The 126,801-nt window shown below is 41.2% G+C and overlaps 3 protein-coding genes across 5 annotated transcripts; 1 reads left to right on the top strand and 2 right to left on the bottom strand.

Moving 5' to 3' along the window:
• The first annotated feature begins 12,230 nt into the window (after positions 1 to 12,230).
• On the top strand, positions 12,231 to 57,446 carry GFM1 (G elongation factor mitochondrial 1). Of its 3 annotated transcripts, XM_025374981.1 has the most exons (19): positions 12,231 to 12,638; positions 13,546 to 13,698; positions 14,073 to 14,205; positions 14,652 to 14,856; positions 16,931 to 17,047; positions 17,892 to 17,948; positions 19,646 to 19,796; positions 20,855 to 21,012; positions 22,075 to 22,159; positions 26,118 to 26,255; positions 28,048 to 28,149; positions 30,148 to 30,204; positions 32,834 to 32,971; positions 33,819 to 33,901; positions 46,595 to 46,757; positions 49,436 to 49,580; positions 55,065 to 55,225; positions 56,025 to 56,078; positions 56,214 to 57,446. In XM_025374981.1, exons 1-19 carry the CDS (start codon positions 12,558 to 12,560, stop codon positions 56,343 to 56,345), a joined length of 2,313 nt encoding a protein of 770 aa, XP_025230766.1. In that variant the 5' UTR covers positions 12,231 to 12,557; the 3' UTR covers positions 56,346 to 57,446. The 3 variants fall into 3 exon arrangements, with proteins under 3 accessions (XP_025230766.1, XP_025230767.1, XP_025230768.1); XM_025374982.1 differs by lacking the exon at positions 17,892 to 17,948; XM_025374983.1 differs by lacking the exon at positions 17,892 to 17,948 and having other exon boundaries at positions 19,646 to 19,800; positions 20,859 to 21,012.
• LXN (latexin) lies at positions 33,929 to 40,194 on the bottom strand. The gene is made up of 6 exons (XM_025374984.1): positions 39,851 to 40,194; positions 38,460 to 38,522; positions 36,958 to 37,135; positions 36,518 to 36,654; positions 34,526 to 34,588; positions 33,929 to 34,261 (listed from the first exon to the last, which is right to left on the bottom strand). Exons 1-6 carry the CDS (start codon positions 39,977 to 39,979, stop codon positions 34,163 to 34,165), a joined length of 669 nt encoding a protein of 222 aa, XP_025230769.1. The 5' UTR covers positions 39,980 to 40,194; the 3' UTR covers positions 33,929 to 34,162.
• Positions 57,447 to 62,490: 5,044 nt separating the features above from the next.
• Positions 62,491 to 99,173, bottom strand: RARRES1 (retinoic acid receptor responder 1). Its single transcript, XM_025375893.1, has 6 exons — positions 98,625 to 99,173; positions 80,012 to 80,074; positions 76,958 to 77,153; positions 70,991 to 71,127; positions 63,290 to 63,352; positions 62,491 to 63,208 (listed from the first exon to the last, which is right to left on the bottom strand). The coding sequence occupies exons 1-6, from the start codon at positions 98,898 to 98,900 to the stop codon at positions 63,062 to 63,064; spliced, it is 882 nt and encodes a 293-aa protein (XP_025231678.1). The 5' UTR covers positions 98,901 to 99,173; the 3' UTR covers positions 62,491 to 63,061.
• Positions 99,174 to 126,801: the final 27,628 nt, after the last annotated feature.

Genomic DNA, 126,801 nt, shown 5'->3' with positions numbered 1-126,801 from the left:
GTAACTGAAGGCTGTTCAACACTTGGGTGATTAACTCTTCATGAGCAAGGCTTTGACTTTTACTATTAATTCAGTCTGAATTTTTCTAAATGTATGAGCCACCATAAAGGCATATTTAGAATTAGTATAGATGGTTCTCTCCTGATCTTACAGATACTCTAAAGCTTAACTAAGTGCAGACAGCTTATAAATGTGGATAGACTACTTATTAAACACTTTGATTTTATCTCTCTAGGAACTTTTATTAATCACTGAACACTTGTTGCGTTCTTTTTCCCTTAATCACTTTTGAAGGGGGTTTATTTTAAGTTTGGCCAGATGTTTGTGTGGTAATCCGTTAAATCTAAACATGTGTGCTTTCTTTTTAGATTTGGATATATCATTAAGAAACTTGCTAGGTTAAGTGAATTGTCAGTAATTAATGTTAAACCATCCTTTTTAACAGAATAGCCTCATACTTATACACATGTAATTCTTTTCTGGTGGCGCATTTTAATATAAAATATAAAACCTCAATATATAATATAAAACTTTAAAGAATCAGAGTTCTTTTCAGGTGGATATTTTCACTTTTAACACTGGCCTGACCATAATAAATGCTAGTGGATATATCAGCTGAAAGATTATCTACTACCTCCTCAGGAGACTTAGCTGCAGAGATGCCTGGCTGCTAGGAGCTGCGGCTGAGGCCTGGTATTACTTGGCCCTGCCAAAAGCAAGGCAGATGTCCCATAATGTAGTCTGCTCAGGGCATAGGCTGGGGCCTGGCCTGTGTGTCTTGCAGAGCTACCATCAATATGGTGCCGGGACCTTGGACCACCCAGCGGGCAGGAGCATGGGCTTTGCCCTCGCTGGGGTGTACTATGGGCTGGATGATGCCAACAACATGTTGTGGCAGATCCTTGATGTTGCCAACCCGGCAAAAGCCACCTGGCGAATTAGGAGCTTGGAATTCTTTTGGGGAGGGGGACTTAGGCTAGGCCTAAGGGGAAGGGTTGGGTGTATTAGGTGGGGGACTATGGGTGTTAGGTGGAGGATGGCCTAGGGGATCCCGTGTGCTGTTCTTTTTGCCAGGATCTCCTGAGCCCCTTCCCTCACTGGTTCTAAAGTAGGGGCAGGTGCATAAGGGAAAAGGGAGGACAGGTCTTTGCTTCCAACAAAGAGCATAGACCAGTTCTTCTTGAGAAACAGGGCTTTTATTATTTGCATGTTGAATTAAAAGTTGACATAGTATATCGTCAGTTGACCCAAACTTTGGCCAGAAGATTGAGGGATTGAGGATAGGTCTTTGAGTCCAAATAGAACAGCAATATTTTATCATTTATTGCTTTTTCTTACGTTTAGTTCTTTCATTATCTTCCCAACCTTTTAGCATGAGACCTAGAGGGCTATCAGGTGGTATATCTTTGAGACCTAGGGGACTATCAAGGGGGATATCTTTGTTGCTAACTTCATCTTTTTTGCTTGTAATATTTCCCATACTGGGTCCTGGCTAGGCTCAATCCCTCTTATTAGGAATCTCTTGCCTAGTGGGGTCTTGCTGTGGCTCATCCTCTCATATTAGGGATCTATCTCTTGCCTATTAGGGGAGTTCCTTGTGGCTCAACCCCTCATATTAGCAGTGTCTTGCCTATCCTTCAGTGGAAGCTTTGCTAAGGCTTAATTCGCCTATCTCCGCCTGCTGGAGGTCCCTTGCACCCTTGTTTTGCTTCGTCGGCTCTGGTCACTTCCCTCACGGGAATGTTTCAGTTCCCTCTTAGCATTGATGGCGGGTCAGTATAAATCCCTGATGGGACCCCCAAAGGGTCGCCCTAAGCCATATAAGGTGACCACGGAACCGCAGATTGGACTCACTCACTGCGCACAGCAGTAGTGCTTGTTACCATTCAAGCACTTTCAACCTCCGGAATGCCCCGACCACCCCCTCCGACCACCAAAGAAGTACTTTGTCGCCCCTGCGACGTTTCCTACCTTGGTCTGTGCACAGAGTTTACCTGTTCGCCGCAGTATTGGCAAGCCTCTCCTCCCCACGTTTCTGAGAGTCTGGGTTTATTCGTCACAACGGGTGGGTCTCGATCTCCCGTCCCTGAGGCCACCGCAATGGGGCAGTGGGACACGTCTCGCCTTGGTAAGGAAGTTCACAGGCTAAACACTTTGAAGAGAACTCAGAAAGATTTATTTTATCTTACAGATCAGCGGTACCTCCACTCAGATTCCCTTCATGGTTACCAAAATGTGAACCCTGAATATCTGAGACAGGTCTCAGTTAATTTACAAGGTTTGTTTTGCCAAAGTTGAGGGCACATGCCTGTGACACAGCCTCAGGAGGTCCTAATAATATGTGCCCAAGGTGGTCAGAGCATGGCTTGGTTTTATACAGTCGGAGACATAAGACATCAGTCAACATATGTAAGATGAACATTGGTTCTGTCTGGAAAGGTGGGACAACTCAAAGCAAAAGCAGGACAGCTCAAAGTGGGGAGGGGGCTTCTAGGTCATAGGTAGGCAAGAGACAAATGGTTGTATTCTTTTGAGTTTCTCATTAGCCTCTCCAAATGAGGCAATCAGATATGCATTTATCTCAGTGAGCAGAGGAGTGACTTTGAGTAGAAGGGGAGGTAGGCTTTGCCCTAAGCAGTTCCCAGCTTGACTCTTCCCATTAGCTAAGTGATTTTGGGTCCTCAAGATTTGTTTTTCCTTGACGAAAATATGTACTCATAAAAATTTAGCTAGACATTTCATAGATTTCTGTCTTCTATTTTTCTCTTTGGAGAAAGTAAAAGTGGATTACTTTGATTAAAAGTGGTGATTAATAACAATAAAAATATACTTGGTATAATCATGGAACAAATGAATATATATATATACACACACACAAAATAATGAATATAAATCGTTACTAAGGAAACAATTAAAGTAGTAATTTCAATATAGTAGATATACAATCTTATTTAAGATTAGTCATCTGTATACTAAATTAAATATAAAATTAAAAATTAAAAACCTTTATTTTATATTTACATAATTATGTATTTTAAAATAATACTTATAAAGGTATATAAAGACTAAATTTTTAGAAGTCTAAATAAAAAAGTTTATTTAAAGTATTTGATGTAGTTTGCTGTGTCCCCACCCAAATCTCGTCTTGAATTGTAGCTCCTGTAATTCCCATATGTTGTCAGAGGGACTTGGTGGGAGGTAATTGAATCATGGGGGTGGGTCTTTCCCATGCTGTTCTCACAATAGTCAATAAATCTCACCAGATCTGATGGTTTTATAAAGAGGAGTTCCCCTGCACAAACTCTCTTTTTGCTGGCCGCCATGTAAGATATCCCTTTGCTCTTCCTTCATCTTCCACCATGATTGTGAGGCTTCCCCAACCATGCGGAACTGTGAGTCAATTAAAACTCTCTCCTGTCTAAATTACCCAGTCTCAAGTATGTCTTTATCAGCAGCATGAAAACAAACTAATACAGTATTTTTTAAATGTTAATGGATTCACTCATTAAAGTGGCTTAGAAATCCTTTATTGCAAATTACTACATGGATGATATACAAAAAATAAGTTTGAAATTCATCATTGAAACTTTCATTTTCCTTTTCTTGTCCCTTGTACTGATTTCAATTTACTTGATCTTATTTATTCATTCATTTAACAAATATTTATTAGACACCTCAAACATGTATGGAGACACAGTAATGAACAAACAAAACTGTTGTCTTTATGAAACTTACATTCTCACATGGAGATTCAGACAATACACAGATATGTATGCAAAATGTCTGAATTTATCTAAGAAGAACTCTGAAGAAAAATGAATCAGAGTGAGAAGACAGAAAGGGAGGGAGGGAGGCCAGGTGTGGTGGCTCACGCCTGTAATCCCAGCAGTTTGGGTGGCTGAGGCGGGTGCATCATGAGGTCAGGAGTTCAAGACCAGCCTGGCCAACATGGTGAAATCCCGTCTCTACTAAAAATACAAAAATTAGCTGGGCATGGTGGCAGGCACCTGTAATCCCAGCTACTCGGGAGGCTGAGGCAGGAGAACTGCTTGAACCTGGGATGCAGAGGTTGCAGTGAGCTGAGATCATGCCATTGCACTCCAGCCTGGGTGACAGGACTAGACTCCGTCTCAAAAAAAAAAAAAAAAAAAAAGAGGGAAAGAACCATGCTGCTCTCTGGGGAAGAGCAAAGGCTCTAGCCACATGAGGATCAGCAAGGAGGGTGTATTAGTCAGGGTTCTCTAGAGGGACAGGACTAATAGGATAGATGTAGGTATGCAAGGAAGTTTATTAAGGAGTACTGACTCACACAATCACAAGGTGAAGTCCCACAATAGGCCATCTGCAAGCTGAGGAGCAAGGAAGCCGGTCCGAGTCCCAAAACCTCAAAAGTAGGGAAGCCAACAGTACAGCCTTCAGTCTGTGGTCAAAGGCCCAAGAGCCCTGGCAAACCACTGGTGTAGGTGTGTGAAAGGAAATTAAATTTTGGGACCCCAAACTCATTTAGCCAAAGAGAAAAGTCAAGCTGGGAACTGGGTCACACAAACCTGCCTCCTGCTTTTGGTTCCCAAATAAGGTGGCTACAAGATGAAAAGCTGCATGCCTCCCCCATATTTTTCCCACAGGGAAATTCCTGGTGAGCTGTTAAAATTTCTCCATGCAATGCAAGTTGATAGCTTATCTTTACAGGTGCAGTCAACCTGGCCCGCCAGACACAAATGTGTATGTGATTGTTCCCCTACCCCATTTTGGCTGTGTTATTTTAGGTAAAGTGCAGATTCCCCACATTTTTTCTCTCCCCCTTTTGTTTATGTGAAAACTGTATGCTTCTCAATATCCTGTCCTTTCCCCTTTAAATTTGAAACCCTCAAAATCATCTTTGAAGAAAGGCATAGATCTGTCTCTCGGGCATGTTGTTAACTTTGGCAAATAAATCTCCTAAAATGACTGATACTTGTCATTTTCCTCAATTGATAGTTTCGAAGAAAAGACTCGAACTCTGTAAAATATTTGGAGAGATTTATTGAGCCAAATATGAGTGACTGTGACCCATGACACAGGAGGTCTTGAGAACATGTTCCCAAGGTGGTTGGGGCGCAGCTTGGTTTTATACATTTAAGAGAGGCACAAGACATCAATCAAATACACTTAAGAAAGACATTGGTGTGGCCCAGAAAGGCGGGACAACTCAAAGCGGAGGTGGGGGTGGGGTGCTTCCAGGCTGTAGGTGAATTTAAACATTTTCTAGTTGACAATTGGTTGAATTTGTCTGAAGACCTGAGATTGATAGAAAGGGAATGTTCAGGTTAAGATAAACATTGTGGAGACCAAAGTTCTTTTGAAGTCTTTAGTGGCTGCACTTAGAGAAAATAGATGACAAATGTTTCTTATTCAGATCTTAGTTAATCTCTTTAGGCTTGGGAGGGTCTGGAAGAAAAAGATCTAGCTATTTAACAAAGATTCTTTACAGATGCAAATTTTCCCCCACAAAGAACAGCTTTGCAGGGCTATTTCAAAATGCGGCAAATAAACATGTTGTGGGATAAAATATTTTTATTTTCTTCCTTGTCTCATAATGTCATGCCAGGATCAGGTTGGAAAATAAGTCATAATATACAGGGTTAAATAAAACCCACCTGATGAGAATTTATGGTTTGTAGGGCATAGGGCATTACGCCCCAGACCCCTTAGATAGGAATTTGGGCAAGATAAAAAAAAAATCAGAGTTTAGTCCTCAACAGGTTCAAGAGTCCAAAACCTGAAGAACTTGGAATCCTATGCTTGAAGGCAGGAAGCATCCAGGATGGGAGAAAAAGATGGAGGCCAGAAGACTTAGCCAGTCTAGTCCTCCTACATTCTTCTGCCTGCTTTTATTCTAGCCACCATGGCAACTGATTAGATGGTGCCCACCCAGAATGACGGTGGGTCTGCCTTTCCAAGTCCACTGACTCAAATGTTAATCTCCTTTGGTAATACCCTCACAGACACACCCAGGAACAATACTTTGCATCCTTCAATCCAATCAAGTTGACACTCAATACTAACCATCCCAGAGGCCAATGTGGCTTGAGCAAAAGGGGCAGGGAAGTAGGAATTCCTTGAGATAACTGTTTTAATTAATTTAGGGGAGCTTTAATTAATTTAGGGGAGTTAAATAAGTTTAACACGAGACCAAATTAAGTAAGAAAGTGGCAGGTTTTAATTGCAAATATGCAGCAACTCTCAGGCGAGGTTCTCCGGTCCTCAGGTATGGGGCCGGGGAAGTCATGCCGGCCTCTGCCCGCGGCGGACTTTTATACATTGGTACTGGAAGGGGGAGGGCAGTGGGCGAGATAAGGGCGTGATAGGGGCGTCTCCGTAGGCCTGGCCGGGTAAGTTTCGATCTCTTTGGATTGACGTCACCTGGCGCATGCTCGGTTGTCCTGCACTTTCCCGGGCACGGGAAAGTTGGTGATGAAGAACCCAGAAGCAATCAGGACTGTGCCATCTTGTTCACCTTCCTCCATTTTGGTCCCTTCTCCCTCACCCAAACAATAACAGCAACAATGAATTCAGTGGATGGAGTGTCTTTAGCAAAGGACCTGGTCTGACTTAAAGGTATCCCTTTAGTTACTGTGTTGTGAATTTGAGGCAGAATAAATAAGCTTAGGAGGCCATGCTAAGAAGTTGTACAGGATACCAGCCCGCTTCCCAATGGTTACAAGTTCCTGACACCCAGTACAGCCGGGAAAGAGAACAAAAGCCTTTATTCATATTGTAGCTTCCCCAATTTCCAGCCAATTAGCATCAAAACCCAAGAAGCTATTAGCTACAAATTCCTGCCTTGAGTGAGGGGCAGGGGGAGGGCGACTGGGTGGCTAGAAATTTTTCAGGTTCTGCATGTGTAAGCTAGGCTCAAGGTTTAGCTTTTAATAGTTTTTTCCTTATTTTGATAGTAAAAAACACACCACCAGGAAGAGATTTTGTATGCTAATGATACATGCAATACCTGTTACAGCAGTGGTCACCAACCTTTCTGGCACAAAGGACTGGTTTCATGGAAGACAATTTTTCTACTGGCAGAGAGTTGGGGGACGGTTTCAAGATGATTCAAGTACATTTATTGTGTACTTTATTTCTACAATTTTATCATTTTCATTATATATTAAATTGTAATATATAATGAAATAAGTATACAACTCACCATAATGTAGAATCAGTGGGAGCCCTGAGCTTGTCTTCCTGCAATTAGACAGTCCCATCTAGGGGTGATAGGAGACAGTGACACTCAAAGTGTGTTGCTTATGTCCAGTCTACTCCATAACTCATTTTGGTTGGTGTCACTGCAGAAAACCTTACTTCACAAAGATAGGGTGTTGGAAATGAAAGCAGGCTTTTCCATGCTTTTTAGGCAATCTCAGGATATTCTGCCTTGACTTTAATCCAGAATGTATGGAGATTTTGAAGTTGTCTCAAACATACTTTTAAGGCCACCATTATTTGTGATCTCAAACTAAGGGAGGAGATCACCCCTCATATTGTCTTATGCCAAAGTTCTGCCTCCAAAGAAAGAAGAAGTAAAAACTAAAAGACAGAAATGAAATCCACAAGCAGACAGCCTGGCACCACACCCTGGGCCTGGTAGTTAAAGATCGACCCCTGACCTAATTGGTTATTTCCATTAAAAAGGCACTCTGAAGATCCCTGTCCTGTTCAGTTCCTTTCTAATTACCTGTGTATGCACCCCCAGTCACGTACCCCCTGCTTGCTCAATTGAGCATGGCCCTCTCACGTGGGCCCCTTTAGAGTTGTGAGCCCTTAAAAGGGACAGGAATTGCTCACTCTGGGAGCTTGGCTCTTGAGACAGGAGTCTTGCCGGTGCTCCCGGACGAATAAACCCCTTCCTTCTTTAACTCAGTGTCTGAGGGGTTTTGTCTATGGCTCTTCCTGCTACAAAACTATTGATCCTCTTCTAGCACAGACAAAGTTGATTTACAAATAATTTATTCACAAATGGGTCATGGATCAATTCCTTCCCAGTTCAGGGATCTTTTGTGGTTGGGAAGTAATGCTCAAACTCTTCTGAAAGCTAAGATAGGTGATCATGCACCAGCTGGGAGAGAGAAAGCCCTGGCTTAGTCTCTTTCAAAATCTCTGTTAATGTTTGAAACATGTTAAAAATCCCAGTGTTAACTCATCACCCCATAATTCCATTTTGGTTTTGAATGCAGCCACTTTATCTGCCAACTTGAACACAGTTGTCCTTCTCCCCTGAAGTGACGGATTGAGTTCATTGAGCAGGTTAAATATGTCATATGACTAAGCAAGTTCTGTGACCCATTCTGTGTCACTGAAATGTGCTGCCAGTGGTGATGTTTTTCTAAAAGAAATCTGTGGAATGACTCTCATAACTCAAAAACTCTGGCCAGTGATCCACCTTTAAAAATCCATCTCATTTCTGTGCATAAGAAGGTGGGTGTGCTCTGTGTGCATCTCCTCACAGAGCTGTATGAACAGACGTGAGTTAAGGACATGTACTTTAATGTGGTTGATAATTTTAATCACATCCTGCAAAACGTTAAGTTCAGGTGATACTTTTCGGCTAGCTAGCATTTCTCTATGGACGACTCAGTGTGTAGACTCACATTCAGAAGCAACCTCTTTGACCCTAGTAGTGAAACAAGAAAGCTGTCTAGTCATGGCAGCTGCTCTGTCTGTGCAATACTGACACAAAATAACCAATTCAGTTTTGCTATGTAATCATTCAAAGACTTGATTAGTTATGCCGCTGTGGTGTTTGTAGGCAACAAACGTGCACATAACATATCCTCCTGCACATCCTCCTGAAAAATCATACAAAAACAAGCATTGTTGCTTTGTTGTGAACCTCGGTAAATTCATCAACCTGGATTTTGTACCAGAGTGATCCTTTCTTTCTTTCTCTCTCTCTTTCTTTCTTTCTTTCTTTCTTTCTTTCTTTCTTTCTTTCTTTCTTTCTTTCTTTCTTTCTTTCTTCCTTTCTTTCTCTCTCTCTCTCTCTCTCTCTCTCTCTCTCTTTCTTTCTTTCTTTGAAATGGAATCTCACTCTGTCACCCAGGCTGGAGTGCAGGGGCATGATCTTGGCTCACTGCAACCTCTGCCCCCCGGGTTCAAGAGATTCTCCTGCCTCAGCCTCCTGAGTAGCTGGGATTACAGGCACACACCATCATGCCTGGCAAATTTTTGTATTTTTAGTAGAGATGGGGTTTTACCATTTTGGTCAGGCTGGTCTTGGAACTCCTGACCTTGTGATGCGCCCGCCTTGGCCTCTCAAAGTGCTGGGATTATAGGCATGAGCCACTGCGCCCAGCTCCATTAATCCTTTCTAACAATCGTGCCTCGATATCCTCTGCTATTTCATCATTTCCTCTAATTATGGTGCTAGCCCAAAGAGGCACACGTACCACCTTTTGAACTGCAGCATCTCCTAAAAGTTCACGACAAATGTCCTTAGCAGCAGGCAGGTTCAATTCTTCTCCAATAGTAAAGGGCGTCTTAGCTTTAGCAATGCTGTTAGCTACCAAGAATGATGCTGTCGGTGCAGGTACATTTGATGGAAGTGGTGGCCTTCAATAATTGCTTCTTTCTTCGTGTTCATGTTTTTTCTTTTGAAAAACTCCAAAGGCTTCTCTTTTAATGTAGGGTGCTTGGTCTCCATGTGGTGAAGCAGTTTTGAAGGTTTTCATGGGTTTGTTGGATAGTCTCTTGCCACATATTTTACAAAGCAGGCTTGGAGAATGTGAATCACCTGTTGCAATGAACCTGCAACTTAAGTAGGGCTCTAGGTATTTTCTTTTAAATGCAATTTTCCTTTTATTGTCAGTCTTACAGTTTTCCATTGTCTCATCATTGGGTCTGTCCCCATTTTCAAAGAAGTTCTCCAGTGACATTTGTTTTTTACTCATTTGGCTAGGGTTGGCTTGTGGGCTTACCAAAACTGTGACTGAGACAAGTGCTCAGTGTGGGAAGGAAGCGTGGACAGATTTGGTAAATAAAATAATAGGCGGGTCACGCATGATTTTAAAGTCTGCCATCAGATACAGCTGTAAAATTAAAGTACATCAACTCACTTGCCACTATAAAGCTTGCCACCAGTGCAGCTTTTGTCACTTGCCACTCACTGATACGGTTTTGATATGAATCTGCAAGCAATTGATTTATTATGGTCTCTGTGCAGTCAAACCTCTTTGCTAATGTTAATCTGTATTTGCAGCTGTTCCCCAACACTAGCAGCCCCACCTTCGCTCCACCTCAGGTCATCAGGCATTAGATTCTCATAAGGAGTGTGTAACCTAGATCCCTTGAATGCGTAGTTCACAATAGGGTTCACACTCCCATGAGAATCTAATGCCACTGCTGATCTGACAGGAAGCAGAGCTCAGGTGGTAAAACAAGTGATAAAGAGAGGGTGTAAATACAGATGAAGCTTCACTTGCTTGCCCACTGTTACCTCCTACCGTGTGGCCTGGTTCCTAACAGGCCATGGACTGGTACTGGTCCCTGTTCCAGAGGTTGGGTACCCCTGTGTTAGAACATGTAGATCCTGAGTACATGTGCCAACCACAGGTCCAGCTTTGCATACTTGAACTTACCAGTATTTTATTAATATGGATGTGCATCTCCCATGTTACCAGTGAAGGGTCTTGACTATGAGTCGTACAGGTTCTTGGTGTTTGAACAAAGAATTGGACAAAACACACAAGCAAAGCAATGAAAGAATGGAGCAATGAAGGCACAGATGTGTTGAAACAAAAGTACACTCCACAGCTCAAGAGCATCTGTTATTCCGGAACTTAAATACCCACTAGAGGGTTTCCATTGGTTACTTGGTTACATCCTGTGTAAATGAAGGAGTGGCCCACAACCAGCCTGCTTGGTTGCAGGAGATGATCAATCAGAGGCTGAAGTGAAGTTACAAAGTTACACATGAGGACTTCGCCTGCAACCAGTCTGACTGTTTGCCATAGGGGACCAGTCAGAGGTACTTTCCATTTTTTTATCTGCAATGCAATGCATTTGGGAGTAGCCTCTGATCCTTTTGTTACTTGGGCATGGAGAGGTGGGGTTTTCCTTTTGATTCAGCTCTAGGAAGTCAGCAGGGCCTTCGGTTCCCTGCCTCCAGACCCTGTTCTCCTGCCTCACCCATAAAGGGAATTCCCTAAAGATACTAAAGGCTGTCTATCTCTCTGTCTCTGAGCAGCCCACTCTGCCTCTCAGAGTGTACTTTTGGTAAACCAAATAAATTTTTTCGCCTACTCTTACTTTGTACTTGCTTTCAAATTCTTGTGGCGAAGTCAAGCACCTGAACCGGCCCACTGACAACAGCAAGGATAGAAGCAGTGCGATCGGTTACGAGGCTATTACCATAGTTCCTTCCAGAAATGGCAGTACTGAGAGGTGCGGAGAAGTAAGTTCTGGATTTTTTTTTTTTTTTTAAATACAGAGTCTAGCTCTGTCGCCCAGGTTGGAGTGCAGTGGCACGATCTCGGTTCACTGCAAGCTCCGCCTCCCGAGTTAACTACATTCTCCTGCCTCAGCCTCCCAAGTAGCTGGGACTACAGGGGCCCGCCACCACGCCAGGCTAATTTTTTTTGTATTTTTAGTAAAGACGGGGTTTCACCGTGTTAGCCAGATGGTCTCTATCTCCTGACCTCGTCATCTGCCCACCTCAGTCTCCCAAAGTTCTGGGATTACAGGCGTGAGCCACCGCGCCCGGCCAAGTTCTGGATATTTTTCTGAAAGTAGAGCTTACAGGATATGCTGACTGATTAGACCAGAGATGTCACAGCGTGGTGTCAAAGTAACTAACATTTTTGGCTAAAATCACTAAAGCTTACATTTATGAGTTGGAGAAGACTGTAGAAGGTTTGGGGAAGAAGAGCCGAAGCTCAATTTTGGACCTGTTAAGTTCAACATGCCTCTAACACACCCAAGCAGAATAGTCAAGGATGCAGTCTTCCATATGGACTAGATATTAATATCTGACATCGAACAATAACAAATAACATTTTGAAATGTTTGTAGTTATAATTGATAGTTCATTCACTATATTTTTTCCACTTTCTTTTTCAGGCCATGTCATATATATACACATATATATATATTTGTAATAGATAATTTTGCCTTTTACCTACTTAAATTCTGTTATATACACTTCTCCACATTGCTTTACAGGCCTAACAACCATGTTTAAAGGCTGTATTTTAATACAGAGGTAATATTTGAAAAAGAAGACGAAGACCAAAGAAGGACTCCCTTCCCCCACCCATACACCTGTGTCGTCTTACTGGGCGCAAACGCAAAGCGATTGCACTTTCTCTTCCAAGTCGGTAGAAGGCGCGCGAGCAGCGTAGGCACTGCTCCGCCTCCAGTCCAGTTGCTTCTCTTTCATTTCCTCACTCTCTTTTTCCTTGCGTCCTTTGCCCCGGAAGTGCTCTTACAACATTGGCGGCCGGCGTGACTTTGACCGCTTCCCGGTGCCTTACCGGCAGCTGAACCGACCCGGAGCCACGGGAGTTGTCGCGTGCTCTGTGCTTGCGATGAGACTGCTGGGAGCCGCAGCTGTCACGGCTCTGGGGCGCGGAAGGGCCCCCGCCTCCCTAGGATGGCAGAGGAAGCAGGTACTGGAGCACAGAGAGACTGAATCGGGACCATTCCCGAGACCTTGTGGTCTCTTCTGGGCCATGGAAGGCAGTGACACCCCTGAGTCTTCCTGACTGGCAGCTCCGAATACTGGCGGTCGCGCGTCAGTGCTGAAAAGCCCCTCCGTGCCTGCACATTAGCTCGTTAACTTGTTTGTTTTGCTCTCTGGTATCCCTGGGGTTTAATCAGCTAAAAGTACCTGTCACTCAAATACTTCCATATTTTATCCACCTTTTCTAAGGTTGTTTTTTGTTTTTGTTTTTGTTTTTTTTTTTTTGCCTCTCTTTTCCCATAAATAGTTGTACATTGTGGAAGTGCAGTCCTATAGGGAAAGGTTTATATTGTATCTTAATTCCATCTAATAGGGATCCCCATCCCCTGCCCCCAGAGTAAAGTTAAAACAAACTTCATGAATTGTTTTTGTTTCGAGGGAATTGTAAATCTTTTGGAGCCATTAGCACCACTGCATAGAGCATATAAGTTCTCAAACATATTTGTCATCTGTGAACTACAATAAAGGAGAAAGGGAAAACAAGTTAAATTTAAGCTAAAATTTGTATTTTGTATTAAAGTTTTTTGGAGCTGTCTTTGTGATTTTATCTGCCCCAGTGTGTATTTTCAAATCTGTAGTCAAAATTATCTCCCATTTTAAATAAATTTGATTTATTCGTTAATTAATTTAAAAGAATACGCCTTTTCTGTCGTTTGTAGTCTCTCCTCTGATTACAAGAGTTCCAGGCTTAAACGTTTCCCCTGGTGCCTTTCTCAAGCTATGTCATATCCAATGAGATTTCTTGGAGGAATAATGTCCACCATACTCCTTTAATTCTCTGTTGTTCTCTCTTATAAAAGGTGCGTAGAATTGAGCTCTCGTATTTTTCTCAGGTGAATTGGAATGCCTGCCGATGGTCTTCATCAGGGGTGATTCCTAATGAAAAAATACGAAATATTGGAATCTCAGCTCACATTGATTCTGGGAAAACAACATTAACAGAACGAGTCCTTTACTACACTGGCAGAATTGCACAGATGCATGAGGTATATATTCATGGTTGATTCCGGATGAATTAGAACCTGATTTTAATTGTTTTGTTGCCATTATTTAATAAAGCTTGTAAACCTGAACGATTAAAACAGTGGTAACAGTGGACCTTTGATAGGCCTATCTGAAAGTTGCTTAAGTATCTGTGTTCTGGTGTTCTTTTAAGTTTTTATAGACGGGGTCTCACTTTGTTGCTCAGGCTGGTCTCAAACTTCTGGGCTCAAATTATCCTCCTGCCTCAGTCTCCCACAGTACTGGGATTATAGGCATGAGCCCCTGCACCTGGCAACTGTTTCCATTTCAGTTAAGTTTTCTTTCCTTCTTGGAATGCAGGAACAGAGAAAGTCTGAATTGCTGTGCTTGTGTTTAGGTGAAAGGTAAAGATGGAGTTGGTGCTGTCATGGATTCCATGGAACTAGAGAGACAAAGAGGAATCACTATTCAGTCAGCGGCCACTTACACCATGTGGAAAGATGTCAATATTAACATTATAGATACTCCTGGTAAGTTGGATTCTTGGTTTTATTGCAGCTTCTTTTGGCAAAAGCACATTTGGTTCTTTCTGTTACTATGACCCAATTAATTTTTGAGTGTCAAATACTCAAAAGTATAACACTGAATTCCTATTAAAGAAGCCTAACTTAGGACCTAGAGCACTTCATCCTTACGTAGTTTTCTTGAAAATTTTGTGCAAGTAATTGTGAGTAGGCAGATTCTTGCCTTCTACATATTCTAGCTGATTGTAAAGGTGCCTGTGCCCTAGTATCTTCTTGAAGTGGTCTTGCCGGGCCCTCCACTTAAGGATTGGTGAATAGTATTGGTGAGCTCAGGAATCTACATTCTAATTAGAAGACTTTTGTGACGAGCAGAGATACAAAAACTTTTAATAGTGCGTATGTTAAAAATTCAGATTGCTCTTTAAGACCCTCTCATACTTCATCTTATTCAGGGCATGTGGACTTCACAATAGAAGTTGAAAGGGCCCTGAGAGTGTTGGATGGTGCAGTCCTTGTTCTCTGTGCTGTTGGAGGGGTACAGTGCCAGACCATGACTGTCAATCGTCAGATGAAACGCTACAACGTTCCATTTCTAACTTTTATTAACAAATTGGACCGACTGGGCTCCAACCCAGCCAGGGCCCTGCAGCAAATGAGGTAATGAGCCTTAGAATGGACAAAGAGGATGTGATGCTCTAGACAGCAAACCTTATATCCAGAAGGATGATTAATTCACTGTCATTAAACTTTATTCTTAAATTTAGCTTTTTAAATGTATTTATGTGAGTTAGTAAGTGGAACATTGATTTTAGTAAATTGACTTGTGGTATGTTCTCATCAGCTACCTTCTCTGTAAAATGGGGACAATATTACTTAAATTCTAGGGAATTTGAAGATGGATTCAGAAAACAGTCTGTTTATACTGTTTTGCTATTATTAGAGAAGTTATAATCTAGATTCTAAAAATGCCTTGTGTTTTATTTAGACGAAAGATCATCTTTGGTTTTACTTTTTCCTTGAATCATTTTAATTAATGCCCTTAAATAGCTTGCCATAGAGATGAGATTTTCTTGTTTTCAGATGGAAACATATTTTCTAGGACAACAGTAACACTTCCTTTCTGTACCAGATAGAACCGGTAGTATTTATAGCATTTTAAATTTCACACAATACTGTATATTTCACAAAGCCTTTAAAAAGGTCAGAATTTCACTTTTCACCTTTTGTAGATGTGCAAGTGTAGCTGTAGAGTTCATACTTATGTTTCACATGGCACAGTTGATGGATATATAGGTGTAAAGTTTATGGTAGTGGACAGGCTGAGAATGGTGTGTCTGATGACAAAAAATCTGATGGAAGTGATATATTTGATATGAAAGTGAACATTTTCTTAGTTGGGTATTTATAACTTTTGGTAAAATGTTTTTACTTTTTGTCCTTATTTTACTTGTGCTTGGCAATAGATGGACTTTTTTCACCGAATCTTCTGAATTCCAAGGAAACACTGTTTTAGCATTTATTTGATTGCTTCGGTTTATTCTTTTCTCCACTCCCATTTATTTGTTTTCCATTTTGTAACTTCTATAAAGCAGATAAAAATCTGGAACTTCTAGATCTGACCTTCATGTCTTACCTTTTCTATCATACTTATTCTTTCTGTCTCCTTCTCATTTTGCATTGCGCTTATGAGAGAATTCTTGAGGTTGATCTTCCAGCTCACTGATTTGATATTCATTTGTGTCTCTTCAGTTATTTAGCTTGCCTTAAAACTTTTTTTTCGGCAATTATGTACTTAATTTTCGTAAACTTTCTCTTTTATTGCAACATTTTTATCAGTAGAGGTAATCGTTTCTCAAATCTTTACACTTTATTTTCTTTGCTCTAGTAACTCTCTTCTTGGAGATAAGTTTTATTAAGTTCACATTCTCTTTCTAGCTTTTGGTTTCCTTCAAATATTTGGTAATTCTTAGATCTTTAACCATAGTTATAGATGGGAGTTTAGAGTCTAGACTAAACAGTGGTAGCTAGAGCATATTCTTTTCCAATGAGAATTTTTGCCAGTGAATGCAGTTTCTATTCAGTTTTGAGCCTGGGCCGGGCGCGGTGGCTCACGCCTGTAATCCCAGCACTTTGGGAGGCCGAGGCGGGTGGATCACAAGGTCAGGAGTTCAAGACCAGCCTGGCCAACATAGTGAAACCCTGTCTCTACTAAAAATACAAAAAATTAGCCGAGCATGGTGGCAGGCGCCTGTAATCCCAGCTACTCGGGAGGCTGAGGCAGGAGAATCGCTTGAACCCGGCAGGTAGAGGTTGCAGTGAACGAAAATTGTGCTATTACACTTCAGCCTTGGCAACGGAGGGAGACTCTCTCAAAAAAAATATAAATAAATAAATAAATAAAAGGTGGGCTCAGCTATCCTACTATTTAATTTCCCGGCTAGCCCCCCATTATCTATTCTTCCCCCTTTTGCTTTTGATCCAGTGTATCTGGGGATCTGATGGTAAAACAGTTATTCTGGAGTTCTTTTTGTTGCCTGAATGGGGTTGTGGCTTCCTGAGCTCCTTGAGTTACATTGTCAGTCTGTTCCCAACAGATTTGTATTTTCTGTTCTGACCTGATGGTAACACCCTTCTCAGTTCTCCAGTGTCTGCCATTGATTTTTTAAAATACTCATTTCAAAGGGACTAGGGGAAAAGAAAAAAGGTAAACACGTGTACTTTTATTTTTCAGGTCTAAACTAAATCATAATGCAGCGTTTATGCAGATACCCATTGGTTTGGAGGGTAATTTTAAAGGTATTATAGATCTTATTGAGGAACGAGCCATCTATTTTGATGGAGACTTTGGGTAAGTGCTAAAAATACATTATTAAAATTTTAAATTTTAAAAAGCATTAAAAAGAAGGAAAGGATAAGTTCATCAAACCCAGAGTAACTATCTTTTTGAAATGTGGCTGGAAGAATACTCTGAGATGGTTTTGTTTTAATGCCTTTAATCCTTGTTGCTCCCCATTTTATTTAGTATTTATTCTGAGAGAGACTGTGTTACTTTTTGAGTAATAAACTCATATCACATTATGGCACGCGTGGTGTGGTGGAAGGAGGCCTTCAGTTTGGGTTAGTAAATTTGGGTTAGTAAATGTATTATATCTTTTTGCACTTGTTCATTTATTCATTCATTCTGTGGACTTTTATAGAGCAGCTGCCAGGTCTGGGGTATTGGGATAAAAATTAGGAAGAAAATAGGGGTCATAAATATTTGCTCCTCCTGCTTTATAATTACATAGACAAAAAAGATTGATAAGTTAAAACAGTTAAAATTGTACAAATGTAGTTTGGGAAATGCAAGAAATAAATTGGTAACTTTTTGATGTGGTATTTGGTTCATCAGCTTTTGAGCGACCTTTACCTACAAAGTACTGCAATTGCCTGGTGGTTACCAAACCTCAGCATTCATAACAGTCTCCTGGAGACTTTGTTAAAAGACATAGTCCTGGCTCTGCCTCCAGAGATGCTGATCAGTCCATTGCGGTAGGGCCCGTAGTTTGCATTTCTGGAAGGTTTCCAGTTGATGCTGCTCTTACAGGTCTGCAGACCATACTTTGAGTGACATTGATCTAGACAATGTGAGGAGTCATAAATGATCCTTTGTTCTGAGGAGTGACCTCTGGAGCCTGGTAGTTTCTCCACAGGCACTTCCTGAGGGATTTCCTTCCTCTGCTATGGAATTGGGATTGCAGGTCAGGCAGGTGGGTGAATGGCATTGTGATCAGTGAACTGTAGAATTTATCTTCATCAGCCATCTTGTAAGCAGGAAAAGGATGGAGTCTGTCCAGGGGATAAGGTGTTTCTCTCACTTTTTATGTGACAACTGAGTAATGACAGCAAAGTTTACCTTCTACTTCTTATGATATAAGGCCCAGAAAGGCAGAATTTTTCATTTTATTTTTTCCAACTTTATTCACTGCTATGTCCCAGCCCCTGCAACTGCCTAGTACATAATAGGGACTCAAAAATATTTGTAAATGAATGAATGAATCCACTTTCCCAGAATTACCAAGGCACATATTTCTGTTGTCAGAAGTAGAGACTCTTAAACTTTGTTGTACATCAGAACCACAGATGCAGCTTCTTAATGTACATGTACCCTTCTCCAGCCCTAGTTTACTGTATGTATATTTGGAAAGGAATCCACAGATGATTCTGACACGTGAAAGGCTAAGAAGCAGGGAGCTTGCCAGGAAGGTTGAAACTAAGATCTGAGGCTGTGGGGAGTCTTAGAATATTAAGAGTTACTTTTTGTTTCCTTGGAAATGGCTTCTTTTGTCTTTATTAAAGTTAGGAATGTATTTTCTGAAACGCTTAATTTTTTATATTAATTTCCATTTTAAAAGAAATACCTTGAAAAGTTTTCAGATTGCTTTTAAATATCATATCAAGTATATCCATTTTAGCTTTGAACATTTGATTTGTAATTTTACCTGTTCAGCCTCTGGAGGAATGGAGAACTGATGTCACAGATTGAAGAGTCTGCCATATTTAGTCACCCTTTTTTTTAAACTACAAATTAGGATATTCTTTGTTAAAAAGTGTATGATCAGGTCTGTTATTAATGGAAAGGAATAGAGTAAGGTCTTCCTAGTGCTGCTCGCTAGAGATTGTTATGTTGTGATTAATAAGAATGTGATTAATAAGAATATGATTAATAGAATTTTCAAGAACTCAGATGGGCCCCAGACAGGTTGGCTTTGAATCTTACCTCTTCTGTTTACTAGTAGGACAGCGTCGGGCAAATTACTTTGCCTATGTAAGTTAGTTGATCTGAAAATGCAGATAATAAAAGCTACTTCATATGTGAAGATCAAATAAATAGCTTGTCAGATATTTAGTTTAGTGCTTACTGCATTATAAGTATTCAGTAAATGGATGCTGTTATTACTTTGCATGCTTGCCAGTTTTAAAATAATTAGAATACAGTAAAAACTACACTGAAGAGTTTAAACTTTGATTTAGTTGATACTTTGTCAAGTCATTGTTTTGAACTTGTGTTTTACTGTATATTGAGTAAGGATAAAACCAGGTTGCATTACATTGGGAAGATTTTGTGTTATATATTTTATCATTATCTTCTGTAAAACTTGATATGCAGAAAAGTAGAATGTGATGTCTATTATAAAACCAGAGATTTTTTTTCTTATGATAGTGGACTGTTTTAGCTCTTCAGTTACTGGTAGTGCAACCTTGTCTTTAAACTTGCCTGTTACGGTATATTTATCTATTATTCTGTGTGCATTTTAAAGGTATGCATTAGTCTTGTTTGCCATTTGAATGCAAATGTATCAGAGCTCTGTCTTACCTAAAAAAATGTTTTAATCATATCTTTTTCATTAGTCCTTCATATATCAAGTTGAATATCCTTAAAGCACCAAAATACTTGTTTTCTTAGTCAGATTGTTCGATATGGTGAGATTCCAGCTGAATTAAGGGCGGCGGCCACTGACCACCGGCAGGAGCTAATTGAATGTGTTGCCAATTCAGATGAACAGCTTGGTGAGATGTTTCTGGAAGAAAAAATCCCCTCGATTTCTGATTTAAAGGCAAGTGCTTTCAAAATAAGTCTTATATTAACAACAAAAAGAAGTTGTTTGTTTTTTGTAGGGAGGGGACATGATGCTTTTATGTATGGGCTTTATTAATGAAATCTCAGTACATTTATTTAACATAATTGGCTTCCTCAAAAAATACTTGACATGGTATATTACTTTTTTTAAGTGAGTTATATAATATCTTCAAATGAGAAAAGTTATTGAGGACCCTTAAATTATTGGGGACTTGATTTTAGTTTCTATTAGAGCCAGCACTCCAAAGAGTGTCAGGTTATTTTATTCATTTGTTGGTTGTGGCCACAGCACTATTGCTGGCCTCTTCCAGCTGCTAGAGCTAAAGCTGCACTACGTATTCTCTAAGGCCTGCTCAGCTAGCAGACACATTGATGGTGTTTCACTAAGGGTTGGGGCAGGACCTGGAGCCTGCTACTGTCATGACCTGTAATTTATGAGAGATTTGTACTGTTTGGTTTCCTGTATGTATGCTCTTTACAAAGAGAAAAAGATAAATGTTCCTTAATCGAGCATATGTTCATATGGTTTAAATATTTAAAAGGTATACAAAGGTAAACAGTAAACACCCTTTTATTTTATTTTTTTTCCGTCTTCCCAGTTCTCTTCCCCGTCCCTGAAACAGGTTACCAGTTAATAGTTTCTGGTATATCTTTCCATAGGCTTTTGGTTTTGCATATATATTACTTTTTCCTCCATTTTACACAATTGTAGCATACTCTTTGCAGTGTTCTATTAGTGTGTTTATTTTCTATGTGTATATGTATTTTTTTTTAGCAAATTGAAAATTAGTGACAATTAGTGATTCCAAGAGTGTCGAAAGCAGTTGTATAGTAAATCACTTCCCCACCCTGAAGGAGAAAGTGATTTTTTTCTTTGTATTTTGACCTTAAGTTCATTGGGGACCTGATTTTAGTCTCTATTAGAGTCAGCACTCCAAAGAGTAGAGTATCGGTTCATTTTATTCTTTTGTAATTGACTTGAAGCACAACATATAATTTTAACATTAACTACCATTAAATTGTTTTCTTTTGTAGATAGCAATTCGAAGAGCTACTCTGAAAAGATCATTTACTCCTGTATTTTTGGGAAGCGCCCTGAAGAACAAAGGAGTTCAGCCTCTTTTAGATGCTGTTTTAGAATACCTCCCAAATCCATCTGAAGTCCAGAACTATGCTGTTCTCAATCAGGAGGAGTAAGTCTTGAAAACTGAATCTTAGTTTATGCAGAAATACTTTCATATTTGTGCACTGTGAAGGAATTTAAGGATGGTTCTTCTAGTTACGTCTGTGATTTTTTTTCATAATTTACAAACATTAATCACGGTTTTTATTTGGGTAACAATTTTGACATAGAAAAATATTATATCAGTTCCCATATCATATTCTGTTTTGAGTTAAAAGTATGATTTGTTTTACTATCTCTCAAGGTTTACATCATTAGAAAATTTTTTCATTTGGGACTAGATGTTTTCAGACATAACTGTTAAAAAAAAAAAACTTTAAGAAACAAACTTCTGCCGGGCGCAGTGGCTCACGCCTGTAATCCCAGCACTTTGGGAGGCCGAGGCGGGCGGATCACCTGAGGTCAGGAGTTCGAGACCAGCCTGACCAACATGTAGAAATCCCATCTCTACTAAAAAGACAAAAATCAGCTGGGCGTGGTGGTGTGCGCCTGTAATCCCAGCTGAGGCTGAGGCAGGAGAACCGCTGGAACCCGGAGGGCGGAGGCTGCAGGGAGCTGAGATTGCGCCACTGCACTCCAGCCTGCCTAGGTGACAGAGCAAGACTGTGTCTCAAAAAAAAAAAAAAAAAAAAACAAACTTCAAAAAAAAAACTCATTGATTATTTTCTTTTCTTTCCCTATGAGACCATTTCTGTGTTTTTTAGTCTACTCTTGTCCTATCACTGTGTAGTAACTAAGCTAAGCTCTGAAGACCTTTTTTTTTGAGACAAAGTCTTGCTCAGTTGTCTAGGCTGGAGTGCAGTGGTGCAGTAATAGCTCACCACAACCTCAAACTCCTGAGCTCAAGTGATCCTCTCACTTTGGTCCCCCAAAGTGTGGGGATTACAGGCATAAGCCACTATGCCCAGCTGAGAACTTACTTCTATTGATCTCTTTCAGTGAAATTTTACTTATGTATGACACCAGTAATATCCCACACACGTGCTTTTTCTCAGATAATACTTCCTGATGAAATAAAGTGATAGAAATATCAATATTACATCTCATAGATTTACATTTCTTTTATTTTAAGTGACTCAAAAGAGAAAACCAAAATCCTAATGAACTCCAGTAGAGACAATTCCCACCCGTTTGTAGGCCTGGCTTTTAAACTGGAGGTAAGTTGCTTTTTAATGTATTTAACTGCTATCTGTAGAATGTTTTTACTTCTAGGCTTTATTCCTATTACAGAATGACTCTGACCTTTATGAAAGATGCGTAAAATAGGAAAAGTAGAAGGAGCAGATAGAGAATTTCCAAAGCTCTGACATGATAGTTCTTTTGTTATTAGGTGCATTTCTTTCTAGTCTCTTCTCTTTGCCTGAAGAGTGTACATTTTTACTGAACTCATACTACCTGTATAGTTTTGTCTTGCTCTTTTTATTTAATGTCACAATAGATAATGGTCCATGTTTCTATAAATAGTTTAAACATTTTAAGTAGTAGCGTAACAGTGCATCAAGTAGATACACCAAAATTTGCTTAAAATTTCCTAATTGTTAGACGTTCATACTGTTTCCAGGTTTCTGCTATTATAAATAACATTGGGTCCATTTCTAGAAATATGTCCTAAGGAACTAATGAAGGGTAGCGAATTAATGTTAGCTTCAGCTTACCTTATAAAACCAAAATCTCACAAACAATTGAAAATGCCCAACCGGTCGCGGTGGTTCACACCTGTAATCCCAGCACTTTGGGAGGCCGAGGCGGGCAGATCACAAGGTCAGGAGTGGGAGGCTGAGGCGGGCGGATCACAAGGTCAGGAGTTTGAGACCAGTCTGGTCAACATGTGAAACCCCGTCTCTACTAAAAATACAAAAATTAGCCAGGTATGGTGGCGGGCACCTGTAATCCCAGCTACTCAGGAGGCTGAGGCAGGAGAATTGCTTGAACCCGGGAGGCATAGGTTGCAGTGAGCCGAGATCGCACCACTGCACTCCAGCCTGGGCGGCAGAGCAAGACTCCATCTCGAAAAAAAATAAATAAATAAAAATAAAATGCCCAGTAATTACAATTTGATAAATAAACTGAGGTACATTCTTATAGTGCAACATTATTCAGACTTTAAAAGTTATGTTGAAATGCTTATTTTTTGACATGAAAAGATGTTTGTGATTTAAAAAGAAACAAACTTACTTATTTTAGAATATTTTAAAGAAAAGTTATGAAGATAGTCCACAGAATTCCTGTATATCCTGTACCCAGTTTCCTCTATTTTTAATATACACTGTCGCAACTAATGGACCAATATTGGTATATTATTATTAACTAAAATCCATACTTCATTTGAATTTCTTTAGTTTTTGTCTAGGTCCTTTTTCCGTCTCACTAGACAGAAGGACTACAGAAGGTCCATCCAGAGGACCATGTTATATTTGATTGTCGTGTCTCCTCATGCTCTCCTAGGCTGTAACAGTTTCTTAGACTTTCTTGTTTCTCACGAGATTGACATTTTTGAGAATTATTGGTCAGCTCTTTTGTAGAGTGTCGCTCAATTTGGGTTTATTATTTGATGTTTTTCACATGATTAGATCATGTTTTTAGGAGGACTACCATCGAGATAAAGTGTTATTCTTTTTGCATCATATCCAAGGTACAGACTTGCGGCATGATTTATCATTGTTAATGCTAACCTCAATCACCACACCTGACTGAGATAGTGTTTGACAGGTTTCTCCGCTATAAAGTTACTGTACTTTTTTTATTCCCCTTTTCATAGTGTACTTTTTAAAAGGAAGTCACTTGACTCAGCCAACACTTAAGGGGTGGGGAATTATGTTCCACCCCCTTGAGGGGGCAGTATCTACATAAGTTATTTGGAATTCTTCTGAATGGGAGATTGGTCTTTCTTCCGTGCTCATTTGTTTATTTGGACAATCGCTTATTTAATATCAGTATGGACTCATGTATACGTATTTTGAACTTTGAGTTATAATCATGACTATGACTTTGAGTATGTCATTTGTCGTTCAGAGTGACTGGGTTTGGCGATTGGGAACTCTCAGTTGACTCCTGTGTTCCTTTAACATCTTCCAATGTTTTGCCTTTTTGAGAATACTTCCTTACTTGCCAGCACTACAAGACGCTCCAGGCTTATCTTGTATATTCCGTGTCCTAGCCCTAGAGTCAGCCATTCTCCAAGGAGCACTGGTTCCTTTTTAAGTAAAATGGCATTAGAAACCAAGATTTGGGGACTGGATGGGCTTTTTGTGGAAATGCTGTTGCTTCTGTTAGTAATATTTTAAGTGGGGAAAAGTGGTAGATAAGTTGGAAGTGTTAAGAGTGGTTATTTCTGGGATGGGATTATATTTTGGGGGCTTTTTCCTACTTTAAAAATATTTTACAGTATATTTATTACCTCCAAAATTAGGGGAAAATTTTTTTAATTAAAAAGTAGAAACATTACAGTAAAATTTTTTACACGTAAAGCTTTTAAAAATACATCTATAAGAATATTTTCTTAGGATTCCCAGAATAGTGATTATTGAGTTAAAGGCATAGAATGTTTTCATATTTAATGGTTTATATTGCCAGATTGCGTTCGTACTCTCCAAATTAATGTATTGGATTATTTCAATGAATATCATCATTGAGTATTATTTAAAAATCATTACTGATTTAACAAATGAAAAATTTTATTGTAATCTTTCATCTTGATGAAATATATTTTGATTTTTAAAAGCAATCAGTGCTTTAAAGTTCATATACTCAAATATGTCAGTCTTTTTCGTTTAGTCATTCTTTAATTTTTAACCTTAGAAACCTTTTATTTGTATATATTTTGTTAATATTTAGTTTCGTTCCTTCTACTTTTTTACGGTTTTTTTTTTCTTTCCCCATTATTAATTCAACTGGTATTTGGTTTGGTGGGTAGGATCTAAATGTATTTCCTCTGCCTCCAAATAGAGTATCATTTGTCCAGTTAGTACTTTATGCACAATCCTTTTTTCCTTTTCCATTGATTTGTCATGTTTCCTTACCATCTATTGACAAATATATTTTATACTTTAGATTTTTATACTATACTGTATGGGGTGGTTAGTTTAATTTGTGCTGTTTCTGAACTTTGTGAGTTTCAAGCATTTTAATATGTTTTTATATATGTCAGGGTTAGTTTTATATCATTACCATAGATTTTGAAAAATTTCTGTTTTTGCCTATTTATTCCTCTGAATGAATTTAAAATCACTAATCACGTTTAAAATTTCCTGTTGGGATTTCTATTGCTATTTTGTTAAGCGTACAATTAACATGGTAAGAACTGGGAACTTTTAAATATATGTTAATTGGTCACTGCTAGTATATTCAATCACTTCACAGAACTCTTTTTTTTTTTGAGACAGAGTCTCACCTACTCTGTCACCCAGGTTGGAGTGCAATGGTGAGTTCTTGGCTCACTGCAGCCTCCGCCTCCCGGGTTTAAGCAATTTTCCTGCCTCAGCTTCCCGAGTAGCTGGGATTATAGGTGCGATACCACCCCCGGCTGATTTTTGTGTTTTTAGTAGAGATGGGGTTTTGCCATGTTGGCCTGGTTGGTCTTGAACTCCTGACCTCAGGTGATTTACCTGCTTCTGCCTCCCAAAGTGCTGGGATTACAGGCCTGAGCGACCAGCCCAGCCACAGAACTCTTACTTGCATAATTTTCCACATGATTATCAGAGATTGTATTTTAGATGTATAGCACACACCTACTGTTTCTAATGGTATCTTTGTTGTTTTTCCAATTATACCTTGTTTTGTCTGATATCTTATTGTATTAAACTTACGAAATAATGTTAGAAGGCAAAAGATACTTCTGTATTATGTAAAAAATTTAAAAATTTTGTTCTAATACTAATAGCTTATTTCAAAGGAAACAGAAATAACTTAGATTGTGATACCAAAAAGATTGATGAGTAACAGCCATTTATCTGTGTTCAAAGCTAGTATTAGTTTATGACAATAAACTGAAGTATGTAAGATAGTTTACTAAAATTGGTAGAGAATACTCGGAGGGACTTAATGAAGCTTTCCTCAGTACTTTGATTATTATGTTTCTTTTTATTCTTCTTGCCCCTACCCGATCTTGACTTCTAGGTAGGTCGATTTGGACAATTAACTTACGTTCGCATTTACCAGGGAGAGCTAAAGAAGGGTGACACCATCTATAACACAAGGACAAGAAAGAAAGTACGGTTGCAACGGCTGACTCGCATGCATGCCGACATGATGGAGGCAAGTACAGGGTCATCGTGAGATTAGAAATTCCTCTAATATGGGTGAAATAGACCTTTCTTGGTATTCTGAGCCCCACTAGAAAATTAATTCTGGTTAAATGTATGTTCCTAGTTTCTTCCTTTTTACTTAAATGTGTTGCAGCTCTGATCTAGCACTTTGCTATAGGCTAAATTAGCAGATGTTAACAACTCAGTTTTTTTAAATACCACTAGTTGTGAATTAGTTATATTTTCTCAAGGGCCTGGGTTAAGGAAAAGAGATAGTTTCCTAACACTCAGAATGTAAGATTCAGCACTTTCCTCAAGAACTATCATTACAAAGAATGTAACAGGCATTTAAGACTGTGGAACTGTGATTCTTAAAGATAAGAGAATCATAAATTTACACACTTTTCCACATTGTTTTATTTACTTTCTGAAATACAGCAGGCACAAAAGCCCTGTTTAACCCTGGAGCTTTTATTCCTATTGTAGAACCCACTACAGGACCATATTGGGGCCAGAATCCACCTGAAGATTTAAAGCTTCAGGGGCTGATCTGGGAGATAAACTTTGACTTACGCCTTGAATTCTTGAGTTGGCTTGGAGTCTGCTATAGCCTTCTGTAGTCCTTATGGTTAGTTCTTGGAAGGAATACTGAGTGCATGAGTTTGTCCCCTACTCTCACCCTCTCCCAATCCAGCTATATATTCCTGGAGAAATGTATCAGTCTAAGCAAAATCTTATGAATTTTTTGGTAGCTATAACTTTTGTTTCTTCTAGAGGAGGAATTGTCAGTCTCAAAACCCAACAGTATTGCTGTTTTGTGAGATAGGCAGCAGGGGGCAGGCTAAATGATTGTCATAGCTGTTTCATGGACCAGGAGCTGGAAGATTTGTGTAGCTGTGTCACCATTAAAGAAAGACATGTTTACTCACAGCCACAGTTGTTGTGAATGAACTGTAAATGTAAAAGGACAAAAACTAGGAAGCTTGGAGGCACCAATGCTTTGTTCTTAGATTTCCTGTGTTTTCTTGACTGCTTGCATCTGTGAGAAATTAAAATTATTTTTAGTACAGTGGGCTCCATTCTCCTTTGTTTTCAAAACTTCCTTTACAGGTTTCCTGGTATATCTCTGTCATACACAATCTCATTGTCTAACTGCGGCAACATATATAGTACATGCCTTTTTTTTTTTTTTGAGATGGAGTTTTGCTCTTGTCTCCCACGCTGGAGTGCAGTGGCGCGATCTTGGCTCACTGCAACCTCAGCCTCCCAGTTTTAAGTGTTTCTCCTACCTCAGCCTCCCGAGTAGCTGGGATTACAGGCACCCGCCACCATGCCTGGCTAACTTTTTGTATTTTTAGTAGAGACAAGGTTTCACCATGTTGGGCAGGCTGGTCTCAAACTCCTCATCTCAGGTGATTCACTCGCCTCGACCTCGCAAAGTGCTGGTATTACAGACGTGAGCCACCATGCCCCGCCAGTACATGCCTTTTAATTCCATAGAAATAACTTTAGAACTTTGAGGCACTGTGTTGTTGGTACTGCAGATCCTTCAAGTAATGAGTTTTCTGTTTAAAATCTTGTCTGTTGACATATGGTTTAAATGAAGGCCTTTTAAAAATACATCTTAGCATGGTTGATTGTTGTTGTATTGGTTCTAGCTAATTCACTATAGAATTCAAGCTGAGAGATTCTGCCATGCTTATTTATATACAATGTGTGTACTGTACAGTTACTTTTTAGTTACCACGTCTTTATTTGTATTACTTATATCAAATATCATTTTGTTTTATTTGTTTTTTTAGGATGTTGAGGAAGTATATGCTGGAGACATCTGTGCATTGTTTGGCATTGACTGTGCTAGTGGAGATACGTTCACAAACAAAGCCAACAGTGACCTTTCCATGGTAAGCCATTTAATTTCAAAGCTACTTATCACTAGAATTTTAAAAGTCTGTTTTTTCATGTAGTGCATTTAATACTTCAGAAAAACAACCACAGAAGTTTTCATTGAGTACCACAGTCATCAAGTTAGTGGTGGCTCTTTGAATGTTGGTTATAGCTCTTTGAATGTCAATTAGACAACTGCTGTGTAAGCTAACTCACTTGGTTTTTTCATAGTAAAAAGTAGGAAGAGTTTTGACTATAGTAAAAAGGAAAACTTGGAGGATCCACAATCCTCCCAAGTTTAGCAAGAAGGAAAAATCTCCACCAGATGGTACCTGGACAGTGTGGCTCTGATTCCTCCACCCTGAGACCTGCATCCACACTCGGGGTGCATTTCTAATTGTTACCACTAGTGTCAAGCTAGTTTCAGTGGAGTGCTACTTCCTTACTAACTCAGTAGCAGGGAAGTGTACTGTTCCCTCAATCCCTTGTGAGACCAGACTGTAACATTTAGACTAGACTTGGGATAACAGAACATAACCAGGCTCAGAAGGCAATATGCAACTACACAGTCTGATTTATAGAAACAGCCTGCCGTTTGGAACTCAGAAGTCCCTTTTTATCATTGAGGGATTCTGAGGGAGGAGCATGCACAGGTAGTTCCTGCCTTTGAATTCCCTTCACTCACTCACCTTTTTTGCTTCTGTAGTAGAGCAAATTCTGTTACATTATGGCCATTTGTTCATAAGAGTGATCTCTTTCATGAATTCAGTAAAGAAAGAGTATGATGAGTACATAGGTAATTTGCAGTGGGTCATTTACATAAGTACTGACCCAACTCTAACAGATTAGCACTGTAATACTTCCTGCTATCTAATGATGAATTCATGATTTTATAGTTTAGTTTTTTTGTCTATAATATTCTCTAATGTGTGTAGTATTACCTGTTGATTTAGGACACTACAAAAAAGCATAAATCTATACAATTTTTGTTTGAGATCCAGATAAAAGGAATGTTTTCTAAATATTATTGATAAGACCTTCTCTAAGTACTTCTCATTAGCAACATGAAGTGATTGGTGGTTGTGGGAAGTGCTTACCAAGGCTTTGAAACAAATAGGCCTTGGTTAGAGTCTCACCTTTGCCCTATACTACCTCCTGGCCCTTAGCCAATTTGTTTTACCTTATTTCCAAGGCTTCAGTGACTTTATTTGTAAAATTGGGATAATGCCTGCTTCTCAGAGTTGTAATTGATTAAATGAGGTATCATGGGTATGAAGAATGTGGTGCCCTTTCTCTGTTTGCCTTATCAGTAATTGTAGTATATTTTGATTAAATAAAGTAACTTAGAAGATTGCAGCAGCCACCAAGCAATAAGAATTTCACATCTCAGTATTTGGATTAGTTGTAGTGATTATGTTAAACAGGTAAATAAATACATTCATTAATTTTATTTTGGGAAGGGGGAACTTATATAAGTAGATAGCTTCATTTATTTATTTATTTATTTATTTATTTATTTATTTATTTTATTTATTTATTTTTTTGAGACTGAGTCTGGCTCTGTCGCCCAGGCTGGAGTGCAGTGGCCGGATCTCAGCTCACTGCAAGCTCCGCCTCCCGGGTTTACGGCCATTCTCCTGCCTCAGCCTCCGGAGTAGCTGGGACCACAGGCGCCCGCCACCTCGCCCGGCTAGTTTTTTGTATTTTTTAGTAGAGACGGGGTTTCACCGTGTTCGCCAGGATGGTCTCGATCTCCTGACCTTGTGATCCGCCCGTCTCGGCCTCCCAAAGTGCTGGGGTTACAGGCTTGAGCCACCGCGCCCGGCCATTTATTTATTAATATGTTGTATTAATATATGTATTTAATGCAAAACACATCAATATATATATTGTCTAGCCTAAAGACAATGGCTAGTATTTATCCTTTGTTCTGTTGTGAAGTGGCACATTAATCTATCCCTGACCCATGTGGGTCTGTTTTTGAATTCTTCTGTTTTCTTTTAAAAATATTTTAGGAGTCAATTCATGTTCCTGATCCTGTCATTTCAATAGCAATGAAGCCTTCTAACAAGGTAGGAGTTTGATTTAAAGCTCAGTATATCACAATTAAAACTTGAGCTCTTTTTCATCTCTCTCTACCATGCACTTGATATCTTGTAATAACCAGCAGTCTTATGGTCTCTGTTTCCTCTGTTGGTATTGAGATCTTCTTTTTAAATTTACCAGTCTGTTCCTAATGATAACTTCTCAGTATATTTGAAGAAATGGATGGTGTTAAAATATTCACATTACTGTACTTTATAAGTCTTTAGTATATTGTTGGCTTCAGAGTGGTAAGTGTAACTTCCCGGATTCAAATCATAAATAACTGAAAATGGGGAGTCAGGGGCATTTCTCTTAAGTTGTAGTAAAACCCCACTATAAAGTACTTTAGAATGTTGAACTGATTAATCGACTCATAGGTTATAATATAGCTCTAGGTTTTGTGGTATTTCTGAGGTAAGTGTCTGAGTATTGCATGGAAAGCCTGAAAATAAGACTTTTTTTCACTTTGAAATATAATTTTTAAGATAATTTTATGCTTTATAGTTTTATAATTGGGTTGATGTAATTTAACTTTTAATAAATCCAAAATTGCCTGGTTAGGTTTTGCATTTTCATTCTTTGCCATAGGAATTAGTCTGATCTTAAACCATAATTTTTTAGTTCTTAAGTTGCCTTGGCATTCATAACAATCATGTTAATGTGGTATATTGAAATTCACTTATTCATACATTGAGTGAACATTTTGTGATTTGTTATACAGAACTTATTACAAAACATACTCTGATGAATTGTCATGTGTGATATATCACTAACAGCTACTACTACATCTATTTTGAGGAATCTTGAGGTTTACCAGACCTTTCCTCAATATAGAAAAGAGAAAATTGAGGTGGCAAGACATATTAAATTACTGCATTTTCTCAGGAACTTGAGGAAAGGTGAACCTTACATCTTAACCTCAGTAGGATGCCGTAGTTTATTCCAAGTACGTTGTTAAAATTGCTTGCTTTTCTCTTTGGAAGTATGCAAGGTTAGAACTTATGTATTATGCTTTTTCATTCCTAAATTCAGAGTTTATTTAAGACACTTAACTGTTGATAATTTACAATAATGGAGGGAAATCAATGCTTCAATATCCAGAAGGTTTTTTGGTGTTTTGGGGTTGTGTATGCATTAAAAAGTTTAAAGATGTTTGCTTGCTGGAATAAGTTAATTTAAATCAAATAATGAAGTCTCCATGAGTCTCAATAGTAGGGGCAGGCATGATGTTTCTAAGTTGAGAGTATCTGGCTTGTGCAGGAAAAAGGCAAAAGACCTAGAAAGACTAAACTGGGATTCAGTCCCAGCTTTGCCATGCAATAGCTGTGTGGCCTTGAACAAGTCACTTAAACTCTCTGTACCTCATTTCCTCACCTATAAAATGTGGATAATTCTGCCTTGCAGCATTGTGGTTGGGATTTGAGAAAACGTATGCAAAACACATACCGCAGCTCCAGGTGTGTGGTAAATGATAGCTGTTAATATTGGTGGTACTGGGCATGTAAGTTTTCTATTGCTGACATAGGAAGTTACCACATATGGCTTAAAACAACACAAATATATTATTTTATAGTTCTGTGGATCATAGACTGATAACTGTTCTCAAAGGGCTAAATTAATCAAGATATTGGCAATGCTGTTTTCCTTTCTGAAGGCTCTATGGGATCATTTCTCTCCTTACTCAGGTTATTGGCAGTATTCAATTCCTTGTGGTTGTAGGATGAGGGTCCCCATTTCTTTGATGATTGTTACCTGAGGGCTGTTCCTAGCTTCTAGAGGCTACCCACCTTCCTTGGCTTGTGGCCCGCTTCCTCCATCTTTAGTGCCGGCAACAGCTGGTTAAGTCCCTTTCATGCTTCAGATATCTCCTGCCACTTCTTCCTTCATGGAATCCCTCTGATCCACCCTTCTGGCTTCCTCCATGTTTTAAAGGCACACATGATTATGTTGTACCCACCTAGATAATTGATAACAATCTCCCCATCTCCAGGTCTGTAACCTTAATTACATTTGCAAAGTCCCCTTTACTATGTAAGGCAGCATATTGATAGATTTGGGAGGATTAGGGTATCTTTGGAGGGCCATCACTTTGCTTACCACATGGGATTACATGTCATCTGACGAGAAAAAAGGTACATCATACCACATCCAAGCAGACTGTTTTGAAAGGGACAAGTCTCATTGTGGTATTTGCCTATTTGTTGGTCTTAACTATCCTGCTTGGATCTACAATAGTGTCTTGGTAAACATGCTGATTCCTTTGATTATGTATAGGATTTCTAAAATGTAACACAGATTCCAATTTCTGCTTTATGGGCAATTTTCACAAAAGGACAGTTTGTCAGTGTAAGAGGAAAGGGCATAGAGTGAAGTCTTGGACTCTTGTTTTCTATCTTGGTATGGAAAGAAAATTCTTTTCAGTGAGCTATTCCCTGCTCTCTTGGCTGTGCGGTATCCAAGCTCACATTGTTTTTAAAAGTGGAGTAGAACTAGATGTGTATCATTTTTATTTCTTAACTGCTGATGTATTTTATTTCATTCAGTAAAGTTTTCTCTAAAATCCCATTGCTTATCATGCACAGTAAAACATATAGTGATTTTCTTCTTCTTTTGAAGAACGATCTGGAAAAGTTTTCAAAAGGTATTGGCAGGTTTACAAGAGAAGATCCCACATTTAAAGTACACTTTGACACTGAGAACAAAGAGACAATTGTATCTGGAATGGGAGAATTACACCTGGAAATCTATGCTCAGGTAATGAATAATAAGGAAGTTAAGTTAAAATCAATTTATTACTATCTGTTTTGTTAAAAGTCAATAATTCTCAATCTAATGTCTCTAACTAACTGGTTTTTCATCTAATGTCTCAATCTAATGTCTCTAACTTCACTCTGGTTTGTATACAGATGTGGTCTACTGCTTCCGCTACTATGTGTTACAAAATAATTATTTTTGATCTCTAAATCTTTTTATTTGTAAAATGTTCTAGACCCCTAGAATCAAGGCTCAGGGGATTTGCAACAAGAATATCTGTCCATCTCCAGGTCATGGTTAACTGGGTCAGGTAAATCCTGGTTCAAGCCTTAGGGAGACAACCTGCGGTTGTACCAACTCTTCAGGCCATTTCTTCTCAAGTCAATAATTGAAGATCATTATAATATAGATAAAAGGAAGGTGGGGCCTATACCTTCCCAGGAAAGGTCTTGTATGTATGGATATATAAGTAAAAAACAAAGGTATGTGATTAGAAATTTTGATGAGATCATATCTTTGAAGTTGAGATAGAAAATCCTGACAACAGATTTATATATTATTCAAATGAATATATAATAATATGGAACAATGGTGACATTTTAGTGGGTAGATTAATTGGAGGTAAATATAAATTAACCAATGTAACTTAGAATTCATTTATATAAAATCTGTAAAAGCAGTTTGTATTAAGTATCACATACCTAATCCTTATAAAATACTAAAATGATTTAAGATTTGTTTATCTATTATATTTAAATGAATGCTACTAAGATATATAAGATGCTCAGGAGTTTTTCTTTCAGTTTATTTTTTTAAATTTGAATAATATTTTCCCCACTCTTTTTAGAGGATGGAAAGAGAATATGGCTGTCCTTGTATCACAGGAAAGCCAAAAGTTGCCTTTCGAGAGACCATTACTGCCCCTGTCCCGTAAGTATGCAACGTAATTAAACATTATGAGGCTGAAATTGAAGCTTTTTATTTTGGATATACATACCACTATTACTGTCATAAAGACATTTTTATATAGGGATACTTTGTATTATGAATCTATAAAGTTCTATACCATAATCAAGACATTTATATAAAGTGACACTTTGGGATTATTTGACCTCATAAGCTAGATGCCAGTGAAATTGGCATATACATCATTAATAGACATGTTTACATTTCCAGTGTTAGGGTTTTTGTTTATTCCAGTTGTACTTCCTTTGGCAGACGGCTGTTATGTTTTACTTTAGTGCCATATTGTGGATGCCAGAGAACTTGCATTTGCCAGGGAATAATCTCCTGCAAGTGAAGAAAATTAATGCCATGATAAAATTCAGAAAACATTTAGGAAAATGTAGTTGTGTTTATATTTTGTTAGAGATAAAACAGTCTTCGCAAAGAATAGTACTTTTGTTAAATTGCTACAGCTATAATATACTGAAATGTGCCTATCTGGATTTACATGAATTCTGATTTAGAGTCAAAATTAATAAAGCATACTTTGGCAATACAGGGAGTCTCAGTTTTCAGAATGACATCAAATAAAGGTAAATTATACTTTACCTGAGATCCTATATCATGAAGTAGAATGGTGTAGTCTAATTCAATAAAGTCATCATTTCTTTGCTGTGACAAAAAATAAAAACCTGTTGTTTAAAACTTAATATCATTGGCAAAAAATTACATTTAATTTTGAAAATCATCTTTGATTAGTAGATGAATATAATATTTATATTTAGGTAAAAATAAAAATTGAATGTCAGAATTTCAGTTTAATGTGACAGAAAATCTATTCTCTTACACTAAATAAAGTGTTCTTTCAAGATTCATTTTAAAATCATGATTTTATATTTGTTCCCCAAAAAATGTTTACCTGTTTTTAGTTTCCAAGTTGTGGTAGCTACTTAAGAGAATTACCAAGTGTAGCTTGTTATTTAAGAACCCTTCGTGTTTCCATTGTACAGAAAAGCATAATTTATGGGATAAACTGTAGCAATGGGTGTTTACATTGAAATAATACAATTTTACAATAGAAATTTTCTTTTTGAAAACTGAAAAATAAGGCCAGGCACAGTGACTCACACCTGTAATCCCGCACTTCGGGGGTGCCGAGGTAGGCAACTTGCCTGAGCCTAGGAGTTTAAGAACAGTCTGGGAAACACAGTGAAACCACGTCTCTATGAGAAGAAACAAAAATTAGCCAGGCATGGCTGTGTGCGCCTGTACTCCCAGCCACTTGGGAGGCTGAGGCGGAAGGACCGCCTGAACCTGGGAAGTTGAGACTGCAGCGAGCCATGTTCACACTAATACACTCCAGCCTGGGCAGCAGAGTGAAACCCTGTCTCAAAAACAGGCAAACAAACAAACAAACAAATGAAACCAGAACACCTGAGAATAATAAAATGTAGTGAGTATAGTTATGTGATTGTGTAATTAAGCTTTTTTCTGTACTGTACAGTAGAGGGAAAAAAAGTTTCAGTATGGCATGACTATAGTAAGTTGAACACAAAACTTAGATTGCTAAGGGAAATAGTCTGTATTAAGCTGAGCACAAAAGCTAAATGTCGGATTATAACTGAAGACTTTCCTCTTCTGAAAGCACAGCTTTGCTTGTGACTGCCATAAAAAGTGGCCCTGAGGATCTTTATAGAGCAGATTAAAGGTGAGGAGAGTCATTACAATTGTCCCTTAGTATCCATGGAGCACTGGTTCCAGGATTCCCCTCAGATACCAAAATCCACAGATGCTTAAGTCTCTGACATAAAACAGTGTAGTATTTCCATATAACCTCTGCATACCCTTTCATATACTTTAAATCATCTCTAGATTACTTATAATACCGAATACAATCTAAATGTTATGTAAATAGTTGTTATATTAGGGAATCATGACAAGCAAAAAACCTGTGCATGTTCAGTACAGATGCTACCATCCATTTTTTACCCCAAATATTTTTGATTCTCAGTTGTTTGTATCCATGGATGCAGAACCCATGGACAGAGAGACCTGACTGTATATTGTATACCTGGGATTCTATCTTGCTGCTACTAATAAAACTCTCTAAACCTTTTTGTTCTAGAAGAGGGTTTGAGTAAAGTATCATAGTTAAATCTGACTTGACTAACCTGAAAGATTAAGAGCTACAATTACCATGATGCTTTTTGAAAGTGCAGTCTAGATACTGTGTATTAATAGAAAGTGTTTCATTGAAATCCTTGGCTTTGCCTTGCTATTGTTATGCTTCCTAGTCAGTATGTTCCCAGAGAATGCAACTAACCAAGCACAGTTATTAGGCAAGTTTGAGGCACAGGAGGCCTGTGGTTTGCATCTCTCAGCCAAATCAAACAACTTTTTAGACCAGTTACTGTTGCTTCGGACTCTTCCTACAATTCTTCACCTTCTCTAATCTTGATTGTAACTGACCTCCCCTTTGAAATCCCAGGTTTGCTATTAAATACAAAATGACTATAGGGATACTGTTTATCGAATTATGAATTACAATACTTTCGATAAATATTAACCCCATTAATAGTGTATTTTATAGAAACTACTTACCACTTGCTTGACAGTTTGAATTTTTACCATTTTATACCATGTGTCTTCGGTAGAATTTTGCCATATTATATAACCACAGGCAACCCAGGCTAAATGTAGAAGGAGCGTCATTTCTGGAGATACATTTCCAAAATTGTCTGGTAGGAGAAACATTTATATGATAATTATATATGTAGTATTAACCTTTTAAAACAAAATGTAAATTCTAAATCATGTCTTAGTTTCCTTCAAATGTGTGCAGAAAATAATTTAATTAAGCTATGGATCTATGAAATTTGTGAGGCCTCTTTTTTGTTGGATTAGATTGGAGATGAGTATTTTTGCAAAAGCCTGCATGTTTCTAACATACTTAGCAACTAACAATTTTAAGCAGAGATAATTGAGATTGATTTTGAAGTTGAAACAAACAAATGATTTTCATGCCATATTTATGTATATACCTGGAATATTTTGTGCTTCTAGTGGTTCCTTCATCGACTTGAGTCTTTGATAAAATGTGTTGTCTTCTTCATCTGGATTCTTTCCAGTTTCTCCTTCAAATGTGAAGTTGACTTCTGGTGCAGTTTCTTGTCCCATTAAAGGGTAAAGTACTTCAGCTGTGCAGTTCACCTTAACTTGCTGTTTGAAATTTAGCAAAAGATCCTTATATACAGGAGGCTATTCATTATTAATTATCATCTTTGAGATATGATTTAAAGCATAGGCCCCTAATGGTGTTGTTTTAGACTAGACTTCAGAGTGCATGTTTTCAGAGGTATCTAACTGGGCCTGGCCTATTAATATTCTATACTTATCATGTGAGTACCCTAAAATAGGTAACTTACCTTATAAATGATCTTGTAAAGTCTAGTCTTAAAACTGAATATATCTCAGTATTAATGGGGTGTCCACTTGCAAGGCCAGATTTTAGTCTGACTTTATATACCAACTCAAGACTCTGGTTACTTTTAAAGTTTTTCCATTACTCTTACTCCTTGCTCCTGAAATAACATAATTTTTTTCAAATGCAGATGCAGCAGTCTGTGTCTGGATATAAAATTAGAAGATTATAGCATTGGGTTATGCTTTGTAAAGATGGCTGTCTAGCAGCTCAGATGCCTTTTAATGAATCTCCTTATGAATTATGCTCAACAGAAAGGCAAGCTTTTTAAAATTTCAAGATGGCTGTGGTACAGATTGCCATTCCTTTCTTTGAAGTTTGTCTCATTACTAATTTGACAGTTGTGTATAATCTTTAAAATTTCCCTTCCTTATTACTGGAGGATCTTTATATGAATGGTGGTATCAGCTGGCATTCTATTGCTTGTGAATATCTAAGAACACATTATTTCTCTAAAAACCCAATGAAAAACAGAATGAGAAAAGCAGACGTAAGAAAGTGATTGATTGGGGAGTAAATTACTTCACTCATTTATATTAGGCATAAGTGCTGATTGCCCTAAGAGTAAGGAAATTCATTTGAATTGAAGTATATAGTCTTTTTCTGTGTAGGTTGGTAGAAATAATTCACATACCTAGGAATACCCAACGATAGTAAAGAACTGATCCTTGTAAACTTTGCCCATATGGTAATTTTTAGAGGCAGGGATTTCACAACAACTTTTTAAAAAGAGGTAAAACTAATCAGTGTTATGGATTTGATCAGCAAAAATGATCTGGAATATTTAGAATTAAATTTGATTTAATAAGAACATTTTGGCTGGGCGTGGTAGCTCATGCCTGTAATCCTGGCACTTTGGGAAGCAGAGGCAGGAGGATCACAAAAATTAGCCAAGTGTGGTGGCATGCACCTGTGGTCCCAGCTACTGGGCGTGGCTGAGGTAGGAGGATGGCCTGAGCCCACGAAGTTGAGGCTGCAGTGAGCCATGTTCCGCCACTGCACTTCAGCCTGGGTGATAGAGACCCTGTCTCAAAGAAAAAAGAAAAAAAAAAATTGACGTACTTTTTGTATAATTTCTTCAACAGCAAATTTAAGGCGATACTTATGTCCTCTTCCTGGAATATCCTAAAATTAAACAAATGTAATGGAGACAAGAAAATATTATAACAACATTATACTTGCATTGTTAGAAGCATCCATCTCATTTGGTTGGAGGGGCTGGCTGAAGGGGAATGGTGAAAGCCTTAGATCTTGGAAAAGGCATGTCACCATGAATGTAACATCTAATCTAGCAAGTCCCCTGTCAGGTTTATTTTGGATGAAAACAAAAGGGTAGGATAAAAGCATACAAATTGGGCACAACTCACTTTCAATCATCAAAAGACTTTAACCTCTGGATCTGTGATCTTAAAGTCTCTACATAAATTTTGAAACAGTGTTTAATTCTAAAGATGACAAATAGTGTCATCTTTGAAAAGATTTTTCATAAAGCTCAGTGTACCCTCCAAATAATGTTCAATGAACGTGAATTTCATTTTGAGGCAGATTACTGCAAAGCAATTGGAGACTTAATACAATTAAGTATTGTTTTTACTTGTTTATTAGTGGAACTGCAAAATGATTAACAAATTTTATAAGACTAAGAAATGAGTTTCACTTTTAAATCAAAATACTGGTTGAAAATTTATACCTAATTATGTTATCTGGTCCAGTTTCAAAATAAGATCTACGGTCTGTCAGCTCTTAAAGACTGTTAGCAGTTAAAATTCTGTCAGATAAATAAGGGATAATCTGAAATCCAGTGGATTTTAGTAAAATGAAAACAAACATCGTTAGTGATTGCTGAGGCCTTAAACATTTAACTCAAGCCTTTAGCAGAGGGCGCACATCATTTAAGGCAGTCATGTGGTAGTGGTGTTTGGGTGGCTAAAGGCCGGCGTCAGCCCACAGTGCTTTTATTCTTTGACTTTGTCGGTTTCTCTTGCTGTTTGTTTCCCCCTTCATTTTGGTCAAAGGGTCTAATAAGGATTTGTCTTAAAATGTAGGCAATAGAGAGTCATTTGGAAGATGGGAGCTTTTGCTGGTCCAGATCAGAGTAGCAGATGAGAAACGTGGCAGCCTTAAGAGTCTTTCGAATGGTTCCTACAGGTTACACTTAAGGAAAGTGCTGCCCCATTACTTAGAGCGTTTTCCCATTTTCCTGTAACTGTGCGTGTAAAAACTTTGTCTCTGCCTTAAGATGAAAACAGTCCCGGGCTGTCTGCAGAGACTGTAGTATAGACATTCCCCCAGAAACCTTAATATCTCAAGACCAGATACCAGCAGTGTGTCCTAAAACAGAAGGTGGGTAGGGGGTGGCACGGAGTATCTGCACACAAAGGCTGAGACCTCGGGTCAGTGGAGGGAGCGCAATCCTGAAGCCCCCGCTGCGCGCCACCCCCAGCTAAACTCACCTCCATGCTGGCTTGTTTGACCTTCTGCACCTCAAACACCCTGTGGGGGGTCCCCTGCTGGTAGTTGATGTAGTTCTGTGCCACCAAGGCTGCCCTGGAGGCTGGGTAGTTGGTCGGCGGGATTTCCATTCTGTTAGAGCAGTGACTTCAGGGCTTGGGCTGCTGAGGCTTAACGGGACCAGTAGCAGAGCGCCACCCGTCCTGCTTGCTCCTGGGTCCGGTTGCTGAGGCGAAAAAGTCGCAAGCTCCTTCAGTCTGTCTTCTTTCTCAGCAACTTCCGACTCCGGAAGCTGCTGCTTGGGCTCAGGCTCTCTCCGTGCCAGCTCCCTGGGCTGGCTGCTTCTGAGGCCCCGCCCCGCTACTGCCAGCAGCGGCCTTCCTTACTCCGCCTGCCGGTTCCTACTGGAAGAGAGGCCAGCATGCTGTCAGGCACCAGCAGGTGGAGGTGTGGGGACGGAGTCAGTGGGCTAGGTTCTCTGGGATTGCGTCTTTCCTTTCATTAACCTTTATAGAAGTGCAGGGTGGGGCTTTCTGGCCTTCGCTTATGTAGGACGTCTCTGAAGCCTCCAGTTTCCTGTCCATGGAAAAAACAGTCTGGTTGCTTCGCTTGCATACTGGAGTGCAACTTCCATATACACCACACGCAGTGTCCCTGACAGGGCAAGGTGCACAGGCACTCCAGGTAGTGATTCGATTCCTTCATTTCCCTTCCCCTTGTGAGAGTCCAGGAAGAGGCTTTCTCGTCCTCAGCTCTTTGTGGATTTTGGACCAGTTCTGCCCAAATCAAAGTATGAGAATCTGCAAACTATAGTATTAAATTGGGGGATTATGTAATTTGGATCAGGAGAAAAAAAATGCGCCTGTACCCCTCTCCTTTACTAATCTTAAAATGATGAAGTTTTAATGTAATACCATGCTTCCAATTTGAGTCATTTTGAATATTTTACTTCAAGGATTAAAATAAACTTAAAAACTAAACTTATACAAATTACTCTCTCTGGTGTGTGGTCTCCCTCATTGAAATGGGTCTATAAACCTGACTTTGTAGAAGTACAGGTTTATCCTTGGTGGTCTTAGGCTAATTGGGCTAGGATAACTTGGAGATGCTACCAAGGTTTGGCCAAGGTCTTCGCTGCCTGGATTGGGACCTTTTTTTTTTGAGTCAGAGTTTCGCTCTGGTTGCCCAGGCTGGAGTGCAATGGTGCGATCTCAGCTCACTGCAACCTTTGCTCCTGGGTTCAAGCAGTTCTTCTGCCTCAGCCTCCCAAGTAGCTGAAGATTACAGTCATGTGGCACCATGCCCAGCTAATTTTGTATTTTTAGTAGAGACAGGGTTTCTCCATGTTGGTCAGGCTGGTCTCGAACTCCCGACCTCAGGTGATCCACCCGCCTCAGTCTCCCAAAGTGCTGAGATTACAGGCGTGAGCCACCACACCTGGCCTTTTTTTTCCCTTGTGTATTATGCTGTTTTAACAGCTGTTTTTTGTTTTTTTTTTTGTGAGACAGAGTTTCATTCTTGTTGCCTAGGCTGGAATGCAATGGTGCAATCTCAGCTCCCTGCAACCTCCGCCTCCTGAGTTCAAGCGATTCTCCTGCCTCAGCCTCCGGAGTAGCTGGGATTACAGGTGCCCACCACAATGCCTGGCTAGTTTTTTGTATTTTTAGCAGAGACAGGGTTTCACCATGTTGGCTAGGCTGGTCTTGAACTCCTGACCTCAGGTGATCCACCTGCCTTGGCCTCCCAAAGGGCTGGGATTACAGGCATGAGCCTCCGCGCCTGGCCAGGACCTTTAACTTGGTAGTAACACACACACCCGAGACTCTTGAGGTCTCTTTTTTTCCAATTATGTAGATTCCGCAGTAAATCTGGATTCTGGACTTAGGCCCCAGTTTCATGTTTATTATTGTCTCCTGGGATTTGGGGGTTCTGATTGACTTTGCCTTTAAATACCATCTGTCTGCTTGCTCATCATCTTATATCAAATGTCTCTCTCTCTGTCAAAGCTTAATCCAGAGCAAGGCTCTAACTCTGTTCAATTTTATGAAGGCTGAGAGAGGTGAGAAAGTTGCAGAAGAAAAGTTTGAAGCTAGCGGATGCTGGTTCATGAGGTTTAAGGAAAGAAGCCATCTCTGTAATGTAAAAGTGAAAGGTGAAGCAGCAAGTGCTGATGTGGAAGCTGCGGTAGTGATCAGTGATCTCCTAGGATCGTTGATGATGTTGGCTACACGAAACAACAGATTTTCTTTTTTTCTTTTCTTTTTTTTTTTTTTTTTTTAGATGGAGTTTCACTGTTGCCCAGGATGGATTGCAGTGGCATGATCTCAGCTCACTGTAGTGAGCCTCTGCCTCCTGGGTTCAAGCCGTTCTCCTGCCTTAGCCTCCCGAGTAGCTGGGATTACAGGCATCCGCCACCATGCCTGACTAAGTTTTGTATTTTTAGTAGAGACAGAATTTCACATATTGGTCAGGCTGGTCTCAAATTCCTGACCTCGTGATCCACCTACCTCAGCCTCCCAAAGTGCTGGAATTACAGGCATGAGCCACCACGCCCAGTCAAACAACAGTAGTTTTCAATGTAGATGAAACATCCTTCTTTTGGAAGAAGATGCCATCTTTGACTTTCATAGCTGTAGGGAAGTTGGTGCCTGGCTTCAAATCTTCAAAGGACGGGCTGTGACTCTCTTCTTAGGGGCTAATGCAGCTGGTGACTAAGTTTGAAGATAGTGCCCCTTTCCCATTGTCAAAATCCTAGGGCCCATAATAATTATGCTAAATCTACTCTGCCTATATTCTACAAATGGAATAACAAAGCCTGGGTGACAGCACGTCTGTTTACAGCATGGCTTACTGAATGTTTAAAATCCATTGCTTAGAAGAAAAACGATTCTTTCAAAAGATTACTGCTCATTGACAATTCACCTGTCACACAAGAGCTCTGATGGAGATGAACAAAGATATTAATATTGTTTCCGTGCCCGCTAATACAACATTCATTCTGCAACCCCTGGATCAAAGAGTAATTTTGACTTTCAAGTCTTATTATTTAAGAAATACATTTTGTAAGGTGATCGCTGCCATAGGTTGATTCCTCTGATGGATCTGGGCAAAGTAAATTGAAAACCTGGAAAGGGTTCACCATTCTAGGTGACATTAAGAACATTTGTGAGTCCTGGGAGGAGGTCAAAATAACATTACCAGGAGTTTGGAATAAGTTGATTCCAACCTTCATGGATGACTTTGAGAGGTTTAAGACTTCAGTGGGTGAAGTAACAGTGAATGTATTGGAAATAGCAGGAGAACTAGAATTAGAAGTGGAGCCTGAAGATGTGACTGAAGTCCTACAATTTCATGTTCAAACTTGAGCAGATGAGGAGTTCCTTCTTCTATGGATGAGCAAAGAAAGTAGTTTCTTGAGATGGGATCTACTCCTGTTGAAGACACTGCGAACATTGTTAAAATTATAACAAGGAGTAAACCTGGTTGATAAAGCAGTGGCAAGGTTTGAGATGATTGACTCCAGTTTTGAAAGAAACTCTGCTATGGATATAATCCTTTCAAACAGCATCACATGCTACAGAGAAGTCTTGTGAAAGGGAAAGTCAATCAATGGGGCCAACTTCATTGTTGTCTTGTCTTAAGAAATTGTCATGTGACTGGGTGAAGTGGTTCACACCTTTAATTCCAGCTACTTGGGAGGCTGAGGCAGGAAGATCACTTGAGGCCAGGACTTTGAGACCAGCCCTGGGCAACTAGGGCAATAGAGAGACTCATCTCTAAAAAACATTTTAAAAGAAGTTGCCACAGCCACCTCAACCTTCAGCAGCCACCACCTTGATCAGTCAGTAGCCATCAGCATCAAGCTAAGACCCTCTAGGCTCCTAGACCTTCAGTGTCTACTCCTAATTCTGATGCTGAAGTTTCAGATGATTGTTAACATTTTTTAGCAATAAAGTATTTTTTAATTAAGATATGTGTGGTGGGATTTTTGTTTAGACATAATGCTATTGCATACTTAATAGACTACAGTATCGTGTAAACATACAGCTTTTGTAATCACTAGGAACACAATTTGTGTGACTTGCTTTGTGGTGATATTAGCTTCATTGCAGTGGTCTGTTACTGAACCCACAATGCCTCCAAGATATGCCTGTATGTTGTGATGCTTTGAAAAAGAAAGTGAACAAAAATGTATTTGTAATGTACTGTCTTCCTCATAGACTGTTTTAATTTATAAATACAGTGTTTCTTTGGACTATGTAGCTTTTAAAAAAATTAATAGCAATATAGCATTTCTCATCTTTTCTAGTTATATTAGCCAGCAACTATAAAGTAACTAAAGGATGAAATGGTTAGTTCTTCTCTTAAGGCCTTTTCTAAGAAGTTGGAGGAATTTTTTTCTCTTTTTTTTTTTTTCCTTTTGATGAGTCATGTATCTGTAAGCCAGCCTCTTAGGTTGTCGTTGTGTGTGTGAGGTTTTTGAATAGGTCCTCTGCTGATAGTGTCCAGGAAAGTGGCTGAGTACATTCTGATAACTCAGAGCTTTTTGCTGATAATGAAATTTTAGGTTTCACGCTAGTTAATATCTCGTGTGTTGCCACCAGTAGTGAGAAATACAATATGTGAGCTTCCTCAAGTCACCATTTTGAAGCCTTATGAATACAGTCACCATCTCTGTATATCAAAGCTAGTAACACTGGTTGTGAGATAATAGGCATTTAAAAGTATACATACCAATTTAGGCTCTCTTAAAAACATAATTACTAGAAATGCCCATTGCTTGCAACTTTGTTATGACTCTGAAGTCAAAACAAATCTGCAAATTTGAGGTAAACAACAAAGCCAACACAATTCTTACATATATATATATTTTTTGTTGTTGAAAACAATGTGGCCCTGACGTAATTTTTTTTTTTTTTTGGATTAAAAAAATAGATTGAGTGGGTACAGGTGTAGTTTTGTTACATGGATATATTGGGTAGTGGTGAAGTCTGGGGCTTTTGGTGTAACCATCTGCCAGATAATATTCATTGTACCCAATAGGTAATTTCTCTTCCCTCAATCCCTCCCCACCCAACAATTCTAATCAACATTCATTTTAATGTGACAGATGATGTTTTGCCAAAATGAAATTGTCTTTCATAATGTGACATTTCTTTCACCTTCAGCATTTCTGTTTAGCTGCCTGTCACGCAGTCTTAGTTCTTCTACCTTTACTTTTTCTAAACTACTGCAAAATCTGTCTTCTTGTAGCACCGTCTGTTAGCTTTTGAAGTGAATAAACTAACCCCAGCGTTTGTAAGTTAGTTTATATCTTTTTTGTATTAGCCTTCTAGAAGAATGTTTAAGATCTTTGGTTTTAGAGCAAATCCTGACTCTGCCACTTAATGCTCTGTCACATTGGGCAAGTTACTTAGTCTCTCTGTCCCTCAGGTTTCTCATCTGTAAAATGGTGATACAAATAATACCTACTTCATGGGTTTGTGGTAAAGAACAAGTAAGACAATCCATATAAGGTACTTAACATAAACCTGGCACAGAAGTATTCTGTTGTTTGACACTCTCTCGATTATAAATTCAGATATGGTTCCTGAAACTGTGTGGAGTTACTTGTTTGTGATTTGGTCCTTTAGAGCAGTGCTGCCCAGTAGAACTTGGGGCAGTGATGGAAATCTTTTAATTTAAATGTAAACAGCCATGGTTAGTTATTACCATATAGACATCACAGATCTAGAGTACGCTTGTATAGATGTTATATTGTTGACAAATTGAAAACATGATTTAAAATGTCTCATAGAAACCGTTGTGTATACTTGAGAATATCAGAGCGTTCCACAGTTTTGGAAATTTGCCTGTTGTAAGCTGGCATCTCCTAACAGCTTAGAACAGGCAAATATTGATATTTCCTTTTTCCAAACCACTCTCAGATTTGTATGCAGGAATGCACACTCATTAATGTCCATTTTCTTACCTGCTAATAATTTTGAAAGCAGCTGGCCTCTTCCATCTTGTAGTCTTGAGGAAGATTTCAATTTAAAGGAAGAAATGCCTTGCAAACAGTAGATACTCATGAAATGATTTTTCCAGTGAAACAGTAGCCTGTGTTTACATATCTTTAGTATGTATGTAAAGTGCTTATTCTATCATATTAATGTTGCCATTAGTGGTTTGAAGTAAACACTGACCTGTGTTTAAGTATCTTTTTGTGTCTTTTGAATGACTGACTTATGTTAGTCTCTATCATTTTGCCACCGATCATTTTCAGGTATTAATTATTTCACTTGGAAATCCCTTTTCTTGTATTGCCTGAGTCTATGATGCCCAAGGAATAAAATCAAATAGGAACTATCTGAATAAATTAACTTAGCCATCAAAGGTCCTATTTTCAAGTCTTTGGTTACAGAGATTTAAAGAAAGAACACTGTGTTCCAGGGAAATGGGCGAGGTCTTTGGAATGTAGGTTATTAGAACAAGAACCGTAGACTGACCTTTTTCTTTTAATTACTCGACTTTTACTTTTTTATTTGTGAAATTCATCTGTGTATTACCTTGGGTAGTATATCCCACCCTCACTTTAAGTAAAAACAGAAAAGAGAGGGTTCTTTTTAAAATCTACAGTAAACTTTTATAAAAAGACCATGATAATAAATAAATAATCAAATGTGTTCTTTTAAATTAATAGGGGTTACTTATTTTGTAATTACATAATGCTCCTTTTTTTTTTTTTTCTCCTAAATCACTTTCAGGTTTGAGTTTACACATAAAAAACAATCAGGTGGTGCAGGCCAGTATGGAAAAGTAATAGGTGTCCTGGAGCCTCTGGATCCGGAGGACTACACTAAATTGGAGTTTTCAGATGAAACATTCGGATCAAATATTCCAAAGCAGTTTGTGCCTGCTGTAGAAAAGGTAAATTTTTTAAAAAGCGTTTTTGCATTTTTACTTACTAAAAACAGTTCATCAGGTATTAAATCATACTTTATCTTCCATCATGTTGTCTATCACGGTTTGTTTTAGTTACATTCCTGTTTCTCTGATTGTTAGGCTTTCCATCTGATTTAGAATGTCTAGTTCATTAAGTAGAAGAGCTATAAATCCATGCTGTGACAATGATGGGAAATTATTATGTTTCTGAATCATAGTTGTATTTTTCTTAATAAATTGAAACTACTCTATTGTAATCAGCAATTAAAATTTGTAGTAGTTCTTAGTGATTTGTAAGAGTTTTATGTGTACTATTGTAGCTGAATGATCATTCTTTAGATTCCCAACACCTGGGTGCTACTGTCTCATTTCTGCTACTGATTAATATGCTTTGGTAAATCAGTATTGAGAACAGTTTCTTCATTTGTAAACTGAGAGAAAAATACTTAAACCTGCACCCCTCACAAAATTGAGGATCAGATAAGACTATGTGACATTTCCTTGGAGAAGTGCTTTGCACATGTGAGGGGTGTTTTGTTCACTTTCCAGGTCATTTGCTTTATGACTGTTGTAGGCTGGGCACAATGGTTCACGCCTGTAATCCTAACATTTTGGGATGCTGAGGTGGGCAGAACACTTGAGCCCAGGAGTTTGAGACCAGCCTGGGCAACATGCTGAAACTCCATCTCTACAGAAAAATGAAAATAGAAAAAAAAATTAGCCTGGTGTAGTGGCACACACCTGTAGTCCCAGCTGCTCTGGAGGCTGAGGTGAGAGGGGAGGATTGCTTGAGCCCAGAAGATAGAGACTGTGGTGAACTGTGCACCACTGCACTCCAGCCTGGGCGACAGTAAGACCCTGTCTCCAAAACGGAAAAAAGAAAAAAGAAAAAAAAAAATGTTGTAAACCCTTAATTAATTCACATAGACTGTGTTTTGTTTTTTTTTTTGAGACCGAGTCTCGCTCTGTCGCCGAGGCTGGAGTGCAGTGACGCAATGTCGGCTCACTGCAAGCTCCACCTCCCGGGTTCACGCCATTCTCCTGCCTCAGCCTCCCTGGTAGCTGGGACTACAGGCACGTGCCACTACGCCTGGCTAATCTTTTGTATTTTTTTAGTAGAGACGGGGTTTCACCGTGTTAGCCAAGATGGTCTCGATCTCCTGACCTCATGATCCGCCCGCATTGGCCTCCCAAAGTGCTGGGATTATAGGCGTGAGCCGCTGTGCCCGGCCAGTTTTTGTTTTTAACCTTTTGACTTAGAAGATCTTATTAACAGGTTATAGTTTTGATTTCAGTGGTGGAGCATTTTTTTGTGTGATTAATGTATTCTATTTCAAGACAATATTTTGTCATTCACACACTTTAAATTCTTACATCCACTAAGATGAATGTAGATGAAGGAGAACTTAGATATTTTACAGCAAATATAACTTACAGTTTTGAAATGTCAAGAAATATTTTGTGCTATCTGTGCAGCCATGTTATTGTGTTGCCGAGAAAAACTAACTTAAGTGGTAGGAGCTCTACAAGTATTTGTTAAGTGACTGAATTAATAAAAATTGCAAGCTCATCAAATGGTACTCTTTAAATATATGTAGTTTATTGTATATCAGTTATACTTCAACGAAGCTATTTTTTTAAAAATAATTAGATTTGAAAAAATGGTGAATTACTCTTTAATTCTAGTTCTTACTGACATTTTATAACACCAGAGCTGTAATGTAGTGATCTACCAATGAGGCAAAGCAGTTAGAGGTATGCAGTGTGGGGCTCAAGACACAGCTAGTGAATAAACACCAATTTTGGTGGGGGTTTTCTTTTAGGGATTTTCTTAGTTTTGCTTTTCCACTGTTTCCTCATTGTTAAATTAAGATCATGCTGTCTCTATGATGTGTTATGAATAATTGAGTTGAGTAATTCCTGTAGGTGAGGTTATGAGAAAGTGACTGTTAGCACTCTAAGCCTTGCTTTCAAACCAGCTTATGCCCTTAACTAATATGCTTTTCCAAGGAATTGTTCATCTAAATGCCACAGTAATAAAACTTAAATAGTAAAGTTGTACTGTTTACAATAGCAAAGACATGGAATCAGCCTAAATGCTCATCAATGATAGACTGGATAAAGAAAATGTGGTACATACACACCAATACTATGCAGCCATAAAAAAGAACAATATCATGTCCTTTGCAGGGAGGGGCATGGATGGAGCTAGAGGCCATTATCTTTAGCAAACTAACTCAGGAATAAAAAACCAAATACCACATGTTCTTGCTTATAAAAGAGCTAAATGATGAGAACACATGGATACATAGAGGGGAACAACACACACTGGGGCCTATTAGAGGGTGAAGGGTGAGAAGGAGAGGATCAGGAAAAAGTAACTAATGGGTACCAGGCTTAATACCTGAAAGATGAAAAAATCTATACAACAAACCTCATGACACAAGTTTACTTATGTAACAAACCTATACATGTACCCCTGAACTTAAAAGTTAAAAAACAATAGTAAAGTTGTTAAACATTTTTAAAAAATTCTCCTTTGAGGGGTGAAATACAGCACACATAAAAACGTACACTTCTGAACACAAATATTTTGGGGTTCTTGATAATGTATCTGCAAGTAAAATCCACTCTCTCCAGAAGTTGTGTTCATTCATTAACAGGGGTTTTTAGATGCCTGCGAGAAGGGCCCTCTTTCTGGTCACAAGCTCTCTGGGCTCCGGTTTGTCCTGCAAGATGGAGCACACCACATGGTTGATTCTAATGAAATCTCTTTCATCCGAGCAGGAGAAGGTGCTCTTAAACAAGGTATGCTGTGCCCGGGTACCTTAGCGTATCTGTTTTCCTGATAGATCATCATAGCCTCAGAAGGCAACACTATTTTTAGTCTTCTTCACCCAGAGCCCTAGGCACCACAGGGAATATTGTAAGTAGTGGGCAAATCTTTATAGAATTGAGATCAAGGTAGATTATTACGTTCTCTTTCTCGCAAAACTAAAAGACTACCGTATTCTCCTACATTCTCTGGGGTTTTCTTTCAGGTATTTGAATTCATAGATAATTTATAAGTTCTGTTTTTAATAGAGAAGACTGAAATGTTCAGAATTCTAAGAAATTTTTAAAAGATGTCTTAACTACAGTCTTGTTATTTCCAGTGACTTATTCAAATGTCAAGAAATCCATAAATTTGTAAGTAATTTCTTCATTATGACATTGTATACTTTTAGGCATTTTGAGAATGGCAAAGTATTTTGAAAGAATTTGGTAAACCTTATTCACAATGCAGATTTCTTGCAAAACTGCTAAAATTGTCAACATTTCTCACAGAATAATATTTGTATTTAAATGCTGATGAACTAGAACCTTATGCAGTTGCAAACATATCTGATTCTTTGCTTTTAAGAGAAAAAAAGCTAGTGACAACATAGCAGTTTCACATCAGGATTATTCAAGAAAGGAACTTCAAAGCCATTTCCTGAAGCCAGAAAATTCCATTCTCTTTGTCATCTTTTCCATGTCCTTTATGTGAAAATACATTAGTAATGTCCACAAGTGTCTTCACACAGTAGAATTATGATTCACAAAATATTTCCAAAATATCTTTATCAAAGAGGATTAGAGTGGACAGTAGAAACTTTAATCATAGTATTTCCTAAACATTCTGTAGATCAGGATTTATTGATTCTGTATGAATTTGAACTTTGTGGTATTTTTGGTCACACTTTGCATCTGTGATCAGGTGTGGGGGGCAGTGGTTGGGGAGAATTGCTGATTCCTCATTTATGTTTCGGTTTCTCAGCTATCAAAGAGAGGTTTCCTTTATATCAGCTCTCTATTAAAAATGCAGTTGAAATTTATGATGTAGAAATCTTGTCACAGTCTGAAGGTTGTGTAAATAGGAAACAGGTAAATAAAATGACAAAGAAAATGAGACTTTATTAGGTATGACTCACATTAAAATACTTGGGTTTTTACCTCTGTGTGTTTACCACTTTAGTATGCTTTAAACTGACAAATTAGTTATAATCACTTTATATACTTTTTAAAAGTACAGTTAAAACAAATTAGAAAGTACTGATTGTTCTATGGTGGTTCTTTACTGGAAATTGGTAGCTTTCCTGGAAATAGAGGTTACATAAAGCCAGATAATTGATATGGTTATCAATCAACAAGGAGCCTCATCCTTTTTAACTGCTCCTACATTTAAATATAAGTAAATACAGATGCATGTGGCCATATATATACATATATAAATAAAGTGGCCATATACGTTTTCCTACAGGATATATATGTTATATATTATATATGTATATATATTTGTAGATGTGTTTATATACAATACATGTATAAAGTATATATGCATATATACTATATATAAAGTGTGTAATATATAACAAAGTATAAAATATATGTAAACTATATAAAGTATATATAAATATATAATATGTATAATATACTGTGGGAAAAAGATATATAAAAAATACAGATAATATATAAAAATATATCCTGTGGAAAAAAATGTATATGGCCACTTTAAAAAATATAAAATATGTATATATAATATTACTTTTAGGACTTGGATGCAATGCACCATCCAAAAATGGCAGGGTGAGTTAAGTTTGGAGCTTTGTTTGTCTCATGGTCTAGGGTTAGAGGAAGGCATGTGTAAGGGTAAGATTCATTTGGAGCTAATATATTAATATATGTATATATATTTCCTGTGGAAAAAATGTATATGAATATTAACTAAACAGTTGAATATGTACCATTTAGTTTTTTGTTATTTAGGTATAGTATATATATTATTAAGTATGATTAATTGCCTATTAGATGTACAGGGGGAAAACACTAGATTATAATTGAATTGAGGTTTTTTTTTTTTTTTTTTTTTTGAGACAGAGTCTCACTCTGTTACCCAGGCTGGAGCTGGATTGCAGTGGTGTGATCTTGGCTCACTGCAACCTCCACCTCACAGTTTCAAGCAATTCTTATGCCTCAGCCTCCCAAGTAGCTGAGATTATAGGCATGCACCACCACACCCAGCTAATTTTTGTATTTTTAGTAGAGACAGGGTTTCGCCATGTTGGCCAGGGTGGTCTTGAACTCCTGACCTCATGTAATCTGCCCACCTTGGCCTTCCAAATTTCTGGGATTACTTTTCTATTTTTGAGACAGGGTCTTGCTCTGTCACCCAGGCTGGAGTGCAGTATCACAATCTTGACTTAACTGCAACCTCGAACTCCTGGCCTCAAGTGATTCTCCATCTCAGCCTCCTGAGTAGCTGGGAGTACAAGGGCATGCCACCATGCCTGGCTAATTTTTTTTAATTATTATTTTATGTAGAGATGGGGTATTACTTTGTTTCCCAGACTGGTCTCATAAACTCCTGGGCTCAAGTGATCCTCCTGCCTCAGCTTCCCAAAGTGTTGGGATTATAGTGTGAGCCACCATGGCTGGCTGAGTAGTTTTATTTTTTACAAGATATACTGTGCAAACAAGCAGGATGCTAGCATGAGAAATAAGTTACCTTACTGTTTCTTCATCTGATTTTTATTTCTCCATGATTGAAAGACAAAAATCTTGAAAACATCACACTGTATCCTCCAAATATATACAATTATTCTTATTATTATTGTATATTATTATTATTGTATTATTATCTGTCACCCAGACTGGAGTGCAGTTGTGTGATCTCAGCTCACTGCAACCTCCGCCTCCTGGGTTCAAGTGATTCTCCTGCCTCAGCCTCCCAAATAGCTGAGATTACAGGTGCGTGCCACCACACCCAGCTAATTTTTGTAGTTTTAGTAGACAGGGTCTCACCCTGTTGGCCAGGCTGGTCTTGAACTCCTGACCTCAAATGATCCACCTGCCAGTTATAAGCCACTACTGCACTTGGCCTATACAATTATTATTTTGTCAATTAAAAATTAAAACTTTTTTTAAAAACATTAGATTTGAAGTAAAAATAAAAATTAGCTTTTTCTGTCCTGATAAAAAAAGACAAAAATATAAAAGTCAGGTGAAAGGAAGTTCTTGCCACACTCAGCAAGAAAATCACCTTTTTTTTTTTACATACACCTCTGTTGAATGCCGTATTAGAGTTTTACAGTGAAAATGTTGGTAAATGAGTTTAATATAAGAATAGCTTATAACTATAAGATATTATAGTTACTATAATAGTATACTATTATTATATGTTTTATCTTATCAAAATTGGAAGAACTGTAGTTCACATTCTCCTGTATTCTTGATTTAAAAAATGAACACTAGAATTCATTTGAACCTAATTGTAAATATTGTTCATGAGACTGATCAGTGATGTAACCTAAAACTGAAAGGTGAAATTGACTTGACTACAGACCTGCTGGAGGAAAAATTTCTTTTAGGACTTGGATGCAATGTGGCTATTGAAAAATGGCAGGCGAATTGGCTTTGGAATCTTATCTCATGGTATAGGATTAGAGGAAGACATGTGTAAAGATAAGATTCATTTGGAACTAAATCGGGGAGTAGATTTAGAGAGTTAAAAGGAAGGGAGCAGGGTAAGGGGATGTGAAATAGAACCAGAAAGGCTGTCCTCAATAATTGAGTGATGGACACCATATACTTGCCTCTTTCCTTCCCTTTACCCTTTCACAATCTAGATGTTTTACATTACTTATCCTGTTGAGAACATTAGATAATGTGTAACTAAATCTAGATACGTCTGCTCACATCTCTCCTTCTGGGTGCTTTTTTTCATATTAATTACATTGCTTTAGAGCCAAGGAAGCCCTGCTGTTGTAAAGAAGTTATGCAAGGAATAGAACTGTTTCTACACTCTAAAATTGTTAGTCTGATTTAGATGTCCATGTAGGTTTCTGCAGGACTTAGCCAGTGAAGCATAGGAGTCTGCAGTACCTCTTTGAGTTCAGTTATTTCTCTTTCAGAACAAAATTCACCCATTAGAACTAATTATTCGAGGGTAGGTGTGAGCTAGGATATGATTTAAATTTAAAAATATTTCTAATTACATTCCTGTTGTCATAAGTATTGCAGTTAAGCTATAACTGTCTCTAGAAGAAGCACTAAGTGAATATATAAGAAAAATTTTTAGTTTTGGTTTATTATAATCAAATTGATGCTTCTGGAAAACCTGTGATTATATTTAAACAAAATACTACCCTTGTCATCATTTCTGTGAAAGCCTTTATTTGGAGATAATTTAACAAACCTGAGACTGAAGTATTTGTCACTATCACAACTTCCAAATTAAGTATAAATGTTTGAAGTTTTATTATATTCTCTCCATATTGTTACATTTAAACATTAGCACTTTAACAGAAAGAAGTGTTTTGGTTATGTATTAAATGGGATAAAAATAAATACAAACGCACTGAGTTTTAGTGTTTAAATGGCCCAATCTAGTCCAGAATCCTTATTTTGTAGATGAAAAAATTTGAGACCTGGACAAACTGTGTTTTTCCAAAAGGCATATAACTTCTTTGAGGTAGAGCAAAAACTAGAAACTTGGTCTTCCCATTCTCAATCAGGTGTTGAAATTGTTCAGACTAGAAAAGGAAAGACATCATAGACGTGGCTTGATTCTTGCTTCTGAGTATAGGAAGGGTACCCTCCACGTCCCCTCCTGCCCTGTGACAAAAGTTATTTTCTTATAATTAAAAATCACTGTCTGCCAGGGACTACAAGAAAGAATGGGTTTATCCAGCCTGACCATGGCGAAAGCCTGTCTCTACTAAAAATACAAAAAATTAGTGGTAGCAGACGCCTATAATCCCGGCTACTCAGAGGCTGAGGCAGGAGAATTGCTTGAACCTGGGAGACAGAGGTTGCAGTGAGCCGAGATTGCCTCATTGCACTCTAGCTTGGGTGACAAAGCAAGACTCAAAAAAAAAAAAAAGAAAGGGTTTACCTTGGTCAAATTTGTAACAGTCATTATCTTTACCCCTGACGATTTTCAGAGAGAATACCTAACTGAGCTGGATCATTTAGATGGTAAAGGACTTGATCAGATGTTGTTTTAAGACCCTTTTGTATTATTCTCTGCTATTTAATGAGTTTTAAGGATAATAATATGATAATGGAAATACCAATATTAAAATTAAATGTTGGAATTTCCATTTAGAAGAGTGACTGTTATTACTACAGGAAAAATGAGTCTAGGTCAAATATTTCAAGCTTGCCATTTGTGTTTGTACCTTTGGGAAAGTAGCATCTTTCTCCCTTTTTTATATCTGGACAGTTGTAGTTTGTATGAAGACTAATGAACTTTTTTTTTTTTTAACCCAGCCTTGGCAAATGCAACATTATGTATTCTTGAACCTATTATGGCTGTGGAAATTGTAGGTCCAAATGAATTTCAGGGACAAGTAATTGCAGGAATTAACCGACGCCATGGGGTAATCACTGGGCAAGACGGAGTTGAGGACTATTTTACACTGCATGCAGATGTAAGTACTCTTGGTCATTGACAGTCCTGCTTTTATTAACCATAGAAGGAAATCCAGATTAACTTTTGTTTTTGCAAATGGACACATTTCCTTGCTGAATTTGTGGCTTTATACATGTGGCATTTTCTGTAATCTGCTATTAGAGCAACTCTTAAGTGCAGAAGTTAAATATAAGATTTATTTTATCTTGACCTTTTGGAAATGTGTCATTTTCTTAGATGTATATTATCTCTCTTTCTTGGATAAGCACAGACAGACAAATTAAAAAGAAAAGGAAAAATAAGATGTATATTATCTCTCTCATTTTAGCTTTATTTGCATAGTTATCTTTAATTTATCCCTTTTAATTCCCTTGCCTATAGCTTTCTTGACTTAAATCTCAAGGGAGAAAGTGTTTATTACATTTCATAAGGCCTCCTGGAAAACACTACTCTCAGCATATCATTAAGGTGTCCAAAGGAAAGTTATATTCACATTTTCTCAGAAGAAACAGTTCTGAGTGCTTAAGCTGGGGCTACAGAGTGGAGTGGGGATGAGGAGGGAAGGCTGTCAGTGGTGTTCACTCCATGAAATGGAAAGATTTGGTTTCTGGTCGCGACTGTCAAATGAAATAATTTTCAAATAGGATTTCCACTTGGAATAAAACAAAAATGTTTCTCTTTGGCTTTTAATTATTTTAAACTAAGAGTAGTGAGCAGAAATCTTAATCTAAAGGAATTAAATGGCTAAAGTGCATCTGTATTTTTCTCAAATATTTTCCAATAAGCAATGCTAAAATATCTACTGTGTTTGTTTTCAGGTCCCTCTAAATGATATGTTTGGTTATTCCACTGAACTTCGGTCATGCACAGAGGTAGGCAAGTTTAAACTTTACTGTAGCACCCTTCAGAAGACCACCCTACACAATGATCATATTATAAAATCTTGACCTTGCATGACTTTACTTGATAGTTTAAAAAAAAAATTCTCTTTTTAAAAAAATCCTTAGGGAAAGGGAGAATACACAATGGAGTACTGCAGGTATCAGCCATGTTTACCATCCACACAAGAAGACATCATTAATAAGTATTTGGAAGCTACAGGTCAACTTCCTGTTAAAAAAGGAAAAGCCAAGAACTAACTTTGCTTACTGTGAGTTGACTGACTTTAACTGAATTTGTGTGGTCTTGATACTTTGATGGATTCCAGTGGAATAAATTCAGGCTGCTGAAACAAGAAATTCTGAGCCCAGGAAGCGGGCTCTTCTTTCTTCAAAAGAAGCCCTTCTTATTCATATTCAGGAGCTTCTGTTATATTCAAAGGTAATTCTATGTCTATCTCAATTCTATTGATTGGTTTTATAGTTTATTGAAAATCCTCAAATAAAATATAATTATTACTGAAATATGTTTAATATTTATTTAAGGGGAGAAGAGACTAATTTCGGTTATACTTTTAAGCTTAGAATGTATGTTCATTTCCTTTTCAAATTTTGTATCATAGGAGTTTACAACACAGAGAAAAGCTGAAAAAATGCAAAGAACCACCACATACTTTCCATCTACCCTCCTTTGTTAACAGGTTGTTTATCATATAATGATTTGTTTTGTCATATTTGCTTTCACTATTATCTGTTTAAGTCTCATACCTCTGTATTTTTAGTTTGCTGAAGACTTGAAAGTGAATCGCATACACCATGACACTTCTTGGAGTGTCATTAATGGGCAGGCTTTTCTGTTGACGAGTGGGTTCCATATGATCTTCATAGAGAGAGTTTTTCAGATTCTTCATTGGGATATTAAAATATTAGCCAAATTTCTCTCTGTTTTATATATGTCTGATTATTTCAGTTTGTGGTTTCTGCAAATTTGTAACTGCCTCTGTTTTAGGAGTGTAAGTATTACTTCCTTGTGGTCTATTGTGAAGTGAAAAGTAGACCCTTGCATATGCTATTCTTGTTTGTGCTCATCTTAATGTTTTTGTACACTTAAATCAAATGTAAGTTGGTTTCATCAACCTAATGAATACTAGTTAAATTTGAATTCCTTGGAATTTATCATATATTGTATTCACTGAGATTGCGAAGGAACAAATGTTAATCTTTTGTTTCCAGAAAAAGCTAGGCTTTCCCAAGCAGTTCTGTTACCCGGTTCAGAATTGCTTCATCCAAAAATCTGATGGTGTAGATGGATCCTAGTCCTTTCCATTACCTGATGATAGAAATAAAATAATTGATTTTAAATTCCTTTGCTTTTCTTGACTTACAGACGTGGCTTTATACTTGCAGGTTTCTAGGGAAAAAAGATTTTTAAAAAGTATTGAGCACATGTTTTCAAGGCATTTACTAAATACTTTTTTTTTTTTTTAGATTTTTATTTTTTTGTGCGGGGTCTCGCTCTGTCCCCTAGGCTGGAATGCAGAGGGACTATCTCTGCTCACTGCAACCTCTGCTTCCTGGGTTCAAGCAATTATCCCATCTCAGATGCCCAAGTAGCTGAAACTACAGGTGTGTGCCACCACTCCCTGCTAATTTTTGCATTTTTTGAAGAGATGGGATTTTGCCATATTGCCCAGGCTGGTCTCAAACTCCTGGGCTCAAGCTCTCCGCCTGTCCCAGCCTCGTAAAGTGCTGGGATTATGGGTGTGAACCACCGTGGCTGGCTGCTAAATACTTTAAATGCATTGTACCATTTCATTCGCACAACCCTAGGAGTAAGTACTATTATTATGTCCATTTGGTAATAGAGGAAGCACAGATAAGGTAAATAGCTTTAATGAGACCACAAAACCTAAGTTTTTAAATTGATACTTTAATTACAATTATTCACTAAGTGCATTTCCCCCATGAATGTCTGTTGCTACAGTAGCATCAGGTCTGAAAAAATGTGGTTGCTTTGGCATTTCATCAGCATCTTGTGCCATTCACAGTAACTTTGAATATTGTTCCTAATGAGGAAATACATTCTGTGTACCTTCATGGAATTTAGCGTGATTCCTATGGCTATTGAGAATAGTCACAACTACTGGAACTAAACTGGATAAATTTGAATAATAAGTAAAAATTTTACTCATTTTTAATTTGTAAAACATCCTGGTTATAATGTTACAGTGTTAGGAAAGGTCTTAGATATTTAATCCAATACCAGCATTTCATAGGTAATGACTCAGGCCTAGCTGGTGGGAGTAATTAGAATAGGTTCATAAACGGACAGATCAGGACCAGAACCCACATCTCTTTCTAACTCATTAGTTATAGTTGGCAAAGATCACATACCAACCAAAGTCTGTAGCATAGAAAAAAATTAATGAGAATATTTGTAAGTGAGGGTTGTTTATATTACTATCAAGAAGGATAATTGTTGGCTAATTCGAATATTACATACTTGTGTTGGAGAATAGTAGCAGCACTAGGTAGTATTGTACTGATTCCCAACCCTCACTGCACTTGAAAAATCACTGGGGGAGCCTTCAAAGTAAATACCTAGGCCTACACCCAGTAATTTAAAGTATTTGACTGGATCAAGATAAAACGTTTTTTGAGTGATTCTAATATGCAGACAAAGTTAAAGACCACTGAAATATTGCCTGCACTGCACTTAAGCCCAAGACATGAAATGAAAAATTTGTGACATTCAGAAGTGTCATATTGCATTCTTTTGTGTGATATTAGAGTTTGATTTTTTTGTTTAATAATTTTTTCTTTTTTTTAAGAGATGAGGTCTTCTAAGACAAAAACCGTCTGACTCAGCAATACCATTACTATATACCTAAAGGAATGTAAAATCATTCTGTTATAAAGACACATGCATGCACACATTCATTGCAGAACTATTCACAATAGCAAGACATGGAATCAACCTAAATGCCCATCAGTGATAGACTAGATAAAGAAAATGTGGTACATACACACTGTGGAATACTATGCAGCCGTAAAAAAGAACGAGATCAAATCCTTTGCAGGGACATAGATGGAGCTGGAAGCCATTATCCTCATCAAACTAACATAGGGAAAGAAAACCAAATACTGCGTGTTCTTACTTATAAGTGGGAGCTAAATAATGAGAACACATGGACACACAGAGGGGAGCAACACACTGGGGCCTATTGGAGGGTGGAGGGTGGATGGAGGGAGAGGATCAGGAAAAACAACTAATGGGTACTAGGCTTAATACCTCGGTGATGAAATAATCTGTACATCAAACCCCCACGACACAAGTTTACCTAGGTAACAGGCCTGCACATGAACCCCTGAACTTAAAGATGGGGTCTCGCTGTGTTGCCCAGGCTGCTCACAAATTCATGGGCTCAAGCAATCGTCTGGCCTCAGCCTCTGGAGTAGCTGGGACAACAGGCACACACCACCATGCCTTGCTTGATAACTTTACCTAAAAAAAAAAAGCGTTCCTGTTTTTTGTTATTTCTTTCCTCTGTTCACTCTTAGATTGTGTGGTTATAAAATCACTAAAATTTAATCAACTCCAAAGTTTAGGATTTTTCATATTTTAATGTTTTTGAAATCTGTGTGAGTCTCAAAATTGACAGTCAACCCAGTAGGAGTAAGTCATGACATGTTGGAATGTGTTCCTTTGTACGTGATAGCTATTTGCATTGCTAAAACTGTAAATTATTGAACTGGAGCTCTAATTGCCACTGAAAGTATCTTCAAATAACATTGTAGTGCATAATTGAAATAAGTTAATTGTATTCAAGGAAAATTTATTGTGAGCATTCATTCATTTATCCATTCCAGTAGGTCTTAGGCAGCATGTTAGGTGACTATAGTACTTTGAAAACTAGGAAAGATCACAGAACAGGTCAAAATTTTCTAATTTGAGAGAAATTGATGTAATAAACTATGATGTCATGAATGACTAACATTCAGGTGCAAATAGATAAGCTTCCAACTGACTTTCAAAAGAACTTGTTTAACTTCTAAAAATTCATAATTCAGGTAAGAAGAAAATGAAACTATGAATAAAATAAAATGGAATGTAGACAAAAATCCCTGGCATTATTTTATGTGTCTTAAAATTCTGAAAGTTCTAAAGGGATAGGAAAATGAATGTGATGCTGTATGTAACTGTAATTAGCTAAGAGTGATTCAGAATAATTAGACTCTTAATGAAAAGAGGACGTAGGGAATTTAGTTTTTCATTTTATGCCAAGTGATTTTTCTGTTGTTTATTAGCTAGTGAAACCAATATTGGTAAAATTAAGTTAACAATTTTAGAGTTTGTGCTAGAGAAGATGTTCTGAGGCCAGACGTGGTGGCTCACGCCTGTAATCCCAGCACTTTGGGAGGCCGAGGTGGGTGGATCACTTGAGGTCAGGAGTTCGAGACCACCCGGCCAATACGGTGAAACCCCGTCTCTACTATAAATACAAAAACCATCCGGGTGGGGTGGCACGCGCCTGTAGCCCCAGCTGCTCAGGAGGCTGAGGCAGGAGGGTCGCTTGAACCCGGAAGGCGGAGGCTGTAGTGAGCTGAGATGGTACCACTGCACTTCAGCACTCCAGCCTGGGCAACAGAGTGAGACTCTGTCTCAAAAAAAAAAAAAAGAAAAGAAAAGATGTTCTGATGATAATAGTGGTAACTTTTTAGTTGGTTTAACTTTTGGGGGTTTTGTAAATTAATAAATTAGGTAATTGTGTTTGTATATTTGTATGTATAGAATTCCCCTTCATAATCTATTGTATGGTAATAAATCTGCTAAAGGGTTACCTTAGAATCATTACCTGGTTGGATTATGGACACGTTTGTGAGCCTAATCTCACTAATGAAAAATGCCTTTTGTGGCTCATGCCTGTAATCCCAACACTTTGGGAGGCTGAGGTGGGAGGATCCCTTGAGCCTAGGAGTTTGAGACCAGCCTGGGCAACATAGGGAGATAAATAACCAATTGGTGTGGAACATCCGGGAATAGATAACCATTTCTTTCCAAAGTCAAGATAGCTACCCAATGAAGATCAAACAAACAAACAAACAAAAAGAAAAACAAAAAGACAAAAGAAAAATGCATTTATGGGGATGAGGACTTTGAGAAAGCTCCAACTCTAGAAAGCTGAAACAACAAGTTTCTAGTCCTTAATGTGACACTAAAAGATTGATTAAATATCACAGGACATTGAATGTACTATTATAATGCTCTTGGGACTTTTTTTGAAGATCATTTGGGGAACTTCAGTTACAGAAATTTATCACTTGTTTTTGGTATAATTTAATCACTGTGGATTATTTTTGATAAATTTAGAAAAAGTATCTCTTCATTATCACATAGGTGGGAGAGCTGATGTGTCCTTTAAATGATTGTTTGCAGTGCTTCCAAATACTTACAACTCTTTATTTTTTTTATATATATATGTATTTTTTAAAATTAAGACTGTATTTCACTGTGCTGCCCAGGCTGATCTTGAACTCCTAGGCTTAAGTGATCCTCCTGCCTTTGGCCTCCCAAAATGCTGGGATTACAGGAATGAGCCACCACACCCAGCCACAAATCTTTAAATCATTAAACTTTTTTAAAGAGATGGGGTCTCACTGTGTTGTCCAGGCTAGTCATGAACTCCTGGGCTCAAGTGATCCTCCTACCTCAGCCTCCCAAAGTGCTGAGATTACAGATGTGAGCCATCACGCCCAGCCCGTTTTTTTTTAATTAAAAAAAAATTTTTTTAAATTATAAATCAGCTGGATTTTGGGAAGATAAATGCAAAGCATAGGGTTTTAAGTAGAAAAATATATAAACTAGATCAGCTTATTTTATTTTGTATGAGTTCATGCCTTCTTTAGTATAAACTTTTCTGATTGTCTAAAAGTGCACACTTAAAAGTAATATTTTGGTATATTTTAAGGCTCCTATTTCCTAATCAATTACTGGCTACAGAACCTGGTTTACACACTGACATAAACATTCCACTAAGTGATACTAGTTTTCAGAGGCAAATGATGACAACATTTCCTGGATCACTTCCTCCTGCCTTAAGCAGATACTCCACTGGATTTGATTAGTACATACTGTGTACTATGTATATACTGTGTTTGCTTTTATAAATTACTTAGGCCAACACTCGGTCCAGGTTGTCCTTGTAAATGAAAATGTAAATATTTAATATACTTTCAGTTACATCAGTGTTCGTTTTGATGCATGTTTGCAGACAGCTTTATCTGGTGAGATAGATGTTCTATTATTTGTAAAATTTAAGTTAAGCAATGTTACCATTTCATTTAATTCCAGTTTAAGCACAAGTTTTTCCTTTGTATACAAATCTCCATGAGAACATTTAACACATTTCATTATTTAGAAACGTAAACATTTATGTAAAAGTAGGTGGCAAGTTAAAAAGGAATACTTGCCTGAAATCATAAAATATAATCAAGTTCCTTTTAAACAGTTAATTTTTTTTCTATAATTTACTTTCATCGAAAGTATCTTATCTTTGTTTACATGCTAGAAGCAATTTAGCAACATAAAATATATTAGCTATAGTATGTTCAAAAGAATGAGAAATGTAAATTCAGAGATGAGACCATCATTTTTTGCAGTTTAAAAAAAATGCTGATCCCGTTGCAACATACACTAATTATCCAGGTTTTACATTTTTGGGCTGAAACCCTGAGGAGCCTGCTGGTGACTGTTTAGCACAGAGCAGAGTTCAGTGTGCGTGCGCTTCCAGAGTTAAAAGCTAAAGCAGACTGAGAAACAAACAAAAAACCAACATCTTTGAATTTTTGAGTTTTTACTTGTAATCATAGGCTTTCCCAAATTGTTCGAAGATCTATACCTTAGCTATTTTACCAGAAAAATGATTTATGCTAGTATCGTCACTTTTTAAGAAGTTGGAAAATATCATTTTTTCTTTTTAGAAATTACTAAGCTCTGTTGGTACAGCTGATCCTTCTTCAGTTCCAGAGGCTTCTTCTGGTGTCTGTAGCTCTTGACAGTGGTACTTCACTTTAAGTGGTTTGCCAGGGTACCAGACCAAGTGAATATGACAGGGAATTATTTCCTAGGAAATAAGAGTTATAAAATACTATAATCTGCAAAAACTTATGGTAAAAACAATTCTACATACAATTTTATGTTTTACCTGTGTTGATAATTCATGAAGTAGAACAGTATAATCAAAATCAATTGTATCATCATTAGTTTTCTAGAGGGAGAAAAAAGAGTTAGTGTAATAAATATGATGGTATTTAGTGTAATAACTATACAATACATTCTTGTTTTGAATGGGTGCCTTGTGTCTCCTACTGCCTTTTAGATTTCAGCCTCAGGGTTTTTGGTAGTATTTTGCTTCAAGATATGGAAGTCATGGATCCTCATTTTTGTCTTGTCACTGAGTTATATGAAAGTCTGGTTGAATGTCTATCACTTTTTTGATGGAGACTGAAGTCTGTGGGAATAGGGAGATTTTTTTTTAACAACCTTAATGATCTTGATACTGTATATGCACCTCAAGATGATATATTAGCCCTGATATGACAGGCAGTAAGACAAGGGGAGGGGCAACCAGTAATTCTAGAAGGCCTACCATGGGCCGGGTTCTGTGCTAGGCACCTTCTACATGTTCTCATCTAATTCTCCTTTACGATCTATGTATTATAAGCCTGGTTTTACAGGAGAGGTAATATGAGGTTACAGCTAGGAAGTGACAAATGGGAATTCCAACCAGATCTACTGACTCCAACATCCGCATTCTTCATATATACCAACATGAAGCTATACCACAGAATTTCTAAAACCAGCGCATTGGATATTTTTCAGTAGGCAGGCAGTTGTCTTCACCTCTTTTATTCACATCGTTTCTATACATTTTACTAGTGACTAAACCAACTGTGTATTTTTTTTTGACATTTCCTCCCCGCCTCCTTTTTTTTTTTTTTTTTTTTTTTGCAAGAGTGCTTATCTGTTCACTAGTAAAAATGGAAGAAAGAATATTTTTTAAAAATACCTTAATTTGGATTATAATTTTAGTCTTTTCCTACTATAACTGAGTACTCCATTTTTCTAAGAGAAAGAATGAGTTACTTAAAAAACAATTTTTTTCTTTTCTCTTTCCACCTATTCCCCCTGTTCTCTACTTCCTGCTTAGCTCTTTAGAAATGGAATCATAACCTTTACCTTCCCTTTTACCAGACACTCCCTGCATGGCAAGCTTATGTATGTGCTCACTTCAAAGCTCGAGAGCTGGAACTCTCTCCCACCAGGAGAAGGCCTCATGAGACAACAGTCAATTTACAATCTCAGTTAGGCCCACGAGGGAACTCTGTCCAAGTATCTTGAGATAATGGCCATTTTACAATCTAGCTCTGCCCACAATGGCACCAGCTCTACCACCCGGTAGATACGGCACCCAAGAGAGTCACACAGACCCTGCAACTGCTCACTCCCTCCCCTGCAAGCCATTTATGTCAGCTCCCCCTCTAAAAGCCCTTGTTTTTTGTCCCAAAAGGGAAACAATACCTTAAAGGCAGGAGCCTATACTTCTTCCCCTAAGCTAGCTTTGGAATAAAGTCACCGTCTTTATACCAGACCTCACTCTTGTGAATTGGATTCTGCAAGCAGCAAGTGACTACACTTGCATTTTGGTTACATTACCAGGTTTGTATTAAGACTACTAAAGAATACAAAAAAGCAAATCCCCCCCCCCCCCCCCAAAAAAAATTTTGTCTCCCCTTTGCCTACATTGATGGAGATTTTTACAAGCCATGAAATTTCCAGTAGGTGAGGAAGTCTGGAGGGAAGATACAGGAGAGGGCCTGGATACATCAGAAATCAACTGCATTTTCTATGGTTTTCTTGGCAGTACTCAGTAGGTTTCCCTCCTGTCTCACAGTGTACCCACAAATGTTCAAAGCAAACATCTGAGGCACAAGCTGCAAAGTCAGAGAATTCATGAGAGAAAATTCAGTGTTTCTTTCATAAGGGAACAGTTACTGGAGGTTCCAGTGATCAGTCTGGCATTGTCGCTTTGAAGGTGTGTTTAGCCTTGTTAGACCTTCATTTGGTGGCTGTCTTGACCTTGGAAGGAAATGGTTATCTATCCCAAGATGTCCCACACCAGCTGAGTATTTGTCTCAGACTTTTGTGCTGTCTGCACTATTTTTTAAGTCTTGACTGTTTACCATGTATTTTTATGATTTAAAAATTGGTTTTAGGCTGGACATGGGGGCTCATGCCTGTAATCCAAGCACTTTGGGAGGCCAAAATGGGAGGATCACTTGAGCCCAGGAGTTTGAGACCAGCCTGGGCAATATAGTGAGACCTCATCTCTATTAACATAATAATAATAATAATAATAATAATAAATATAAAAATTGGTTTTACTTATACACTTAAAATGTTTTATTGAGAACAAGGCCTTATTCTGCTTTTGAAAATGGCATTTCGGAAGGAAATCATGGCAGTCTCCAGTGAGGCAAAAAAGAGGCAGAGCTTAAAACAAATGTTAGGATTCCAGCCCCATTTGACAGACTATTTTGGTAAAAGCACAAGAAGAGTGTTACCCATTTTTAAATACAAAAATGTGAGTCGTGATAATGCTGGTAAAACCCTATATCATTTGACTGAGAACTTCCTCAATAAAGTTATTGACTTACATTTTTGTTTTTATAGATTCCTTCTCCTTTAGGAGGAACCACCTTTAAACCAAACCAAAAGCACAGCTTCTTAAAAAACTGCATAAGAGGACATTGTACATCCCAGCCTGGCAAAGGATGCCAAGATCTGACTGCCCTCCCCATGTCAAGCTCTGCCAAGAAGTCGTTATTTTTAATATTATTCAGAAATTATCTTTTTGGCTTCAATTCAGATCATCACAAGTGCCAAATCTTGTGGCCCAAATGGATGATGATTTGTTGTTACATTTCCTGGTAACTCAGCACTTAATCTTGTTGCAGACAGACTGGAAGTGTTTTGTTTGTTCCCTTTTACTTGGTCATGACCCAGCCCACCCCCTGCCCCTCCACCCTGCTTCCCCCAAAAGGGAGCAAAGGATCTCTAACAGAACCAGGGTGGTTTTAGTAGGAAAAATTAGGCTTAAGTTAGTAATAGAAGTTATCAAAAGTAGATTTCAGCATAATAGATAAGGTAGATAGGATGGTTTCTATATGTAGCTTTGGCTAATGGAGACTTCTACGTAACGTGAAGATGAGCTGACTGATAGTGATGTGCTGCAGGTTAGACAGTTTGGGATGCTTACAAATCTGGTACTGATTGACAAGAGTTAGAGCAATACTCAGCTTGACTTTTCTCAATTCATGTTAAAGGCTAAAGGTATGGGCTTATCCATTTTTTCCCTAGCCAGCAAATATCCCTTGTTCTTGGCACAGTCCTCATAGTATTGGGAATGACATCTATTCTTCAGTTCTAAGGAAAGTGTCGTGCCAGTAAGATGGGTCTTACTTTATATTTGTATTTCAGTCCTTTTTTTTTTTTTTTTTTTTGCACACTCTTCCCTCAGGCCTTATTCATGTGGGGCTGTGAGTTTATAAGCTTGTACTTCTTTACATATTGATTAAAAGGTGAAATTAGCCCTGAGTATCAAGATAGTAATTCCCACCCAGAAAGTTTTTAGAAAAATTATCATCTTTATACTTTTTTTGAGCTACCTTGGGCCAAGAGCACCTCCAGTCACTTCCTGCCTCCGTGCCATACTGGCTTTCTCAGCCCTAGTGTCCTGTTACTAGTCTCTCAGAATGGTATTTAGACCTTCTGCTCATAGTGTCTTTTAAAAAATCATTGCTTGTTGCTTGTGTTGCTTCTTTTGGTGAAGGGTCACAGGAGACTTTAGTGGCCACTCATTGGCAGAATTTGAAAATCTTTGTGCATATGTACATACTTTTCTTTAAGAGAACTCTAAGCTGAAATGCATATCAACCTTGAAACCAAATATCCTAATTGCTCCAGGGATTTAAATTTGTGTTAGTTTCACTTCAATCCTTTGTGAGTCCTCATTTAATAGGCCCTAAGAGAGAAATGATTTGCCTTGGGTGACCCAGCAAGTCAGCTGCATATTCAACTATTATTTATCTAACACCCAGACATCACAGGGGGAAAAAAGAAAATCTAAAACTCTAACTCAATGAGCATTCTCCCTCTGCATTTCTGTTTTTGTTTTGTTTTGTTTTTGAGACAGAATCTTGCTCTGTCACCCAGGCTGGAGTGTACTGGCACAATCTCAGCTCACTGCAATCCCTGCCTCCCGGGTTCAAGCAATTCTCTTGCCTCAGCCTCCCAAGTAGCTGGGACTACAGGCGCCCACCACCACACCCGGCTAATTTTTTGTATTTTTAGTAGAGACAGGGTTTCACCGTGTTAGCCAGGGTGGTCTCCATCTCCTGACCTCATGATCTGCCTGCCTCGGCCCCCCACAGTGCTGGGATTACAGGCGTGAGCCACTGCACCCAGCCTGCACTTCTGCTTTTTAACTGTCTAGTTACACATATGTCCTCACCTTCCTACTTGCAATTTGGTTAAGGCATATTAGTGGACAGATGATGGACATGAAAGACTGGTTAGAATGGGAGAGAAATACACCTGCTATTTTTTGTACCCTAGTATGTCCTAGTGGTAAAAATGTGTCATATGCAACTGCAAAAGAAAGGGAAACATGTTCGTTATCTCAATGTGTTGCTCTATTCCTATTAAGTTTTCCTCTCACATTTACTACAATTAGTTCTGTATTATCTTGACACCATTTTCTATGCTTAAAACAACCTCTTCCCCCTAACTTTAAAATCAGGTACAGTAAAAGCCTCTTGTTGAGGGTGTGGTTATCTTGGTAGATAAGAGTGTGTCAGAAATAGATAGAAACTTATGTAGCAAAAGATAGAAACTTATCTAGCAAAAGAACTGGTACCATATCTTGACTTGTTATGTGGCAACAATCAATTAGATGGTAATTTCTATTTAAAAGCGTTCTATATGGGAAAAGACATGTTCATTTTGATAAGTAAAGACAAAATCTAGGTTTCTAGTTGATGTGTGTTGTACATGTGGTCTTTGGAAAGCAAACCAAACTTTATTATTGGCATTAAAAATGATGACGTAATGCTGGGTAAATCCTGTACTCAGAAGATACTCACTGATGATCCATCCATGGGTGAACCTATGAACAAAACAAATTTTTTAAATTGGTGCTTATGATTAGTTCAGCTTGCCTCTCTGATACTCCCAACACCTTCACTCTTGTCCTGCTCTCAGCTGATTACTTTGCCTCCTTTTTCACTGAGAAGACAGAAGCAGTTAGAATAGAGCTTCCACAAGATCCCACTTTGATATCTGCCCTCCTAGACTGGGCCACTGTTTCCTGCTTTCCCTCTAGGTGAACTCTCCGTGTTTCTAATATCATCTGGATTAATCACATCCTCTCTTGCCTACTCAAAGATAGTAACTCTAACTTTTCCCTCTCTTTCATGCAATTCCTACTTTGCCTCTCTCTGCCGGACTTTTCCTCATCAACATATAAACATGCTGTTACGTCTCCCAACCAAAAAAAATACAAAGAATAAACCCTTTCAGCCCTATGCCCACCCATTGTCCAGCTATAGTCCTCTTCCTTCCTTTTACTCTCCTTTATTATAGCTAAATTTCTTGAAAGGATGGAACGTCCACTTCCTCTCCTCTCCTCCCATCCTTTCCTGAACCTACCCCAATCAGGCTTTTGTCCCCACTGTGCCAGTGAGAGGGCTTTTGATAAGCTCTCCATTTGTTGACTTCCAGTTGCTCAGTGAAATGGGCAGTTCTCAGTCCTCATCTTACTTGAGTCTCCAGCAGCATTTAATACTACCAGCCAATCTTCATCCTTGAAATACTTTTTTTCCCCATATCTCCAACTGCTTAAGTCAGAAGTGTTCCATGATCCAATCCTTTACATAACTTACCTTCTTTGTCTACACTCATTACCTGTGATCTCATCCAGTCTTGTGGCTTTAAATACTATATGGTGACAACTACAGCTGAGACCTCTCCTGTGACCTTTAGACTCTTCTGTCCAGATGATTATACAGATTCTCTGGTTATAGAATTTAGAATGCCCCAAATCAAGATAATTCTCCCTCAATTCTGTTCCTGCTATAAGCTTCCCCAATCGGTAAATGAAAACTCTGTCCTTCCAGTCAATTATGCCAAAATCCTAAAAATCATCCTTAATTCCTCTCATTTCTGATATCCATATCCGACCCATGAGCAAATACTGTCAATCTGCCAGAATCCAAACATCTCTCTAGCCCCATTGCCACCACCCTGGTCCAAGCCAGCGCCAGGCCTTGCCTAGAATATTGCAATACTTTTTTCTTTTTTTTTTGAGACAGAGTCTTGCTCTATAGCCTAGGCTGGAGTGCAGTGGTGCGATCTCGGCTCACTGCAACCTCCGCCTCCCTAGTTTAAGTGATTATCCTGCCTCAGCCTCCTGAGTAGCTGGGATTACAGGCACCCGCCACCAAGCCCGGCTCATTTTTCTATTTTGAGTAGAGATGGGGTTTCACCGTGTTGGCCAGGCTGGTCTTGAACTCCTGACCTCAAATAATCCGCCCGCCTTGGCCTCCCAAAGTGTTGGGATTCCAGGTGTGAGCCACTGCACCTGTCCGAATATTGCAATACTTCACTGGTTTTTCTGTTCCTTTATCTCCCTGTTGTCTGTTCTTAACATAGCAGCCATAATGATCCTATTGTAAGTCAGATCATGTCACTCCTCTGGTAAAAACCCTCTAATGGGTAAAAGAGTGAAAGACAAGACTCTGAATGGTCTGCAAGGTCTTACATGAACTGATGCTGTCCACTTGCCCCCCTCCATTTGATCTGTCTCTTGGCATGCTCCCCTCATCACTCAGTTCCAGCCACACCAGCCTCACTGCTATTTCTCCTGCTCTCAGCTAATGACTTTGCCTCCTGTTTCACTGAGAAGACAAAGCAGTTAGAATACAACTTCCACAAACTCCCACCCTGATATCCGTCTGTCCTTTTACCAGTATCTGCACCGCTGTTTCCCTCCAGGTGAACCCTCTGTGTTCCTGAGATCATCTGGATTGATCATATCCTTTCCTGCTTACTCAAAGACGTGAATCTTGCAGCCTCAGCTCCTTCCGTCTGACATTCTCTTTCCTTACGGGAGCAGGGCTCAGCTCACCCTCACTTCCCTTTGGCCTCTACTCCAAAGTCACCTCTGCTCAAATTAGCCTTACTTCAGACTAAGTAGTAATTCTGTCAATACCCTGCATTCCCTGTTCCCTACCTCATTTTTTGGGTTTTCTTAGAGACAGCATCTCACTCTGTTGCCCAGGATGGAGTACAGTAGCACAATCATAGCTTATTGCAACCTCCAACTCCTGGATCAAGCAATTCTCCCAACTCTGTGTCCCGAGTAGCTGGGACTACAGGCATGTGCCACTACATCTGGCTAATTTTTATTTTCTTTGCAGAGATGAGGCCTTGCTGTGCTGCCCAGGCTGGTCTCAAACTCCTGACCTCAAATGATCCTTCCACCTTGGCTACTTAATTTTTTTTTCATAGCATTTACCATCCTATGATACATATTTATTTATTAGTTCACTGTCTCTTCTCTCACTAGAATTAATCTCAATGAGGGCAGCAACGTTGTGTCTTTGTTTGCAACTGTATCCCCAGCCCCTGAAACAATACTTGGCCCATTGCATGAACTCAAATATTTAGTGAAATAAATGTGATTAAAACTCCTGATATGAAATTAGAAGTTCACATGAATTCAGTCTAAGGAGACTGCATTGATTGTAACTCTTGCGGCATAAGTTAATTTTCAGGTTTTTCTTACCCACTGCCTCACACTAGTGAGCTGTGCCAAGTAGTAGTGTGAAACCTGTGTTGTCATCTCCCACATCACGTAAGAGCTTCCAAGGAAAGCCAAATCCCAGATGGGTCTCAGATAGGGGTCAATATGTCCATGATTATCTGAAAGAGACAAAAAAAGCACATTTGTATTAATGCATTTTTAAGACAAAATCTCAGAAATTACAGAAATGAAATAGGGTTTAAACTTAGTCATAGCAGTCATCTCTCTCACAGCAAGACCTTGAGCCAGATATGTGATTTGTTTGTATCTGTTTCTATGTTAGTATGTAGATTTATATTCTTCAACTTGCCAAACTGAGTAAATCTATTATAAATCAATGGCCATTTGCTGTACTGTATACATGCAAAAATAAGAGCTACGAAGCCTACATTCTATCAAGCCTATGTCCACAAAGTATCTTGGACCCATCTTGTCTTCTCCGAACCCACTGCTACCACCCTTCAGGCCTGGGCTGCTTCTCCCTGAGACCACGGCCACAGTCTGCTACCAAATCTCTCAGATTTGAGTCTTCTCCTTCCAACTGTCTCGCACCTAGCAGCTAAAGTGACTTTTGCATACTCATTACTGAATACTCAAAGATGACATTCAATTTAACTTAAGTCTTGTTAGTTAAGAAGCTTTTTTTTAAGAGATAGGGTCTTGCGCTGTTACGCAGGCTAGAATGCAGTGCCACAATTATACTTCACAGTAGCCTTGAATTCCTGGGCTCAAGCGATCCTCCTGCCATGGCCTCCCAAAGTGTTGAGATTACAGGTGAGGGCCACTGTGCTGGCCAAGAAGCATTTTTAGTTAGGTTGAAAAATCTATCACTGATATTCACTGATACAAACCTTACCTTCTGATTTAGGTCTACAGTGAATGTGATGGTGGTCTTTGCTTCCTAGTCTACCAAAATATCTTTGTGCTTCTCTGGTCATTCGCTTTAAAGCTAATCAATGTGTTGGCAGCAACTCTGTCACTCTTGTTTAACACGTGAAGAAATCAGGTGGATTTTTTCTGTGGCATTGTTTTCGGACCTAAAATCTTTTAAATTTGGCAAACATCTTTATTAAAACTTACACAATATTAGACACCGTGAGAGGTTAGGGATACAGTGACTAATAAATTACTGTTTGTGACTTTTAGGAGCTCAAATTTTATGAGATGACTATTCATGAACCATCATTTTATGCAGTTTTGCAGGGATACTATATTAAGGCCTAATAATAGCACAATACATGAGGAATACTAACAAGCTAATTAGGAAACTAATCCTTCTGGGTAAAGTAATCCTTAGCATAAATTCTCTTCTGTATTGGTAGAACTTGGCTGGTTTGTACTCAGAGGTAATTCAAACAGCATTCATTGATTTCTTGGGATCTGTGAAGGATACCAAGATGGGTCCCCACCCTCCACATGTTGACATGGTGGGGTTATAGTTGATACATTCCTTAAGAGAGGGAGGATCAGAAAGCTGAGGGACAGCAGGGAAGGGACAGGTTTCTTTGGGCTGGAGAGGGTTGGGGGAAACTTCACAGAGATGAGATTTTGGCTGGGCCTTGAATTGCTGTCATGTGTGTGGGGTCTGAGTGAGAAAGCAAGCATGTGAAGGTAGGAAGGCACCAGGCAGGGGCAGCCTCAGTGGCTGGTCTTGATAGAATATACAGTATACTGGCAGGAGATTTTGAAAGGCCTTGTTTGCAGAGATGCCAGAGTGGGTATGAACTGCAGTTGAGTAGTAAGTGTGGAAGATGACTTTGACTGCCGGGTGCGGTGGTTTCAGGGAGAAGCCCAGGCATGAAGGATGGTGACAGTGGATTTGGAGATGACAAGATTAGTCCAAAATACTTTGTGAATGCAGGCTTGATAGGAAATGGCAAGTTATTAAATGTTAGGAGATTAGTTGATAATGACCAAAATTTCTGGATAACTCTAGGAGAATAGTAATACCATTAAATAAATGTAGGACAGAAAGTGGGAACATTTTGGGTGAAAACAAGTTGAGTTTGTTATTAGGTGTATTAAATACAGTGTCAAGAAAGTCATGAAGGTGGATGACGTAAAGTGCTACAGATAGGCCGGGCATGGTGGCTCACGCCTGTAATCCCAGCACTTTGGGAGGCTGAGGTGGGTGGATCACCTGAGGTCAGGAGTTGGAGACCAGCCTCGTGAACAACAACATGGTGAAGCCCCAACTCTATTAAAAATATAAAAATTAGCTGGGCATGGTGGCACACACCTGTAATCTCAGATACTTGGGAGGCTGAAGCAGGAGAATCGCTTGAACCCAGGAGACAGGGGTTGCAGTGAACCAAAATTGCGCCACCACACACTGGACAGAGGGAGACTCTGTCTCAAAAAAAAAAAAAAAAGTTCTACAGATAAATCAAGAAGGATAAGAAGCAAGATCTGGTGGTTAGGCTTTTTGGTGATCTGGGTGGTCCCTTTATGTACATAGGGTAGAAGCCAAATAGGAAGAGTTTGAGGATGTGGCAATGTGTATAGAATCTACTTTTGAAAAGTGGACAGAACAAAGAAAAAGAGGGGGTGATGGGTCAATGAAGAAACTGGTGAACAGAACTCTGATCTTGACGATCTTTATAGGACAAGAGAAGGAACTGGTTGATGAAGGTTCTAAAGGTGGGAAGGATACTGATGGGGCAAAATTATGAAAGAACCAGATAAACTAGAACCAAGGGTATAAATAAAAGGAGTCGTAGAATTAAAGAGAGGGTTGGGGAAGATGTAGCAACTTTGTGAGGTGGGAAGAAATGACAGAATCAAATGTCTCAATCTCAGTAAAGCAGGAGGCAAGACTATCTCTTGAAAGTGCATGAGGCTGGGGTATGGGCCTTGACAAAATGGAAAAGCTTCAACACAGCTGTCTTGTGGAGTGCAGTAAGATGTTAGAAATAAATAGCAGCATTGAGGGCTCAGCACTTGGAGAAATCTTTTAGGAGAAAATACCTGTTGAGAATAAAGCAAAAGGTATTTGTTGCCCTTCATTGTCATCATATCACCCTTACGTGACATGTAAGTTTTTTGGTTCCATAATGCTTTCCTGTTAATATCGAAGTGCCTTCAAACTTGGAACTAAGGACTTTTCAGTACTCTTCACTGGCTTTTCTGTGTAATTTATTTAACCTGGTAATGTCATTTTTGCCTGTCACCATACGGTAAGTAATCAGTAGGGAGCTGTGACTATTTTTACAGATGTTATTGTAGAAAGTGTGTTTCGGACTTCTACTTCCTGACAAGAATATCAGCATTTCACGAATGAATTTGTTTTTCCTCACTGCTATGAGCAGCTGAACCATTAGAACTTCAGAACATTATGTAATACAAGACTCTGAATTCAACATCTTGGATATAAACTCTTTTGCTTATTTTGCTGTTAAGAGGTTTCCCATCATTCCTGTCTTCATTGACTGAAAACTTCCTTGATACAACTCATCATCACATGTTCTATCTTATGGTGCTGCTGTGAGTTCAGATTTGTGAAATCAAAACCCATGACCCTAGAAGATAAATCAATTATACTAAATACTGTTAATAGTGAGAACATTTGAAAGGATAAGTGCTGGCAACACTGCTGTAGAATCACTTTGGCAGACACAACTTTAGCTGGTTATTCCTAGGTCTTCAGTCTTGCACTCTGTATGTAGTATACTTGGATTCATCACTAGGAAGTTTGCAAATTCATTAGAAGTGAAACTTTTACTCATAAAAAGCAGACAACTCAAGGGGGGAAAAATGTGGAGCAAGGATATTCCAAAATGGATTAGATCTTCTCACTTATCCATTGTACTACAACAGTCCAATGCCTTGGATTGATTAAATACTGAATAGGAATCTGCTGAGATTTTTTTGTTTTTTTAAATTTGAGACAGAGTCTCACTCTGTTGCCCAGGCTGGAGTGCAGTGGTGCAATCTCGGCTCACTGCAACCTCCGCCTCCCGGGTTCAAGTGAGTCTTCTGCCTCAGCCTCCCAGGTAGCTGGGACTACAGGTGCCCGCCACCATGCCTGGCTAATTTTTTGTGTTTTTAGTAGAGACAGGGTTTCACCGTGTTAGCCAGGATGGTCTCAATCTCCTGACCTCGTGATCCACCCGCCTCGGCCTCCCAAAGTGCTGGGATTACAGGCGTGAGCCACCACGCCCGGCCCCCCTGAGATTTGAACTTGGGAAAATTTACCTTATCTAACACCAAACCTTTTTGGTTTTAAGTAATTTTACATACACAGACAAGCTATAGATAGCACCATTAAATGTCTCTGCCAAATTTACTATGACAGCAAAACTTACAAGTTTTTTGATGAAAAGTTGCCCTCTATTAAAAAGTTTTTTGAAGTTTCACAGTAGCTACATTAAGTTAGATTATTATAGAATGGCCCCTATGGATATACAGGACTTATTAACTAAACATAATTCAGTTAACCTGCGCTGTTAAAGAGTGTCTAAAATCTCATGATCCTGTGGCAAATATTCAAAGAAAAGATCCAATACAATTTCTAAAATTTGTGTATGAAGGAGTATAGATAAGCTCTATTTTCCCAACTAAAGGAAAACAATCCCTAAATAAGTATAGATTTATAAGTATCAGTCATCAGCTCATTTATTTCAAGCAATACTAAATATAAACAAATTCTGCTACAACTTGAGATTTTAATTGCTCCCCTTGATTCCTAAGCACAGGATTTGATCCGAGTTGTCAGATAACTATCATGTGAGAATCATTCAGAGTTCAGAATTTTAGAAATGCAAGAAGCAGTATTCCACTTGGAAGTTTTTAAGGACATTTCATCTCAGTAAATCGATGGGGAGCAGAGACATTCAGGAATGGAGACTGCAGAGCCTCCAGTGTTGACATGGGTTTGCCACAGAATCTGGGCAAATGAGTGAACTGTGGGAGAGGGTGGGGTGATGAATGCTGCTGCGGTCAGACATCAAGCTTAATACCCAGGAGCAAGGCCAGAGATGACTTCTGTGGTTTTGAAAATTGGATTTGCCAGTAAATGTGCTGAGTCTCAACTGCTGCCCACACATTCTGGTGAGGGCAGGAACAAATGAGCTCTGCTTCAGTTCAGCTGAGTCACTTCAGAGGGCAGGGCTCCTTTGTTAGAGACAGCACCACTGCCCGTTAACTACTGACCTGAAATGAGATAAACGTGACTCCCCTGCAGCATCCCAGAGAGCGCTCACCCGGCCCTAGGGCACAAGGCTGTGATGAGCAGAGTGGAGGCTCTGGAGGCTGTCGTCTAAAGTTTCCAAAGCCACTGCCAAGAACAGAGATGTCATCTCAGCTCCTGGACTCAACCCGGAGAACAGCACCCCTATATGCATATCCTATTTCAAAATCCTGTACCTCTTACCTGGGGGTTCAGTTCTTACTGTACCCCTCATTCTGGGATGGAAAATGAGGAGGTTTTTTTTTTTTTTGGAGGTGGAGTTTTGCTCTTGTTGCCCAGGCTGGAGTGCAGTGGCACAGTCTCAGCTCCCTGCAACCTCCACCTCCTGGGTTCAAGGGATTCTCCTGCCTCAGCCTCCTGAGTTGCTGGGATTACAGCTGTGCGCCACCATGCCTGGCTAATTTTTGTATTTTTAGTAGAGTCGGGGTTTCACCATGTTGGTCAAGCTGGCCTCGAACTCCTGACCTCGTGATCTGCCTGCCTTGGCCTCCCAGAGTGCTGGGATTACAGGTGTGAGCCACCATGCCTGACTCGAAAATGAGGAGATTAAAGGGATACATACTGTTGGTGGAGTTACTGCATTGGACTAGAGATGAAGAACAGAAAGATGATACCTCTGAGTTTTGTTTAAATTATGAGGGATACCACAATCTTCAGTTGAATGAAAGTGCCACTTTAGGGATAAAAACTTAAATGATCTATTAAAGATTTAGTTATTACATACATTCCTGAATATAGAAATTCCAAATGCCGATTCATACCAGGTATGCTGACTATCTCCAAGGGGTTTTTCAGTTGCTTCATTTGCTTGTAAAGCAGGTAATCCTCCTGTTGTCTTTTCTTTTTCTCGATGAGCCGTGTACAAGTTACATTGATGGCTGGTCTGGGTTTCTGATTCTTGAAAACCACTCGAGCAGAACATTTCCCCAAACGTCCCTCACCTTCCTGAAGTAAAGACTTTGGAATTAAACAGGATACTTTCTTATCACCTCCCACTCACCCCAATACACACAAGCACACACAAGATTGAGAAGAGTTCATTGTACAAAGCAGGCAGGCTCTGGCATCAATAGATGGTAGTGGGTTTTACTTTATAGAAAGTGGTTTTTGTACTCACAGCTGAATACAACAGTCCTTCTCTTTGCTATCATTTAAACTCTTGTCTTCTGATTGTGACTTTGTCAAATGATGCGGGGCATATTTCCAAAGAAATATCATCGACATCCATTGAGCACTGCTTGGCTGAAACCTCTAGGGTAGTGGCCACTTTACTCTCTAATGTGGACCAACATAATGCTTAGGTGGACCTCAAAGTTACTAACGATCTAGATGAAGCTGGCTCCTATTTACAAAAATAACAACAACGTCTTCGTGCTGCCTTATGAATTAGGTCCTCTTATTCCAGTTTGGAAGATTAAGATACTGAAGTTTCAGAAGGAACCTACTCCATGTCTCACAGCTAATAAGCCAGGGCTTGATCTCACCTCTGTCTAACACTGAAACCCAGGCTCTCTGTACTAACTTCATCTCTCAATGCCAAGATCTAATCCAGAAGAAATGGGGGCACCGATCATCCACATGGGATTCATTCAACTACCTGAGTAATGTTTATTTGCACTCATGTTTTTTTTGTTTTTGTTTTTGTTTTGTTTTTTGAGATGGAGTCCCACCTGGGTGGGAGTGCAATGGCGCGATCTCGGCTTACTGCAACCTCTGCCTCCTGGGTTCACGTGATTCTGCCTCAGCCTCCTGAGTAGCTGGGATTACAGGTGCCCACCACCATGCCTGGCTAATCGTTTGTATTTTTAATAGAGACGGGGTTTCATTATGTTGGCCAGACTGGTCTCGAACTCCTGTCCTTGTGATCCTCCCCGCTTGGCCTCCCAGAGTGCTGGGATTACAGGCATGAGCCACTGCCCCCAGCCTTGCATTCATGTTTAAATGTAGATGTTCTGGATATTCTGGGCTCTCCCTCACTTATTTTACAATCCAGAAACATCTGGAGCTTCAACTAGACATCAGATGTATGACTCATTTCTCGCATAGTGGTTCTTCCCCCTTTTAAGGAATTCCCCAGATTCCTCAATCAGATAATAAAAGCCAGGGAACCTATTCCCTGAAAAATGCACATATCAACACTGTGCCTAGAATTTGAGGAAGTTCATGGGCCACTAGTCTTGGCCCTACTCAAATCCAACTCTCGTTGGCTGGTTGTGTAGTTGAGGCAATAATCTTCTTTTTACTTTTGTGATTGTTTAAACTGGGTGAAGTCCCAGTGAAAACAACCACCAAAAAGAAAAAGAAAAAAGTCCATGAGGAAACAAATTGTAATGAAAATTCTATCTGCACTTGAGCCCAGAAGTCAAGGTTGCCGTGAGCCATGATCGTGCCACTTCACTCCAGCCGGGGAGACCGAGCAAGACCCTGTCTCAAAAAGAATAAATAAAAATTAAAAAATTGGATCTGCTTAATAAGCGTATTTCTAAAACTACTTCAAAAAACTGAGAAACACTTTCCAGTGGGCAACTTTTCCTCCTGCGAGTGCTGGTTTTGAGTGAGAGGGAATTTCAGCACTGCTTTAAGATGTTAATTATTGGTGCAACATAGGAAAACAGTGAAGGAAGCATTCAGGAAGGGGCAGAAGGAGGCTAGTACATGGCCTCCTCTGTTGTCGAAGCCATTTCCAGAGAAGAGAAAAGGAACCAGGTACTGCCCCCTTTCATTTTCCTTTCCATTTCCCTCTCAAAACATCTCCATGGAATCAAAGCCGTTGCCGGAGGATAAAAGAGCTGCCCTTCACCCCCTGAAATGAAACGTTTCAATTAGCTGGCTGTGCTCTTAATGCATCTACAGGATCAAATCCAGGGAAGCATATTGTTGGTGAAAATAATCTAGTAATTGTATTCTCTCTAGCGTTAACACTTTCAGTTTGCAACACTAACAATCAAAGACATCTTTCGTATGCTTTAAGGAAATTTTAATTCGTAGGTTAATAAAGTCAGAACATACTGCTGTCATGTTGGAACTTGGGTACTGGTGAGCATTCTTCCAGAAGCATGGGGTTGGGGAGTCATGCCTTCACTCCCGAAACTCTGCCACCCTGGAACACTTTAATCCTGGATGCTGCCTGCTCCAGGCTGCTTCTCAGCACAAGACAAAGAGCCATTTGGGCTGGTCTCCTCTCCGCCCATGCTCTGATTGCCGCCTTTCAGCTTGACCCAGCACAAGGAAGCTCATCTGGCTCTAATTTATGAGTTTTCTCTTTACTGTCTTCTTGAAAACAGGGAAAAGGAAACTTGGCAAAGCATGGTCTGCTTGGCCAAAGCTGTAGTGAGGCTAATAACGGCTGGAGCACGTGCTGGTGTTTTACAGAGTGCCTCTGTGTATGTTAGCTCAGGGGGTTGGTCTCACGCTATGCTGGCAAGAAATGTCACCATCTGACAGGAAGAGAATAAGTTGGCATTTGAGAGTGAGTCATTCTCAGGACTCTGAGGAGCTAGGAGGGATACCAGAGGGAGCATGAAATTCTCTTCCAGGGGTCCCAAGGAAGAGGAAGGTGATGGCTTATATGGATTGTTTTAAATGCAACCCTGCGTAAGACCATGAAGTTGAAGTAGTTAAACATTGAGCTCTTGCCTAGTTCTGTTCTTTAGTTCTTGATGACAAATAGCAACCAAATCAGGAAGAAACAGAACCAAATCAGGAAGAAACAAAACCAAACCTCCTGATCACTATATATTAAGATTCTCACTGTTTTACAAAGCCATATTTATAGCAGTTGCTAATAGGATATTTTGCCAATTGTGGCAGCTTACCTCTGGTTTGTAGCGCTCTGTGCTGAAGACCACGTCAACTTTACATCCCTCTTTTGGATTAATCTGGAACACAGAAGCTGACTCTTAGTATAGTAGAAGCTCCCTTAAACATCTTCATATCCAGGAATCACACTCTCAGGATAACATGGCACGCAAATGGTAGCTGTAGCATTTATACCTGAATAAAATTGGTGATTGCTTGGAAGAAAGATCTCAAATTTTATTCTGATTGTGCCATTCTGCTTGCTTGTTTGACGCCTATTCACAAAGAGGGAGGTTGAGAAAGGGAAATGGTTGCGTTCCGACTGGAGTGGCTTTGTGAGAAATGAACAGGTGTGTGCAGGGAGCTGGAGGGAATTCCTTCATCCCCAACTCCTCAGTGCCTGCTCCACGCCCCGTCCTGGTGCCACATGAGCGAGCAGGACGGACGAGGACTTGCTCTCCTGCCACCCACAGCCCAATGGGGGATGCTGGCAACAAACACATAACAAGTAATTTAGATGCTTTCAGGGGCTGATGAGTGAAGAAAGAGAGCAGTGGTGTAGGAAGGTGCTTGGCACAAGGTGATCTCAAAGAGGAGACCGGCAGGACAGGAAGAAGCAGCCATGCCAGATCTAGGTGGGGGATGCCCGGTACAGGCAGAGGGGACCCACAAGCGCAGGCGTGAGGTGGAACTTCAGTCTGCGACAGGATGAATCACCAACACTGAAGAAGTCTTCCAATGCTATACTCTTTCTTCCCTTTGCAGTTTTTACAGGCAAGCATAGTTTTAAACTTCTGAAATGTTAATGTGTAGCCTTTTAAAACTGTTGAATTGATTCCAATGCATATTTTGGAATATGCATATCTATGTCATTATGGCAATTTAAACTGTTTAGAAGAAGTTTATATTATTTGCCATCTTTTTTTTAAGAGAGCAAAATGATAAATCAGTAAAAGAAATATTTCCTAGAGAGGAAAGGGAACTTGCTGTTGTATAGAGCTGAAGTTACTTCAATAGCATTGATTAAGGTTAGACTCTGGAAACACTAGTTTCCTTTGAATCTTAGCGTAGCAATGCAATAACCAAACAACATTATTTTATTTTAAATAGACCGGATAGCATCCATTCCTATTATAGATTCTTAAAAAATGCTGGGAAACTGGAGAAGGGAAGGAAAGGATTCCTTGGCAATTATTTATGTAGGGAATATTTAAACTTGTACATGTATAGATGTTGCTGGGGGAAGGGAGGGAATTCCTGAGAGCCCTGCACACAGAGCAGTTTGCTGAGGGCTCCTTGTCAGTCTTCAAATGAGTTCGGTTGTAAGCTGAAGCACTGATTTTGGTTTACACAATGCACACACACGAGTCTGTCTATTCACTCATTTCACTGTTCACCAACTACTATGCCAGGCCTTGGGGAGATATAAGGAAATATGACATCCAGCCCCGCCTTCCCAGAAACCTACTTCTATCTTGGAAACAGGTTTGTAGTGTAGCTGATCAGTGTGGCTGAGCACAGCCTGTGTGAGGGTGCTGAGTTTCGGAGGCTTTCTAGAGTGGGTGAGGCCTAAGCTAACTCTTTGAGGAGCCAGTGTTAGCCAGACAAAGGTGTGGGAGTGGGATGTAGGAGCTGGAATTCCAGGGGGACAGTGAAGCTGGAGAAAAGGTGTCTGGGGAGGTGGGTGCAAGGGCATGGAAAGCCACACTTTGTTGAAGATGACTTGGAACTTGATCCCAAAGTCTGGAAGAGCAACATTAAACATATCCACAGTACACAGGGTGTTGTGAACAGTAGGATACGGCATAAACAGAGCTTAGGACAGTGCCTGGGTCAGGGTAAAATTCAATGTCTGTTCACTATTTTTATTATTACTAAAATAAACAGGCATGAGAGAGCAGAAGAACTGGGCTAAACACAAGAGACTGACCCAAGTTGAAGGATAGGGGACGTTATATAACATGTTCTCCCATCAAGGTTGCTCCTGAAACACCCAATGAGTAGTGAAAGACTGTAGACAAGGCTCCCATGCCCTCCATCTCAAAGATTCCTCAAGTTCAGCATCTTTAGTACCTGCCAATGTGGGAGGAACACAAGGCTGAGGCTTGCTGCCTCTCACGCTCCCAGCCACATGGGCACCTGCAAACAACTAACACTCAGAAGGCAACACTTCTGCTTGCCAGTGGGTTCTAAGCCTTGAATGGGTCAGTGCACCAGCCCTGCCCCTGCTACGGGCACCGCAGCACCTGAGAGTCTGCCTGTCCTGGTGAGTAGGGGTACAGCTTCCTGCAGAGGAGTCAGCGACGCCCTCAGGTTTCTAGCTGTGAGGTGGGCAGGGGTGGGCACGGAGGCCATTCACGAGATGAGGAGGAAGCTGAGTTGGGTGGGTTCAATCTCTGGCACAGGGGGACATTTGAGATGTCTCGGAAAATGCTGAGGGTTATAGAAGTAGGATCAGCAGAGGTGGTGGTGAAAGCCATGGAATTTGATGCAACCCCCCAGGGAAGATGTGCAGAATAAGAATCCTGAGGAACATCAGCTTTCACATCAGTGATACATTGGGGCATGGTTATATGCTATGCAGAAAGATTCACTCAAGTCTTCCTTATTCTTGATATAATTGTGCATATTTTAAATACAGGACTTAAGGTATGATTTGACGCAACAGTGTTCTGGAAACACATGGAGGCAGTGAGAAGGGCTTTGAGCTGGTGTGGAGTCTGTGCTTTTAAAGAGTTATTTTCTTTGCTGATTTGATTTCTTTGTTTTAAGGAGGCACTTTTTTATTTATTTTATTTTATTATTATTATTTTTTTTGTGGAGGCAGAGTCTCGCTCTGTCACTCAGGCTGGAGTACAAGTGGCACGATCTCGGCTCACTGCAACCTCCGCCTCCTGGGTTCAAGCAATTCTCCTGCCTCAGCCTGCTGAGTAGCTGGGACTACAGGTGCACACTGCCACACCCGGCTAATTTTTGGTATTTTGGTAGAGACGGGTTTTCACCGTGTTGCCCAGGCTGGTCTCGAACTCCTCACCTCAGGCAATCCGCCTGCCTCGGCCTCCCAAAGTGCTAGGATTATAGGCGTGACTCACTGCACCCAGTGAACGAGGCCTCTTAAAAGTGTCCACATTTCATCCAAAATAAAATTTTTATATTTTTGGTTGTACTTATCATGTATCAAGACACAGTGCTTTTATCTCTCACAGAGGCCTCTCTCTTCTCCCTTCCTCTGAGTCACAAGCGCCCCGTGCTGCTTTGCTCTGGTGAGATGAGCCACGCACAGCCACAGGCCTGTGTGTGGGGTGGGTGGGAGCCAGGGCCACCTTCCTCTGGATGCGGTGTCTCGCACTTGCTCTCCAGTGGTTTTAGGATTGTGTTGGACTTTGGCTCTCCTTGATTTGAAATGTTCCGTGATAAACGGGTCCTTGTTGTTCAACATCACTCCATGATTTCAGCTTCTACCTTATTCCAAGTACTGTGCTGGGTGCAGGAACGAGAGCAAAACAGCAGCAGCTGCTCTCAGGGCAGCCTAGGGGAGAGGGCCTTAAGTAGAGCATTGTAGGATTGATTATTTGATTGTGGCTGACTTAAGAGCTATGAAAGGATAGCTGGAGAATTAATCTAGTTTAGAGATCAGGGAAGCGACATTTGAGCTGAACTCCAAAGATGAAGAAGGAATTGGTCTTGGTTGGGGGAGGAGAGCTGGCAAGGGTCTGAGGAGCGGCCATGGGGCTTCAGGGCAGAAAGACTGGAGCTGGAGCTGGGACGTAAGCGGCTGACTGGGTGGCAAGAGCCACACCCGCAGGCCACAGAGAGGATTTTGTCCTGAGAGAAATGGAAAGCCAGGGACGAGAAGGAGGGATTTTGAAAAGATCCCTCTAGCTGGAGTGTGGAGAATGATGCTGGAGTGAGGAGCTGTGCAGAATGAATGCAGAGAGAGCAGGAGGCTGGCTGAGGGGGCGGGGGAGAGGTGAGGACAGTGGAAATGGAGAGAAGCATATGGTGGACCAAGTATACCAGGTTGCCCCCCAGCCAGACTGCAGCAGGCCACCCTCACACCAGCCGTGTGAGAGTAGTCATAAACCATCAAACCCCAAGTCCTATCAGAAAGTAAAAAATAAGCAGGTAATTCAAGATCAGAAATCATCACTAGAATACAACATTTTACATTAAGACAATTTTTTTTTTTTTTTTTTTTTTTTGAGACAGAGTCTCGCTCTGTCGCCCAGGTTGGAGCACAGTTGTGTCATCTCAGCTCACTGTAACCTCTGCCTCCTGGGTTCAAGAGATTCTGCTGCCTCAGTCTCCCAAGTAGCTGGGACTACAGGCACATGCCACCATGCCTGGCTGACTTTTTGTATTTTTAGTAGAGACGGAGTTTCACCGTGTTAGCCAGGATGGTCTTGATCTCCTAACCTCGTGATCCGCCTGCCTCAGCCTCCCAAAGTGCTGGGATTACAGGCGTGAGCCACTGCGCGTGGCCTTAAAACATTTTTAACATTGTGTCATTTAAAAGATGCTTGTGTGTACAGAATAATGCAAGTAGCCCAATAATTGGGCCAGTTGCCTGCTACTGTTCTGAGCACCCTACATGTATTAAGTATGCTAACAAAGCTCTGAAGGCCTTCTCAAACTCATTAGTAATTACAGGAACACAGAAATGCAAATTAAATAAGCAATGAGTTAGTACAGTACCATTAGTAGACTGGCACTCAGAAAGTGGACAGGGCCCATTGCTGGGTGGGGTCTGGGCTTTACGACTGCAGTCTGGCCTATGCAATCTGGCATACGTGGTCAAATCAAGTTTATGTGTGAATGCCCTATGACCTAGAAATACCACTCTGGGCAAGTATCCCAGAGAAATTGTGATGGAGGTCTGTGAAGAAACTGACTCATACAAGGATGTTCACTGAGGCATCATGTGGGGAGGTGAGGCTTTGGAGGCGCCCACCTCATAAAGACCTCTGGTCTTGCCCAGGGATGCTCCCTCTGGGACTTACACAACAGGTTGTTACAGCCAGATGGTGTAAAGCTAATCCATTCAATTCAAAGCCATGAGAAAAGTAAGTAGACATTTTTGAAACAGCCAAATCTGACATGAGGCAAAGATGACCCACAATTCTAGCTTTCCTGAGGAAAGGAGGATTCCTGTAACGTAGATTACGGTGATTTCATTCCTTTCCCCCACATACTGCCAGAACTGTCCGTCTGTGAAACAGATCGGGAAACTTGAATCCCTCTCTTTAAACACAGCCAAAGGCAGAGCATATTGTTCCAATATTTTTCAGAAAAGGGCTATTTAATAAGAAAAAGCAAGCAAATGACCATATGACTGTATAACCTGAAGGGCTCAATTAGTAGCTCTTCACTGAAAGTTTTTTAAAAAATATGTATAAAAGGGGTCTTGTATACTACAGCCTGGAACTAAATTCTTCATAATCATGGGCCAATAATAACATGGTTTATGCTCTAATCTTTTTTATTTTTATTTTATTTTAATTAATTAATTAATTAATTAATTTTGAGACAGAGTCTCACTCTCTCACCCAGGCTGGAGTGCAATGGTGCAGTCTTGGCTCACTGCAACCTCCACCTCCCAGGTTCAAGCAGTTGTCCTGCCTCAGCCTCCCAAGAAGCTGGGATTACAGGCGTTTGCCACCATACCACCATACCCGGCTAATCTTTGTATTTTTAGCAGATACAGGGTTTTACCATGTTGGCCAGGCTGGTCTCAAACTCCTAACCTCAGGTGATCCACCAGCCTCGGCCTCCCAAAGTGCTGGGATTACAGGTGTGAGCCACTGCACCTGGCCCTTACTTTTTGTATGTTTATTTAACAGGTGATTTTTGGCCCCACTGGTCTGTGAGAAGTGGCAGTCCCATCCCCCTCCCCATATACCTTCCACCTCCTGTTCCGGGTATGCCATACCACCATGTACTCTTTTTTTGTTTTTTTTTTGTTTGTTTTGTTTTGTTTTTTTTTTTTGAGACGGAGTCTCTGTCACCCAGGCTGGAGTGCAGTGGCGCGATCTCAGCTCACTGCAAGCTCCGCCTCCCGGGTTCACACCATTCTCCTGCCTCTGCCTCCCAAGTAGCTGGGACTACAGGCGCCCGCCACCATGCCTGGCTAATTTTTTGTAGTTTTAGTAGAGACGGGGTTTCACTGTGTTAGCAAGGATGGTCTCGATCTCCTGACCTCATGATCCACCCGCCTCTGCCTCCCAAAGTGCTGGGATTACAGGCGTGAGCCACTGCACCCGGCCTCCACCATATACTCTTCAGGGACTGATCAACACTTTGAGTTTGGTTTGATTTACAATCAGTTTGGAGGGAAAAAGGCCACTTTCAAAGACGTATTTGAGAGAGAGTACAATGGAATGCCTTCAAAGACCTGAACTCATCACCCTAGATTTTATTTATTTTTTGGTAAATGTTCCTCAAATCCTTAGCAAATCAATATTAAGCATTCATTCAGCATACTGCTTACATATGAAGCATACTGCCACCATCAGAGGGAATCATGATAAAAGCGATTGTTATACTCTTACTATGTGCCTCACCTGACCCAACATGGTACCCATGTACTAACTTATTATTCACTAAAGCCCTTTAGTAGGTATGATTGTCATCACCATTTTAAGGATGAAGAAATGGAGCCACTTGACCCAAGTTAAGGAATTGGCCAAAGTCACAACACAGGAAGCAGGAAAACTGGCCTGCAGAGCCCCTGTTCTTCCCGAATACTACACAGAACTGCCCAGAGAAATAGAGCCCAGCAACCTCTCTAAGAAAAGGAAGAATAAAAGCTGGCTGCTGGAATGTGTGTGTGAGAAAGAGAGAGAGTGCAAGCACGCTGGGATGCTCTTTCACTGTGCTTGTAACCAAGGTCCCTGTGGACAGGAACCACTCCAAACCTTCCTCTGGAAGGGAGACTGCCAGGCATGGTGTGTGTATTAGTGTGCTAGGGCTGCTGTAACAAAGTACCACAAACTAGGTGGCTTAAAACTATGGATATTTATTCTCATACAGTTCTGGAGGCAAGAAGGCCAATCTCAAGGTGTCAGCAGGGCGATGCTTCCTCTGAGACTCTGGATAGAATCCCTCCTTGCCTCTTTCTAGTTTCAGATGGTGGCTTTCAATCTTGGTTCTTTGTTTTGCAACTGAGTCACTCCAATCTCTGTCTCTATTATTGTTTGTTTGTTTGTTTTTGAGGTGGGTCTTGCTCTGTTCACCCAGGCTGGAGTGCAGTGGTGCAATCATAGCTCACTGCAGCCTCAAACTCCTGGGCTCAAGGGATCCTCCAGGCTGCCTTTATCTTTAATGATGGTCTTCCCCTGAGTCTGTTTGCATATCCACATGGCCTTAATATTATATAAGGACACCAGCCATTGGATTTAGGGCCCATTCTAATCCAGTATGACTTCATCTTAACTTGATTACATCTTCAAAGACTCTGTTTACAACTAAGGTCACATTCCTAGTCACTGAGGGTTAGAACTTTTTGGATATAACATTTCTTTTTAGAAGACACACCTCAACCCATAACAGATGGAAGTAAAGGTGATCTGAGACTTTAGAAGGAGCCCCTGGATGCAGACCCTTTCAGACAAGGTATAAATGAAAGCATGACCCAGTGCAGGTGGGGACATCTCCAGGAAAGACTAGGATTAGAAAAGCCAAGAGAGAGGGAGAGGGTGCTCTGGAAAGGTAGCTTGTGTGCCAGGGCATGGAAGCGAGCAGCCCAGCCTAGGGCAGTCAGCACATTAAGTCAGGGTAGACTTGGGGCTGAGGTTACAATGGTGGGTGCAGGCCAGATTAGAGATGGTCTCTTATAGGGACTTCATTCTAAAGCGGTGAGTCTCAAACCTGAGTGTGCCACGCTAATCCCCTACAGGACTTGCTAAGACCCAGCATGCTGGGTCCACACCCAGAGTTTTGATTCAGGAGGTGTGGGGTGGGGCCTGAGAAGTTGCATTTTAACAAGTTCCACATGATGCTGATCCTGTTGGTCCAGGGACCACACTTCGAGAACTCTTTAGCTGCTGAGCGGAACCACTGAAGGTCTGAGGGGTGCAGGTAGGAAGTGACATGTAGATCAGATGACAATCACTAGGATACAGCTGACCACTAAATAGGAGATTGATGCCGGGACCATCAGTTCTCTCTGAATGCCTGAGAGTCTCATCAGGACCAGATGAAATGGAGGAGTGTTCTTTTGAAGTGTGCTGACTTCAGGAGCCTGGAGTTTCTGGTGAATCAGGTTATGATACCTTAGAAAGTGCAGGCGGCAGGTCTACCCTCTGCTTCAGCAGGTGCAACTGATAAACTCCATGGTGACACAGTATGTGCTGTTCTTCAAGAAGGAACACTTGGGCTGGGCGTGGTGGCTCACGGCTGTAATCCCAGCACTCTGGGAGGCCAAGGTGGGCAGATCACCTGAGGTTGAGTGTTCAAGACCAGCCTGACCAACAAGGAGAAACCTCGTCTCTACTAAAAATACAAAATTAGCTGGGCGTGGTGGCGCACACCTGTAATTCCAGCTACTCGGGAGGCTAAGGCAGGAGAATCGCTTGAATCCAGGAGGTGGAGGTTGCAGTGAGCCGAGATCGTGTCATTGCACTCCAGCCTGGGCAACAAGAACGAAACTCAAAAAAAAAAAAAAAAGAGTATCTAGAAGGAACACTTGAAGAAGGCACTTTGGACTAAAATAATTTTTAAAGAAAATTCCTTCCTTGCTTCCTGTTACATGGATAACTACTTTATTTTATAATGACATTTATATATGCACCAAGAAGTTAAAACTGCTCATTCTAATACAACTCTACAATGTCATGTCCTGTTTTCGTGAAAGCTGTTTATAGTAAACAACAAAGCTTTGTTTTCATGTTAATGGATCAAAGATTTTTCTTCCAGTAGGTGTCTGTACTATCTTTACATTAGGCACTACCCACTTTTTTTGAAGATTGCATAAAATCACCAAAATTGCATAAAGTCAATTTGAAATATTAAAATATTTAAATATTTTCCAGTATTTGAAAGATTGGGTAAAGTCATTGAAATATTAGGTGTGTTAGAAATGAACCCGAGGAACTTGATGAGGGATAGAGAATAGGTATTTATGTGTTCTAAGAGCACATGTAAAACATCAAACATCCTGGCCGGGCACAGTGGTTCATGCCTGTAATCCCAGCACTTTGGGAGGCTGAGGCGGGTGGATCACGAGGTCAGGAGATCGAGACTGTCCTGGCCAATATGGTGAAACCCTGTCTCTACTAAAAATACAAAAAATTAGCTGGGTGTGGTGGCGGACGCCTGTAGTCCTGGCTACTTGGGAGGCTGAGGCAGGAGAATGGCGTGAACCCAGGAGGCGGAGCTTGCAGTGAGCAGAGATCGCGCCACTGGGCTCCAGCCTGGGTGACAGAGGGAGGCTCCGTCTCAAAAAAAAAAAAACAAAAAAAAAGATCTAATATCCCCTTTAAACTCTCTCAAAACACCACAAAAACGTGGAGCAAATAAAAGAGCAGGGATGGTATCGTGGAGAAACCTTGCTGTGCACCACCACATGGAGGAGTCTCCACAGACATGATTCTGCCCAAAGCTCCTCTACAGAAAACACTTCCCATTTATCTTCCTCTCTGTGGTGTCTGTCATTGGTTGCTAAGTGCTGGTCCTTCCTGTTGCGTTAGTGCCGACTGTGACAAGGTTAAATTTCCTGTTCTCAGGCTGGCAGTGCAGGTAGGTGGGGACGAGCTCAGGTAATTCCAGTCTCCCTCCATGCATCTTGGGACTCACTGGTCTAACAGCTCCTAAATGTTGCCTCCAGCATTCACATTTGGTAAGAAAACATAAATGTCAGACTATTCCAGTAAAAGCAAACTTCTTCATTTTATAAGGTTACTTTTATGAGTCAGGCTTGCTTGGAGACAAGTAAACAACTCATTTGTGAATAGAAATTGCTGTGCTATCTTATGTTCCAGACGGAGACGGCATCAGTATATTATATTATACCCTGGAATCATCTTATTGCATTTTCCTTCTCTCGAGCAAGGCCAGATAAAGCAAATACAGTTTATGGAACAGAAGTCAGTTACCTTCCGATCAGGCCCAGGCAGTGGGGCCCAAGGAGCCCTTTGCGTGCGAATGCTTTGCTTTCTCAGGCTAAGTAGCAGTGGAGAGGACAGCCAGAATACTGTGTGTCCTCTCTCTCAGCCAACCCTGGGTCCCACATTCTTGATTTGGGGTAGGAAGTGAGAGGAAGTGGCCAGAGGCAGCTGCCCCCTCCAGATCCCCTCTGGCCTCAGGGGGGGATAATCAGAAAAGGCTGGTTGAGAGTGGGACATGAGGCTTCAGGTCTCCTTTTCTCCTGCCTGAAGCAATGGGAATGGGCTAGGTCCTGGCCTGTCTCCCTGTTCCAGGTGCCTCAATGATTTCAGCATCCTTCCAGCTACCTTCATGTAATTTAACAAATATCTAATATTTGTCTCTAGCAGGCCGTGTGCTAGTGCCATGAAGAGATAAAGAGACCTTGCGCCCTGTAGAAGCTGACCATCTCATTTGGGATAGGCAAGCACATGGGCACAGTGGAAAGAAAATTGGCTGTTCAAAAGCTTTGACAAAGCTGCCTATGGTCGAGTACTGAGATCGACAGGAGAGGGCAGGTGGGTTCACATGTGAGATTAGCAAGACTGCAGAGGCCAGCAAGACAGGAGGTGGGAGCAAGAGCTGCATTTTCTGGGTACCGGCATATGTCGGGCAGGGTGGTAAATACTTGCAGGAGCTCACAGCCAGCCTGGACACTGGGTGTGGTAGGCTGAGTAATGTCCCCCACACACACCCCATGCCCAAAGATGTCCACTTCCTAATCCCTGGCATCTGTGAATATGTTATTTTACATGGCAAAAAGGATTTTGCCAATGTGATTAAGGATCTTGAGATGGGGGGATTATCCTGGATTATTCCTGTGGGCATAACGTAATCACAAGGTCCTGTGAGAAGCAGACAGTAGTGCCATAATCAGAAGATTCTATGCTGCTTGCTTTGATGGAGGATGCAGTCATGAGCCAAGGAGCACAGGTGGTCTCTAGAAGCCGGAAATGGATTCTCCCCTAGAGCCTCCAGCAGGCACAAAGCCCTGCAGACACCTTAATTTGAGCCCAGGGAGACCCATTTCACGCTTCTACCCTCCAGAACCATAAGTGAGTAAGTTTGTGTTGTTTTAACTTACTAAATCTGAGGTCATTTGCTATAGCAGCAGTAGGACACAATAATGATACAGAATTACTGTGATCCTTAATGTCACGTTCTGTGTGGGCATGTGCCCTTGGGATGACCATGGATCACATACATCCCATACACGGCCATGGTACAAGACTCCCTTTCTTTTTTTTCAGACAGGGTCTCACTCTGTTAGCCCAGCCTGGAAGGCAGTGGTGCAATCAGGGCTCACTGCAGCCTCAACTTTCCTGGGGTCAGGTGATCCTCCCATCTCAACCTTCCAAGTAGCTGGGACTAGAAGTATGTGCCACCACACGCAGTTAATTTATTCTTTGTAGAGATGGGGTCTCATCACGGCAGGCTGGTCTTGAACTCTTGGGCTCAAGCAGTCCTCCAACCTCGGCCTCCCAAAGTGCTGGGAATATAGGCGTGAGCCAACATGCCCAGCCAAGATTTCCTTTCGTAATTTGACTTTTCTGGCTACAGACATCCTGAACAACCATGGCAAGTCAGCCAGAGTGGACTTGTTATGGCTACTGTCTCCAACCACTGTGGGACCATCTCTGTGAAACATTCTTCAACTGAGGCACCATCCAAAAAGGCAAATAAATGCTGAGGTCGCATAAGTGTCATACATCTCTGGGGTGATATACTGCTTAACAGCAAGTGAGATCAAGGGTCAGGCTGGATTTGGGCAAGTGTGTGTGTGTGTGTATGTGTAACCTTCCACACCTCATAATGTCAGTCGTTGTGCGCGGATTATTTACATGCAGTCTCCAGCAGAACAACCTAGGTCCTTAAAGGATGAGTCTGCAGCCAAGCCAGACTTCTGGCAGTTAACAATCATGACCCACTACCGCCAGTCCTGATGTGGGACATTACTAATGCTCTGTGATTACATGCATCCTTGGCTATGACTCCACATGTGGAAAGCCAAGTGGAAAATGTTGTGGGCTGTTAAAAAAAATTGTGGTTTAAAAACAATTTATTATAAAAAAGGGTAAAACAACATTCCTACTGGCTAGCTCATCTGGGTGCAGTTAGCTTAGGAGATTGGGGCAAAGTGCCAAGGAGGTCAAAGTCAAAGCTTTAACCCCAGGCCCAAGTGGCCTTTCCCACCCCATGCTAGACCCAGACTCTGCAATCAGAGTCTGTGGACCGGGTGGGTGCTGTGGTGGGTGGTGGGGTGGAGACTGTAGGCACATCTGTGCCATTTCAGCATGAACACTGCCTGGAAGGAGAGATTCCTGCCTGTCCTGTGCTTTCAGAATTGTTCTGTTTCATCCTTAGGGCAGTGTGAGGGCACTGAAGAGATCCTAGTATAATCTTGCAAATATCCCCCTCCCTGCCATTCTTTCCTAATGCCTATAAAAGCCCTTGGGAGCTCTCCTTACAGGAAAATTAAGACTAGTTCACTTGAGTATTTTATTACTTATCTTCTCCCTCTATGTTCATTGCAGCCTTTTTAGTTCTCCAGTTTTTGTTTCTATGGACTATTTAATGTCTTGCTTTCCTAGTCTTCTGAATGATCACCTCTGAATTATTGACATTAATGGAGAGAGAGAGACCTCAAGAGCAGTACTTAGATAAATTATGTTGTAGTAACGTGCTTTATAGATTGAGAAGTCACAAAGGAATAAAGTTTTTCTTAGTAGAGTAAGTGCTCTCCTAACTGCCTTGTGGCCTAGAGGACAGGGCTCCATGCTTGCTGTCAGACCCACGGTGGCCTGAACCCCAGAGCATGGGCTCCTGCCTAGTGGCCTGTATGGGCCCAGCCTGACGCTTACCCAAAGCCAGCTGCTTTGCTCCCAAACTTGCATATATTAGATGTACTTAGTACCTAATTATATAAGTAAATATTATGTAAACTGGTGAAGAGCGGGTACAAACAAAGACGTAGTGTCCATGAAATCAAGTTAAATGCTTTAGAAATTTAGCTGTTGAATTGGTGTCAATAAGCCGAGATTAGGCAAGAAAAAGCAAAAGCAGAGGATTGTTCAGCGTATTCTTTGCACGCTCATTCCACTATAACAAAAATGCAAACCACAAACGATTCCCCATGGGTGTGTTTTCTTGCTAGAAAGACTGTGATATGGTTTGGATGTCTGTCCTCTTCAAATCTCATGTTGAAATGTGCTTCCCAATTTGTAGATGAGGGGGCCCTGGTGGGAGGTGACTGGATTATGGAGGTGGGTCCCTTATGAAGGGTTTAACACCATCCCCTGGTGATACGTGAATGCTTGCTCTGAGATCTGGTTGTTCAAGTATGTGGCAGCTCCCCGCTTGCTCTCTTGCTCCCGTTCTTGCTATGTGACATGCTGGCTCCCTGTTGCCCTCCGCCATGATTGTAAGCTCCTTGAGGCCTCACCAGAAGCAGATGCCAGCACCACACTTCCTGTGGAGCCTGCAAAACCATAAGCCAATCAAAGCTCTTTTCTTTATAAATTACCCAACCTCAGATATTCCTTTATAACAATGGAAGAAATGACTAATGCAGACTGCAAGGAGCTCCAATTAAATGGCCTTGGCCCTATATCAAAAGATAGATGATAAATGTACACTTTCAGATTTTATTTTAAATCAAAGCAATTAAGATATGGGCATAACTCCCCTCTCCCCATACGCTTCGATCAACTGTTTAAAGTATGTTTCCAACAACTGGTCTTGACCTGGTCAGAGGGTGTTTTGTTTAAGTGGCCAACTCCTAAACAGCAGCGGATTCCAGAATGGGTTGACTTTCTTATGGAGTGTGTGCACTTGAAGATTTCAGCTAGTCTCTCAAAATGTTAGTAAAAGGCCGACCTCTCACCAAATGCTGCATGCAGAGCCAGTGGTCCCAGAACTTGCTGAGTGGCAAGAGGAGACTTGTCTCCAAGTAAGGGACAGCCTCGAATAGTCAGGAGCAGGGCAAACATTGTGGGGATGATCCAGGCATCCCTGGGAAGCATAAGATCGCTCAGCACGATCCAAAATCTCCCACCACTCCAACTGTGGGTCCTGAGCCTATGCCATGTAATATTAGAAAAGTAAAAGCCTCTGGTTATGGAAAGGTAGTGTAAGGCCAGGTAAGAGAGGCATCAGGTGAGGTCAGTGAGGGAACACAAATCGTGGTCTGTGATTTCGCCTACAATTAGCAACAAAACAAAACACTTACTCCACTCCACTCCACCCGACTTCAGCTAGCACTTAGTTCTTCCTTGAATTTACTACCGTAGCTATTGCTGCATTTCACCACCAGAGGGCAACAGTGTTTTTAAAATGAAAGATGACGTGCCAACAGCTCACGGAATCAAAGAATTTCAGAGCGAGAAGAGGTCTTAAACATCATTTAGTCTAAAGGCTTTCAAAACTTTTTAAAGCTGCAACCCACAGCAAGAACTGCGTTTTTCATTATGACCTAGGTCATACATATATATCTGAAACACATTTGGAGACACTACTTACCCTCGCTTTTGCAATGCATTCTAATCGTTTGTAGTCTATACCATTTCGTTTAAAAAAAAAACACAAAAAACGGATCCCACACTAAATTGACTTTATAACCCTAGTGAGCTCTTAGTTTGAAAAACCCTGACTTCATCTCAGCTTCTCATCTTACAAAGGAATGCAGTGACCCCTAGAATGGGGAGGGATACCCATGAGCTACACTTCTCTCCCCTACCTGGCTACCTGCTCGCCCCTCAGGGTCAGTTCTGGATGGATGATAGACATTGTGCAGCAGCTGAACACTCAGTCCAACAATGCTCTGGTTGGGTAGAGTGCAAACCTGAGTTTGGAGATCAATCGTGGTTCACTTTTTTTCTTTTTTTTTTTTTGAGACAGATTCTCGCTCTGTCACCCAGGCTGGAGTGCAGTGGCATGATCTTTGCTCACTGCAACCTCTGCCTCCCAGGTTCAAGCGATTCTCATGCCTCAGCCTCCTGTGTAGCTGGGATTATAGACACGCACCACCATGCATGGCTAATTTTTGTATTTTTAGTAGAGATGGGGTTTCACCATGTTGGCCAGGCTGGTCTCAAACTCCTGACCTCAAGTGATCTGCTTGCCTTAGTCTCCCAAAGTGCTGAATTACAGGCGTGAGCCACCGCACCTGGCCCATGTTTTATTTCTCCCCAATGCTATGACTACTCTTATAATGGAGGCAGGAATTTCTTATGACTACACTGAAAGCTCCATGTAGGTGTGTCTGCACTCTTCACTCAGGCAGCGGAGTGCTTCAAAACTGAAGGAATCTTAAAGAGGCCTTCCTAATGACCCTATGTTAAATGTGAATCAGGCCTCACTAACTAGCCCAGTTCCTGGCACAGAGTAAGCATTCAATACATAGCTAACGGATGAACAGACTACCCCTGAACTCACGTTTTTATACTTTCTAATTGGCACTCATATCATCTTATATGACTCTTCAGACCACCTGACATCGTTGGCAGAACATGAATCATTTCCATTCCAAACAGGGAAACAGGCAGAAAAGACTTAAATAACCTTCCCCAAAGCCACTGGACTAAATGATGTTTAAGACCTCTTTAAGATTTATATAACTTATATAAAATTCCCAGCCCTTGCGTCCTATTGGAGCAATGCAGGGGCTGAGAATTTTTACTTTATTCACTCAGGTTTTGAGAGCTAGTTTGATTATTTTATGAAGGATGTCAAGTATCTTATTTTATTTTCAAGGGGTGACTAAGAGCATGATAATGCAAGTTATTTTTATTTATTTATTTATTTTTTTGAGATGGAGTCTCGCTCTGTCGCCCAGGCTGGACTGCAGTGGCGCCATCTTGGCTCACTGCAACCTCTGCCTCCGGGGTTCAAGCATTCTCTATCTCAACCTCCCGAGTAGCTGGGATTACAGGCGCCTGCCACCATGCCCGGCTAATTTTTTTTTTTTTTTTTTTTTTTTTGTATTTTTAGTAGAGAAGGGGTTTCACCATCTTGGCCAGGCTGTTTCTGAACTCCTGACCTTGTAATCTGCTCACCTCGGCCTCCCAAAGCCTGAGATTACAGGCGTGAGCCACCGCGCTCGGCCTATTATTCCTTTTTAAAATGGGTTTGGAAGGGGAAAAAGAAATATCTGGAATTGAAAACTGGTGTACATTAGAAATCGGAGTGAGCTTGGTTTTCTGTAGGGAATCCTGCCCCTGGTAACCAGGGAGCAAATCCTCAGAGGCCCCTTTTTTAGGCACTGGGCATTGGCTACTCTCCTACCTTGATAGAAAGTTCTCAAGCTCCATTATCTCACTGCTCTGTTGGACAAGGAAAACTGAACTTTTTTGTATCTCAGCAAGGATTGTTAAGACAGATGACAAGATGGCCAGGTGCGGTGGCTCATGCCTGTAATCCCAGCACTTTGGGAGGCCCAGGCGGGCAGATCATGAGGTCAGGAGTTCGAGAACAGCCTGACCAACATGGTGAAACCCCGTCTCTAGTAAAAATAGAAAAATTAGCCGGGCATGGTGGCAAGTGCCTGTAGTCCCAGCTACTCAGGAGGCTGAGGCAGAAGAATCGGTTGAACCTGATAGTTAGAGGTTGCAGTGAGCCGAGATCGTGCCACTGCGCTCCAGCTCGGGGCAACAGAGCGAGACTCTGTCTCAAAAAAAATAAAAATAAAAATAAAATAAAAAAAGTGACAAGAATAAGTTGCCCCTCCCTCCCTCCCTCCCTTCCTTCCTTCCTTCCTTCCCTCCCTCCTTCCTTCCTCTCTCTTTTTCTTTCTTTCTCTCTCTCTCTCTTTTTTTCCCCATAGGGTCTCACTCTGTTGCCTAGGCTGGAGGGCAGTGGTGCATTCTCTGCTCACTGCAACCTCCAGGTCCTGGGGTCCTGGGCTCAAGCGATCCTCCCATCCCAGTCTCCTGAGTAGCTGGGACCACAGGCCCACGCCACCACATCGGCTAATTTTTAAAAAATTTTTTTATTTTTTTATTTTTGGCAGAGACAGTGTTTTGCCATGTTACCCAGACTGGTCTACAACTCCTGAGTTCAAGCGATTTGCCCACCTTGGCCTCCCAAAGTGCTGGGAGTACAGGCATGAGCTACCATGCCCCGCCAGATTGCCTTTTTCTTTATTATTTTATTTTATTTATTTTTATTTTGAGAGGGAGTTTTGTTCTTGTTACCCAGGCTGGAGTGCAATGGCACAATCTCGGCTCACCGCAACCTCCACCTCCTAGGTTGAAGCGATTCCCCTGCCTCAGCCTCCCAAGTAGCTGGGATTACAGGCATGCACCACCACACCCAGCTAATTTTGTATTTTTAGTAGAGACAGGGTTTCTCCATGTTGGTCAGGCTAGTCTCGAACTCCCGACCTCAGGTGATCCACCCACCTCGGCCTCCCAAAGTGCTGGGATTACAGGCGTGAGCCACCGCGCCTGGCCAGGTTGCCTTTTTCTAGGAACAATTTGATTTAATCATTCAATAAATATAGGCGTGCTGGGTGCAGGAATAAGTTTTGAAGAACCGAGGCTGAGCTTCTTGAAGAACTTTCCAATGGTGTTTGGCACTGTTAAATGAAAATCCTGCTGCTATGCTTTAAAACTCCACCTATTTATTAAGTACACGCGATACTCAGTTCCAGATTCTTTGAGGCCGTGTGTCTGCAGGCCTTGTGGAATATCTGGGGGTTGTAGAAGGAGCAACTTTGCTTTTGGGACAGACTTAACGTAGTTCTGTAACTTTTGTAATCTATATGATGAAGAACGCAAAGTAGCTGCACACACAGAAGACAATACCTACAGTCAATGCCTTGAAATCAGCAACCAACCAAAGGGTTGCAAAGTTCTCATTCATTCGGTTCATATAGAACACTGACCCCTGATTAACTCACTTCTATTAGATCAAAGCAGACGCTAGCATTAGCAGGTTTTTGCCCAGGCCTACGTGTAAATTCCAACCACATTACCCTGAAGCCCTAGCGTGGTGGCCTGCAATTATTAACAAGAGACAGCCGTCCGCGGTATGGTATGGCTACTGGCTTAGATTTTGGAAATCCCGCCCAAAACTTTGGCTGCAGTCACTAGCAGGGCGCGTGCACAATAAGCGCCCCCATAGCAACCAACTCTGGGTACCTCCAGACAAAATTAAATTTTGCCCTTTCAGCCTGTTCCTCAATTTCCCAAAGCATCACTCTCCCAGGTATAGAAGCAATCAAGAGCGCTGCCCTATGAAAAACCTATGGCCTCATAAATGCTGGAAGGAGCGAGCCAGATTTCTGCGGACGCTGTGCACCGAAGGGCCCCTTCCACGCCCTGGGACACTTCCGGGGCGCCGCCCAGCTGGGATCTCCCCTGGCGTCGTGCGCACCGCACCTTCCCCGGCACATCAGCCGCTGGGCGGGCAGGCGCGCGCACCCAGGTGTCACCGTCCAGCGCCGTGCGCGGACAGTCAGGCGCGTGCCCCGGCGCGTCGCTCCGCACTCACCCACGCGCGGCCCTCCTGCACCTCGGCCAGCACTCGCAGCGCGCTGGGCGAGCCGGCCCGGAAGTTGAAGAAGTGAAGCGCCGCGCGCGCCGCCTGCTGCAAGAGCCTGCGCGGGACTCCCGCATCTTGAGGCTGTGCAGGGTCCTCGGCGCCCCTGGACCCCGCGGGCGCCACCACCGGGGCTAGCAACAGTAGCAGCGCGAGCAGCGGGGCGGTGGGGCGCGGGTTCCCGGGCCCAGACCGGGGAGCGGGCGGCGGTTGCCGGCGGGGCTGCATGGACGCGGGAAAGTTGGCGCGGCACCCGACAGACCCGGGCTCGGAGCGGGCGTTGCCGGCGCTCGCGGAAATAAGGCCGTGGTGGGCCCCTCCCCTCCGCCCCCGGGGCGAATATCTGGAGCGAGCTCGGGTCCCCGTGGGGCCACTCCCTTTCCACGCTTCCTGCAGCCCTTGGGCTCTCTCTGCCCCTCCGCACTGCCGCGGCTTGGTGCCAGGATGCGGCGTCGCCTCCGCGGCGCGGGGCCGGGTGTTTCTGGCCCAGGCCACGAGGGGAGAGGGACGGGGTTGCAGGGACAGTGGGGACGCCTCCCTCGAGAGATCGCGGCCCGCCCATGCTACCTCGCGCCGCGCCCCTAGCCCAGCTCAGGGATTCGGCGTTTCCCCTGCGGTTTCGCAACCCTGGGGTTTTAAGGGAAACTGCTTGGGTTTTCCAAGCCTTAGGGCTGTGATTTCCCAGCAGGTGAAAGGGGACCAGCGCAGAAAGGGGCAGGTCGCAGCGGGCATTGATGGGGCTCCTCATGGCATAGCCGCTGTGGAAGTGGGAGAAGTCGCCAGAGGGCTGGGGCTGGAGAGGAGGCTGAAGGTGGACACCAGCAGGGAGCCCGGGACTACGGAGCCAGTGGCTGGGGACGGGCCTGAGCACCTGCAGGTCCTGCCCAGGAGGAGAGGCGTTGAGGAGGGAGGAGTGGGCAGCAAGGCAGGGTAAGATAAGGCCTGAGAGTCCCATTGGTCTCAGAAGCAAGTAGGTCATTGATACATTGATAATCCCGGTGCGAGACAGATTTAAAGGCCGGGGGTGGAGGTCGGATTCCAGCGGGGTGAGGCATGCATGGGGCTTCCGGGAATGGAGGCAGCAAGTGTTGGAAACTCTTTTTTTTTTTTTTTTTTTTTTGAGACCGAGTCTTGCTCTGTCGCCCAGGCTGGAGTGCAGTGGCGCGATCTTGGCTCACTGCAACCTCCGCCTCCCAGGTTCAAGCAATTCTCCTACCTCAGCCTACCGAGTAGCTGGGATTACGGGCGCCCGCCACCATGCCCGGCTAATTTTTGTATATTTAGTAAAAACGGGGTTTCACCATGTTGGTCAGGCTGGTCTCAAACTCCTGACCTCGTGATCCCCACGCCTGGGCCTCCCAAAGTGCTGGGATTACAGGCGTGAGCCACCATGCCCGGCGGCAACTCTTTTTAGACAGTTGGCAGTGAAGGGCTGAGATAGCCATTGTTTTTAAACCACAGACAAGAGAAAAAGCCCTGGAGAACTAGGGCTCAGAGAGGAGAACTGGTACTGCTAGGCACTCCCAACATCCATTTCTCCAACCTGCATTTTGTTCAGCGGTCTACCCCTGCTCCAAACCTGGACCCCAGTGCTGTTGTGGGACTCAAGGAAATCCCTTCTTGCCAGTGGGTGGTTGAGAGTGGGCATGTGCCAGTTCTGCATGGTGAGCAAAGCCTGTGACTTGATGGACGTGGTGCCATCTCTGGCAAGATCCTGTCTCACTGCACTTCTTCCTCTGGCTGTTGTCTGTCCCTTGTCTGTCTTTCCTTCCTTCTGCAGATAATTGTAAAACACCTACTCTGCCAGACCCTGGGGAAATGAGGGTGAACAATCTTAAACATCTCTTCCTTCCTGGAGCACACCTTCTAGGCAAGTGGGGCCCAGACAGTCAATGAGGCCGAGGGAATGTGCCCTATGTTGGACGCAGTTACATGCCAGGGAGAAAAATTAAGCCAGAAAAAGAAGTGGGGAGTTGGGAGGTGGTTAATCATAAAAGGTGTGGTCAGGGCAGGCCTCTCTGGGGAGGTGATACTTGAGTGAGGACGTGAAGGAGGTGAGGGAGCCAGGTGGACATGTATGCAAAAGCACTGTAGGCAGAGGGAACACAAATGCAGAGGCTGGGGCAGGAGTCTACCTGGCATGTTTGAAGAAAAGCAAGAAAGTCCATCTGGAGGGAGAAGCCAAGAGGGAGAGTGCAGGCCCTTGATAGGCTCCAGTTAGGTCTGGCTGTGCTGCCCAGAAGCATGCCCCCGTCTTGCTGGCTGCCTGAGAATGAAGCCCATTTCAAGAGTGGCAGAGCAGAGAGAGGGGAGGGCCCTGGGTTCCTGATGGCATTGTTGGACACAGGAATCAGCTGATCCTGGAGCCTATTTCTTATTATTTCACTTCTTTGAAGCTGGAGTTGCTGTTTCTTGCCCTCAGAGGCAGCCTAGCACAGGTAATCACCTCCCAGAACCCAGTCATCTCCCCATAGTTTGTTTTGTGCTATGATAATAGAATACCTGAGACTGGGTAATTTATAAGAAACAGATATCTATTTCTCACATTTCTGGAGGTTGGAAGTCCAAGATCCAGGCACCACCAGATTTGGGGTCTGGTGAGGGCTCAGCTCTGTCTCCCCTTCCAAAGTGGGGCTTTGCATGCTTCATCCTCTGAAGGGGAGGAACACTGTATCCTCACATGCTGGAAGAGCGGGAGAGAACCCACTCTTATGACCTAAACACCTCACTCTAGGCCCCACCTCCCAACACTCTTGCATTGGGAATTGAGTTTCATCATGAATTTTGGAGGGTACAAAAACACCCAAACTATAGCACCCTCCAAGAGGTTATAGTAGCAGACTTGAGAATGATCACCTCCAGGTTTTATAAAGATTAAATTTTCCTCATTTTACTTCAGTGCTTTGTCCCCCATGAGTATGTTAGGTTGCTTTTAACTGTATGTAATGGAAAACCCGATAAACAATGTGGACTATTTATTGGTCTGGAGTGGGAGATCTCAGTGAGTTTCTGAAAGACCCAGGCTCTCTCCATCCTTCTGCACAGCCATCCTCAGCTGGCTGGCTTTTTGTCCATGGACTTGTAGTTTCATGGTTATAGAATGGCTGCCACAGCTCCAGACAGCACATCTTCACATGCTGCAGCCAAAAGCAGGTAGCAGGGAATAGATTGCCAGAGTGGAAAGAGTGGAAAGAGAGCTGGACATTATGCACCTGTTTGTTTTTTGCATCAGTAAGAAATATCTTTTCCAGAACCTCCTGCCTACACCTTTCTTCCCCTGAGACCTTCCTTTATACCAAATCTGCCAGATCTGGGTTATACTGGCAAAGCCTAGCTGCAAGGGAGGCTGGCAAACAGTATCTGTCATTTTTCAGAGTCAATGGTCTGGTCTGTAAACTAGGATTAAATTTAACTGTATGGAACAAACACCCGAATGACATTGGCTTAAACAGGAGAGGAACTTATCTCTCACATAAAGGAAGTTGTAGGGTAAAAGTGGGGTAGTAGACAATCTGTGGTTGGTATTGGCAGATCCATGAGGTTGTTAGAGGTCCAGACCTTTTCCAGATCTCTGCTCCCACATCCTAAGGGTGTACTCCTTGCCCTCAGGGTCCAAAATGGTCACTAGCCATCAGCAGGGCTCCCTTTATGGATTTCCTAGAAGTCTCACAGGGCACTTGTGCCCTGTATCTTATTGGCAAGAACTTGGTTGCAAAGGAAGCTGGGAAATGTAGTTTTTATTCACGGTGGCCCTATGCCAAAATAAAACTCAGGGTTTTGTTACTAAGGAAGAAGATTGTGTCTTACATTGGGTATCCTAGAAGCAGGCCTGGAAACAAAGATTGTTCGCAGAAGAAATGCTCCTAGAAGAATTCAGTAAGGAGCTAGAAGAAGGATAGCCATGCAAGGATGTCAGATAGTTATATGACTTATATGACAGGTAGGTTCAGCCTGACCTGAAGGGGAGCTCTCAACTGTAAACGATGCCTCTGAGATGTCCCTGCCCCAGGCAGGGTATCTGGGCTTCCATTCTTCTATGCCTGTCAGCCACTGGCTAAGAGCCATCCTTGTTGATAACTCAGGTACTTCAGTCTTTCTGTAGGTGGGCATAAAAGGGCAGTAGTACAAGAACAGCCCTCCCAGAAGAGCTGCAGGAGCCTCAGGTCAGAAGCAAAAGTATGCCAGATGGAAGGGGCAGACTCAGAGAAAGGGATCCAGGAATCTCTGCAGAGCCCCAGTGGGGTCCCTGCAGGGATAATGCCTAGTAGGAAGGAAGTAGCCACCTCTGTCACTGAGGCGAGGAGGGGAAGGGTAGGAATGGCTGATAGTGTCCAACAGGCAGCCTGTGCAGCATGTGTGCAGTTCCTGCCTATGAGATAGTGAGAATCATGGAAAGTCATAAGCAAGAGGGAAGACAGAAAAGACAAGGAGACCAAGTGCTGCTGTGTGAGCTCTGGGTTCTCTTCCGAGGTTAGGTATTTTAAATAGTGACAACAGTTACAATGGGGGCAAATTGATGCTGATCAGGAACACATGTAGACATTTAATTATAGTATTTATTTTATAAACAGGGATTTTCTGGAACACAGAGTATTTCCTTTGCAAGAACTGTCCATGTTCTTTGCCCACTTACCTGTGGGGTTGTTGGATTACTGGTTGATTTGTAGAAGCTCTTTCAATACGAGGGAAATCAGGCCTTGGTCTGTCATGGGTATCCCTGTTTTTTCTCAATTCATAGACAGATTTTGTGTGTTCACAGATTGTTCTTCCTTGCCACGTACTGTGTCGGGAGTGATGTTGCTAACTGTTCACCACGTTCTCCAAAAGACCTGTCATCATATCCCACCCCCAGCCTGGGGCCGCTGGGAGACTGTGCCACATGGGAGGGGAGGAAAGTATCAGCCAGCAGGTCTGCTGTATCCTCTGCACAGAAGCAGATGTGTCCCCACAAGGGTGTCCTGATATATCATGTTCCCTAGTTCCTTAGTCATTGCTCAGTTTATCATGAGCATTTTAGAGAACTTACTTTGTGTTTAAGAAACCTAGTGGTATATAAAGCTATAATGACTTTTAATCATATGAAAAGATAGTACAGACTGTGAGAGGGGAAATTGACATGACCTGTTTGGTGGACTATTTGCAATATCTATTGAAATTAGAAATGCACATGGCTTTGACCCAGCAATTCCACCTTGAGAGTTTATACTAACAACACATTCACACATGTAAATGAAGAAGTATGTGCAAGGATGTTCATTTCCACATATGGATTGTAAACTCCTCCACGGCAGTGACACTGAATGTCTCATTTTCTTCTCTATCTTCCCTAGAACAGTGACTGGCACACAATAGGCGCCAATACAGATTTTTTTTTTTAAGTAATGAAGAGTTAAGGGCTGGAAAAACACCTGTGTTTCATGGTTGAATAATTATGGTACCTCCATAGAATGGAATATTGTACAGTCATGAAGAAGAGGTATATTGAGGTGTGTGTGATACTGAACCATCTCTAAGGTATAATGTTAACAGCAAGGTGTAGAGTAGGGCAAGTAGTATGCTGCTATTTGTTTAAAAAGAAAAAACATACATAGATGTGGAAATATGCAAAAACAGTCTCTGCGAAGGTTTACAAGAATTGCCAATAGAGGTTGAGAGAGAAACTCTTCACCATAGGCTGTCTTTTGTGGTGGTTGCTTTTTTCATGTGTGTATAATGTATGTTACCTGTTCTAAATAAGTAAATAAATGAGGTGCAGTTTCCGAGTGCACTTCAATCAGTTTCTCCTCTGGTAGGGAAGACCACCACAGGAGCTTTCCAGTTCTGTGGTTCCGCGTAGCCAGAGCAAGCCTGCTTTGCTTGTTGTGTAGTTCCAGCTTGTCTCCCTTTCTCTGAGTCTTGCCTTGCCACACTCTTTCTTGCCTCGGACCTAGTCATGTTTCCTCACATTGAAACTTCCAGGGAAGGAGCTGCTGAGCAGATGCATACTGTAGTGTCAGTGGCTATCATGGCTCACTGCATGGCTCATCTCGGAAGTATTGTTATTTAAATAGGGACCAGGTCTTGAGCCAAGATACCTAAGTTCTGACTGAGCATATTGCAGCACTGGCTCCTGTGCCCTATGCTAGGTAGAGGTATCCAGCAGCCCCTGAACAGCTGTACTTGCACCCCTCCTATCCTCTTGACTACATAAAGAGGCCAGAGAGCAGAGAGAAAGGGCTCTGAGAGGCATTGGCTGTTTATTTTCCTTGTCTTAACCAACTCGGGCTGCCATAACAAAATACCTCAGACTAGGTGGCTTAAACAACAGAAATGTGTTTTCTTATGAATCGGAAGCTGGGACGTCCAAGATCAAGATGCCGGCTGATTCACTTCCTGCTGAGGCCCTTCTTCCTGACGTGGCCTGGAACGGTGTGCTCACACAGCAGAGAGGGAAGCAGCAAGCCTCCATGTCTCTTCTTACAAGGATGCTAATCCCATCATGGGATTAGGAATTATGGTTAGACTTCATCTAACCCTGATCGCCTCCCAAAGGCCCCACCTCCAAATATCATCACATCGGAGGTTAGGGCTTCAACAAATGAACTGGGGGGGACGCAATTCAGTCTATAGCAAACCCCTCCCAGAGGGCCTGGGATGTGTCTTTCCGGCAAATGAGAGGACTGGGCATGAGGAAACTGGGTGGTTGGCTGTGGAGAAAGAAGGGTATGGTGACACTGCCATCCTGGCTACCTTTGGCCACCCCAGCTTGTGGAATGTAAGAAGGCCCAGGAACAAGTTCCCATGCACCTCAGGCCCCAGGTTTTCTTAGCCAAGCCCTGAGAATACATCAAGAACAGGTGAGGGCATGTGGACACAGGTGTGCGGGGGGCCTCCCAGCAGCTGTCCCCGCTTCCTGCTAATGCTGCTCTGATTTTCGCCTTTGCTCACCTCTCTCCAGTGCTGCTGAACACACCCCGTTCTGGCGATCTGACTGGAGAGAGACAGTGTCACTGTGGTGGGCTCAGGGATAGACTCAGGACCCTATTTGGGCAAGTAAGTCAGGAGAAGCGGTTGGTGGAGTCTCGCAGGGAAGTTGTCTTGCTCTTCTGAGAGCGTGTGCACTCCCGTTCTCTGCCGTGCGTGTGAGAGGAAGCCTGTGCCCCAGAAGCTGGTGGTGCCATCTTGCCTCCTCAGGAAAGAGGGCTCAGGATGGTGTCGACTCAGTGGAAGGCAGAGATGAAGCTCGGAAAGAAACCAGGCCCTTGGGGGTGTTACTGACTCACTGGACTGTGACCCATTTGAAGCCTGCCCTGTCTCTAGACTTTTTATTGTAAGAACCAGTAAGTCTGTTTCGTGGTTAAAGCCAGCACGAGTGTGGTTTTGTAACTTTGGTTGAAAATTCCTAATGGATTGCTGAGGCAGTTAGTATTGGCAGGAAACACAGAGATCTAAGGCTGCCTCGCAGTTGGGGTGGGAGGTGGGAGGCAGTGGGGAGACTGTGCCGGGTGTGGTGGAAGCCAGACACAATCTGGGAACACCACAGCTGCTACCTGCATTGGGACTACCATATCTTCAGAGTCCACCAATTTTGGGATGACCTAGCTGGAGAAGGGACATTTCCCTTCACCAGCAACTCCCAGCCATGGCAGTAGTGCCTTGTCAGCCACAGGGGCCAGGCCAAGCCTTGGCCTCAGGTCAGAAGTGACTGCTCCCAGGCTAGACAACTGTCTGTTCCCGTTTGAGCATCATCTCTCAGCTCCACAAGCCCTGCTGCCCTCTCTAAGGCTGTGAGGCAGAGCAGGGTCGGGGGGAGAGAGGAAAAAAGACCCTGGGGAAGGAGAAGGAATCCCTGAGATAGAGGCTTTAACCTACATCGTGGCTAAGAGTCACATCAGAGAAGACAGCAGAGTCAGTGGGGTGGATGGAGTATTTTGCAAAGGTACCCTTAGTTGAGACTGTTTTCTCCTCTCTCCTTGCCCCTGCACTCACCAGTGTAAGCACTCACACAGGCGCTTGGAAAGCAAAGTTGATATCAGTTATTAGAAAAGATAAAAACATCTCCTATTTGTGCATGAGTGTGACTGCCCAAGGTGATACCAGAAGCTTCTTCCTTCTAGAGATGCATTTAGAAAGGTGTGCACACAGACCGTCTCTGGAAGGACAAATCAGAAATGACTAACAATGGTTAGGGGAAGAGAGAGGATGCTTGGGGTCAGAGGGGCTTTCTCTAACTGTTAAGTCTTTGGGTTATTTTCTGTTATCATTTGTAGGTAGCACAGTGGCTCAGAGAGTGGACGTGGAGCCAGGCTGCCCGGTTTGTAGCCCAGCTTGACCTGTGTGATCCGAGGTGAGTCATTTCATCTCTCTATGTTTTGTGGTACTTCCTACCTCATTGAGTTGTTTGTGAGGTGCAAACAACTCACTATCTGTGTATACAAAAAGCATTTAGGACAATGCCTGGCACAAAGTAATGGCTATGTAAGTGACTGCTATTATTATTATTATTATTGCCATTAACTTAAAAATTAGATACAATCTCGAAAAATATGCAGTCACCTGTGGATTTCATTTCACAAAGGATGAGAAGGGATGGCAGGGACTGAAACCTACTAGGCCACTAAATAAAATCTCAGCTATTACTTGTAGCCCCTGTAACCTAATCTTTCATTAGAACTATTTGCAGTTAAGAAAATAAGAATCTGTAATCATTTTTGGTCTTCCCCTTGCAGAGGTAAGGGTGGGTGAGGTTGGCAAGAAGAATATGGAAATCCAGCCTTAACTATTGAAATCTGATTAACCAAAGCTAGAGTGTGACTGGGCTGATTCTTAGAGCTTTGGAACCAGAATGCTGGTGGAGAAAAGGGAGCTCTCCTGGTTCCTTGGGCCTGCGTCTTGCATGCTCTGAGGGGAACTCAGCTTTTGTTTAGGTGAAGCCCTGTAAACCTACACATTTACCGTGCTGTGTTCCTGGGCTCATAATGCCTGTCCTGAAGCCCTTGTAGGAAGGCACTTAGCTATCCACAGAAAGAACAGAGCCCCTGATCAATGGAGCGAGCTGCGTTCCTAGAGCATTTGGCTTACTGGTCTCTCCTGTGAAGGTGCTTGGGACTCATATGGGGAATTCACAATGTCCTAAATATTGTGCCTGTAAGCTACCTGAGGTTTACGTGGCTGTGTTGAGTCCCCAGCGATGGTATTTTGCTTTAGGAGCAAGACCCAGGACTTGGAGCCTTCAGCATTATGCCCACATCCCATCAGACTCTCAGCAGGAAGGCAAAGGCCGCAGTGCACAGAACCCTAGAATCTGCATCTGGGCTGCAATGGAACAGCTAACGAGAGTTTTCTGAATCCATGAGGTTAAAGAAGAAGCCTTTCCAGCTTGAATCTAGTGAGACTGAATTCTTTGGGGATGCGGAACTGGAGATGAGGTTCTTTCTAAAAGAGATGCCACAGAAAACAGTGGTTGCATTTATTCCTGTCACCAAGGAAAGATTTCACATGACATAGTTTAGGTAGAGACTGACATGGATGTGTTTGGAAGTGTCAACACCCAAGGGGATAAGGTAATCAGCCCTGTCCAAGAGAGCTTTCTGATGACAATGATCCGTATCTGCACTGGCTACATGTGGCTACCAAGTGCTTGAATTATGGCCAGTGCAGTCTAAGAATGGAATTTTTAATTGTATTTAATTTAAGTTGATTTAAATATACATAGCCACATATATTTACATGGTGTCTGATGATAACTATATCATACAGCACAGTTGTAGACAACCGACTTTTCCCTATGGCACTTCGTTTGGGAAGAGAATATTTTGGGGAGCTGTGTTTCAGACATGATGCTATGTGCTTTCTCTTACAGAATAATCTTGTTTAATCTCCACGAGTTTGAGGACTAAACTGGGTGCCAGAGAGAAGTTAAGTAACTTGCTGAGGTTGTGTCAGTAACAAGGGAGCAGGGAAAAGATTCAAGCTCAGGTATGGCCCACCCAAGTACTGCTTGTGCATTCCACAACTGGGGAGACTAATTTACTTAAGGGTTTAGATTACGGCGGCAAAGTGAATTAAGGGCCAGGAAATGTGGCTTTGTGATTAGGTAAGTTGAGATATTTCACTTCAAGAGAAGAATACTGAAGAAGTCACTCGATATTTAGAACCATATTCAAAGATCATTTCCTTTTCTTTTTTTTTTTTTCTTTAGATGGAGTCTCGCACTGTCGCCCGGGCTGGAGTGCAGTGGTGTGATCTTGGCTCACCTCCCGGGTTCAAGCAATTCTCCTGCTTCAGCCTCCTGAGTAGCTGGGATTCTAGGTGCCCACCACTACACCCAGCTAATTTTTTGTATTTTCAGTAGAGATGGGGTTTCACTATGTTGGCCGGGCTGGTCTCAAACTCCTGACCTCAGGTAATCCACCTGCCTCGGCCTCCCAAAGTGTTGGGATTACAGGCGTGAGCCATCATGCCTGGCCTCAAAGATCATTTCTTAGAGAAGAACAGCTGGCTGTCTCTGTCACCATTAATGAAAGCTTCACTTTATTCTGGTTTACGTAGGGGCTATGGAAGAATGTGATAAAGTCTTGTTTCTGACATGGGCATTTCTCTTCACATCTCAGGGAGCCTGGTTGGACTTCAGGCCCCTGTGAGGCTGATTCTGTAGTCCTGGAGAAACTCAACAGCCAGGAACTTAGGACCATTTGTGTGTGGCATTTGGGCTAACCAGATTGGTGGCTTCTAAAGAAGATGGGAAGCATCAAGTTTCCTATATTTAAATTATTTGGTGATCTCAATACTGGTTGTTAGCCAAAGTACACGATGGAGACAGCCTATTTGCTCTACTACTTTTGATGTAGAAATATTACTAAGCTTGAGCTGATTAATAGAACTGTTACACATTTCTGTGCTCCCCTTACCGGTGGCATGAAACAATTCTTTTAAAACCTGCCATGTGTTCACATTTAAAACTAAAAGTAATTTAGATTACATGGATTTGAGAAGCACATGTTGACACGTAATTGCCAACAGATGGGTTTTCAAATGTAATGAAGTAAAAATGGTCAGTACCCCATGTGTTGGATTTTGCAATTTTCCAAAGTAAGCCCTCAGTTTTGGCATGTCATGCTAGTTAAGAACACAATGTATTTATAGCTCAATTATACATTTTCTGATGAATTTGGCATGGTATTTTGTTTTTCCATCAGTCACTTAAGACAGGACATTTGCCATTCCAAGAATGAATTAACACTCTTCTAAGTGATCTATAAACTGAGATGTAAAATAAATTACAAATTGGGACTGTTTTAGTTTTCCAAGCAAAGGGTATTTAAATAAAGCTTGAAATCATAAACCTTATTTCCTATTTGAGAAGATGCTATATTCATTACAGAGTGAAATAAATGATTTTAACTTTTTTTTTCCAGCAATAATAGTTAGAATCTTATGTTCTTCAAAGAAAATTCATAATACTTGTTAATATTTGTATGCCATGAACTTTCTGGAGTGATTGATTTATGCAATTCTGTTTATGACACTGGCGTTCGTCAGTCAAATTTGCATAGAGTATGTTATCAAGGCAAACCACAAGCAACTCTTCATACCACAGAGGAAGGCATCTGCCCACATGTGGCAGCCTAGATAACAGGACAATGTGTTAGAAAGCCCTCATTCTATTTTCCCCTCTTCACCATTATTTCTACAGGGTGCACAACAGGGCATATGTATACTAGTGAGAAGTACTGAGAAATAAATCACCTGACTAATAAATAGACAGCACAATCACCCAGACGACCTAGAATACATGAATACATACAGACAGAGGTTGGTTGATTCCTTGGAATGTTCTTATGACAGTGCTGATTTGTGTGTGTGGTTAGTTGTTAAAATTTGGTGCTCCTGCAGGGAGGATGATTGGTGCAGGCTTCTATTCAGCCGTCCTGCCCCTAGTTCCTTGGAATGTAATGTGCGGTAGGTGGATCTTCAAGTCCAGAAGCAGAAAAGCTGGATTTGTGGGCGTTCGGAAGAGTCAGCAAGTTGCGAGAACAGCAAGGGGCAGACTAGTCTAGGCAGATGGTGTGGGCTGAGTGAATGAATTGTAGGGAAGACCAAACAGAACAGCAGTGAAGCTGGCTGGAATCATGCCAGTGGCTACTTGGCAGTAAAGGAAAATGGAGGAAAACCTTGAAGCCCAGCAATGGGCATTTGCTCTTAGAGGCTTCTCTAAAGTCCCAGCACACCTAGCCTTGAAAAGAGCCTACTGTGCGCGGGGTGAGTTGGGTTGGATTATTTTTTTTTGAAACAAATGCTAGTGTAAACATGTTTTTCTCTTCGGTGGTAAATATCAGAATTATGATGAGGCTTTAGGATAAGGAGATACTGTTGTTGGCTAAAATGAAATTCTATCTTTTGATTCTTAAAGAACTAAGAAGGATAGTACAGGGCAAAGAGCTCTTGTCTGGAGTCAGAAGGCATGGGGTCTAGTCCCAGCTCAACCGCTCAAACTGGCTCAGTCTCTTCTGTGTAAAGTGCTGGGTGTAGGAAGAATTACATGGTAATCAGAGGGAACTGCCGGTTTGAAACACTGTAGTTTTATTCTCTTTTTCCTGTGCCTACCTGGTGCAGAGAACCTTGCTAAGCTGTCCTTTCTTTGGGCTAATCTCAGTAGCATCTTCCCACCTTCTGAAAGAAGGCTTATGCCTTCTTACCATCATGCATGTATCATGCATGGCCTTATTACCAGATATTTTAAGTTAAAAAAAAATCCAAACCACCAAAGATCAGAGTTTAATTGATATGCTTATTGTTCTGAGCTAAATGAAACAAATGATTGTCTGGAACTTGGTAAATGAGATGACTCCTATTTTGAATTGTAAGTAAACTAATGTGGTAGTCAGGGTAGTCTAGGATATGCTGCAATAACAAACGATGCCTACATCTCAGGGCCTAAGATGAAAAAGGTTTATTTGTTGCTCTCATCACAAGTCCATTATGGCTTGGCTGGGGGTTTTACCATAGCATTGTCAGTGTTCTTATTCCACAGGGCAGGCCGGTGGAGCAGCTGCTTCTGGAGCATTTCTTGTTGCTACAACTGAGGAAAAAGAGAACAGGGTGAATTATGCTTAGGCCCTTAGAGTTTCTGTTCAGGAGTGATATATGTTACTTCTGCTCACCTTTTATTGACAAAAGCATGTTATAGGTGGTGCTTAACTTCTTCAGGGGGTGGGAAAGTACAATATCATCATCTTCTCCAGGAGGTGGAGAGCTGGAGGTATGTGGAACAGCACAAATGCTTACCACAGCAGTGACTGCTGGGCGACACCCAAACTCATCATGAGCAGAGTCTTTCGTATATTGTATTAGTTTGCTGAGCTGCCATAACTGAATACCACAGACTGGGCAAATCAGACAGCATTTATTTTCTCCCAATTCTGGAGGCTGGAAGTCCAGTGTCATGGTGTAGGCAGGGTTGGTTTCTTCTGAGACCTCTCCCCTTGGCTTCCCTTTCTCTGTGTGTCTTCACATCATCTTCCCTCTGTGTGTGCCTGTGTCCTTGTCTCCTTATAAGGGCACCAGTCATGTTGGACTACAGCCCACTCCAATGACCTTACTTTAACAAATTACCTCATTAAAGAGTCTGTTTCCAAATGCTGTAATATTCTGAGGCGCTGGGGGTTAGGGCTTCAACATATGTATGAACTTTGGGGGGACACATTGGAGCCCATAACAGATATCATATTAACATTAGAACCGGGGCTATAAAAATGGTAATTGTTAATAGCAATTAGTAATTAGCAAAACTTTTTGATACATATTTTCCCTATCCGTATACTTGGTACCAAAAACTCTTAAGATTTTTTTTTTTTTTGTAGGGTCTTGCTGTGTCACCCAGACTGGAGTGCAGTGGCGTGATCTTGGCTCACTGCAACCTCCACCTCCTGGGCTCGGGTGATCCCCCCATCAGCCTTCTGAGTAGCTGGGACTACAGGTATGTGCCACCATGCCTGGCTAATTTTTGTGTTTTTAGTAAACATGGGGTTTTGCCATGTTGCCCAGGCTGATCTTGAACTCCTGGCTCAAGCAGTCCACCTGCCTTAGCCTCCCAAAGTGCTGGGATTCCACGCATGAGCCAGCACGCCAGGCCACAAAATCTATTTGTGCAAATAAATTATTTATTGCTATAACATTCATGACAGCTCTAAGATGCTGTGATTAGAGTTTAAAAATTGTAGATTTAATTGCAGACCTATAGAAGGTTTTCCTAATATACCTCATACCCTAAACTCTCTTTAAACACATTAAGATACTACAGAATCCAGAAGACTGACTGAACTTTTTAGTGGTTTTAATATTTCTCCTGTGATATGTGTTAGAAAACCATTGACCTGTTACTTTTACTGAGTATTTTCCTGCTATTAGACATGATTGGCTGGGCACGGTGGTTCACGCCTATAATCCCAGTGCTTTGGGAGGCTGAGGTAGGCAGATCACCTAAGGTCAGGAGTTTGAGACCAGCCTGACCAACATGGTGAAACCCCGTCTCTACTAAAAATACAAAAGTTAGCCAGGCGTGGTGGCGTACGCCTGTAATCCCAGCTACTTGGGAGGTTGAGGCAAGAGAATCACTTGAACCCAGGAGCAGAGGTTGCAGTGAGCTGAGATCGCGCCGGTGCACTCCAGCCTGGGTGACAGAGTGAGACTCCCTCTCAAAGAAAAAAAAAAAAAGATATGATCTAGCCTGGTGGTTCTGAGACTTGAGCATGAATCAGCATCCCCAAGAGGGTTTGTTGAGACAGACGACTGAGCCTCTCCCCCAGAGATTCTCATTCCGTAGTTCTGGGATAGATCTAAGATTCTGCATTTCTGACATGTACCCAGGTTGTGCTGATGCTGCCAGTCAGACCAGACTGCAAGAAGCGCTGGTTTAGGAAGTTGCAGGTGAGGTGATGGAAAAACCGTCTTTCTGTGTTTCCTCATCTCTGGGGCTTGAGGTCCTGGAAGGCAACCAGGCTAATGTGGGTACATCACTGATACCTTCCAGTCACTGGGAGACAGGGAGTCGGAATTGTCAGAATGGTGAATGAGGCACTGTGTAACCAGGACCAGCTCTTTTGTATTTCTCAATCCTTACACAAACCATGTAGTATTACCCACTCTGTGTAAGGCCTGCTTCCTCTTGAACCATTCTTCAGTCATTTTGTTTCTGTTTTTAGAACAGAGGGGCTGGTACAACATTCTTTTTAACAGTTATGCCAATTGCACCAAAATCTTGAGAAAAAACACCCAGTCATTTTCTGTTTCCAACTGTGCTGCTTTTCATACACACAAATTTCTGGGGCCCAGTGCTAACTATAACCACTTTTGCTTTGGGAGTCCCAGAGCTCCTTGCCAAGGCTCAGCCTCGTGGCCCACACTCACCTCTCTTCCTGATGGCCTTAGCCTCCTATTTGAGACTGCACACTCAGACCATGCTGTTAGGACTGATGGATTTTTAGTCCCCCAAGTAACAGTGAAAACTGGAGAAGTGACAAGTGGATGTGTCCAGAGAAGGAGGCCGAGGCAGACTCTGCTCTCTGCTTCTGCAGTATCTGTTCTCCATTTCTTCCTTACTGTGATGGTCTGAGTTTTGTGTTCCTCCCGAATTAACATGTTTCAGTCCTAACACTCAAGGTGATGTACCCACATTAGCCTGGTTGCCTTCCAGGACCTCAAGCCCCAGAGATGAGGAAACACAGAAAGACGGTTTTTCCATCACCTCACCTGCAACTTCCTAAACCAGCGCTTCTTGCAGTCTGGTCTGACTGGCAGCATCAGCACAACCTGGGTACATGTCAGAAATGCAGAATCTTAGATCTATCCCAGAACTACGGAATGAGAATCTCTGGGGGAGAGGCTCAGTCTTCTGTTTCAACAAACCCTCCTGGGGATGCTGATTCATGCTCAAGTCTCAGAACCACCAGCCTAGATCTTTTTTTTTTTTTTCTTTGAGAGGGAGTCTCACTCTGTCACCCAGGCTGGAGTGCACCGGCGCGATCTCAGCTCACTGCAAACTCCGCTCCTGGGTTCAAGTGATTCTCTTGCCTCAACCTCCCAAGTAGCTGGGATTACAGGCGTACGCCACCACGCCTGGCTAACTTTTGTATTTTTAGTAGAGACGGGGTTTCACCATGTTGGTCAGGCTGGTCTCAAACTCCTGACACTCAAGGTAGGGCCTTTGAGAGGTGACCAGTGGCTGTATGAAAGAGGCCCGAGAGTGACACGTCATCTTTTGCATCATGTGAGGACGCAGCAAAAAGGCATTGTGAACCATGAAGTGGGTCCTCACCAGAACCTGAATCTGCCGGCACCTTGATCTTGGACTTCCAGCCACCAGAACCATGAGTGATAAATTTCTGTTGTATGAGCCACTCAAGTCTATGGTATTCTGTTACAGCAGCCCAGATGGACTAAGATACTTACTCACCAGATCCAAGGGTCATGTAGGGTGGTGATGTGCCCAGCTAAATACTGTGCCAGTGACACAGTATCCAGGGGCAGCTGTGTGACCTGCTACTGGTTCATGCATGCAAGAGTTCTGTGTGGGGCTTCTGAGAAAACCTTTAAAAGGAGGTGTGGCTCAGCTGGGGTGCTCTTATTGTCCTCTGCCCTTCACCCTTCCCCTTCTTCCTTCCTGGAATGCAGATGCTAGGCTTGGAGGTGCAGCAGCCATGGTGCTACAAGGGAGGCTCCATGCTGAGCAAATTGGAGCAGGAGGAGAGCAGGAGCCTGCCTCTCCAGTGGCAACCCCAGCAGCTGCTGAACTCCAGACTTCCTCTGATGTGAGAAAAACAAACCCCTACTAGACTCTGCCTGTTTGTTAGATTTTTCTGTTACTTGCAAGGGCTCTGCCTCCATCAGCACGGAGTCTGAGAAAGAAGAGAAGTGACTGGGAAGTGACATGTGAGTGTCCCACCACTGATGACGGTGATGAGAATCAGCAGACTAGCAGCCACGCGAACAAACATTTCCTGAGTACTGACTCTAGATCAGGCACAATGCCAAGCCTTTGGCGTGACATTTTACAGATGAGGAATCTAAGGTTCAGAGGGTTTTAGTAACATGCCCAAGTCACGCAGCCAGGAAGGGTAGAGCTTGGATTCACACCCAGGCCTGTCCAACCTCCCTGGCCCTCATCAGGACTCTTGACCTCTCTAGCTCCGATCCCCAGGCCTGTCTTTGGTGTCTAGAGTCAGGCCTTAGGCACCTGTCCACTTTCAAGGCCCTGGCTCTCATGGCTTGTATCTCCACCAACCTCCCTGATCCCTTCCCTGCAAACACAGCTGCTCCTCCAGGGCTGGGCTGGGGTTGAAGCCCCTCTTCCCCTGCTGTGCCCACCCTCTTCTGTCTGGTGACTCCTGCAGGATGGGGCTCCTCCGCCTACTATTCCCTGTGTTCTCCTTCTTTGCTTTCCTTATCAGAATGAGAACAGGCATGGCGCCTCTTCTTAGAGTTTTGATTTTTCAGAGTAGCAAATACATGTGCTCTTCACATTGTATCTTTATCATTTTGATTGACGTCAGTTTCTAGAACACTTCAGCACCGGAAACAAGTACCAGAGGAAAACAACATACATTATAAAGAAAAATACGTGTGGTATTGATAAATGATAGAATCACAGAGTTGAAAGGAATCTTGGGGCACCGTTCAGCCTCACCATTTCCCCTGAGGCTGAAAACTCAAAAGGTGAACTGGGTGGGTAGTGGGCTCAGAGTGCTTGCAAGGGAACTGAGGCCTGAGCATTCCGTACAGAAAGAATAAATCCCATGTCTCCCACACAATGTGTTCAAGCACTTTCAAATGTACGAAGACACTGTTGTGATTGATAGAATATGGATTCCTTTAAAAGCATCCCTGAACGTAGAGGTTTTGACCATGATGCATTTTCTGGTATATGTGTGTGTTTAAGGGGTCTTCGTACTCAGGGAGTCATGAACTCCTTCGCAGGCAGACCTGGCGCGTGCTGCTCACTCATCCACGAAAGCTCCTTGGGAGCCTCAAAGCTAGCCTTATCTTGCATCCAGCTCTGCCTCTGGGTCACTTCTACAGTTGCCCTGGTCCTGTGTAGTGTGACTGAGAATAAGCCCTCCAACCTTTGGAAATCAGAGTCTGTGTCCTGGTCCAAATGTGTCCTGGCACCTCTTACTCATTCTCATCTTGACCTACGGTGGCCAGCTTCTCCTGGTCTGCCAGACAGTATCCTGGATTTAAAACTAAAAGTTCTGGGTCTGGAAACTCCCTCAGTCCCAGGAAAACTGGAATGGTTGGTCACCACTGTCTACTCTCTTTCAGGCTGAATAATGCCATTTCCTAAATTGTTTATGGTAGACAAGGTATCTATATCCCACCATCCTGGTACCCCTCTGGACTCATGCTCCAGTTCATCACCGCCACTCTGAACATGCTGCATCTTGAGCTGAAGGAGATCCTCTGTGTTGAGACTGTGGATCTGTCCATCAAAGCATTCAACTTTTAACCAACTGGTCCACAACACTGGCTTATAATGCATGTGTGACCAATTAAAACCACAGGGCGTTCTCCATAAGCTTCTGTCAGGTCAGGTTTCCCACCTCCACCCTGTACATGGCAGTTGGTCTTTTGAGCTAATGGCAATTTATTTTAAATTTAGTTTAATTCATTGGCTTGGGCCTAGCCAATGTCCCTTTTCAGGTGATGTGAAATGTGAGCCCGTGGCCCATCTTATTGGTCATCTCACCCAGGTGTTGTGGCCTCTGCTTATTTGATAAACACACCTTCTGTGCCCTCCTCCAAATTGTCAGTACAAATGTTTGGCACAGATCCCTGGGGCACATCACCTGAGACATCCATTGAGATTCACATCAAGCTGTCAGTTGATAATCTCTATTTTCTTGTTCAGCTACCAGGGAATAGATCTAATTGGATTTTGACTTTTGATCCTTAGGGGTAACCCCAGAGGCTTTGGACACATGCTGATGAAAAATCAAAATCTCTTGGTGGCTGAAGCATATTCCAGAAAGACTATGATGCCACCAGGTCAATACCACTCGGAATAAGCACAGGTAATTGAGGCATTGACCCTATAATTATGTGGGTGGTTTACTCCCAGCAAAGGACTAATTCTCAATTGGCTTCTCTTTGCCACTCAGAGGTCTCTGAGTCACTTCCTTTCACCATTTTTAGTAAACTCCTGGGGAGTTCGGATCAATTTGCTAAATATTTCAAGATTTTATTCTATCACATAAAGAAATAGAGTTGTAGGATGTACCTTCAACTATAACCTCTTAGAATTTGTGTTTTAACTTTTGTCCCTGTACCTGTGACCTTTTTAAAAAATTGAATTAATACCTACAGAGAAATGCCCAGATCTTAAACATGCAGTTCCATGAGTTTAAGCAATTGTATAATCCATGCCATCAGCACCCCAGTCAAGATACACATCCCACCCGTCACCCCAGAAATGCTTCAGTGCCTCGTTCCAGTCAGTTTCCCCCTCGCCCTTCATATGGCCTAAGACTGTACCATTCTTAACACGTCTTAGACACCAGGCAAATATAACCAAAGGTGATTAGAAACAAATACCCTATGAAAATAAAATAAGACTGATATACATGGTTTGAAAATAACTACAGTTTATCATTTTCCATCTCCGTCTATGTTACAGGTAACTAAGTGTTTACTACATTGTTTTCTTACATTTTCTATTGCATAATTTTCTTTGAATAGTTCAGTGTCATACCAATTAAAATGTTTATTCTGTGTTGCAACTTGTAGTATCTTAAAAAAAATATGTAAAATTGAACTTAAAAGGGGGACATTCTGCTGGAACATGAGAGTCATTAGGTGTATAACAACCAATGTCATCATTCCTGACTGGTAGAATTGTCTCATGAGGCCTGCAGCCAGCAGGGGTGCTCATAGGTGGAGGAGTGGATACTGGCTGGCCTCTACCTGGTGGTTTGTGTTGGCTGCTGTTTGTGGAGACCTGCATTTGTAAGAGCATCCCTGACTTCTGTGGACACATCTGCAAGTGTCTGTGGAATGTAATTAGTGCAGCCCAGGCTTGCAAATAATTTCTCTATATATCCTCTTGGCCTGTTTCTCTGGAGAACCCTAACTAATACGGCATTTTGCCTAACTATGGTAAGGTGCTACTCAGACCCCTGCATAGCAATGAAGAAATAGTAGTAGTAACAGCAATAACAAAAACCACCATGACAATAATAGCAACCATTTACTATTGCTCACCATGCTGGCAGCTGTGCTGAGGAGCGTGTATAGATCATCAAAATTAATTCCCACAGCTGTACCATTTATAGATCAACTAATTGAAGTAAAACAGGTGAAGTAACTTTTCTAAAGGGGTAAACAACATTAAAAGTAGAATTTGTACCAGGTGTACCTGTCAGTGTCCCAGGAGAAAATGGCTGGTCTATTTAAATTGAGTGATCAGAGGCAAGTATGATAAATAAATAATGGAGTTTTCATGTGTGTGAGGAACTGCGTCTAGATGTGTTCTTTGGTCTGTCTGTCTGGACCATTCCATGCTATGATGTCCTTTTAATATCTCTAGCTTTCATAGTAAGTCATATTATCTGGAAGAGTGAGTCTCTGGCTCTCCCTGCTGCTCCTCGTCCTCTTTCTTCTTCAATTTTTTTTTTTTCTTAGCTCTTCTTTTCTGTTTCTTCCTTGCATTAATTTGAGGATGTACTTGAAAAGTTTCATGAAAAAAGTATCTGGGTGGGGTGCATTGGCTCACACCTGTAATCCCAGCACTTCGGAAGACTGAGGCTGGCAGAGCATTTGAGGCCAGGACTTTGAGAACAGCTTAGGCAACATAAGTGCCACCTTATTTCTACAAAAAAGGAAAAGAAAATTAGCTGGGCATGGTGGCTTATGCCTGTAGTCCCAGCTACTCGGGAGGCTGAGGTGGGAGGATCACTTAAGCCCGGGGGTTGAGTCTGCAGGCAGCTGTGATTGCACCACTGTACTCCAGCTTTGGAGTCTACAAGGCTTCATTCTGTCACACAGGCTGGAGTGCAGTGGCCTGATCACAGCTCACTGTAGCCTTGACCTCCCAGGCTCAAGCAATCCTCCCACCTCAGCCTCCCAAGTAGCTGGGACTATGGGCACGAGCCACCACACCCCGCTAATTTTTTATTTTTTTGTAGAGATGAGGGTCTCACTATATTGCTCAGGCTGATCTCAAACTCTTGGGGTAAGGCAGTCCTCCCACCTTGGCTTTCCAAAGTGCTGGGATTACAGGCATGAGCCATTGCACCTGGCCAAACTATCATCTTACAATAGTTTTTAACACTCTCCTGGATTTTCTGTACTAAGGTAGTCAAAATTCTAAGGCCCCCAAGATTTTCACCTCTTGATGTACATACCCCATATAATTCCTTTCCCTTGAGTGTCAGTAGAACCTGTGAATATGATGGGATAGTCACTGCCATTATTATGCTGTACCATTTAAGATAGTTCTAGGTGACTGAAGGGAGAGATTCTCCGATGGCTTTGAATAAGTAAGCTGTCACAGTGTAGGCCAAGTGGGAAGGGACTGCAGGCGGCTTCTGGGGGCTGAGAGCAGGCCCCAGGCAACAACCATCAGAAAATGGAAGCTTCGGTGCTATCATCCCAGGGAACTGAATTCTGCCAACCACATGAGTTTAGAAGGGATCATGAGCTCCAGCTGAGAGCAGAAGTAGGACCCCTGCCTTGATTTCAGCCTGCTGATACCCTGTGTAGTGGTACTGACTTCTGACCTACAGAACTGTGCCATAATAAATGTGGGTTTTTTTAACTGCTAAATTTGTGGTTGTTACCCAACAACAGAAAGCATTGTAAAAATTAATGGCATTTGCAATTAATGGCAAGATTGTTTCTTCCTTTCCAAACCTTTTACATTCTATATTTATTCCTGGCCTTATTTTCCTGGCTAAAACCTTGAGTTAAATAGAAGGGATGATATTGAAAATCCTTAAATTTTTCTTGATTATAAGGTAATTCTTTTATTTTTATTTTATTTTATTTTTTTTGAGATAGAGTTTCGCTCTTGTTGCCCAGGCTGGAGTGCAATGACTCGATCTCGGCTCACCACAACCTTCACCTTCCAGGTTCAAGTGATTTTCCTGCCTCAGCCTCCTGAGTAGCTGGGATTACAGGCATGAGCCACCATGCCCGGCTAATTTTCTATTTTTAGTAGAGACAGGGTTTCTCCATGTTGGTCAGCCTGGTCTCGAACTCCTGACCTCAGGTGATCCACCTGCCTTGGCCTCACAAAGTGCTAGGATTACAGGCGTGAGCCACTGTGCCTGGCCAATTGTAAGATAATTCTTTTAATGTGTCATCATTAAATGTTTTTTAATCTTTTAGAGAACATCGTTGATGAACTCATGAGCTTTAGCTTCTCTTCCTACTTTGCTAAGAGTTTATTTTCCAATTACGAATGGGCTTTAAAGTTGTTAAGTGCGTTTTCGAGATCTGTTGAAATAATTATATATTTTTTCTTTTTTAACATGTTAGGCTAGCTTCTACATTGACAGATATTCTGAAGTTAAGCCATTGTTTCATTCTGGGAATAAATCATAAATTTAAAAATGTAGTACATTGCCAGTTTTAGATTGCTGATGTTTTATTTAAGATCTTTGCTATCTTTCTTCAAAAGATTAGTAAAACAATTGTAAAGTCTTCAAAGATTGTAGCTCTTTTTTTCCCTCTTAAATAGACTTTATTTTTTAGATCAGTTTTAGGTTCATAGCAAAACTAAGCAGAAAGTACAGAAAGTTCTCATATTTCCTCAGCCTCTCCCACTATCAACATCCTGCACCAGAGTGGTACACTTATTACAACTGATGAGCCCACATTGGCACATCATTATCAACAAAAGTACATAGTTTACATTAGAGTTCCCCCTTGGTGTTGTATATTCTATGGGTTTGGACAAGTGTGTAATGACATATATTCACCATTGTAGTATCATACATAATAGTTACCCTGTCCCAAAAAGTCTTTGTGCTGTTGAAAATGATGTATTCTTTAACATCTTTCATCCCTTCCTACCAATCCCTGGCAGCCACTGATCCTTTTACTGCCTCCATAGTTATGCCTTTTCCAGAATGTTGCATAGTTGGAATCATATAGTATGTAGTCTTTTAAGATTGACTTCTTTTCATTGAGTAATATGAATTTTGTTTTCTCCATGTCTTTTCATGGCTTGGTAGCTCATGTCTTTTTAGCACTGAGTAACATTTCATCGTCTGGATATGCCACAATTTCTTTATTCGTTGACCTACTGAAGGTCATCTTGGTTGCTTTCAAGTTTTGGCAATTATGATAAATAAAGCTGCTATGAACATTCATGTATGGGTTTTCGTGTGGCTGTAAGTTTTCAACTCATTTGGGTGAATACCAAGAAGCACAATTGCTGAATCATATGGTAAGAATATTTTTAGTTTTGTAAGAAGCTGCCAAACTGTTTCTAACGTGGGTATATCGTTTTGAAAGATTGTTGTTTTTGTTGTTGATTTTTCTTGTACCTTTTATTCAGCTGAATAGAATAGTCTATTTTCATTATGGAACCTTGCATTTTAGTCATTTATAATAATTATGTGGATTTAATATACTTATAATGTGGGTTAACATTTGGTAGTGCAAGCCCATCGTTCATCCCAATGTATGCATTATTTTCTTTTTCAAAATTTGTGATGCTGAAGTGTTATTCTATAAAATCCTCTCACCCCTTTGCCCCCAGTTGTTGATTTTTTTAAAAATTGATTAAATTTTTAAATTATTGTCTCTAAATGCTTACAGATCTTTTCAGGTATTTTATTCATCTTGAGTTTTTAAAATATTTCTCTAGAAAATTATGTATTTCATATACATTTTTATTATAATATTGTTGTTCATAGTATTCTTTCATGAGGTTCTAAAATTCTCTATGCCAGTATTTATATTGAATTTTTATTTTTTAGTATTGTTGATATGTACCTTTTCTTATTTATTATTTGCCAGGTTTGTGAAGATTTTATTTATTTTATAAGTCTTTTCAAGAGTCAGCATTTGGTTTTATTAAATCTATTTAATTATCTTTGTTTTCTTATTTCATTCATTTCTGTTCCTGCATTTATTAGCTCCTTACTTACTAGGATTACAGGCGTGTTTTACTTTGTTTTGTTTATTAGTTATATAGCTTCCTTTTTTTTTTTTTTTTTTTTTGAGACTGGGTGTCACTGTCACTCAGGCTAGAGTACAGTGGCATGATCATGGCTCACTGCAGCCTTGACCTCCCAGGCTCAAGCAATCCTCCAGCCTCTCAGCCTCCTGAGTAGCTGGGACTACAGGCACATTACCACCATGCCCAGCTAACTTTTGTATTTTTGGTAAAGATGGGGTTTTGCCGTGTTGCCCAGGCTGGTCTCAAATGATCCTCCTACCTTTGCCTCCCAAAGTGCTGGGATTACAGGGGTGAGCTACTGTGTCTGTCTGTTAAATCTATTTAGTTACCTTTGTTTTTTATTTCATTCATTTCAGTTCTTATATTTGTTCTTTCCATTTTATTTATTAGTTATATGACTTCTTGAACTGTTAGATCATTAGTTTTTAAACTTTTCTTTTTTTCAAATATATCTGAATTATTTCCTCTAGGTTCTGCATTATCCGCATTCCATATGATATGTAGAGTTTTCTTTGGTATCCATTTCTAAATATAGTATTTTGTTATTTTTTAAATGATTTATTCTTTAACTCATGAAATATTTAGAAAAGTATTTCTTATTTTCCAAATCTGTTGGTTCATTTTTTATTTGTTTTGGATTTTTAATTGTGTTTTATTATGGCTTGGGAACTTGATCTGAATGATGCTGAGTTTTTATTTACTGAGATTCCTTTTGATGTTCATTCAGTGTTCAAGCTTTATGAATGTTCAGTTTTTTCAAAAATGCTTCAAATGTGACAAAAATATGTCTCTAATGTGAGGTGCATGATTCCATTATTTTACATTTTTGAGGTCTCACTTTGTTTACAGTGTTCTTACAAGGTGGTTGCCTTTCGTTAGATCACAGGGCTTTCTGGGTCCCTGCCTAGCTCTCAGTTTAATTTTCTGAGTAAGGATTCCTGTAATCTGTGGAAAATGTAAATGTGAATACCATTTCCTTAAGTGGAATAGGTTTGGGGGTTTGATTTTATGTGAAAAACTTACTCTTTTTTATCCTTAGCAGCAGGCAGATTACAAACTCCCTTGACATCCATGGTGTTGAGGGAAAATGTATATTTATGTGTATAATTTTTCTAGCCTCCTTTTCATAGAGGGGGCTTCACAGGGAGTTCCAAAACTTGTGTTACATTTATTAGAAATTTGAGAGGCTAATCCCTATATGAACACTTGGATTGATGATAGAGAGGTACCAATTATAATTACATATACATACAACTATATGTGTATGTTTCTTATATATGCAAACAGATATATTTGCACACTATAACTTAGATTTTCACTGTAATGTGTGAACTAGTGCCCATTTCAAACACTGCTTTTGAACTTGATAGACGTTGGTTATATATATTTTTAAATTATATTTAAAAAATTCTATCAAATTATCTGCAATCATTAATTAGGTTATTCAGAGCTGTCTCAGCAAACTTATTCTGTATTTGAGAAAATGGGAACTGAATGGACTTGTTTATCATCAATTTGTGCCATTGTCTACAGAAACTGAGATCAGCTTTGGCTAGCGTTTTCCTTCTGCTTTTTTTCAAAGAAGAAGATTTTTATAGTATGTGGGACAGGGACTTTTAATTTTCTCCACTACAACATTACCACACTCTACTGAGCTGATTGGAATTTTATTTAATCTTCCATCTTAAAGATGGAAGGCCTCCAAAGGCTTTTGTAGGCCCCAATTTGGGAGTATAATCACTCTGAATGAAGAAACCAAAGTAAGTAAACTGTGCAGTATTGGGGGGAATTAGGATTGGGGTGAGGTAAAGTCTTTTTTAAAAATGTACTAAAAACAAGATCTCCTTTGACTTTTGATAAAGTCAAGTTATCCTAAATGCTTAAACCATTTCACTTAATTCTTGGTAAAGATATCCATTAAATGTACTTTCATCCACTGTAGTTCTGAGGGCGGTTGCTTTTTGACTCGTTTATTTTTCTTAGGCATTGAGAGAGGATGGGTAGGAGCTTTCCACAAAGGAGGCCCAAGGTGGTCCATTCCGCCACGCTGGCTGTCTCCTCACTAGGCCAGCTCATCTTCCTCTAACTCAAAACAACAAATAGTTTCTCTCAAGAAAAGTGGTTTTTGAAACCATTATTTTTGCTATTTGACAGGCAGGAATGTTTGTTTGTACTAACTCCAGCTCCAATCATAATACTGTACACATGGTGCTCAAGAAGCTGGGTGGTTCAGAAAGAAGTAATGCTTCCAATGATGGTGGGCATTTTCCAAGTATTTGATCTGTGCCAGGTGCTGGGCTAAGAGCTATAGGGCTCTTGTTTGATCCACAGGCCAGTTCTGCGAGGAAGGAGCAGATCATTTATTCTGATATTCAGAGCTTGCCAGGGTTTGGATCCTCATTTACTGTTGCTCTGCTGGTGTACACTGCCTAGGTGATATCCGTTATTATTATCCTCTACTCCTCATCCTGATCTTGACCTTGAAGTGTGAGCCAGTGTGATTGCCTGAGAGAATAATTCTTTAATGCATAAAATAATTTATAAAAGTGCTCTTTGTTGAAAACCTTCCTTGAATGCCATTCTAGGAACATTTTCTTCTCATCATTGGCAGTGTGGGCTGGGCATGGTGGCTCATGCTTATAATCCCAATGCTTTGGGAGGCAGAGACAGGAGGATTGCTTGAGTCCAGGAGTTTGAGACCAGCCTGGCCAACATAGTGAGACCCTATCTCTATTCAAATATTTAAAAATTAAAAGAAATTTGGCAGCATGTTCAGGAAGGGCAAGATCCACTTAGATCATCTTATGACCATGAGACAGGATGGAGAAGGGAAGAAGGTGAGTCCTAAGCTGTAAAGGAAGATTGATTTATGGGATAAGTGAATGAATGACCAGAACTGTAGCTTCTGTTTCACAAAATGCTTTGTAATAGAGAGAACATGAGCTTTGTGATTAGACCAGGTTTGAAATGGCATCCCACTGCTTGCTGATGGCATCCTGGACATGTCATACAGGCTCTCTCAGACTCAGTTTCCCTGAGGAAAGAAAGAGCAAAAAAGAAAAAACGTTATGGTCAATGAAATCTCGTCCTATCAGAAAAGTAGGTTACAACAACTTGGTCTGTTAAATCAGAGCGTTATTGAGAATGCAAGTCCTCAAAGACACACCTTCACTCTAGCACCGCTACTGATGCAGGAGAGTAGTGGGGGTGCTTGGCCATTGCTCACTCTCTTGTGCGCCCCCCTCTGCTCAGAATTTGGTCTCTATAAGGAGCCAGGGCTTCTTGCAGGGAAGCTGATTTCCTGTCTTAGTTGGAGAAAATTTCAGGATTGATCTGAAGCAAAATAATGATTTCAAGTGGTTTATGAGCCGTGGTGAAAGGACATAGGCATTGACCTAGAGAGCTTCTGCTTGCCTTTGGAAATGTGAACGTGGCCCTGAAAATGATAATTATAGTTCATTGAAAGAGTTGAACTTGTAAAAAGTTCATAATATTTATAACAGAACAACTAAAATAAAGTTCAATAAAAAAGGAAGTCATAATAAGAGAGTAGATGTACTGCTGTGTTTAATTTTGTGTTGATTGTGGTAACAGGAGAAGTGTAACCCATGTGGGGTTTCTCCTTCTTTTGGGCTATGTCTACTTGCCAACGTCGGGTGTGGATGCACACTTGTTTCTGTCTATGTGAGGAGAGAAGGAGAGCACAGCTGTGTTTGGCTCTGGCCGTGTTGGGTGGGCTCTGTGTGTGGGTAGGAAGGTAGGCTTTGGGCTTCCTGCAAGTCATTGGTGGCACTGGCTGGTCCCCTTGCCTTGTTTCACACTCCTGCTTTAGGTCTCAGCTTAACGGCCTGTTTCTCAGTTAGCTTCCCACCCAGATTAGTTTAATTCTCTCAGAACCTTTCCCTTGAGAATTTATCACAATAGGCAGTTGTGCAGTTATGTGTATGATTATTTGATTAACGTCTTCCT

The sequence above is a fragment of the Theropithecus gelada genome, chromosome 2 (genome assembly GCF_003255815.1).
Source record: "Theropithecus gelada isolate Dixy chromosome 2, Tgel_1.0, whole genome shotgun sequence".
NCBI lineage: Eukaryota > Metazoa > Chordata > Mammalia > Primates > Cercopithecidae > Theropithecus > Theropithecus gelada.
This window is presented reverse-complemented; position numbering and strand designations above follow the sequence as displayed.

Excerpts from the sequence above, each read along its gene's own strand:
- RARRES1 (XM_025375893.1), bottom strand. The coding sequence starts at position 98,900 with ATGCAGCCCCGCCGGCAACCGCCGCCCGCTCCCCGGTCTGGGCCCGGG. Across the intron at positions 80,075-98,624 it reads TGCAGGAGGGCCGCGCGTGG|ATTAATCCAAAAGAGGGATG; the intron begins GTGAGTGCGGAG and ends TCTGTGTTCCAG. Across the intron at positions 63,353-70,990 it reads TCACTAGTGTGAGGCAGTGG|AAAACTAATGATGATACAAT; the intron begins GTAAGAAAAACC and ends TTCTCCCTCTAG.
- GFM1 (XM_025374981.1), top strand. The coding sequence starts at position 12,558 with ATGAGACTGCTGGGAGCCGCAGCTGTCACGGCTCTGGGGCGCGGAAGG. Across the intron at positions 22,160-26,117 it reads GCCTGGCTTTTAAACTGGAG|GTAGGTCGATTTGGACAATT; the intron begins GTAAGTTGCTTT and ends CTTGACTTCTAG. Across the intron at positions 30,205-32,833 it reads CAATGAAGCCTTCTAACAAG|AACGATCTGGAAAAGTTTTC; the intron begins GTAGGAGTTTGA and ends CTTCTTTTGAAG.
- LXN (XM_025374984.1), bottom strand. The coding sequence starts at position 39,979 with ATGGAAATCCCGCCGACCAACTACCCAGCCTCCAGGGCAGCCTTGGTG. Across the intron at positions 38,523-39,850 it reads TCAAACAAGCCAGCATGGAG|GATATTCCAGGAAGAGGACA; the intron begins GTGAGTTTAGCT and ends GTTTAATTTTAG. Across the intron at positions 34,262-34,525 it reads TTCATGATATAGGATCTCAG|GAGATTATTCCCTGGCAAAT; the intron begins GTAAAGTATAAT and ends CTTCACTTGCAG.